This window comes from Grampus griseus (assembly GCF_964374135.1).
Source record: "Grampus griseus genome assembly, chromosome: 19".
In the NCBI taxonomy this organism is placed as follows: Eukaryota; Metazoa; Chordata; class Mammalia; order Artiodactyla; family Delphinidae; genus Grampus; species Grampus griseus.
In genome coordinates, this window is record NC_139013.1 from 9,515,671 (window position 1) to 9,620,749 (window position 105,079).

The window sequence follows — 105,079 nt, forward strand, 5'->3', positions numbered from 1 at the left end:
AGTCACAGAGACATGAGACAAATATAGAGACTGAGAGACACAGAGACAGACAGGATGAGACACACAGCAAGAGACCAGAAACCAAAAGGCAGAGGAAGACAGAGACAAAAATGTGGGCTAGGAGACAAAGAGGAGATAGAGACGTGGAGAGAGATACAGAGAATGGGAGAAAGAGGCAGAGATACAGAGCTATCTAGAGGCTAAACAGAGATTGTGAGACATGGAGACAGAGATGCTGAGAGACAGACAGAAGGAGGATATAGACTGTGGGCACAGAGGGGCGGAGGGACAAAAGCACAGGCTAAGAAATGCAGAAAGAGGGGCCCAGAGACTTGAGGGGGACGTGTGGCAGGGGGAACGGACTGGGATGGGGGGAGCCCTCACCTGTCCCCAGCCCTCCTCTCGATCCCTTGCTTCTGACGCTGCTGCCTCCACTGCCTCGCCTGGGCTCTGGAAGAGGTGACAGCCTAGGGTGGTGGGAGGGGGCGGGGCCAGGGCGGGCCAAGGAACAGGAAGGGGGAGCTCGGGGCAGAGACCCAGCACAGGGGGCCAGTTGCATGTGAGTGTCACAGCCACTCACAGCCAAGGGTCACGTGGGAGAACAGTCACTGTCATCATCCTGAGGACCCCCCTCCCAGGGTGCACAGCCTCTCACACTGTCCCACCCGCCCCACTCAGCCACTGCACACGGAGTCGCAGTCACACACAGTGTCACGCACAATCCCATACACCCAGCCGCAGGGAGGCATGACACAGAATCTCACACACTGTTCCTCACAGAACATGTTTTTCATGTTCATTCACAGTCCTACAATCCAGCGTCACACCCAGAGACCCAAAGTCTCTCCCCCACAGGCTAACAGTCATTCGCAGTGACACAGCCACATACCTGGGGCGTGGACTCCTCTGCTCACACGGAAACACAATCACAGCTTCCCACAGTCCCAATGATACAGTGTCCATCACACACACATTCACACCATCACTAGGTCACATCACAAACACTGTCTGTCTCCCCTCACTGGCCTGTGTGCCCCTTGAGGACAGGGCCAGGGCATCTCAGTCACCACTGGGTCCCCAGCATCACTCAGCACAGGTTGGGGCATAGAGCAGAGGCTCAAAGAATGATGGTTGACGAAATAAAAGCAGACAGTTATATGGTTCCTCACGCAGTCATGCAATCCTTTAATGACGTGATCTGAAGGTAACACACAATGTTACACAACTCCACCCATTAACACGCTCACACATCGAGTCACACACTTCACATAATCACCTACAGAGTCCACAGTCATATTCCAACAACACACATTCCCCCAGTGTCACTAAGGCACACTCTCATGAGCTCCTGGTGTCACATTGTCACACTGTCATCCTCAGTCACATCCAGTGCTAAGGTCATACAAACATACAACGCTCCATCACAGCCTCACCTGCACTCACAAGTCACACACAGTCACACAGTTTTCCACAGGATCACACATCATCATCCCATGATCACACACGAACCCATAGCCTCACGTGATCTGGTCACAGTCACCACTGAATCGCACGCCCCCTCACAATCTCCACTTTCAGTCTTTTCCGTTGCTCTGAAATGCGGAGAATATTTGGCTTAGAAACTGCGTCCCGGCTCTCAGCACTCGCTTCCCCCTTTAATACAAATCACCAATTCCTGCACGTTAATCATACTAGTAACATTCACGAGCACACACTCCCTGGGGAGCTGTGAGGTAAATGGGACAGAGGTGAGCCTGCCCATTTTGCAGAGGAGAAACTGAGGCCCAGAGGCCCCGGGAGGGGCAGGGAGTAAGGGTGGCGTGAGATCCAGCACCAGAGGCTAAAAGGAGACCAGTCTGGGGGAGGGGGGTTGACATGGGTGGGTCCTGGCTTCCTGACCTCCAGCTGGCCTCCCTGCTCTCTGCCCCACATTCCTGGCGCCCTCTGGGTCCTGGGAAAGGCTCAGTTGAAGTGGAGAGGGGAGGGGTCTGAGATTGCCCGGCACCTCGGGAAGAGGCTGGAGTTGGGAGGGAGTCTCTTCTTGGCCTCAAGAGGGCCTGGGGGTCACTTGCTAGGGATGGGAAGGTGGGGGGAGGCTGGAAAGTGGGAGGAGAGAGGCTGGGGGCAGGAGGGGGAAGCAGGGGAGAGGAACTGAGGTGGTGAGAGAGACAGGAAAAGAAACCAAGGACCAAGAAAAACCAGAGACAGGCAGAGAAAGGCAGAGACAGGAAGAGGCAGAGACGACAGAGACTAAGAGAGACAGATAGTGAGAAAGAAATAGAAAAGGACAAAAAAGTAGAGAGAAATACAGAGAGAGAGAGAGAGAGAGAGAACAAAACAAAACAGGGGAGAGAAAACAGGGACCAAGAGAGGGAGAAAGACAGAGAGAGAATAGATACAAATTGGAAGATGGAGATGGGGAGGGGTGGAGGGAGAGAGAGCCTGAAAGACGGGGACCCTGAGGAAAGATAACCAAGGCAGGAGCCGGGAGATGAGCAGCGGGGCTCAGAGCCCCTCGCCCCTCCCTCATCAAGTCCCTCTGGGAAAGCACAGGGCAGAACAGAGCACTGGGTGGGGGGTGGGCGTGAAGGACAGGAGGGGTGATGCCTGGGTCCCCGACTGGACCCCTGCCCATCTCAGCCCTCCTGAGGGCTTTTACAGTCTCCCAGGGTCTGGGGAGGAGGCACCAGGGCCACAGGGGTGGCCACAGGGGCCCTCCCCCATCCCCACGCTCAGCGCTTCTGGAAGCTGCAGGCAGAGAAGCAGCCCTGCCCTGTCCCCCTGTTCTTCTCTCTCTATCATCCATCTCTCTCCACGCCATCTCCTCTCTCCTCGGTCTGAATGTCTCCTTTCTCCTTTCCTCTAAGCCCGCACTCAGTTTGTCTGTCTTCTGCTCTTGTCGGCTAGACTGTCTTTTCTCTTCCCTCCAGGTTCCCTTTCGCCCCCTCCTCATCTCTCTTGCTCACTCCATTCTCCAGGTCAGTCTCTTCTTGCCTGTCTTGAAGCTTTCTCCTTTCTCATCCCTCTTTTCCTATCTCCTCTCAGGGTGTCTGTCTGTTTTTCTCTCTCCATGTCCTCTGGTCCCGGGTCTCCAGGCTGTTGTTCCCTCCACCCCAGGCCTGACCAGGCAGTGCTCCCCCCACCTCAGGATGAAGCTGGGGGACCTGTGCCTCCCCCCATGGGGCTGCCTGGCCAAGAAGAGCCTGTGGGGAGCAGGCAGGGGCCTGGAGTGCCGGCAGATGGTGCAGGAGAAATGAGGCAGAGAGAGATGGGGAGAGGGGGGCCCCATAGGGACTGAGGCCAGAAATGGGAGGCCAAGATGGCCCCCTGGGGACTGCGGAGAGACAAGGCCTGAAAGACAGAAACCCAGAGAGAGACACACACACACATACATAGGATCCAGAGAAAGACAGGAACCCAGAGACAGAGATCCAGAGATGGGGGCCTAGAGAGACCAACACAAAAAACATGGGACTCAAGAGAGAGACAGAGACAAAGAAGGACATGAGACCCAGAAAGACAGAGACAAGACCCGAAGAGAGACCGAGACATAGAGACATAATACCAAGAGAGACACAGAGACGTGGAGAAACCTAGGGATGGGAACCTAAAGAGAGAGAGAGAGAGAGAGTAAAAGGACAGAGAAAGAGACTCAGAGAGAGGAGACCTGAGAGACAGAGACCCAGAGACAGGTATCAGAGCGATAATCAGAGACAGAGATGAAGAAACGGTCCAGAGAGACAGAGAGACTTGGAACACAGATAAATGAGGATGGGAATAAACTCTCAAAGACACAATCAGATAGAGATGAGACAGAGATGAGGCCTGGCTCCCTTCACCCTCTTCCAGGAGGGGGGGTGCTTCCCCTGACCCTGCCTCTCCCCCCTCACTGCCCCCCACCCTCCTGCAGCACGTCCCCAGTCTCCATAGCAACCTTCCCAGATCCTGAGGGCAAATATTGTCCTGGGCAGAAGCAGCGGGGCTGTGTTGACATAATCTCTTGCTGGTGGACTGAGGGCTCCAGGGAACCAAGAGGCCAGGATGGGAGGGCAGGAGAGCAGAGGGGCTCTCCGCTGGGGCCCCAAAGACAGCTCCCACCTGCCACCACCTCCAGATCAAGGAGCAATGCTCCCTGCCCCTGGGAGGAGCCTCTGAGACATTCAAACCTGGAGCCCTGGCTGCCCCCTGGTGGTGGTGGGCCATCCCTCAAGCCCATTTTCTAGCGTCATGGAGAGCAGGCTGGCATTTTCCTCCTGGTTTGTACTTACTTTGTTTTATATTATATTATTTAATTTTAATTTTATTTTTTGGCCACACCATGCGACTTGTGGGATCTTAGCTCTCCGACCAGGGATCGAACCCGTGCCCTCGGCAGTGAAAGCGTGGAGTCCTAACCACTGGACCGCCAGAGAAGTCCCCTTTCCTGGTATTTAGAATCTGGCTCTTCCTCCCTCTCCTCCCAGCCCCTACTCTGATCCAGGACCCTTCTCTCCCTGTTCTGCTGCCCCAGTCGTGTCCCTCTCCTTTCCATCCATCCCCCAACCTCCCCAGAGCAGCCAGGCAGTGAGAGTGGTCCTGCTAAAGCACAAACCTGTCCCTGTCCCTCTCCTGCTCAGAACCTGCCATGGCTCCCTCAGGCTCCTCTCACAGCCTTCCAGGCCTTTGCTGAGCTCTCCAGCCTTCTCTCCATCACTTCCCGACTCTTCAAACCCTTTCCAGCCCCCCAACCTCGGTTCCAGCAGTTTTTTCCGCCTCACATACTTCCACACAATTTTGGTCAAGTCTTCCAAGCCCACCTCAAAATTAGCTCAGTCACTCAACAAATAATGATTTCTTCTCCTGAACCATGAGCTCTGCGAGGGCAGGGCTGGGGCTGTCTCAGTCACTACTGGGTCCCCAGCATCACCCAACACGGGTTCGGCACAGAGCTGGATTCAATTTACTTTATTGGGTACTTGTTATATATCAGGCCCTGGGCTTGGTGATGCTGGGGGCCTGGATGGCCAAGATAGCCCTTGCCCTGCCCTCATGGAGCTCCCAGCCCAGGTATAGACTTAGGGAGACAGACTAACAGAAGGAGAGGTAGAAAGAGAAACACAAAGAAAGAAAGAGTCAGAAAGACAGAGGAAAGGACTTCCCTGGCAGTCCAGTGGTTAAGACTCCATACTTCCACTGCAGGGGCTATGGGTTCGATCCCTGTCCGGGGAACTAAGATCCTGCATGCCACGCGGCATGGTCAGGAAAAAAAAAAAAAAAAAAAAAGAGGCTGAGAAAAAATCAGTCCCAAATCAGGCTAATGAATAATAATGATTGTACCATATATTGGGCATTTTACATATACGTATCTCACTTGATCCTCATAACAGACCTGTAACAGAGGCATTTTCATTTCCATTTTCCAGAAGAAGAAACTGAGGCTCAGAGAGAGGCAGTAACTTGCTCAAGGTGACTTAGCTCATAAGTGATACATCAAGGACCCAGTTTCCAGACGGAGACATAAAGAGAGACAGAGATGAGAGAGAAAAGCAGCTGGAAACCTAGAAGAGAGAGAAGGAAACCTAGAGGCAGAGAGAAAAGACAAAGCATGACGGTGAGCCCTGCTCCCAGCCCCCTGGCAAAGCTGCCCCCTCCCCCCTCCTGTCACCCGGGGCCTTTAACATCTATCTGAGAAAGCACTTGTAATAAAACTAGCTCTATTAGCCTTACCCAAAACCCACTGTGCCGAGCAGCACTTAACAGGCATGAGCTCACTGAACCTGCTCTTCTCCCCTGGGAAGTGGGTGGTGGGATGACTCCCATTTGGCAGAGAAGGAAAAGCCAAGCTATTGGGCCAAGGTCACTGTATGCACACAGAGCAAGGACTGACTCATCTTTGTGTGTCACCTGCCCCAACAACCCACCAGCCTAAACTCCTCCCGCTGTGGTTCCTTCATTCACAACCTGGTTGCACTTCCCACCCCCAACACACAAGAGCCTTCAGGATCTGAACTCCCTTGGGCTCCCACAGGCCTCTGGGGACGCTCCGGTAACAGCCCTTAGCACATTGCAGCCTGCTGCACACTGTTCTGTATGTAGGAGTCTGATTTCCCCTCTCCTAGAATTGGAGCTTAGGGAGGTGGAGGGTGGGAGAAATGGGTGTTTGGGAAGCAGGAAATCTGAGTTCCTGCATTGTTTCTGTCAGTGACACAGTTAGCTGTGATCGTAGAAGGATAATGGCCCACGTCTATTTTGGTCATCACTTGGAACCCGTTATTGATCTTATATAGTAGGTTTCACTGAGAAATGAATAGGGGTTGCTGTCATTTATGTGTGCCTACTGTGTGCCAGGCACTGTTCTCATGTGTGATTTACATAGGTGGCCTCACTAGGGCTTATGGAGGATACAGTGACAAACCGCCAACATCTGCCCACAATCTTCGAGGTCCTGCAAGATCTGCAGGCCCATTACCTCCCTGACCTCACCTACCTCCTGCTCTCCTCCTCCTCCACAGCTCCATCCTCACCGGTCTTCTTGTTGCCCCAGGAATATGCCAAACTCATACTTACCTCTGGACCTTTGCACTTACTCTTCCCTCTACGTGGGAAGCTACTTCCTACCCCCACCCCCACCCCACCTTGTGTGACTGCTTTCTTCTTGTCATTTACATCTCAGCTCAAATGTCAGTTCCTCAGAAAGACTTTCGCTGGCCCCACTCTCTCTAAATTAGCCTCACCCTCCCATCCCTGACCATATCACTCTATCTTATCTCTGTAATGCCAGGACCTGAAATTTACTTGTTTTCTGTATTGTGGTTTACTTCCTCCGCAAGCTGCACAGACCACGAGGGCAAACTCTGGGGCTGACTTGCTTATCACTGAAACTCCAGCACTTAGAACAGAGCTTGGCACATAATAGGCACTCAGTAAACATATTTATTTATTTATTTATTTATTTATTATTTATTTTTGTCTGCGTTGGGTCTTCGTTGCTGCACGCAGGCTTTCTCTAGCTGCGGAGAGCAGGGGCTACTCTTCGTTGCGGTGCGAGGGCTTCTCCTGGCAGTGGCTTCTTTTGTTGCGAGGTTGTAGGTGCGTGGACTTCCGTAGTTGTGGCATGCAGGCTCAGTAGTTGTGGCTCGCAGTCTCTAGAGCACAAGCTCAGTAGTTGTGGCATGCTGGTTTAGCTGCTCCATGGCATGTGCGATCTTCCCGGACCAGGAATCGAACACGTGACCCCTGCATTGGCAGGCGGATTCTCAATCACTGCGCCACCAGGAAAGTCCCCAAACTTTCAAATGAATGAAAGAAGTAGGCACGATATGACCCCCCACTTTCCAGATGTGGAAACTGAGGCTCAAGGTCACAATCAGAAACTGGTGGAGTCAGGATTCAAACCCAGGCCAATTTGGTTCCAAAGCCCTGGGCTTCCAAGGCCTGCTGTGTCCATCCAGAGGCAAATCTCTTCTGCTTTGGGCTCACTTCCCACCGCTATAAAGCATATTCTGGGTCATTTCTAGGTGCTGACCCTCAATGGAGACTTGGAGAAGGTGATCCAGTATTCTTTAAGTCCATTGTCAGCGTTTCTACCCTCCCCTCTCCCCCCAACTTCGGAGCCGCCTCCGACTGACACCGCCAGCCATCCAGGCATCACAGCTGGGCCTTTGTCAAAACCCGGACTGGATAACAAGGTTATGGGAGATGAACGCTATAGGGGAGGAGCTAAGGGCCTGGGGCGGCCAATAGGAAAGTGGAAGGAAAGGTTAGGGAGGGACTAACAGACTTGGGGGTAGGGGTATAAACTTAAGGGGCGGAGCCAATCCTATCAGGAGGCCGAGTCAAGGGCTCTGGGCCAAGCACCATCGCCCTGAGATGCTTAGGGGGCGGTGCCAAAAGCTCTGGGGGCGGGAATAGAACTTTAACTCCCCCCTCAGGATTCTGGGGGTGGAGTTAAGAGCCCTGGGGGCGGGCGTAGATAGAATAAACAAGAGTTCTAAGAAATGAGCTAGAATAAGAGTTCCAGGGCGGAGCTAGTGGATATCTGGGCGGATTTGAGACTCTAGGGTCAGGCTCTAGTCTTGCAAGGTGGCTTCTCGAAAATCCAATAAAAGATTAGGGAGGTTTGCGGGGTGTGGAGTGTCTTCTTCCACCCTATCTTCCTCTAAGAGCCGGGGGCTATGCTTCGGGCTGAAAAGCAGAGAAGGCCCTGCCCCTTCCAAACCTTCTGCACCCCTATTGGCGGAGGGGGCCTGCGCGACAGGCTCTCATTGGTCCTGAACAGGCGGGGGTGTCTAAAGAGAATACACGCCTGTTGTGGGCGGGACCAGACAGTACCGAGGGGGATCTCGGGTCAGCCAATCCCGGCCCGAAGATTGTGTTGGGGGTCCTGGCAGGGGGTGTTCCGACCCCCCCCCCGTTCTGAGCATCCTGGGGGATGACCCCGGTGCCAGGCCCGGCGTCGGCCGCCTGATGCCGGGCAGGCCGAGCCAGGGATGCTGGAACGAAGGGCGTTGCTATGGCAACGGGAGGCAGGACCTGGGGGGGGAGCCCAGGCCCGAGCTGGGGCCGGGGGGGCTGGCGGTGGCTGTGGCGGGGCGATGGCGGAGCGCGGCCCGGCCTTCTGCGGCCTCTACGACGCATCCTCCCTGCTTCAATACTGCAACGGTGAGACCCCTCCTCAGTTCTGACCCTGGCCCCGCCCAGGGCTGGACCTATCTCCTCCTGCCCCAATCTCCTCCTTCCAAGTCCCCATCCTGGCCCCTTGCTGAAGATTCTCCTTTCTCCCCTAGCAGGACCCTGACCCTAGAGCAAGCTCCCTGATCCCCAAAGCCCTGATCCTAGTCCCCCACCCTCTTCAACCCTCCCCTTTTTCGGAGGTGTCTGAACTGAGAGAAAGGAGCAGAACCTCAGGAGCTTGGGGCAGAAGCGGGGGAGGCCTGGAGGTCTGGAACTCTGCGTTCCCTATCCCCTCTCAGTCCTCTGGGACCCTCCCCCTTCTCCCTAGCAGAGGGACAGATTAGGGGGAGAGTGGTATTTGGTGTTGGCTTGTGGGCTGGATGTGGGACTGGGTAGGATGACCAGAGGACTTTGCTTCGACTATACCCCCCCAAATCCTCAGGCCCCGCCCCTCCCACCCGTTAGGACTCATCCCTTCTCCCTAGACAAATGGGTACAATACAAGAAAGGTCACTGTGGGTGTCAGGCCCAGATGAGGGAAGCTGGAGGCAGAGGGGAGGAGGGAGGGATGGGAGAAGTGGGAAGTGGGGGCTGGTTTCCGGGCAAAAATGCCGAAGGTGGGGGAATGGTCAGGAGGGAGCGGAGGACTTGAGTCATGGTGGGTGGGGGGTGGGCAGGCCAAGGCCTCAGAATGCAGCTGGCTCTCTGGATGGGGGTTGAAGGGCCAAGGTGAAAGCTCCCCCATTTCACTCAGGGGCCCTGAGAAGGAACTGTCTTCCATTTGGAGGCTCACTCCCCTGGGCACACAGCACAGTGTCAGGGACCACTGGAGTTGGCAGAGCTCCAGAATGCTTATTTTGTCTCCTCTGCCCCTCTAAGAGGCAGGCTGACAGGGTGCCTAAGCCTGGGGTCATGTACCTGTTCTGCTGCTGAAAGGCTGTGTGTCCATGCACAAGCACCTTCATCTCTCTAGGTCTCAGTCCCCTTCCACCTTCTTGCCTCCTAAAATGGGTATAATACTACAGCTGCTAGAGTTGCTGGGAGCACTGGGTACCATATAACAGTTAATTATATTCTGGATTTACTGAGCACATAACCAGAGCTAGGTGAGGTGCTAAGTGTTTTGCAAGAAGAGTGCCTGCCACGTGTAAGCTCCCTATAACAGATCTCATTTGGGGGGGTAGTATTATTAATGGTAGGCAAGAGGGGTCTTGTCACAAGGAGGTGACCAGGCCCTCCTGCACCTCACCTATTGGCTGTTTGACCTTTGGTGATCTCTGCACACTCCCCAACCTCCGTCCTTAGTTTCCTCTTTTGCAAAACGTTTTGCCAACAGGACCCTGAGATTCCTCCTCTTATGAGTTCCAAGTCCTGACAGCTCTCTCCCTCAGACCTCGGGAGGCCCCCACCTTCCAATGCAGGTCCAGGCACCCGACCAGAGAGGAGCTGGGTGGGGGGCAGGGCGGGCAAGGCCAGGCAGGCGATTGGGCTGCGGGGGGTGGAGGGGAGGGAGGGACGGGATAGACGGCTGCACTGCGGAGCCCAGCGGACGGGCGGGGCGGCCTACGGACAGGGGATGGCAGGTGCTACTTCCACGCCCGGTTCCTGTTAATGGTACCAACCTTACTTCTACCCGACTGGGAGCCAGGGCTTTCTTGGTTATTGCCAGCAATGAGTCTGGGTATGAGTGGTCTGGGAGGGAGGGGGGAGGGGGGACCACCTTGGTCCTCTGCCCCTCCCACTTCGGGAAAAATGGGCGAGGGGGGGCCCCCGCGGGAGATGGAGGAGTTATTCGGTTGCACCCATGGCCTAGAGGGGAGAGGGAGAGCCGAATCAGGGGCATGGGGTACATAAGCCAAATAAAGGAGGGGAATAGACGGGAGAAGCTCGGGTCGGGGAAGAAAGCTTGGGTGTCAGATCCCCGCGGGTATCTCCCTTCCGTGGGTCTCGGGTCTTGGATGCGCTGCCTGCAACTCCCAAATCTGCCGCCAGGGGCCGCAGAAACTCTGTCCTTGCAGCAGGCTCGTGTATCGAACCCCTAGGTGGGGAGGGAATGCGAAGGCGAGGGACCAGGCACGACCTTTATGGCTTGGAAAGTCTTAGAAACAGAGAGGGAATGTTAGTACCCGCGATAAAATCTTGATGTTTGTCAGAGAATATTGGAAATCAATTCTAGAATGTTGGTTTCACTAGCGAAAAGTTGGTGTCATCCTTAAAATGTTGATATGACTCATATGTATTTAGCATCTTAGTCATAGAATCTTAAAACCAGAGTCGAGAGCCTCCTGATTCGTAGTCTCTTAGAAGGTTAGAGAGGAAGGGACTTCCCTAAGGTCACGCCTCCAGGGCGCTGCAGCAGAGAGGAGTGTGCGGACAAGGGCTGAGAGCTATGGGGATTTCCTTCCCCTTTTCTTGGCCCACATCCAAGCGTCCCAGCCCCAGCTTACTGGAGAGGAAGGGGGCGTGGCTGGCCCCAGGATTAGACCAGGGAAGGCTGGAGGGACGTCTCACCTCGGGCGTTGTAGCTCCTGGGTGGCCCCCCGCAGCCAGCGCTCCCTTGCCTTCCAGATGACAATTTGTCGGGCACGAGCGGGATGGAGGTGGACGACCGCGTGTCGGCGCTGGAGCAGCGGCTGCAGCTGCAGGAAGACGAGCTGGCGGTCCTAAAGGCCGCGCTGGCTGACGCGCTGCGTCGCCTGCGGGCATGCGAGGAGCAAGGCGCTGCTCTGCGCGCGCGGGGCACTCCCAAGGGCCGGGCGCCTCCGCGCCTAGGCACCACAGCTTCGGGTATCTTCACTAAACTGGACGGGTGAGATGGGAGGGACTGGGGCCAGGACCTCACACTCACCCCCTTCTGTCCTCTAACCCCATTCCTCTAGTGTGTCAGCTCTTGAAAGGCCTTCCCACTAGGACGCCCCTCAATGGCTCGGGACCCCCGCGGCGCGTGGGCGGCTATGCCACGTCCCCATCCTCCCCCAAAAAGGAGGCGACCTCCGGGCGCAGGTAAGTCACGGAAGCCAGGATCCCCAGTTTCCTTCAAGACCTCGGAGGCTGTTTATGTGGAAACGGATGGACTCATATGTCCGAACACCAGCAGTGGAAGGTCTGGGGAAGTTCTTGCCTCCGGCACTCGCCTGCTGGCCTCGCGGGCTCTGCCCCTACCTACGTGCTCTCCATTCGCAGTGCCCGCCGCTACTTGTCACCAGAGCGCCTCGCCTCAGTGCGCCGCGAGGACCCCCGCAGCCGCACCACATCTTCTAGCAGCAATTGTAGCGCCAAAAAGGAAGGGTAGGTGTCCGAAGCGGGGTCGTGACACAACGGGTGGGGCCAGGACCCCAGTTAGGCTTGGAAAAGGATGGGGAATTTAGGGTGATGCCCCAGGCCACGAGTTGATAACCTAAAGGGCGGTCATCTAGTTCAGAATGCGGAAACAGTGCCGGAGGCTCGGAGAGACCAATCTTGAGATAGCGTGGTTGAACTGCGAGGCATGGAAACGCGGAACCAACACGGAGCGGCGTGGTCAAAGCATTAAGGGGCTGGACTAGAACCTAGGAGACGTGGATGATTAGCGTCTCTTGGATGAGCCGGAGTAGAAGTTAGGGAGGAGCCAGGTTTGTGGGCGTGGCTATTAAGGTAAAGGGGAGAGTCCCCATTGAGTCTCAGAGATGTAGCCAGGGCAGGACCCTCAGAGGAGTTTCTGCAGGAAATGGGGTAATCAGAGGGAGGGAAGTGATTGGAATTTGAGGATGTGGCCAGAGGGTTAGCCAGGGCAGAATCAGAACCTGGGGTGGGGGTAATGGGCTAAGACCAGGTGCCGTAGTGTCCGATGCAAGAAGCTGGGCGGCGGGGAGCCTGGGGCGCTGCCAGGTGGAAATGGGCGTGGTTTGAAAGTTGGGCGTGGTCATATGTGGGCGTGGGCAGATATCAGTAGGCTTGAAGGGACTCTAGGTGAAAGTGGTCATGGTCTGAAGTTTAACCGGACCTGAGGAGGGTAGGCGGTTCCATGGAGAGCTGTCAGTTCAGGGGCAGGATCGGAAGGAGAGGTGTGTATGATCAGAATGTTGGGCGTGGTCAAGTTCCCAGAGCCCGGGCCACACTGAAGGTCTGGGCGGTGTAAAAACCTGAGTGTGGAGTCCTGATGCAGTGGGCGTGGTCAGGGCTTGGCGGGTCCGGACTAAGGCAGGACCAGACTAAGGCAGGACCAGAGTCAAAAATCACACATTTCAACCTCACTGAAATAATGGCAAACACGTACAGAAGCTATGTGCCAGGCACCACGCAAGGCATGTTACATGAATTAACTAATTTAAGCTTCGCAATCACCCGGAAGGTATGTATTTTTATTATCCCCAATTTAAAAGTGAAGAAATCGAGGCAAGAGGTTTGGCAACTTGTCCACACTGCTAGGAACTGGCAGAGCTGGGGTTTGAACTCAGGCAGACACGTCCCCGAGTCCATGTTCTCAAAAAACACTCTCCCTCCCCCCAAAAAAGAGCCTGGTATCAGGACCCACAGCCAGGGACCTGAGACCCAGTGTGACCCTCCGGCTACGGGGTTGGCAGTGGAGGGCGGGGCAGGGCGCGGCGGCGTGGGCGCCTCCCAGGGCCGGAAGCGGCGGAGCCGGTCCCGGCTCCACCCCCGGCCCCGAAGCTTCGCCAGCCGCCGCCATGAGTAGCTTTGGAGCTGGGTGAGACTCTCTCGCACACCCCCCTCCTCCTCGCGCTACCGGGATCTGGATCCCAGGTTTCCCCCTTCTCCGGGGACCCAGACCCGCGGGCATCACCACCTTCCGTCAGCAAAGGGAGTTGGAGACACGCCCCTTCCCTTAAACCCTCACCTCTTCCCTCTCTGCTTGAAGTTTGGGGCTCTGTGGGACTGGGGGTGGGGAGCGTTGGGAGAACCGTGCTGATTAGGTGGGAGGGGTACCTGTGACGCTCCTCTTTCAGGATCGCGTCCCTGCCACTTCGTGCTGTTTGATCTTTGGCGATCACTGCCTCTCTGGGCCTGTGTCTTAGGCTCTGCAAGATCAACCGAGCAAAGCACACGGCCTGCAGAGAGGCAGCGCTCCGCTCCTTACTCGGCCCCCATTTTTCATCAAATACCTCCGGGGAGCGCTGGGGTGGGGAAGTGGTTTCTCCCAATTTCTGACTTGCCTGCTAATTAGGGCTTTCTTTCTTTTCTTTTCTTTTCTTTTTTTTTTTTCCCTTTCCTGACAGCAAAACCAAAGAAGTTATCTTCAGCATGGGTAAGTAGGGAGAATGGGTGGGGCTTCCTGGGGTGAGAAGCCAGAGCTGGAGGTCAGGAAGCCTGGCTACTGGCTGGGCCTTTGCCTCTTTGGCCTCATTTTCCCCGCCTCTGCTAATTAAAAAAGTAAAAAAGTGAAGTCGGAAGGGGAAAGGAAATAGGGTTGGGGGCTGGTGTCAGCGCCTGACCTCTGGGGTGTTCTGGCAGAGGAGGGCTCCGTGAAAATGTTCCTGAGGGGCCGCCCTGTGCTCATGCTGATCCCCGACGAGCTGGCACCCAGCTACAGCCTGGATACACGCTCCGAGCTGCCTTCCCGCCGTCTCAAGCTGGACTGGGTGTATCCTTTTGCTTTAATCTCTTCCTCCCACTTCTCCCAACCCACCCGCCCCCAGCCTGGAAGGGACCAGAGCCTTTCTGGTGTGGGACTTCAGCTGGAGGGAGGGTCTTTGTACTGAAGGTGGGACTTTCCAGGCCTCTGTGGCTTTAGGGGTCAGGAAGAACTGGAGTCTGGAGGGAGCAGAGGAAGGCAGGTTAGCTGACATGACCTTTTATGATTCATTCAAGGAGCAAATGTTTGCTGAGCGCCCTCCATCTGTCGGATCCTCGTCTGCATGTGGGCTGTGTTCCCTGAGCTCACACAGTCTGGGAATACAGTAAACTAAGCTCAAGTGAGAGGAGTAACTGGGTTTCTCTGAGGAGAGGGCATTTGAGCTGAGAATCGGACATTCAGGGGCCAGCCTAGGAAGAACAGAGGGCACGGCAGGTCTAAGGGCTCTGCGGTCAGAGTGAGCTTGGTGTATTTGAGAAATGGAAGAAGTTGATAATGGTTAAGAACCCTGTCTTTGGAGCCTGGCAGAAATGGGTTGAAACCCCAGCCCAGCCTCTGGCTGGCTACGTGACCCTGGACAAGTCACCATGCCCTTCTGTGCCTCAGTTGCCTCCTCTGAAAAATGGGTGTCGTGATCTCAGATTCATAAGGCTGTGAAACAATGTGCTCATCATATGGGCCCCATAAACAGAGATTGATTAAAATAATAACTAATCATTATTGAGCACTTATTATATGCCAGGCACTGTTCAAAGCTCTTTCAAGTATAAATACGTTGAATAATATGATCCTTTTCTTTTGTAGGATTGAGAATATATTTTTACAACAAGTGGCCTCCGAGAGCTCTCTGAGGCCTGCAGGTTGGGAACTATTACCCTTTCTTTCCAGATGAGGAAACTGAGGTCAAGAGAGGGGACCAAGCAGGAAGAAAAACAAATATATTAACGTATATATGTGGAACCTAGAAAAATGGTATAGATGAACCGGTTTGCAGGGCAGAAATAGAGACACAGACGTAGAGAACAAACATATGGACACCAAGGGGGGAGGGGGCTGGTGGGATGAATTGGGAGATTGGGATTGACATATATAGACTAATATGTATAAAATAGATAACTAATAAGAACCTGCTATATAAAAAAATAAATAAAATAAAATTTTTAAAAAAAAGAGAGGGGATATCAAGCCCTGTTCTAGGGAGTCAGCAGATCTGAGGCAAGAGCTCTGATTCTGAGCCCCAGGCTTTTCCCAAAATGCAGACTGGGGCTTGGGATCAGCATCTTAGGGACCCAGTCCCTGTCTTCCTCTCTTGGCCTTGGTTTCTGCTCTGGAGGAGGGAGGAATGTGGGAGCCCAGAGCCTCTTTAAGGCAGCTGGAAATATTCGCGGGAGTCAAAGAATACCATGCTGTCATGTCAAGCTGGCCTTGATAAGTGAGCATCAAAAGAAAAGCAATTGAGATAGCAACAGTCAGTATAGGCCTCATTCCCCAGCCCCAAATGGCTGCAGGGTGAAGCAGTTTCTGTGGGGTCGGGATACACATATCGACATTCATTCAAATGTTTCCTGAACATTCTGGGGCTAAGGGCTGGGTTCCAACAGTCCCCAAATCACAGTCCAGTGTGGGGACAGAATCCGTGACAATGACAACTCAGGCTGGGATGGGAGAACCCAGAGAGGGCAGCTGACCCAGCCTGGGCATCAGGGAAGGCTTCTCAGAGGAGGAGTTGTAGAAGAGAACAAAACAGCCCAGTCTTGGCCACTGTGGAACTGATAGTCTCATTAAGGAATAGGTGACGTTAACAAATTGATTAGATAAGTGGGATGAATCTAGCCGAGGAAGAGAGCCTGAAGCTTGATCTGAGGACAGGGCAACTGAGAAGGGTGGCAGGTAGCTTGTGCTAGACAAAGGGGAAGGTTAGTGCCAAGACCTGGGTGACAGTAGTGATCTTAGTGTTTTGAGAAACTCCAAGGTCAGAGAGCAAAGGAGGGCAGAAGCCCTGCTAAGGCCAGGGAGGGGCAAACCAGGCCAGTGGAGGAGCTTGGGCTTTGTCTTAGGGGGAACTGGGGAGCCACAGAAAGTTCTGAACAGAGGAGGGTCACATTCCTTCAACAAATATTGAACTCATGTCTGCTGTGTACCAGGCCCTGATCTGGTCACAAGGGGTACATCAGTTAACAAAATGGACAGAGGTCCCTGCCCCCCTGGAGCAGACACTGTAGTTCGGGAGACACAAAATAAATTAAACAGATAACGTGTGGGATGCTGATGAATGTACTGCAGGATTATGAAGAGGGAGGGGGATGGGGGCAGTTGAGGGTGTGTGAGTTTGCAGTTTTTTTGTTTGTTTGTGTTTGACTGTGGCGCGACTTGTGGGATCTTAGTTCCCCAACCAAGTATTGAGCCCAGGCCGCGGAAGTGAAAGCACTGAGTCCTAACCACTGGACTGCCAGGGAATTCCAGTTTGCAGTTTTAAATAGCTGGGAACTATTTGGGAGAGGCTTGGGAAGGCCTCTCCAAGGAGCTGACAGTTGAGTAGAGACCTGAAGCAGGTGCGGGAGCCATGGAGAGATGAGGAAGAGGCCCCTGTCTGTCTCCCAGCTTTTGGTGGCTACTGGCAACCCTTGGGGTTCTTTGGCTTATAGTTGCTTTACTCCAATCTCTGTCTTCACACCGCCTTCTCCCACCCTGTGTCTGTGTCTTTTCTTCTCTGTCCCTTATAAGGACACTTGTTGCTGGAGTTAGGGCCCATCCAGATAATCCAGGATGATCTCGTCTTGAGATCCTTAATTACATCTGCGAAGACTCCTTTTCCAAGGAAGGTCACCTTCACACTTCCCAGGGGTTAATATTTTGGTGGACATATTTTTGGGGGATACCATCATTCAACCTCCCACAGGGGTAAGAGTGGAAACAGGAAAACCTAGCTCTGATGACCTTCATCTGGGAGTCAGTCAGCAGATGCAATGCAAAACAGGCTCTTTAACCAGCCCCTGGGCACCTCCAGCTATGGCTACCGTGGCCGAGACTGCCGGGCCAACCTTTACCTGCTGCCCACGGGGGAGATAGTGTACTTCGTGGCCTCTGTGGCTGTGCTATACAGTGTGGAGGAGCAGAGGCAGCGGCACTACCTGGGACACAATGATGACATCAAGTGGTGAGGCCTGGGAGGAGGATGCCAAATATTTCCTGCTTGGGACACTCTTAGGGGAGGTGGGTGGGGCCAGGCCTTCCCTGGCCAACAGGCTGAATTCAGGGGGAAAAAATGTGGATTGATTATCAATACGTCAAATGTCGGTGAATTCACTCAGATGCCTGAATTTTTCACTTCTTTTGAAAACTTCAAGTGGGCACCCCAGACGATCCCACAGTGTGTTGGAGCCCTGTGGTGACAGCCCCTTTATTTTTTATTTTTTTATATTTAGCCTCACCGCACAGCATGTGGGATCTTAGTTCCCCAACCAGGGATCGAACCCGTGCCCCCTGCAGTGGAAGCGTGGAGTCTTAACCACTGGACCTCCAAGGAAGTCCCTTTTATTTTATTTTATTTTTGACAGCCCTTTTAAATGGGTGTGTTCTGGCCGTTTGTGGTACAGGCTTGAGCCCTCTGGGCACTTGAGTTAGAGACCGCAGGCCTGAGTCTTGCTTCTGAGCCAGAGTACCCAGAGAGTATACCCTTATTGCTACTGAAGAGCTGAATCAGTGTTTATTGACTAAGTAACTCATTCAAGCAAACTGCGGAATGAATAATCAGGCATCGCGACTGTGGCCTGCTGTGGGAGGGGTCCTGGTGTGCTGTGAGCACCCCCCTGCTGAGCCCTGTCCATCTGCCCTCTCTCTCCTCAGCCTGGCTGTCCACCCTGATATGGTCACCATCGCCACTGGACAGGTGGCAGGCACCACTAAGGAGGGGAAGGTAACAGAGTGGAGGGAGCAGGACCTGGAGACTGGGATGGAGTCGTGGGTGGGTCAGGAATCTGGGCCCCCCAGGTAACCGGCCTCTCTCTTCCCTGCAGCCACTGCCGCCCCACGTGCGCGTCTGGGACTCCGTTTCCCTCTCCACCTTACACGTACTGGGCCTGGGGGTGTTTGACAGAGCTGTGTGCTGTGTGGGCTTTTCCAAATCTGTAAGTCCTGTGCCATCCCTCGCCTGCCCCGGGCGCCCCTTGGGGCTGGAGGCCACACCTTCATCATGGCGTCACAGGTGCTGGCCACGCCCCCTGGCCCTCCAGGCTGTGTGCCCACATTTGTGGCCTCACAGGCCTGCTCTATTAGCCCTTATGAGGGGGACCATATGTCTTGATTGCTCCGCAGAGAAACTCCTCAGTGATCCTTTGTACGTCAGTTAACGCTTTCTGCATTATTTTTTCACACCACCTTTCATTCTGGAAGGGTCCTTATCCCTTAGGCATTTTAAGCCCTGTGTCTAGGGCAGCCCTGGCTCCTAGTACCATCCTAAGTGGGTGTTGGCAGGTATGGAGGAGATAAGCACAGAAATCGAGAGTTAGCCTTTAGGAATTTGTCCAGCAATTTGACATTCACACAACATCCAAGTGTGTGAGTGGTGGGCTTTTTTTTTTTTTTTAATCATATTTTACAGTTTTACTGTATTTTACCAGAGTATTGGCTGCAATGGATCGGGGAATAAAAAACAACCTGTCATCCCATAGACAGTTTAAGAACCTCACAGGTTTTCTGAGACCTGAGGAGACACTTGAGAACTTTGGGGAAATAAAGCTATTTTGTTGCCAAAATGTGGAGGAAAGGAAAACTTTGCAAAATCAAAACTAACCTGCACTTAACTACAGGTATAAAAAAGCAACATCATCCCGACTTTATTAACTGTTTAACTTCACAGCCCTAAAAGTCATTCCATAGGAAAATGCAGATTAGAGGCTCTCAGTAAGAATTCCTGACCTCGGGCTACTTGCAGAGAAATTGTAGCTGAGGGGAAATTAGAGGAAATTCTTAGGGAGGAGTCATTTCAAAAGGAAAATTATAAACAGCCTTTAAAATGTGTGTGGCCCTGGACGGGGAGTATATTTTCATGTGTTTCACATGACTTGGGTCAGGGCCTTTGAAACAGGCCTGAGTAGCTAATGCCCCAGTGGGCAAGGTGTTGGAGGGAGGGGGTGGATCCTGACCCGCCTGCCCCTCCCCCATCCTCTCTCCTCTTCCTAGAATGGGGGCAACCTCCTCTGTGCGGTAGATGAGTCCAACGATCACATGCTTTCTGTGTGGGACTGGGCCAAGGAGACCAAGGTGGTAGATGTCAAGGTGAGGTAACCCTTCTTATCCCCTCTCCTTGGGGTCTCCCTGTGGGATTGGCCAGATCTCAGTGTTCACAAGTCTGGAATCAGACTCATGTTGAAGTCCTGGCTTTGCCATTTGCTGGCTGTGTGACTTTGGGCAAGTGGCTTGCCCTCTCGGAGCTTCAGTTGCCTCATCTATAAAATGGGGATAATGGTAGCATCTTCCTTGTAGGGAAAATTTGGCTTTGATGTTGGCATATGGGGTGGGCAAACCAGGCCCAACAGGAGGATCGGTACAAGGTGGCTGCTGGTTCTGCTGTCCTGCGATGTCCAAGACAGACCTTGACTTGCATCTCCGGGAGATAACCTGCTTTACAGATGAGGAACCTGAGGCATGGTAGAGGGGAGAGCTACTTGCCCAAGGTCATGTGCTTATTCTGGGCTGGGGGCAAGAGACCTAGGATTGGGGCCCATGGTTTGGGGAAAGAGAAGTAGTTGAGAGGCTGGGCTCTCAGTGACTTGATTCTGGACACAACCTGACTGTGTGTCCTTAGGCAAGTGAATTCCCCTCTCTGAGCCTCGCTTCATCATCTGTAATGGGAGGTGCTAATGAGCCTTACCTTACAGGGTGCTGTGGGGTTAAATGAGTTGATGGATGTTAAATGCTTGGCACAGAGCTTGGTACAAAGTAAGGGCTCTTGTGCCTGCCATTATGTTGATGAAGAAAACAATAATGTTTCACTGGCTGGCCCTGCTTCCTGTACTTTAGTTTGCCCGTAAAGGAGAGGTACAGGCAAGTTGGGCGTGCAAGCACACAGCCCACACAGCTGTATAGGGCAGTCCTTCCTGGGTTGGGTATCGTGGTCCTGATGGCTTTGAGGTCCTCATTCAGAATCTCCCCCACCCCTTAAAGTGCTCCAATGAGGCCGTGCTGGTGGCCACCTTCCACCCCACAGACCCCACCGTGCTCATCACCTGCGGGAAATCCCACATCTACTTCTGGAACCTAGAAGGAGGCGGCATGAGCAAACGGCAGGGCCTCTTTGAGGTGAGTGCCAGGGGTACTGGGACAGGCTGGCCCTGAAGGAGGCTGGCAGGGACACCCAGGCAGACAAGAAGATACCCCAGGGGCTGGAGGTTGTAGGGATGCTGAGCTATTGCCTGCTGGGGCCTCAGTTCCCTTATCCATACCAGTGGCGTGATCCACCTTAACTCTTTGAAGTTGTGAGGATTCCGTGGGATGAAGAGTGTAGCGACTCCTAGCAGATAGTGGATGCTCAATACATGGGTTACTGCGGTCGTCAATATTCTGGATAAACCGAGGTCAGAGGCTGACTGGCCGAGAGAGACAGAGAAACAGCAGGAAGCACAGGGCCTGGGAGAGAAGATGCAGGCACACCTCTGACAGGGCTCCTTTGCCTTTGGTGAGAGTTGGGGCTTCTACCCCAAAAGGGGAGGCCCTGAGAACACCAGGCTCAGATGGAGATGAAGATGGAGATATTGAGATGAGAAGAGGGTGGGGCGGGGCAGGGTGAGGGACCTAGAGACAGACAGAAGAGGGGGCGGGAGGGAAGGAGAGGAGAGGGGCAGGGGCAGAGAGGGGGAGACCAAGGGACAGAGAGAGAGGAATCCAAGCGGAAGACAGCAGGGGAACGAAGGACAGAGACTGGGACAGGAGTCAGGGAGGAGAGAGAGGAGGGAGGAAGGGGGTCCGGGGTGGGTCAGGAAGTGGTCTGTAGGCGACGTGACACTCCATGGAGGTGGATTGGAGATGAGGATGCTCCCCACAGGGCCGCTCCCCAAAGCATGGAGGGCATCCCCTGGACCATTGTCCTGGGTGACGGGTGAGCTCTGGGAGGCCTCCCGGCTTCAGCGACCCTCTGACACCTTCCCCTTCTCCCCCACCTTAGAAACACGAGAAACCGAAGTACGTGCTGTGTGTGACCTTTTTGGAGGGTGGCGATGTGGTCACCGGGGACTCTGGGGGGAACCTCTATGTCTGGGGCAAAGGTCAGTGTCAGCCCCCCCTGATTGGTTCCCCAACGCGGTCCTCCCTGACTCCCTTTGGCTGTGCGTCCCTTTCTCGGAGCATGCTGATGTGGAATGTACTATACAACAATACAAGTCATTACTTGTCCAATTCTAACACCTCCATCAAGGCTCAGCTCCAGTATCCCCACCTGCATGAAATCTTCACTTATTCCCTCCCCTTGTCCTCTGCAAATCCCATGGCAGCGATCAAGTTTGAGCTATAAATGAATGGGTTAACCCAGTGTGGATGGACGGATGGATGGAGAGGTGGTTTGTTCCAGAGCAATGAATGAATGAATAAGTTAATGAATGAATGAAGCGTTTGTCCCACCCAGTGAATAGAAGAATGAATAGATGAATATGCTGTCCTTAATGGGTGGGTGATTAGGTGAGTGAACAATTAAATATATGAATGGCTGTCCCCAGAACGGATGACTGTGTTAATAAATGACTGGGTCTTTTCCCAGGCAGTGGATTACTGTAAAGTTACGAATGAATGAATGAGTGAGTTTATTCAGTCATCAAACCACTTCCTGGAACAATCAGTTCTTCATAACATGTTAATCCATTGGCTGAGGTAACCATTCATCTTGGGGTAGTGGGTGAGGAGTGGGTTTGGGAGTTGGGCAGGCTTTGGGTTCAGGTCTCAGCAGTGCTGTGTGCTCTCTGTGGCCTTGGGAGAGTCATCTCCCTTCTGAGACTCAGTTGCCCCATCTGTAAAATGGGTATAATACTCTCTCCCTCACACGGTTGTTTTGAGCTTTTCTTGAGATTAGACAGCTGAGAATAAGTTCTGAATAATTGGCAGTGTGTCTTTCCCAGCAGACTCTAAGCTCTCTGAGGGCAGAGACTTGGTCTGATTGGTTCCCATATCTCCAGTCCCACCACTGGGTCCAGCCCGCAGGGCTACAGGATGTTGGGTGGGTGGGTGGTTAGAAAGATAGGTAGACAGAAGGATGTATGTACACGTGACACCACTTCTGAGCCTGGAAGGATGGAATTGAAGAGAGTTGCTTTTTCTTCCTCTCCACTTAGTCCCTGCCCCAGCCTCTTCCCTGGTTCCCGGGCCTTCAGTCTTGTCCCCTCCAATTTAGTTTGTTGTCAGAACCAAATGTAAATCTGACCCTATCCTTCCCCTGCTGAACCCTTCCATTACTACACAGTTCAGATCCCTCAGAACAAGGTCTGGATTCCTCACTGAGGTCTGCAAGGTCCGGATTCCTCAATGAGGCCATGCATGGTCTGGCCCTGCTTTCTCTTGTCCCTTGCATGTTATACTTGGTCACACCAGATTTCTTTAGTTTCCTAAATAGTCCGTGTTCTCTCTGCCTTTTGCACATGTTGTTCCTTCTGCCTGGAACACTTTTCTACCCTCTGTTGTCCTAGCCAACTCCTACTCAACCTTCAGATCCTTGCTCAGCTGTCCCCTCCTCCAGGAAGCCCTCCCTGGCCCACCAGGCTAGGTGCCCACTCTGGGATCCCACAGTCTCCTGGGTTTCCCCATCCCAGCCCCAGCCATGTTGGGTCGTCACTGACTGGTAGTAGGTCTGTCTCTGAAACTGGACTGTGATCCCTGTGAGGGTAAGATCTGAGGTTGCCTTCATCAGTACCCAGCATCACCCAGCATGAGGCTGGGCCCAGAGTCAATGCTAGTTTAATAATTGTTGACTGAATGGATGGATGAACAGATGGTTAGGTTGACAGATGAGTGGATAGATGGGTGAATGGGTAGATGGATAGGAAAAAAAATGGAAAATGGGTGGATGTTTGGATAGAAGGATGGATTGACTGGTGAGTGGGTAGTCAGATGAAAGAGAGGGTGAATGAATGGATGAGAGGCAGATTGATGGATGGATAGAAGGAAGGAAGCGTTGATGGCTGCATGGATGGGTAATTGGATGGGTGAGTAGATAGATGGATGGACAGACCAGTAGATAGGTGAGTGGATGAATAGGGTTAGGATCAAAGGGTGGATGGGTAGATGTTACTTCAGATGGTTTATTAGATGGATGATAGGGTATTTGAATAGATGGGTGGTTGAGTAGATGGGTGGGTGGAAGCCTGGGTAGAAGAAAAGGTGAGTGAATGGCTGGATGTAGGATTGAGAGTTTGAGGTGTTTTCTGGGGTCAGTATGGGGGAGCTTCCCCATGCTGACCTCTGCCCCTGGCCACCCTGCAGGTGGGAACCGTATCACACAGGCCCTGCTGGGTGTCCACGATGGCGGCGTGTTTGGGCTCTGCGCCCTGCGGGACGGGACGCTGGTGTCAGGAGGGGGCCGCGATCGGCGGGTGATCCTCTGGGGTTCCGACTACAGCAAGCTGCAGGAGGCGGAGGTGAGGGGGAGAGGCTCATGAAGGTGAGGATACCTCCTCCCACCCCACTAATACTAGACCCTGCTCTCCCAGCCTGTCTCCCCCACCCCCCAACCCCACCTCTGCGTGTGTCCTACACTCATCTGCCTGCCCCCCACCCCCCTTTGCCTACTCAGGTCCCCGAGGACTTCGGCCCCGTGCGGACCATAGCGGAGGGCCGGGGTGATACGCTGTACGTGGGGACCACCCGCAACTCCATCCTGCAGGGCTCTGTCCACACTGGCTTCTCGCTGCTCATCCAGGTGAGCTTCTCTTCTGCACCTGCCCTGCTCCCTCCCTACCCGCCTCTCTTCTCTCCTCTGCACCATTCATTCTTCCTCTCTTCCCACTCCCATTTCACCTCACCTCCCTGCCCCATCCCTTATCCTCTGGCCTGGTAAACACCACTTACCTTCCCTTTAACTGCTCCTGACACATAACCCCACCCCAGAACACCCCATGGTCCAGCAATGGGTTAACTGGTAGCACAGCAGAGGGGTCCCAGGACCCTGCTCCAGCTGTGCTGCCCCCTGCTGGTCAGGTTGGTGTCCATTTCTGTAAGTGCCCTGGCAGGTTGTCACACAGGCCTTGAGCCACACACCTCCCAGGTCTTCAGCTACAAGGATCTAGGAAGACCCTCTGGAGTCTTCTCAGATGCGCATTCCTTCATCCTCGTGGGCCAGAACCCTACCACACATCCAAGTAAAACACCCAGCCTACTGGGGGAATTCCCTGGCCGTCCAGTGGTTAGAACTCTGCACTTCCACTGCTGGGGGCCTGGGTTCGATCCCTGGTAGTCAGGGAAGATCCTGCAAGCCACATGGTGCGGCCAAAAAAAACCCTGGGATCGAAGCACAGCCCTGTCGCTCACTCGCTGTGTGATATGAGGCAAGTGAATAACCTCTCTGTGCCTCTGTGAACCAGGAGAATAATAGAACTGACTCATGGGGTTTTGTAAGGATTCAATGAGTCAATTCATGCACAGCATTTAGAATGGTGCCTGGCACAGAGTAAGGGCTCAAAGAGTCTTGGCCAAAATTACTTCTTGTTCAGTGACCCCCCGCCCCTTCCTTCACTCCTGACATGCATTTTACCTCTTACATGGTAGCTGAGATCCGTACAGCAGCTGCATTTAGATTCCCCCCCTCTGGCTCTTGTTTCCATGGAAGAAGATGAGGAAAAACAAGGGCTAGAGGGATTTCCTAGGGGTCCCAAGACCAGAATGGACCTTAAAGACCTCTAATAATAGTGTCAATATTATTTAGTATTAATTATATTATTAATATATTACTAGCTTTCTATTATTTATTAACATTAATCATTATACTAATATCAATAATTATAATTCTGTTGATTATCGTTGTTAATTACTTTAATTATATATTAATAGTGCATGTTATCACTACTGATAATAGTCAGCCACTTCCATTTGGTGAGCACTTTGTACCAGCCTCGTACACTTTCCATCTATTCACACTTTCCACCCATAATGTGAGTGAGCAGAAAAATGCCATGAGCCACATACAGTGATTGGTTCCATTTTACAGAAGATGAAACTGAGGCTCCAAGGAGAAGTCATCTGCCCAGGTGACTGCCACAGTCAATAAGAGAGAGCTGCAGTCAGACTCACCAGGCTGAGTACCCTCCATGGGTTCCTACAGCCTGCTGGGCGCCATCTGTCTCCCAAAGTCAAGCTCCTACTCATCATGTCTCTTGCCTCCCATTGTGCACAGTGGAAAGCAGAGACCTGGGGGGAAGGGCAACATTTGCCTTGAGCCCCACACTGGGGCAGGGGTCTGCCCAATCACAGCCTCCTTCAGATAACACTGGGGAAAGGGTCTTCCCTGGGTAACCTGTGGGGAGAGTGTGTTGCTGGAGCTAGTCCAGCACTTCTTTCTGGCATCAGACTTTGGGGAGGTGGGGGATGCAGAGGAAAGGCCTGGATTGGCAGTCTCCGTGCTGTCATCTCTCCTTTCTGCCAGGGCCACGTGGAAGAGCTATGGGGCCTGGCCACACACCCCAGCCGGGGACAATTTGTGACATGTGGTCAGGATAAGTTGGTGCATCTGTGGAGCGTGGAGTCCCACCAGCCCCTGTGGAGTAGGATCATCGAGGTAAGGGGATGGGGGACTTGGCACGCCATTCTAACAGAACGACTTGTCTCAGTGTGTCAGGGTTCAGTGCATCAAATGGAAGCCACACTTGGCGTCTTTAAGCAGAAGGAGATTTAATGCAGGGAACTGGGTGCTTACAGACTCACTTGGAAGTGCTAGAGGAGTGAGTTCTTGACTGGACAGAAGCCCAGAACAGCACCACAGAACTGACCTGCCAGAGGAGCTGCTGCCTCTGCCACAGTCAGGAAGGTGGGGAGTCAGGAACCACTGAGTTCAAGAAAATGCTGTCATTGTAACTGCAATCCAGGAACCAGGATGCTGTGGTCACTCAAGTGTTGGTTCTAGAGCTACGCTGTCCAACACATGTGGCTATTCAAACTTAACTTAACTTTAAATGTAAGTAGAATTAAACATTCAGTTTCTCCATTGCACTAGCTACATTCCAAACATGTGGCTAGTGGCTACCATATTGGAAAGTGCAGATAAAGAACATCTCCATTATCGCAGAAGGTTCAGTTGGACTATCTTGCTCTAGAGTGACCCAATGCTGGCTACATTTACACTGGCCAAAAACAGATACTCTGTGCCCTTGCCTTTTAAGGCTAGTGACTGCTCACCAGCATAGCAAATGCTATTGCTTTCACAACCCAGCTGATCAGTGGAAGTGGCAGAGCGGGGCCTCCACCTTGTACCTTCCAGAGCCCACAATGGTGCAGCTGATTGTCAGACCCAAATCACAGCCAACCCTAGCTACAAGGGATTCTGGGCAATGTAGTTTTTAAGCTCTCTTGCCTGTGGGGTATGGGACAGTAGAAGGTCAGTCATCATATTCCCCACACTACCCTTTGAGGTTTTGCTCCAGGAATCCAGGGTTACCTATGATCCTGGAACACTTGATGGCCTTTGAACTTCTAGGAGTCAGGGATAGTGTACCCTGGAAATTATTAGGGCCATGTATAATAATCCTCACTCTGGCTGCCTAATTGAGCACCTACTATATGCCAGGACCTGTGCTCAGCACAGCAGTTCTCTAGCCAGGGCATAAGAACCACCTGAGTTGTTAGAAACACAGAATCCTGAGCCCCAAGCATGGGAAGTCTGGTTCAGGAGGTCTGAGTTTAGTCCCAGAAATCTGCAATTTATAATAAGAACAAGCTCCCTTGGGTTATTCTGATTCGGGCAGTCTGCCCACCATGCCTGACATTGGCTTAGCACTTTACCCACATTGTCTTCTTAACTCCCTCGCACCCCAACCTCCACAAGGCAGTAGAGATGATGGATCGCCCAGAAACAGGAAGGTAAAATCAGGAAACGGGCCCAGAAAGGCAACATCACTTGCCGTTCGTAATTACAATCATAGCTGACCTTTATTCAGTGCTTCCTGTAGCCCGTCTTACTCACCAGCTTACCATTCTAAGGACTTTACACCTTGCTTATAACAGTCCTGGGGAGTGTGTATTGATGTTCTCCGTGTGGGGCAACCAAGGCCACGATGGGGAAAGTTATTTGATGTCACATAACGAGGAAGTGTCAGGGCCACAGTTTCAAACCACTTCTGATTCCATGGTGCTCTGTTGCCTGCAAATCAACCAAATGCCCCCGAAATTTAAAAATTTTGTGCTAGGAGTTAGATAAAGATATGGGGAAACAGGCACTCAGACAAGCCTAATGATAAGTCAATATAATTTTATAAGGGAAAGCAAATTGGCATGATATATCAAAAGTCTTAAAAATATGGATAGCCTTTGTCCCAACGATCTCACTAGTAGAAAAGTCCCTAAGGAAATCATCTTGGGTTTATAAAGCTGTGGGAGGTTAAAACAGGAGTGAAAAAGGATCCAGAGTCAACAGTGAAAGGAGGAATATTTTCTCTTCGAGCTGACATGTTAAAGGAAAGGAGAGCGGTTTCCAGAGCATCTGCATCAGCAGGTTACTGGAGGGCAGCAGCGGGAGGTGAGAGCCCTCATGCCAGGCTGAGAGTTGCCTCTGAGGCTGGGGAAGTGTGGGCCAGATGGAAGGGGGACCCCAGCTCCCAGCCCTTCCTCTTCTCTCCCTCCTCAGGACCCGGCCTACTCTGCTGGCTTCCACCCCAGTGGCTGTGTCCTGGCCATTGGCACGGCGACTGGCAGGTAAAGCTGATGGGCATTTGGGGAGGGCTTCTCTGCGCCCCCCAGGAACTATCCCTTGATCACCTCCCCCTGCCTTCCCTACTGCCCCAAAGCTTACAGAGAATGATAATTAGGTACCAACTGTTTACCAGGCCTTGATCTCCCAACATTCCTCTGGAGTCAGCCTCTCTCCCTAATCTTTTCTGGGGTCCTTCCCTCAGGCCCCACAGATTGCCACCCTTCTCTACCAGATCAGCTCACCCCTCCTCCCCCACCATGCCTTCTCCTTAAAGATGGCTGCTGCTGGACACGGAGACCCATGACCTGGTGGCCATCCATACAGATGGGAATGAACAGATCTCAGTGGTCAGCTTCTCTCCAGGTAAGGGCCGGGGCCGGGGAGGGGACCTTGGAGAGGCCAGGCCTGGGAACTGAAGCTCAGAGTTACCGGCAGGGGGAAGGGGTGGAGTCTATGTGGCACGGCCTAAGGGCGGGGCCAGGCCTGTGGCAGGGATGGAACTTGGGACTACTGAGGAGTCTGGGATAGTGGGGGGCTGAATCTGAGAGAGGAGGGGTAGAGCCTGGGTGCCTCCTCATAGCCCCCTCCCCCTCCCCCAGACGGGGCGTACCTGGCCGTGGGCTCCCACGACAACTTGGTGTACCTGTACACGGTGGACCAGGGCGGCCGCAAGGTCAGCCGCCTGGGCAAGTGCTCGGTGAGTGGGCAGTGGCCCCCAGCCCGCGCCGCCACCCCGTCCAGAGGGTGCAGAATTAACCAGTTTTCTACCTCAAGGGCGCACAGCTTCAACACTCAACTGACTGCCCTGGTCACATCAAGGAGTTTTAGCCCCGCCCACACATTTACCCTCTCCTGTGTTTCAAGGCCGTCCCTTTGTGTAGCCCCGCCCCTCACGTTCTAAGCACACCCTCTGTGTAGCCCAGCCCCTTGCATTCGAAGCCCGCCCCTCCGTGTCTAGCTCTGCCCACTTGTTCTAAACTCCCCCTTGTGTTCTAAGCCCTTATTTGTCTAGCCCCCGCTCATCACAGTCTGGCCCCGCCCATGATAGTGTGGCCCCATCCCCACACCCCAAAGGCTTGTGTATCTTTCCTCGAGACCCCCTGTGTTTTCACCCTACCTTTGTATTTTGCCTTCCACCCATCCTGGTCTGATCCTACCCGCTCCAGCTCTAACTCCACCCCTTCCCTCCCCTGCAGGGCCATTCCAGTTTTATCACCCACCTGGATTGGGCCCAGGACAGCAGCTGCTTCGTCACCAACTCTGGGGACTACGAGATTCTGTACTGTGAGTTCTCTGAAACCCAAAGGCATTCCTCCTTCAGCCTCTCTATTGCGTGTGCGATTTGCATAGCCTTCCCTGGGTTCTGGAAGGGGAAGCAGGGGCTTCAAGTCCCTTCTCCTCTGGCTGTTTTATTCAGGGGTTGATCTGATTGGCTGGTCTCCTGGCTTCTGGTTTCCTCCCTGGTGGACCCAACTTTTAACCAGTTCCTCCCCCTCCGGGTTGGATGGCTGGGGTACAGGTTTCTAAGCAGATACCCCTGCTCTCGTCTTGAGATGTCACCACCCAGGATCTAGCACCAGTCTGGAGAGGTAGAATTAGCCTCCTGTGTCGGACCTCAGTGCCCGTTGTCTGTGGAATGGATGAATTAAGTCAGTAGTTCTTTCCGTTTGGTTTTTGGTTTTTGGTTTTCTTGGCCGTGCCGCGCAGCTTGCCGGATCTTAGTTCCCCGACCAGGGATCGAACCCGTGCCCCCTGCAGTGGAACCGCGGAGTCCTAACCACTGGACCGCCAGGGAATTCCCAGTAGTTCTTTCTGCTCTGAACACCTCCTCCCATTTTCTGCCCCAGGGGACCCAGCTACCTGTAAGCAGATCATTACTGCAGATGCTGTGAGGAACGTGGAATGGGCCACGGCTACCTGTGTCCTGGGTTTTGGCGTGTTTGGTAAGTTCTGGAATGGGGAAAGTCTTGCTGAGGACAGGAGTTCCAAGAAACATCCCTGACTGGTGGTTTTCACAGTCTCTTATTACCTCTAAGGTGGGAAACTCATTCCTTTAGACATGTGAGCAGCAGTATTTGTATAAGAGAAAAGGTTAGGGTGAGGTGACTACTCAGATCCCTTGGAACTGTAATGAAATGAGAACAATTGGGGGTGTCACCTGGCCCAGGGAGATTCACACAGCCTGTGTCCCAGTCACCCATTCATTCAGGCATTAATGCACTCAACACATACCCCCTGAGCACCTGTGTGCCCAGCTGGGCAGTGCTAAGACCCAGTCAGTGGTGACCACGACAGCCCTGACCCTGCCATCATGGGTCTCACAGTCCAGTGGAAGAGAGAGACCTGTCCCCAGACCACCCAGAGTAGACTGGGCTGGGACAAGGAAGTCCAGAGAGGACGCCTGGCCCCAGCCTAGGAGGGAGTCAGGGAGGGCTTCCTGGAGGAAGGGACATCCAAACTGGATCTGCAGGATGAGGAGTTAGGTTCTAGGGTGGTGAAGAAGGAAAGCAATGGCTAGGCAAAGGGAATGATAGCCATGTATAAAAGCCTAGAGGTGACAGAGCTTGGTATTTGGAGAAATGCAAGAAGGCAGGATGGCTAAATCATTGCAGAGTTCAAGGGAAGCACTGGTAAGAACAAGGCAGGAGCAGTGTGGGGGACAAGGCAGAGCTTGGGGGTCATGGTGAGAAGCCTGGGCCATGGGAGGGTTTTTTTTTTTTGTGGGATCTTAGTTCCCTGACCAGTGATTGAGCCCAGGCCCTTGGCAGTGAGAGCGTGGAGTCCTAACCATTGAACTGCCAGGGAATTCCCCATGGGAGGGCTTTGAGCTATAGAGGGATAGGGTCAGATAAGCATTTCCAAAAGATAATTACAATTCTCATCCCCGGCTAGAGACGGGCTAGGTGAGAGAAAGGCAGGGAGTCTGGGGCTGGGGCCTACTCGCCTTGGGGGTCCCTGGCCCCAGCTGCCATCTTACCACCAGCCACCCCCAATCTTGCCCACAGGGATCTGGTCTGAGGGAGCAGATGGTACTGACATCAATGCCGTGGCCCGTTCCCATGATGGGAAGTTGCTGGCTTCAGCTGATGACTTTGGCAAAGTCCACCTGTTTAGCTACCCCTGCTGTCAGCCTCGAGTGAGTCCCTCTGGGGGGCTGGCAGGGTGGAGGTACCAAGCAGCACTGCAGGCAGGATTAAGGCAGCCCTTTCCGGATCCCAGTTTCACCGGCTGTACAAGGAGGGCAGTGGCTTGATCCCAGGGGCCCTTCTTAACTTGAAAGTCGATAAATTACCAAGTCTGTAGTGCGAAAGCTCTGAGCATCTGCATTGTGAGATCTTTGGTTCTTTTTCCTATTAACTCAAGAAATATTTATTGAGCACTTACCGAATGCCTGGGCCCAGGGAATACAGCAGTGAACAAGACAGATGACTTCCTTTCACTTCCTTCTTTCCATATCACAGGCTCTCAGCCACAAATACGGCGGACACAGCAGCCATGTGACAAATGTGGCCTTCTTGTGGGATGACAGTGTGGCCCTGACCACAGGGGGCAAGGACACCAGCGTGCTGCAGTGGCGGGTGGTCTGAACTGGCAGGTGGGGGGGTTCCCAGGAACATGGGGCCCAGGTAGAGTCAGGTGGCAGTATTGGAATTCTATTTTCGGGAGATGTCTATTGCCGAGTAGAGTAATATATACCCAGAGTATGTCTATAGCAAAGGGGGTTATGGGGGTGGGAGGGTGGACTGACAGACAGAAGTCTCTATTTATTGGGGTGGGAAAAGGGGTCACATTGCTTTGGGGGAGCCATTAGGGTGTTTGGTTTGGGGTGTTTTTTAAGTTTATTATTTTATATCATCTGGAAATAAAAACACGTGCACTGAGGTGGAGTGTCAGGGTCTGTGTATATGGTGTGTCCATAGATTGTGTCTATAAGTGTATATGTACGAGGTGTGTGTGTGGTGTGCATATATTACAGCGTTTGTGATGAGACACCATTATCAGGTCTTTATTCGTCTTTAAGCTTGACAGAAACCAAGCTTGCTCTAACTTAGGCCAGAGGAGGACTCAATTGATCGACATTGCCAAACAAGGAAGGGCAGTTGTCCCCTCTGGCCTTCAGGGCCATCAAACCAAGGATTTGAGGGCAACCAAGGTACTCCATACCTTCTCTGACCTTCTGCAAGTCAGCATGTTTCTCTGGGACCAGCATTCTCCACACCACGGAAGGATGGCACCCAGCAGCTTGAGCCCCAAGTCCAAAAATCCCAGGGAAGGGCTATGATTGGCCCATCTGCAGATCTATCAACGTGGCCTGTTGTTTGGCCTGCTGTGATTGGTTCCACTTGGGTGAAGGCCAACCCTGGACCAATGATTGTGGCCAGGAAGATGGAATATGTAAAAACACGGAAGCCTCCACTTGAACCACGAGGTTGAAACAGGGCAAGGAAAGTTTTCAGAGAAGTGGACTGATGACACTATCGATGTCTAGGAGATGGGGTATGAGGATTCTGGGTAGCAAGAGACAGAAACCTAACTTCATCCAGCAGAAACAATAAGAAGCCATTGCCAGGTCATGGAACTGGGTAGTCCAGGAGGGACCCAGCTAGATTCAGGGGCTCAGATGTGATTGGGGTTTTCCTTTTGGTGATTTCTCAGTGTAGTATCTAACTTTGAGCAAATTTTTAACTTTAACTTTGTATTGATGTATGCTACATGCAGAGAAGTACGCTCATCATAAACGTATAATCACAAACTGATCCCATCCATGCAGCCAGCTCCCAGATGAAGAAGTAGAACATCCCCAGGCCCCAGAAAGCGTCCTTGTGCCCCTTCCTAGCCATTGCGCACCACTGCCCGGCCCTCGCCAGTAATTGCTATCCTACTTCTCACACCATAAAACAGTTTTACCCAGTTTTGTACTTTAAATCAGAGATCAGCAGACTGTTTCCGGAAAGGGCCATATAGTAAATATTTTAGATTTTATGAACCACTCAGTCTCTATCCCAGCTAACTCTGACGTGTGAAAGCAGTCACAGACGGTGCAGGTGTGAATGAGCTTGGCTGTGTTCAAATAAAACTATGGATACTGAAACTTGAGTTTCTCAACATTTTTGCGTGTCATGAAATACTATTGTTTTGATTTTGGGGGAACCACTTAAAAATGTGAAAATCATCTTAGCTGACGAGCCGTACAAAGACAGGCGGTAGATAGGGTTTGGTCCACAGTGGTAGTTTGCTCACCTTTGCTTTAAATAGATGGAATCATAGAGTATGAACTCTTGGATCTGGCTTCTCCCCTTGAGCGGGTTTCTTAAGCTTCTCAAGGCCTCAGTTTCCCAATGTATAAAATAGAAGTTAATAATAGCACCTGCCCCATAGGGGTGCTGTGACAATGAGTTAAATAGACGCAAAAGCTTAGGACAGTGCCTGGCACATAGCAAGCTCTCTACAAATGTTAGCTGATTATTTTTACACTGTTGAGAACACAGACGCTGTGGCTGCAGGCATTCTGCCAGGCCACATGGTAACAAAGCCAGAGGAAGTCTTTCTCTCATACCACTCAAGCGTCTTCAGGTGTAATCTGATTGGCTCACCTTGGATCATGTGGCCAATCTCCATGGCCTAGGGAGTGGAGTCATCTGATCGGCCAGGCCTGGGTCACGTGCTCATCTTTTTGCTTAGGAAGGGGTTAGTGTACCTGGGACTGACAACGCCACCTAAACCTCGCAGAATGGGTGGGGGAGTTCTCCCAAAGGAAGGGGGATGGGAAAACACTCAAGCAGGAGACGGAAGCTACCAGCAACCTCAGCATATTTATGTCAAGGTGGGTGACACCCTGGAGGGCAGGGTCAATAATGTTTCTGGGAGTTTGAAGACCCCTATTCCCAGTATCTATTGCTTCAGAACAAAGCATTCCAAAACTTAATGGCTTAAAACAACAACCATTTTGTTATCACTCATAGTTTGGTGTTAGGCATTCACCCATGATGGAAGTTTGGGTTGTGTCCATCGTTTGCTATTGCAAATAAGGCTGTGATAAACATTTATATACAAGTTTCTATTTGGACATATGTTTTCATTTCTCTTGGGTATATACCTAGGAGTAGAATTGCTGAGCCATATGGTAATTCTGTATTTAACTTTTTGAGGAACATGTGTGTGTGTGGTTTTAATTAAACAGTTTTGAAATAATTATAGTCTCAGGGGAAGTTGCCAACATAGTACAGAGAGGTCCTCTATATCCTTCATCCAGTTTCCCCCAATGGTAACATCCTGTATAACTATAGCACAATACCAAACTTGGAAACTGACACTGGTGAATCGACAGACCTTATTCAGATTTCACCATTTTTACATGCCCTCCTGCTTGTATGCGTGTGTGTATATGTGTGTGTGTGTCTATGCAGTTTTATGACGTGTATAGATTTTTTCCAAGGGGGTTCCAGCAAAGGTTAGAAACTCCCTTTTGTTTCCAAAATATTCCCAAAGTATACCTGCTGTCTGTATATATGTATGTTTGCTCTCTGGTCTTTAGCTAGTTAACAAACCCTAATAAGCTCAATGAGGTCTGCCATCTGGGCTGTTCGTACCTCAGGTATGGGACTGTATTCTAAAGGAGACCTTAAATTAGTGATAGGATACCTCTATTTTCAGTTTTGAAGTATTGTATTAGAGAAAACGCCAGAGAAACAGAACCAGTGGGATGTATATATTATAAGGAATTGGCTCATTCAATTATGGAAACTGACAAGTCCTAAGATCTGCTGGCTGAGTCGGCAAGCTGGAGATCCAGGAGAGGCAGAGGTGCAGTTCTGGTCTGAATGCCGGCAGACTCGAGACACAGAAAGAACCAATGTTTCAGTTTGAATCTAGAAGGTAGGAAAAAGCCAGTGTTCCCGTTCAAAGGCAGTTGAGCAGAAGATAGTCTCTCTTACTCGGGGAAAGGTCAGCCTTTTTTGTTCCATGCAGGCCTTCAACTGATTGGGTGAGGCCCACCCACATTGGGGAGGGCAATCTGCCTTACTCAGTTTCCCAATTTAAATGTTCAGCTCATCCAGAGCACCCAGAATGTTTGACCAAATATCTGGGCACTTCATGGCCCAGTCAAGTTGGTGCATAAAATTAATCATTACAGGAATGATCATCAATTAAAACATAATAGGTCAGCGTTCTCAATGGGAGTCTCTAATAAACCTGCAAGAGGTACAGAAAGTTCCCCAATCAAGGTAAGACAATTGAGGTTTCCTTTCTTCTGTTGGGGCCAGAGAAGTGGCAGGATTCAGAGTGCTGCAGTGGTGAATAGAGGTAGGAGAGAGAGAGGGTAACAACTTCAGAAGAGGTTGGCTGGCTGGCTGAAATCATTGTGTGCTTTTAGTCAGTAGTGATGTGCTGGATGAGGAATCATAAAGTCAAGTGGGGTGCCTAGAACTAGCCCAGCAGAAGCATCAAGTTTTGCAGCCCCAACTATTGCCTTAAGACAAGGAGGAGAAGTCTGCTCTTGTTAATGACTCTTTACTGCCTGGTATGAAAGCATTTCAGTATTTTAACAAATGATACAGCCCTATCAGTGTGAACCAGCTGAATATTAACTGTGACTGTCCAGAAGGAGTAGGGATTGAATTGTTCTGATTCCTTTATCTTTGGTAGGCAAGATAATTTATGGTGATGCTATATAATTACCTCTCTCTCTCTTCTCTCTCTCTCTTTCTTTTATGTTTGAAGCACTGACATTTCCCCCCACTATTCTCGAGTTCAGTAGTTCTTACACTTGAAGGAGCAGTAGTAGAATCATCTGTAGGGTTTGTTATAATGAAAATGCACCTCCTCCCAATTCCCCATCCAGGGTTCCTAATTCCATCAATCTGGGTGGGGCCCAAGAATTTGCATTTCCAGAGAGTTCCCAGATGCTCCAAGGACCACACTTTGAGAACCACTGCACTAATAGAACTATAATAAGGTAACAAATCTATAGGATTTCTCTAGACAGAGCAATGCATAGAATTTTGTAGAACATTACACACTTGTGTTTCTTTTCCTTGTCTGAACCGTACAGATGATCTCTTGGGATGGAAGGCTCAGAGCCTTGCAGTTTCAGAGTGACAGTTTATCAAGGCCATTAATTCCCAAGGGAAGGAAAAATTACTGCAGGAGAAACCTGCAAATCCCTCTTTGACCAGCAAGGAGGATTGTCCACGTGTCTCCAGGAACAGCTGCCTAAGCTATAACTCTCCAAATGTCAATATCCTTCAGAAGTGACAGCCCCCAGAGCCAAACGTGAAATTCTAGGAAGGGGAGGGTGTTCAATCATATCAAAGCGTTTCATCCCCTCCACATTTCTGGCCAGAGATCTCAATTAATATGACCAGAAGTCAATCATTCACTAATCAATTGCCCACGAGGATGAGGATTTTGGCTTTTAAGACTGTATTCTCAGGGCCTAGCACAGTTTCTGGCATGCAGTAAATGCTCAACAAACACAAATGTTGATTAATCAATGAATGAATTCATTCAATATATGTAAGAAACATTTTACTCTAGGCCAGAGCCTGAGCTGGGCAGTGCTGGGCAGAGTGGTGACTGAGACAGCCCCAGCCCTGCCCTCAAGGGACTCAGTCCGGTGGGGAAGGCAGACCCATCCTTAGACAATGATGACCATAAGTGGGCAAAGGAAGGCCAAGTGGGTATCAGGGAGGGCTTCCTGGAGGGGACCACAGACCTGCCTATTGAAGGATGAGTAAGGAATGAACCAGGTAAAGTGAGGGGAGTGTTCCAAGTGGCAGTTCTGACAGCTCCCTCCTTCCTCCTATTCCCCCAACAAACTGTGACAAGGCCCCCTCTAGGCTCCAGCAGCCCCCTGGACCCCCGTTCCAGCCTTGACCACTCTGAGGTATGACTGTCAGGGACAGATCTGTCTCCCCCTCACTGACTGCCAGCCCTGGGAGAGAAGGGCCAGGGCTGTTGTGGTCACTGCCGTGTCCCCAACACTGCCTAGCCCAGGGCCAGGTACAGAAGCAAGGGCTCAGGGAGTGTTTACTGAATGAATGTAAGAGTGGTGTGTGTGGGTATGTGTGTGTGAAACAGTTGAAAGTGTGTTAGATGAAGAGGATCAAAGTTCAAACTCCTCAACCCTAATTTCCCACCCCCAAGAAGTGGCATAACAGCAGGTAGAGACTAGAGCTCCACTGTTGGGAGTCCAGCATTTCCACTTACCCATCTAGGCCACATCTGTAAAACGGTGCCTCTGCATATGGTTATTTTGAGGATGAAATGAGTTATTCACATAAAGTGCTTAGAATGGTACTTGGAATGCAGTAAGTGGTCATTAAATGTTAGCTGTCTTTATTTTTCAATCATTTCTGATCCTTCCTCTTTTTTTTTAAATTTATTTTTGGCTGTGTTGGGTCTTCGTTGCTGCGCATGGGCTTTCTCTAGTTGCAGCCAGCAGGGGCTACTCTTCGTTGCAGTGCACGGGCTTCTCATTGCAGTGACTTCTCTTGTTGCAGAGCACAGGCTCTAGGCATGTGGGCTTCAGTAGTTGTGGCACGTGGCTCAGTAGTTGTGGCTCATGGCCTCTAGAGCGCCGGGTCAGTAGTTTTGGTGCACGGGTTTAGTTGCTCCGCGGCATGTGGGATCTTCCCTGTCCAGGGCTCGAACGCGTGTCCCCTGCATTGGCAGGCGGATTCTTAACCACTGTGCTACCAGGGAAGTCCCTGATTCTTCCTTTTTAAGCCAACATCCTCTCCTGTCCCCATCTCTTATATCCAGCCACTTGAATCACCAATACTTGCCCTTCCTTGTGACATTTCATGTCTCTGAGCCTCTGCACATGCTCTTCCCTCCCCGCTGGTACACCCTTTCTGAACTTGTCCACCCAGGGAACTCCTATTCAGCCGGCACAGTCCAGCAATCACATCAGCCCTCCAGACCTCCAGGTTTCAGATCTATGGGATCAAAGTCTTGTTTCCTGTCCTCCAGCTTTTGACCCTTCCCTAATGTCCAAGTTCTGGGGAAGTAAGTGGTCCAGCGCTAAGCATCCCTTTCATTGGGTCTCTTGGTGCTCTGTCACCCCCTTGTGCCCAGCCTCAGACCTGCATGGAAAAATGTGCCTAGAAAGTTCTGGGAGAATAGTGCTGGTAATTCTCCACTGTGTACCCCAGGGTCACCCTCAGCCTTTCTCCTCCTGCTCTGGGCCCTGGGAGACTGCCCTGTGTGGGCTCCATCCACGGGAGTCCCTTGCCCTCTGCCTTCTGGTTGGCTTCTCCCCGTTACAGGCACTGACAGGGAATCTGAAGGTAAGTAGAGAGGGAGAGGTTGGAGTATTTATTTTCCGGGCCCCTCCCTGCATCCCTGCAGTTCTGGCAGTGGCTGTGTTCCTCTACCTAGAGCTACAGCTCCTATGGTCTCCACTCCAAACTTCAGCTTTCTGCCTGAAGCGTGGTAATGGCTTGCTTCTGGCTCCAGCTGGTTCCCTGGCGTTGCCCCACATTTTGTGGGTTATTTCACCCTGCCAACCTCTCTAAACCTTCCCTTCATAAATGTTCTCACTTAAATTCTTTTTTTTTTTTTTGACCGCACCACGCACGTGGCTTGTGGGGATCTTAGTTCCCTGACCAGGGACTGAACCTGGGCCCTCGGCAGTGAAAGCGCTGAGTCCTAACCACTGGACCGCCAGGGAATTTCCCCCCACTTAAACTCTTTGAATGGCTACCTGTTTCCTGCCAGGACCCTAACTGAATCACATAGACTTAGGGTGAGCCCAGGAGAGAAGGGGACCCTCGCCCACCAGTGCACTCCAGAATTTCTCCATAGGATGAGCTTGGGATGGCCAAGGGGCTGACAGGAGGGCTTGTCTTGAAGCTGATAAGATTTATATTGGGTTATTTGTGGGGAGGGGGCTAAAACCTTCGTGACACTTCCACTGGAGTGTCTCTGTCTGTCCCCTTGAAGGAGGGTGGAAGGAAAAAACTTTTACTCCTGTGTGTATTGCAGGTCACTTGGGTCACTTGGGTCCTTGGTTAACTCTCTCACTTTCTGTTTCCCTCAAGAGCCCTGAGAGGAAGGTGGTAATATGGTTCAGAGAGGTGAAGTCATTTGTCCAAGGCCACATGGTGAATGATTATAATAGCTACCTTAAACAAAACAGAAGTGTTTCATTACATTTCTGTGAAGCTCTGGAACAGGCAACACTAATTTCCAGTTTAAAAAAAAAGGAAAAGAAAAACAGAAAGGCATGGAGTTGCCTCTGGGGGTGAAGTAGGGTGTGAGTATGCCCTGGAAATGGGCAAAAAAACAATGTTCTCAGGTGATGGAAATGTTTATGTCTTAATTTGGGTGATTAGTCACATGGGCGTATCTGTTTATCACAACTCGTTGTACTGCTCTCTTAAGGTCCAAGCATTTTAATTTTTATTTTCAAAATAAATAAAAAAGAATTTGCAAGCCCATCTTTGAGTGCTACATCCCAGGTCGGTCCAAAGTGCTTTGCCCAAGAATGAATTCTCACGACCAATTTATGAAGAACGTGATGATAATAATCAGCAAATAGTTTTGAAGCACTTATCATTCGTGTATTTACTCTCTGAAAATAACATGTATGGAACGCCTGTCTTGTAGTAAACTAACTAAACACAAAAATGACACTCCTCCTAGTGGGGAGGCAGATAATTAGAAAAAAAAAAAAAGTGGGGCTTCCCTGGTGGCGCAGTGGTTGAGAGTCCGCCTGCCGATGCAGAGGACACGGGTTAGTGCCCCGGTCCGGGAAGATCCCACGTGCTGCGGAGCGGCTGGGCCCGTGAGCCTTGGCCGCTGAGCCTGCGCGTCCGGAGCCTGCGCGTCCGGAGCCTGTGCTCCGCAACGGGAGAGGCCACAACAGTGAGAGGCTCGCGTACCGCAAAAAAAAAAAAAAAAAAAGGTGAAATACGTAGAATGTTGGATGGTGACAAGTTCTATGGGGAAAAGCAAATAAAGCAGGAGGTAGGGGATCATGGCGATGGCGGGGGCGGGGGCGGGGGCGGGTGGGTGGGTCATGTTTTATAGACTTGATAGTATGACATCCCCATGACAAAGGGACTGTGAGAGACCACGTTATCAGAAGAGGAAACTGAGGCACAGAGAGGTCACCAGCCTAAGTCTCGCCAAGAGGCAGGGCTGGAGCTGGAAACCCCAGGATACCTTCCAGGGCTGGCGCTGACCATGGGCAGGGGGAACTAACAGACCCCTCGTTCTCTCCCTTGGGGAAGGGGGCATGCAATGATCAGAAAGTTAATGACTTGGGACTGGGGTCTCCGAAAGGAGGAAATCGTTCAGCTCAACGAGGGACCCCCCTTCCCCCTCCCCACCCCCAGCTGAGGGCATGATCTAGGAGCGCGGGACTGGAGGCACGGTAACCAAAGGGGTTAATGAGGTGGGGGTCTCCAGGATGGTGATGTTGAAGGACTGGGGTGTATTCCAGCAGCAGGTGAGATTTCCCCAGGGCTGGAAGACACAGCCCTCTCTCCATCTCTCCATCTCACAGCCCTCTCTCCATCTCTTTAGCGGGGTGAAGGCTCAAAGGGGTTAAGGGGGAGCGACAAAGGAGGGGTTAATGGGGGCGGGCCCGGCCGGGCCGGGGCGGGGCCTCGGCTGGCGGCTCTGGCCCGGGGGCCAGTAGAAGTCGCCGCCGGGTTCCTGCGCCGCCTTGGAGCCCGGCTCTCCCAGCCGCGGAGAGAGACGCCACCTGCCCCGTCCAGCCGTCACGCGCAGGTAGCCGCCGGTCCCTCCCCTGCCCGCGCCGGTCCTGCGGCCGCCGGGGACTGCTCGTCCCCGCGTCCGTCCGCTGCCTCAGTCTCCCGCGCCGTCTCCGTCCCCGCCCCTCTCTGGGGCTGGCTCTTCCCGGCGTCTGACTTTGTCTCTGGGTGTGTCTCCATCTCTCCGTCTGTCTCTGATGTCTCTCTGGATCTGCGGTCCCTCTCCCTCTGGGTGTGTCTCTCCTTCTCCATCTCCGGATGTCTCTGTCGATTTCTTTATCTCTGCCTCTCCGTCGCTCTCTCACTCTGCCTCCATCCCTGTGTCTTGGTGAACTCTCAGTTTCTGTGGATCTCTCTGCTTCCATCTCCCCGTCTCTGGGCATCTCTTTGCCCTTTCCCTTCCTGTCTGTGTCTCTCGGTATTCCTCTGTCGCTGTCTCTCTGTATCTTAGACCCGGTTCTGGGAACTTCACCCCGTCATCATCTCATTCCAAATCCTCGCAAATTCCCACTTTCACCTGGGCCGAGGAGCTGCTTGGGAGTGGGGCAGGGGGCAGTAGGGTAGCCACCTGGGGCAGGTGGACTCTGAGCGCCCCTGTGACCCCGCCTCCCCCTTAACAGTCACCCCACTGCTCTGGAGGTTGCACCCACCCCACCCTCCAATTTCAGGAATTCCTGGCTGGGGGGTAAACTTCCTCCCCCACTTCCTCCCTTCCAGGATTTGGCTGGGTCACCCGTTAACTCCTTCCTGCCTTGGCTTCATCCCCCCCTCCTTGAGCTGGACACCCCCCACCTCCAAGCACGCTGAAGGACAGCTCTGGAATTTCGGTTGTGGGACGTGTGTTGTGTACTCAGGCGGGACATGCGCTAGGGGAGTTTCTTGCGGGCACAGATGGAGTTAGTTGATGGGGGCCACATCCCCACCGCCCCCCACCAGGGCCCATCACCAGCCCCACTCTTTCTGAACTCACCAAGGGCCCCTCACAACTCTGTCTCTGTGGTTGAGCTTGACTTCAGGTTTGGGGTGAGGTTGGGGAGGTTTTCCTTTCTGGTGGTGGGGCATCCAGTAGTAGAAAATGAGAGAGGCTGATGGGGGAGGGGCTCCAGAACTCTGGGAATCATAGAATCAGGAAGTCTTGCCTGTGAAGTCTTTGAATGAAAGGACCCAAGTAAGTGAGAATGATCAGAGAGGGGGACCAGGAATGCTCAAACCTTCAAATTAAAGGTCCTTAGGGTATTTGAATCCTTCAATCCAAAAAGCTTGGTGTTGGAATCTTGGCAGTTTTCAGTGTTCGCGCACAGCCGAGAGCTTGAAAGTGCTTGCAGAGATAGCTAGACCAAGCCCCCTATTTTACAGATGGGGAAACTGAGGCCCAAGAGTAGAAGTCCCCGCAGTGAGTCAGTTTCAGGCTAAGGTTGGGACTCCAGTTCCACTGAAGCCGCAGTCCAAAGATCTGGCTTCTTTCGCTGCCACTAAGTCGGATTCCTGTGGGGCAGGAGGTCTTCATAGGCAGGAGGGAAGAATGCCAAGGTGAGTGTGAATGGCTGGAACCCAGGAGGGAGCCTTTTAGAGGCAGAGGAGAGAAAATATTTCTAAAACCACGGTGTTGGAGAAGGAGAGGGGACAAGAGTTGGTTTGGGTGGAAGGGGTGGAGTTTCAGAGAAGGAGGGAAGTGAGGGGAAGGGGAGGGGGGTAGTGCAGAGATTAACTCCCGCCTGATTTTGTCTCCTGACCCTCCCCATGAAGCCCACTGCTCCCATAGGACAGGGCCTATAATTTGGTTTGTGTCTAGACAAATAATAACTCAGCTGGTGTGAGCGAGCAGGGAGGGACGTGGCAAGGCTCCCTGGGAGGCAGCCTGGGCTCCGAATGTCCCCCCCAGGGGGGTGAGAATTTAGGGACCAGGTGAATGTGGTGACTACCCCTCCCCCATTGAATCCTTAGTATCTTAGAATTCTGCATAATCTTAGAACTTTAGGCTGCTAGAATGTTAAAAAAAACAAAACAGATTAGATAGGGAGGAAAAAGGAAGTGAGGTTTACGGTATGTAGAGTATGTTCCCATTTCTGTAAAAAAGAAAAGGGAAATACATATTAGTGTTTGTTCAGCAAAGATAGTAATCACTGAGAACCAATAATAGATTCTGAAAGTTATAGAATGTTAAAAAATATCATAGAGCGTTCTAACAATAGAACTTGAGAATCTTGGAATGTGAGACGCTGGGATGTTGGAAACTTAGAAGGAGAAGGGCATGGAAAGCCACCATGATAATAACAATAGAATGGAAGAAAGGTAACGCTCTAGAATGTTATAATAATAGAACAGTAAACCAGGAACTGGACTAACAATAGAACCTGAGGATTTGAGAACCTTGCATTCTAGAACATCAGAGGAGTAGAGTCAAGGACTCTGGTGTCCCTTTTGGATGGTGTGGGGGTGTGTGGAGGGATGGGGACCCCTTCGGTAGAACTGGGGAAACTGAGGCCCAGCTGAGCGGTCACGGTGGCCGGACTGTCCCCCAGTTTCCGCCGGCCAGCCGCCAGGACACCAGGTGGGGAGCGAGGCTTGGTGATCACATTTCGTCCCCTAATGAGCAGACCGGAGCTGGCTGGTCCCCCGGGGCTGTCAGGGGAGCAGGAACCCTCAGAGGAGGGAAGTGGGGGTTGAGAGAGGCGACCTGGAGGCTTCTAGGACAAGACTGGTGAGTGAGGGGCTGTGGGCTGTGGCTCTATTCTCACAAGACTGGTGAGTGAGGGGCTGTGGGCTCTATTACCTCTCCATCTTGTCCTTTCACCGCCCCCCGCCCGCAGTCCTTCAGCCTTGCTGGACTTAGAGGTGGCTGCCAGGGCCCAGGGACTTATCTGGCTTGCGCAGCTGAGGTGCAAAGTGGGGGCAGTGGTCTGACAGTCCTTCCTGTCTCCCCACTATCGCTCCACATTCTCAGCTTATCTCTCTTCCCTGCCCCTCTGGGAGGGGCCCGCAGGGACCACGAGGGAGGCCTGTGGCACTGGGGAGCTTCTTGTGGGCACTGTGAGATTTGGGGATTGACGTCCCAGACACAAAGCCTGAGTAAGGGAGGCAACTTAGATCCCAGCCCAACAGGGTCTTGGCTCCAGGGGGCTGGGCAAGGGAGTCAGGTGATGGAGGGGCACCCAAGACGCTGAGGTCATTTGCTTTCTTGTGGTGAGAGTCCGTGGATCTTGCAGCAGATTCTTTTTTTTTCTAATATTTATTTATTTGGTTGCATGGGGTGTTAGTTGCAGCAGGCGGGCTCCTTAGTTGCGGCTTTCTGGCTCCTTAGTTGCGGCATGTGGGCTCCTTAGTTGCGGCATGCAAACTCTTAGTTGCGGCATGCATGTGGGATCTAGTTCCCCGACCAGGGATCGAACCTGGGCCCCCTGTGTTGGGAACGCAGAGTCTTATCCGCTGCGCCACCAGGGAAGTCCCTCAGCAGATTCTTAACGGGGGCTGAGAACCCCGGAAAGACTTGAGAAGAATTACGGGAATGCAGGGGGTGAAGAGAGAAAGCATTCAGGTAAGGGGAAGCTTTTTAGTTAAGAATGACAGATCTATGCAGTCTTGACACACCATGTGACTTAAGACAACTGCTTTGTGGCTCTAGGCCTCAGTTTCCCCACCTGTATCAGGCAAGGGTCAGAAAGAGCCTCGTGCCCCTATATGTTGTGACATATAGGCCTGTTGCACTGTGGAGTTCTAAGAGTCTGCCATTCCGCGCTGTCTTTCGGGGGTTTGGTGGTGGGCAGATCTCAGGTGGGGGACAAGAGAGGGTTGAATGCCCCTCCCCCATGCCCAGCATCCCCCAAGAAACAGATGGGTTGAGGAGGAGGGATGGGAGGAGGGAGGGGTAGGCAGCCAACTGGTTCCCCCTCGAGGAAATTAGCAATGGGAAGTGTATTTCCTTTGGCTGCAGGAAATCAGTCTCATGCCTGTGTACCCACCCCAGCCTCAGCTGAACCCAGGGGTTCTTGAGAGGGTGGGGCAAAGGGAACTCCCAGCTCTCAGTGCCTCCTCCCATTATGAACTGGTTCATTCTTGTGTCAGCTCCCCAGTGCCTGTGGAATAGTAATAATTGTTCAAATACTGCACAATTTATAGATGATATCACCTCTACCAAGGATTTTCTTTTTTTTAATTAATTTTGTTTTTTATTGAAGTATAGTTGATTTACAATATTGTGCCAATCTCTGCTGTACAGCAAACTGACTCAGTTATACACATATAGACATTCTTTTTTTTAAATATTGTTTTCCATTATGGTTTATCACAGGATATTGAATGTATCCATAGTTCCCTGTGAATAAGTTCGGAGATGTTTCATCCTCTTCAGTTTTCTGGAAGAGTTTATATAGAATTGATATTTTCTTTTTTTCTTCTTCTTTTTTTTTTTTTGGCCAAGCCGCGCAGCATGCAGGATCCTAGGCACAGGGTCAAACCTGGGCCCCCTGCAGTGGAAGCGCAGAGTCTTAAGCACTAGACTGCCAGGGAGGTCCCAAGGATTTTCATATCTGGGATGTGACTAGTATAAAAGTTGTGCCCACCCCCCCCTTTCTATAGAAGGGGAAACTGAGGCTCCTGAAGAAGTAATTCCCTCAGTGTTACAGGAGGAAGGAGAGACTCAGGGCAGACAGAGGGGAGAGAGGTGTTTGGGTTTTTGTTTTGTTTTTTAACATAAATTTATTTACTTATTTAGTTTTGGCCGCGTTGGGTCTTCGTTGCTGCGCGCGGGCTTTCTCTAGTTGCGTTGAGCGGGGGCTGCTCTTTGTTGCGGAGCACGAGCTCTAGGCGCGCGGGCTTCAGTAGTTGTGGCTCGCGGGCTCCAGTAGCTGTGGCTCGCAGGTTCTAGAGCTCAGGCTCAGTAGTTGTGGCGCACGGGCTTAGTTGCTCCGCGGCATGTGGGATCTTCCCGGACCAAGGCTCGAACCCATGTCCTCCACATTGGCAGGCGGATTCTTAACCACTGCGCCACCAGGGAAGCCCGAGAGAGGTGTTTTGAGTGATTTGCTCTGGGCGGGCGGTTTCAGTTCAAAGGTAGGGACCGGATTGCACTGTTCCAGCCAGGAGCAAGCCACCTCTGTCCCATCTCCACAGGATCCAGGAGTCTCTGTGAGTCTGAGGTGAGGGCAGCTCTTCAGTCATGGAGGACCCGAGAGCGGGGAGGACTTACTAAGTGGGACTCAGCCCTGATCTTTCAAAGTCAATTGTGCAGCAGATAGATCCTACCCTTTTCACTTTTTCCCTCCACGCCTCCTTCTCTGGGTCCCTGCAGGGGCTCGCTTGAGCTTGAAGTCGGGGGTGGTGCCGCCTCAAGGTGAGCAGGAGCCTGTGTTGGAGGAGGGGCTGACCAATGCCTGTTCCCTCAGTCCAAAGACATTTCTTGAGTGCCTACTGTATGCCGGGCCTGTCCTGGGCGCTGGCGATACAGCAGTCAGCACAAGGTCCCTGCCCTCCTGGAATGTCCGTTCTAGATAGACAGACAGACACAAACAAGATGCAAAGTGATGTGAGGAGAGAGCCCTGGGAATGGGTGGTCAGGACTCTGGGTCCAGAGGGCTTCCCTGAGGACGTGAAGGAGGTGAGGGAGCTAGTCGTAAGTAAGTCTGAAGGAAGAACAAAGGTTTTGTTTTGTTTTGTTTTGGCTGCGTTGGGTCTTCGTTGCTGCGCGTGGGCTTTCTCTCCTCGCGGTGCGCGGGCTTCTCCTCGCGGTGGCTTCTCTTGTTGTGGAGCACAGGCTCTAGGCACGTGGGCTTCAGTAGTTGTGGCACGCCGGCTCAGTAGTTGTGGCACACGGGCTTAGTTGCTCCGCGGCATGTGGGATCCTCCCGAACCAGGGCTCGAACCCGTGTCCCCTGCATTGGCAGGCGGTTTCCTAACCACTGCGGCACCAGGGAAGCCCAGAACAAAGGTTTTGACGCTGCCAATGCAGCGTCAAAAAAAAGGTCCAGCCTTGAGGTCCAGCCTTGAGGCTGGACCTCAAAAAAAGAAGGTCCAGCCTTGAGGCTGCTGAGGTGGGGGAGGGGAGGTGGGCAAGAAAGTCAGCTAGGTTGCCCAGGCTGGTCAGGCAATGCCTTGTCACCTGGGGTGAGGATTTGGGATTTCACCCCAAGTCCACTGGGAAGCTATTGGAGAGTTTCAGGCAGAGAAGTGACAAGAGCTGATTTACATGTTAGAGAGACCTTTCTGGCTGCCACGTGGGAAGTGAGTTGAGGGAAGTCAGAGTGGCCAGGAAAGCCGTGAGCAGGCTACTGCAAAGTCCAAGCCAGTGGCGATGGCTGAGCAGAGCGGGCAGAAGCAGGGGTTTTAGAGACATACATGGATTCAGGATTTAGTGTGGAGGTGGGGAGAGCCAAGTGGCCTTTCCCATGAGAAGATGCTCAGGCATCTGGGAGGTTCCCATGTACCTGCTGTGTACCTTTGGGCTCCTCCCTTCCCCTCTCTGGGCCTTGGTTTCCTCATCTGTCCAATCGACTCAACCAGTGGTTTTCAAAGTGTGTCCTAGGGATGCTTCAGAGGTGGCCTTCTTCCCGCCACCTCATTTTTTTCTAGAGCACAGAGCAGCTTCTTCTGTCACGGTCTTAGATGGGGTTTCCAGCTGAGATGTCTCTCTTTTTTTTTTTTTAAAGTGGTTTCACAGCCTAAAAACTAAACTGATGCAAACCCTTGGATGGAGTGGCTCTGAAGGTGCCTCTAATTCAGGACTTCGCTCCCCACCTCTCTGGGGGTTGACAGTGGTCCGGGGCTTGGTCCAAGATTGTCCTTTGCCCTGTCCTTAAAGGTCTCCGCAGGACCAGGAGACTGGGGCCCAAGACTCTCACTCGGGAAAGTCGGAGGGGAGTGGGGAGAGACAATGAAGGGGGCAGTCTCTGAGGGAGGGGACTGCTGGCACTGCCCCCAGGGCTCCCCCTTGCTCCCGACCTCAGCCGAGTCCAGCATCTCCTCCTCTCAGCCCTTCCCCGCCCCGCCCCCCCCCCCAGCCCCCTGCAGCTATGCTTCCCTGGGCTGTCAGCCCAGGGCCCTCTTCTGTCCAGTTATTCTTGGGTGAAAACTGAAGTGCAGACTGGAGGAAGCCGAGCTTTCCCCTCTCCCGCTATCAGGACCTTGGACAGGTCTCTGAACCTCTCTGTGCCTCAGTTTGTCTAACAGGGGGAATAACCCTATTCCTCATAGGATTCTTGAAATTTCAAAATTCATACCCATAAAAGTGCTTAAGACAGGGTCTGCTATGTAGTAGGACTTAATAAACTTTAGCTGTTATTATCACCACCGTCATCATTATAGTCAAAAATGGGTTGCCCTGGGTTAGGAGCAGGAGGGCTGGTTCTAGCCCGGTTCTGTCACTGCCTTGCTGTGCATCCTTGAGGGGAGTGACGCAGCCTCTCTGGGCCCAGTCTCCCTGTCTATAACATGAGAGTTGAGACTAGTTCTCCATTTCCCACAGCATGATATGATACTTGTGCAAGTTTTACATGGTTTCTGGAAGAAAGTTTTAAAATCTGAGTTGGATCTTTATTTTTATTTTTTTGCGGTACGCGGGCCTCTCACTGTTGTGGCCTCTCCCGTTGCGGAGCACAGGCTCTGGACGCGCAGGCTCAGCGGCCATGGCTCACAGGCGCAGCCGCTCCGCGGCATGTGGGATCTTCCCAGACCGGGGCACGAACCCGTGTCCCCTACATCTGCAGGCGGACTCTCAACCACTGCGCCACCAGGGAAGCCCCTGGATCTTTATTTTAACATCTGTTAGGGAAAAAATATATCTGGCATCTCAAATCTGTGTTTTCAGAGATCCGTTGCTTAGAGTGGGGCCCAATTAGGCATCGTTAGGGTCCCCACCCTCTGCAGCCCACTGGAGTCAGGGCAAAAGGGGTGTGGGGAGAAGGGGGTGGTCTATGACTCCTCTCACTGCAGTCTTCTCTCCCCACAGGTGCTGCAAAATCAGCTTTGAACTGTGAGGCGGGGCCACCTCATGTCAACTGCTCAGCTCCCACCAGGACCAAGCAGGAGCCCCGTCCTTGTCCCCTTTAAATTCCCTGTATTAGTAACCCTGCTCTGATCTAGCCCTTACTCACCTCCTTCCTGTTTCTTAAAAACCCTTCCCACATTCCCCAGACCGAGCCCTTCCTCTCTTTCATCCCTCACAGGACACCTCCTTTTCCATAATCTTCTCCTCACTGTTTACTTACTTATTTCCTTATTTCTTACTGGGGTCCTAGGAAATGCTAGCACCCCCATCCATCTTGCCTGGTCTTTTCAACACTCCCTAACTGTAGACTATCCTATCTCAACACTATTCCATACATTTCCACCCCACCGTTACTTCAGCATGGCCACGCTTACCTTCTACATCCTCCGCAAATCTCTCTCTCTCGCCACTGCCCACTGATGCCTTCAGCTCCTCTATAAACAGCCCCCTCAGTCAATTTTGTGTGACCCCAATACTCCTCCACTTATGCTCTGATTGGGTTCATAAAACCTCCTTGACAAAGATCTTTGTGAATCCTGCCATCCCCCAGACCTCCCTCTTGTCATAATTCTATCCCTCCTCCAACTTTTCCCTCTCAAGCTCTATCCTTCCCTGCCCAGCCTGGCCCACGATTCGTGGTCAGCCTCATCTCTTCACTGTGGACTGCCTCCCACCATGTTCCCCTGAGCCTCCGAGGAGGGGGCTCAGGGGGCCTGATGGCCTCCCGCCACCCATGGCCCCACAGCCCCCGTGGGCCAGGGGAAGCATCTCGAAAGCCTCAGTGCCGAGGATGGGCAACCGCACGTGGGAGGGCTGCCACGTGGACTCCCTCGTGGACCACCTCTTCCCGCCCTCCCTCTACATCTTTGTCATCGGCGTGGGACTGCCCACCAACTGTCTGGCCCTGTGGGCCGCCTACCGCCAGGTGCGGCAACACAACGAGCTGGGTGTGTACTTGATGAACCTCAGCATCGCTGACCTGCTGTACATCTGCACGCTGCCGCTGTGGGTGGACTACTTCCTGCACCACGACAACTGGATCCACGGCCCCAGCTCCTGCAAGCTCTTCGGGTTCATCTTTTATACCAACATCTACATCAGCATCGCCTTCCTCTGCTGCATCTCTGTGGACCGCTACCTGGCCGTGGCCCACCCACTGCGGTTCACCCGCCTGCGGCGCGTCAAGACGGCCGTGGCCGTGAGCTCCGTGGTCTGGGCCACAGAGCTGGGAGCCAACTCGGCGCCCCTGTTCCACGATGAGCTCTTCCGCGACCGTTACAACCACACCTTCTGCTTCGAGAAGTTCCCCATGGAGGGCTGGGTGGCCTGGATGAACCTCTACCGGGTCTTCGTGGGCTTCCTGTTCCCGTGGGCCCTCATGCTGCTCTCCTACCGTGGCATCCTGCGGGCTGTGCGGGGCAGCGTGTCCACCGAGCGCCAGGAGAAGGCCAAGATCAAGAGGCTGGCCCTCAGCCTCATTGCCATCGTGCTGGTCTGCTTTGCGCCCTACCACGTGCTCCTGCTCTCCCGCAGCGCCGTCTACCTGCGCCACCCCTGGGACTGTGGCTTCGAGGAACGTGTGTTCTCGGCGTACCACAGCTCACTGGCCTTCACCAGCCTCAACTGTGTGGCTGACCCCATCCTCTACTGCCTCGTCAACGAGGGCGCCCGCAGTCACGTGGCCAAGGCCCTGCACAACCTGCTCCGCTTTCTGGCCAGTGACAAACCCCAGGAGATGGCCAACGTCTCGCTCACCCTGGAGACCCCACTCACTTCCAAGAGGAACAGCGTGGCCAAGGCCATGGCAGCCAGCTGGGTGGCCGCTCAGCCCTCCCAGAGGGACCAGGTGCAGCTGAAGATGCTGCTGCCGGCACAGTGAACCCCGTGTCGTGCAGAGCCCCCACTCCTCCATACTAACCCCACCCTCCCTTCCCTCCTGGTCCGGTGTATGCAAATTGTATGTAAATGAGGCTATGCTAATTTCCATAAGCATGTAAGAAAATAGGAAAATAGTGAGGTTGATGTGTCACTGGTCAACCATCGTCCTCCACCATGACCCCCTAACAATTCAGTGGAACTGTGCCTAGCCCTGCGCTGGGTGGTGCTAGTGACCCAGCGGTGACAAATGACAGTGCTGGCCCTGCCCTCATGGCTCCCACTCCACTGGGGGAGACAGATCTGTCCCTGGATAGTGATGACCCAGAGTGGGCAGGGCTCAGACGGGGAGCCCAGGGGCTGGGGGAACCCAAGAAGGCATCAGACCCGGTCTGGGCGTCAGGAAGTGCCTCCTAGAGGAGGGGACCAGTAGATTACCTTTCCGGAAGGTAAAGACAAAAAAGTTAGGATTACTTTCAACAAGGGGGTAAAAGTCTGTGACTCACGGGGAAGGTGGAAGAAGAAACTCACCGAATGCTGAGTGGTCCCTTTTGCCTTTGAGAAGCCCCCGGTCCTACAGGGGAGAGAGCGAGCAGGACAGAGCGTTTCAGAGTTTCAAGGTAAACAGCATTCTCCAGGTCAGGACTGAGGAGGAGGGAGCAGGATCAAATGAAGGGCGATCAGCAGACGGGCCGGTGGAGCAGGGAGCAGGGCAGGCTTGGGAAGGGGGCTGCGGACAAGAGAAGGCTATTTATTCATTCATTCAAGGGAGATTTGTTTATACCTACCCTCTGCCCAGCCCTGTGCTGGCCGGCAGCTGGGGACAAAACAGTGACCAAGACAGCCTAGGCCCCGCCCTCACGGAGCTCACAGTAAATGAATAGAGATAAACATCACATTTGGAATCGATAAGGGTAATGGGGAAAAATAAAGCTGACTGAGGGGACAGAGAGTGATGTGGAGTCTGATCTAGATAAGGAGGTCGGGGAGGGCTCACGGAGAAGGGGGCATTTGAGAAACGACCTGAAGGAGGAAAGGGGTCAGATGGAAGAGCGCTGCAGGCCGAGAGAACAGCAAGTGCAAAACATGGAGTAAGAGACTGCCTGCGTTTGAGGGCCAGCAAGCACACACAGCGGTGTGGCGGGAACCAGAGGCGGGAGGATGTGAGGAATGGAATTGAGACAGGCCAGGAACAGGGGCCCATATTACAGAGCTTTGTGAATCCACGTGAGGACTTTGCCTTTTATTCCAAGAGAAATGGGAGCTACAGAGGGGCTCTTAGCAGAGAAGGATTGGGATTTGGCTTAAATGTTAACAGGATTCCCTGGCTGCTGAGTGGGGAACAGAATATGGGAAGTAAGGGCGGAAGCCAGGAGCCCAGGCAGGAGATGCTGATGGCTGGACTGGGGTCGGGGGTGGGTGGTGGTGGAGTGGGGAAGGATCGGTGTCAGCTTTGGGATTTATCTTGAAGGAATTCGATGATGGAAGAAGCACAAGGGCCGGTGGGATTGTGTAACTCAAGCCCCTTGCCCATCCTGGGAAAAGGGTGACCAGGGGACCTGAACTGGAAGGACGTCTGGGAATGATCCCAGGCCCTACTCAAAGGCCGTCACCGAAGAGGCCAAGTGATTAGCCCAGGGTCACACAGCCAGTGAGTCAACGTTGGGGCCATCCTGGGCTCCCTCTCCCCTCCCTGTCTCTGCCTCTGTTCCCAGGCCCCAGAGTGGCCAAGGCTGCTGTCCTGGCTGATGGTGTTCCCCTCCCTCCCCTGGCCCTCAGGGGTCAACCAGGAATGGCTGTCCTTCTAGAACTAGGCTGGAGAGCAGGAGGAAACACACAGGTCTGGACAGGCCTCGACACACACACACACACACACACACACACACACACACACACACACACACACACACACACACACACACACACACACACACACACACACACACACACACACACACACACACACACACACACACACACACACACACACACACACCATTGCCCCAGAGGTTCCCAGAAGAGTTTCCTGGAAACCCTTCTCAGAGAAAGAAAGAGGAGGGAGGAGGGGAGTGAGAAAAAAAATGAACTTAATGAGGAAAATAGTTTTGCAGGAGGAGGGGTGGGTCACTGAGATGCAGGAAGTTGGGTCTTCGGTGTTGTGGGGAAGAGAAAAGAGGGAGGCCTGGGATTGGGCGGTGAGGGAGGGCTGGTAGTTTTCCCACCCTGTCTCACTGCTATAAAGCTACTGGGATGGAGATGTAGGGGAACAGAAGCTTTCTGAACACAGTCCCCTCAGGGAATCAGATGAAAGCCTGCATGCTACCCCTCCACCAAATGCTCATTCCCATTCAATAAATATTTATTGAGCACCTACTATGTGCCAAACATTGTTCTAGGAGCTGAGGAAACAATAGTGAATTATAAACAAAAAAGTCATGTACAAGTTTGGAAGCTTCCTAAACCCATCATGTGGAACCTCAGCGCCCCACCCCCACCCCGAGTAGGTCCTTAGGCCCCAGGCTAACACCCCCAGGGATCAGGAGAAGACTCTGGGCTGGGACTCAAGAAACCCCAGCCTCAGTTCCATCTTGATTACCTCTGGAACTCTGGATAAACCCTTGTCATCCTCTGGCTCCAGTTGGTCAGTCAGTAAAATGGGGGGGGAGGTCCCTAGTGGATGATGGACCTTGAATGGTCCCAAGCTCCTTAACATCTTTAGCCCAGAAAGGGTCCTGGGGAGAAGTTGTTTTTATGGAGTCTTGGCATTCTTAGTAATTTAGAATATCGAGGTTCACACATGTCAGTATCATCATTACAGATGGAGAAATGGAAGTCCATCAGGGCCAGGAAAGTGACAAAGGACACTCAGGGAGTCCGAGAGGATGCCAAGTAAAGCCCTGGGTCCCCCAACTCTGTGTCCTGAATGTTTCCTCCTGTACACAGCTTCTCTGTTCCTTGCACTTCCCCTCTTCCTCTGCCTCTTCGAGAATCTCTCAATTACCCATCAGCACTCCACCATCCAGAAATTTCTCTCAACCTCTTCTTGACCTTGTTTATATGATTTTGCTCCCTGCTGGGTAAAGGATGACAGTCTGGGACACTTCCTTAAACTCCTTCTTGAGCCAGCTCCCTAGGGACACTTGCCCCCCAATGGAGGAAGTGCGGCTGCTTGAGAACGGTATAGTTTATTAGCCAAGATGCTGGGCTATCAACCTCTGCTGGCTGAGGGAACTTGTGCCACTCTCCTGGCCCCTCTTTGGGTCTCAGTTTGTCAGTTACTTGGGAAATGGTTGGATTAGCTGCTTCTGGAGATGAAATGCGTCCTCATGCTGGAGTTAGCAATAATAATGCTAATACCTGTATAGTAATAAGGGCTGTTTATTGGGTGATTGGCACCATTCTAAGCTCTTAACATAGTTCACTATGTTTTTATATTCAAAATTTGCATGCAAGGCTTACAACAACCCAATAAGGTAAGTGTTTTTTTTTTTTTTTTTAGTAAATTTATTTATTTAGTTTTGGCTGTGCTGGGTCTTCGTTGCTGCGCAGGGGCTTTCTCTGCTTGCGGTGAGCAGGCCTACTCTTCCGTGCGGCGCCCGGGTTTCTCATTGCGGTGCCTTCTCTTGTGGAGCATGGGCCCTAGAGTGCGCGAGCTTCAGTAGTTGTGGCACACGGGCTCAGTAGTTGTGGCTCGCAGGGTCTAGAGCGCAGGCTCAGTAGTTGCGGCGCACGGGCTTAGCTGCTCCGCGGCATGTGGGATCTTCCCAGACCAGGGCTTGAACCCATATCCCCTACATTGGCAAGCAGATTCTTAACCACTGCACCACCAGGAAAGTCCCAAGGTGTAAGTGTTCTTATGATTCCCATTTTGTAGATGGGAATACTGATGCCCAGAGAGGTTAAGTCACTCGTCACACACAGCAAGTAAACAGTGGAGCTGGGTTCCCAATCCAGGTCTGTATGACTACCTGGACAGTTTCTTACGCCCAGTGAGAGCTCTAAACTGCGGGGGCGGGGGGGAAAGGTGCATTTGGGACTCGTTAGCCCTAATTAGGACTAATTAAGACTCCTCCTTTGGAGATGCCACCCAGGTGTGTGACGTCACGGAGGAGGGCGGTGACGTCAGCCGAAGCCGGCGTGGGAACCCACGCAAGCTCCGCGAGCTGCCGTTTAACGGCACCACCCTCTGACACTTACTTTCGCCGTATATTTGCATACTCATCGGAACGGACGTCGGAGCGTCAGCGTTGACGTGGTGTCGTCACGGAGCGCCCCTGCAGTTCCCAATAGGGCGTACGCACGTACGTAGGCACGCACAGCGACGAGCGGGCGGGGGAGGAGGGAGAGATCGGAGGCGCCCCTCCCAGTCAGCAAGGTTGCGCATGCCCCTTGCAACCGCCAAGATGGTGGTGGGCGCCTTCCCTATGGCGAAGCTGCTATACCTGGGCATCCGGCAGGTCAGCAAGCCGCTTGCCAACCGCATTAAGGAAGCCGCCCGCCGAAGCGAGTTCTTCAAGACCTATATCTGCCTCCCGCCAGCTCAGCGTGAGTCTGACCCCACGTCCCTCCAACCTTCCCATTCTCTAACCCCTTTCAGGTGGTTGCTCAGGAGGTGGACTTCTGTTCATGACCAATCACAACCCGAACCGGCAAAGTCTTTCAGCCAGTAGGGATGGTCCCTGGGAGAGGGGCATGCGGGTAGCCCAATAGTAAGAAAGGGCATGGGGTTAAGGGCGGGGCAGGGCGCCCGCGCTTGAGTTGGGAATACTAGCCAATAGAGGAAAAGAGCGCGTGGAGACTGACGTCTAGACGGACCAATAACCTGGGGAATGGGAGCGATTTTTGGCGGGGCATTCCAGGGCTGAGAGGAGCCGGGGGAGACCGGAGCTCCGGTCATTTGACCAAGTGGGGTCGTTTGCCAGACTATCCGTGGGAGGGTTCGCTCTGAAGACTCCACCTCGTGCCTCAGTTTCCCTCCCGTCCTGGGAGTTGAGAGGTGCTTATGTATCATCCGTTTAGGACATTCATTGGTTTGCCCCAGTTGTACTCCGGGAAATAGGCCTGGGTAGAGGCGTGGCTCGGGGCGAAGTCTGGGGTCTGGGGGCGTGACCTGGGAATCCGGCTAAAGGAGTAATTTTAACTAGAGTGAACATTTGTCCATCTATTCATTAATCCACCCATACTCCGTATTTGTTCGTCCATTCATTCAGTAGACAGACCATGCTGGCTTTTTCTGGGCTGGGAGCCACATTTATGACCCATCACTGTCACCCCAGAGTGGTCAGGACGGTGTGAACTCCAGATCTCAGAAAGACCTCCTGACCCGGGGGCGTGGGGTCAGGAAGGCTGTCTAGACGAGGGCTGCCTGAGCTGAGATCTGAAGGGCATAGTAAACATTCAAACTATGAGCTACTGTCAAAAGGCGATCTATGTGCTGTGGGCCTGTGGGAGCACAAAGTATGGAAATTTAACGTAATTTGCTGGGTCAGGGAACCACCAGTAATCCATCTGTTACTTCATTTAGTTAGTGTTTACTGAGCGTCTGCTTTGTACCTGGCCTTGTGCTGGGCAGTGATGGTGAAACAGCAGGAATCAAGCTAGCCCCAGTCTCTGCCCCCAAGGAACTCACAGTCAGGTGGGGACAGACCCATCCTTCAAGGTGACGACCCAGAGTGGGCAGAGCTTGCATGGGGGATCCCACTGGACGCCTGACCTGACATGGGGTTCAGGGAGGGCTTCCTGGCAGAGGAGACCTCTGGGCTGGGAACTGAAGGGTGAGGAGAGTCTCACCAGACAACACGGGGACAGGGATGATGTTGAGGGCGAAGGAGGAGCATGCGCAAAGGCCAAATGGTTACAGGGAGCACACTTTTTTTCCTTACAAGTTTGGATGCTTAAAATTTGCTTTCCAGGGCTTGGAATTCTTGGTCTTTTGGTGTTTGGTCGGTCCTCTGCCAGAGCTGCAGATCTTAGAATGGAGAAGTGTTGGATTACAGTTTCTGAAGTGCTTCCATATAAGCTCTCTCATTTGAGCCTCACACTCTTTTTTGTCCCCATGTCAGGGAGGGGAAATGACTTCCCCCAGTTTATAGAAGAGAAAACTGAAGCCTGAGAGCAGAGGGGAATTGCTGAGGTCACTCGTGGAGTTAGTGCCAGAGGCTGACTCAAATCCTGCGTTCGGGATTCCCAGAGCTGGTGCCTGTTTCCTGCCTCTGTCTTTCTCCCAAGCACTGTGATGTGTCTCAGCGTTGTGGTTTAGAAAGTGGCTGCTTGAGTCAGACTGACATGGGTTCCAATCTGGCACACACACACACACACACACACACACACACACACACACACGCACCCCGTCCCCTTCTCAGCCAGATGATTTTGGGCAGGTCACTAACCCCTCTGAGCTTCAGTTTCCTCCTCTGTACAGTGAGTATTATATAATAGTGGCATTTAATGGGCGCTCACTTTGTGCCAGGCAGTCTGCTGAGAACGTCACAGCATTAAGTCCTCACCAGTTATTATGAGGTAGACATCGTTATTATTCCTATTTTGTGTATATCTACATATGCATTTATGCTATAAATAACACTTACCTCATCAAGTTTTTGTGAGGAGTAATGGATGTAAAGTGATAGGTCAGTGCACGGCACTGAGTTGTGGCTGTTGTGTAGATGTTATGGTTACAGCTGAGAAGAAAAAGTAAAAAATTTTATCTTCAGGGGACCTTGCGTTCTTGGCATGGGGGGAAGCCAGACAATAAAGAAAACAGTTAAAATGTAAAGTTAGATATTGGATAGCACTAATTGCTCTGGAGAAAACGTCAGGGATGCAGGAGGAGGAGTATTTGGGGGACGGTTGTGAAGTTTAGATAGGATTACCAGGGAGACCTCACTGAAAATATGAGAGGAGGGAGCACGCAGTGCGGGCATCTGGGGGAGGAGCTTTCTAGCCCGAAGTTTCCACAGGTGTGAAGACCCTGAGGTGAGTGTGCGCCTGGCCTGTTTGATGAGCATCGAGGAAGCCAGTGTGGCTGAACAGTGAGACCGAGTGGAGACTGAGGGCCGAGAAGGTGGTGGGAAGGGGGCAGATCGTGCAGGGCCTGTGGGCCACCACAAACGCTTTGGCTTTACTCTGAGTGGATGGGACTCACTGGAGGGTCTGAGCAGAGGACGGATGGGATCTGAGTTCGATTTTAATAGGATCCTTTTAGCAATCAGAGGGTGAGCGTGGATGCAGGGAAGACATGACTACAGCAGTCCAGGTGGGAGGTGAGTGGGGAGGAGGGGTCAGATCCCAGAGACAATTTTTTCCCCAACTACTTCTTTTTAACATTTCAAACCCTGGGGCCTCCCTGGTGGCGCAGTGGTTGAGAGTCCGCCTGCTGATGCAGGGGACACGGGTTCGTGCCCCGGTCCGGGAAGATCCCACATGCCGCGGAGCGGCTGGGCCCGTGAGCCATGGCCACTGAGCCTGTGTGTACGGAGCCTGTGCTCCGCAACGGGAGAGGCCACAGCAGTGAGAGGCCTGAGTACCGCAAAAAAAAAAAAAAAAAAGTTTCAAACCCTGAGAAAAGTTGAAAGAAAGAATGGTATGGTCATCAGGTATATGCCCTTCAACACCTAGTTCATCTCTTATTAGTCTTCAGCAGATCTGCTTTGTCTTCAACACCATATATGTATGCGTGTATGAATGTATATACACAATCTTTTTTTTTTTCTGAACAATTTGAAAGTAAGTTTTGGACATGCTTCTAAACTCCTAAATACTTCAGTCTGTATCTTCTAAGAACAAAGGCATTCTATATGACACAGAACCAGTGTCACACCTGAGAAATTTAACATTGATAACAATAATATTGATGACAATATTGTTTAATATACAGCTCATATCTAATATATAGCTCATATTCTGGTCCCCCAAATGTCCTTTTAGCTGTTTATTATTTTTAACCTAGGGTCAGCTCAAGGATCATGCACTGCATTTGATAATCATGCCTCTTTCGTGTCCTTTAATCTACAGCAGGCTGGGCAATCTGGCTCACTGCCTGTCTTTGTAAATAAAGTTTTATTGGGACACAGCCCTGCCCATTCGTTGTACATTGTCTGTGGATGCAGAGTCGGGTTTCCATGGCCCACAAATCTAAAATATTTGCTCTGTAGCCCGTAGCAGAAAAAGTTTGCTGGCCCTCCTCTATAACAGTATCATTGTCCTTTCTTGTTTTTTGTGACATTGACATTGGAAAGGGTCCAAGCCAGTTGTCCCGTAGTGTCCCGCAATCTGGGGTTTTCTGATTGCTTCCTCTGATTTGGTTCACGTGGAGCATATTTGGCAGGAACACCACAGAACACCTAAGGACATCACCTCAGGGGGCTCCTGATGTCTGTTTGTTCCGTCATTTGTGGCGGTACCTTGGATCCCTTGGTTAAGGTGGTGACTGCTAAAAGAACCTTTCCTTTTCCCCTTAGTAATGAATAAGCAGTAGATTTGTTTGAAAGGTAGTGGCGGCAGGATTTCCTGTGGATCGGGTGTGACAGGCCGACTGGAAGAGGGGCAGGCTGGACGGAAAGTACCAGGGGCTCAGTGGGGGACACGTTTGGTTGGAGATGCTTTTCGACGTTGGTATGCCCTGACTTCTCATATTCACACTTTTTATTTTTAATTAATTAAGTTATTTAAAATTTTTTATTTTATTTTTGGCTGCGTTGGGTCTTTGTTGCTGTGCGCGGGCTTTCTCTAGTTGCGGCGAGCGGGGGCTACTCTTCGTTGCAGTGGGCAGGCCTCTCATTGCGGTGGTTTCTCCTGTTGGGGAGCATGGGCTCTAGGCACACAGGCTTCAGTAGTTGTGGCATGTGGGATCAGTAGTTGTGGCTCATGGGCTCTAGAGCGTAGGCTCAGTAGTTGCGTTCCTCCGCAGCATGTGGGATCTTCCTGGACCAGGGCTCGAACCCATGTCTCCTGCATTGGCAGGCGGATTCTTAACCACCGTGCCACCAGGGAAGTCCCTGGCTAAGGTTCTTTTGACACAGTAGGGTAGACCTAGCTGTCGGTCTCCTCACAATAGGGGCCGGAGGGGTAGGTGTTTCTGCCTGGGAAAGAACAGTAAATGCAGAAGCATAAATCATCGATGATGCACTGTGTCGGGGAGACAAAGATCTTTTTCAACAAAGATTTCTGGGGGAGAGAAGATAAAAGAGGTTGGTGATGCCAGGAAGGTTGGGGCCACTCATGCAAAGTGCACTGCTGATGCTGCCAGGGGAACTGTGGGAGGTCTCTGGGCAGTGGGAAAAGTCCAGTTGGTTTCCGCTCATTCCTTTGGAGAACACTGGTCATTTTTCCAGTTTGCTACTCTGGTAGGCAGAATAACGGCCCCCCCAAAGATGCCCACATCTTAATCCCAGGCACCTGTTGAATGTATTGCCTTACACAACAAAGGGGACGTTACAGATGTGATTGACTCAGGTATTGGGTGATTGGGAGAGTAGCCTGGGTCATGCAGGTGGGTCCAGTGTAATCACGAGGGTCCTTATAGGTGAAAGAGGGAGACAGGAAAGGGACTGATTTGAAGCTGCTACCCTGCTGGCCTTGAAGATAGAGGAGGGACCGTGAGCTCAGGAATGCAGGCGGCCTCTAGAAGCTGGAAAAGGCAAGGGAACAAATTCTCCCCTAGAGCCTCCAGAAAGGAACTCTCGCCTGCTGACACCTAGGGTTTAGGCTAGTGAGAACCGTTTTGGACTCCTGACCTCTGGAACTGTAGAGAATAACTGTGTGTTGTTTTAAACCACTGCATTTGTGGTCATTTATTACAGAAGCAATAGGAAACTAATATGCCACACGATTCATTCAGGCTGCTGGGATAATTTTTTCAGAAGAGTTTAGCTCTTTGGTCATTCTTACAAGTTTTGGCTTTGGAGTTGGTTTCAGTTTTGCTACAAAGCAATCTGACCTACAGTTTAAGGACTTTACACAGTGACCATTTTTCTCTCACAGTTTCGTGGCTTGACTGGGCCAGCTGGGCCTCGGCCAGTCTTGCTAGGTAGTCTCTCAGGGGGTTTCAGTCAGAGGGTGGCTGGGCCTGGAGTCATCAGGAGGCTCTACTGGGATCTTGGAATGGCCAGTTCCTTCTCTCCGTCTCAGTGTTGTCTCAGGACCTCTGTTCTCCACGTGGTCTCGCCTCTCATGGTCACTCAGGGCCCCCAGGAGCTAGATTTCCATGAGGGAAGAAGCAGAAGCCGCAGGCCTTTTAAGGGCAGGGCCTGGATCCACACAGCATCACTTCCAGAACACGCTATCAGTCCAAGCAGCTCTGGCACAGACCAGAGTGAGTGTGAGAGGGGACCGCACAGGGCGTGATGCAGACAGTCACCAGAGGCAGTTTGCCACAGAGTCGATACTCTTGGCTTGGTATCTTGGAGCCACTAATGAGCTGTGTGACTTTGGGCAAGCAGCTCGACCTCTCTGAGATTCCAAATCCACGTTCATCAAATGAGGGTGATGATAGAACTCACCTCCCAGGATTCTTGTGGGGATCCAAGAGCCAGTGGATATCAAGGCCTGGCCCAGAGCATGTGCATCTGGTCTTTAGTGCTGGCTGTGATAATCTCTTCTTAGCATATGTGGGCATTACTGTCCAGAGGCTGGAAACCCTACTTCCAGATAAAGGCTTCCTGCGCTCAGCTTTCCGCTTTGCCATTTGCTGTGCGTCCCGCGCAAGTCACCCCGCCTTTCTGTACCTCAGTTTCCTCCTCTGCATGGTATAGCACTCACCTCATAGGTCTGATGGGAGGGTCTGTTGCGTGCGTGAGTACCCTCAGCGCAGGCCTGGCACGTTCTAAGTTCAGTGACTTAAAGTGAACTCAGTAACTTAGTGGGGCGGAGTGGTCAAGAACTCGGCCTCTGGAGCTGAGCTGCCTACATGTTAATCCCAGTTCTGCCATTTTCTATGTGGCCTCAGGGCAGTTTTTTTTTTTTAAATTAATTAATTTATTTTTGGCTGCATTGGGTCTTTGTTGCTGTCTGCGGACTCTCTCTAGTTGTGGCGAGCTGGGGCTACTCTTCGTTGTGGTGTGCGGGCTTCTCATTGCGGTGGCTTCTGTTGTTGTGGAGCACAGGCTCTAGGCACGTGGGCTCCAGAGTGCAGGCTCAGTAGTTGCAGTAGTTGTGGCGCACAGGCTTAGTTGCTCCGCGGCATGTGGGATCTTCCTGGACCAGGACTCGAACCCGTGTCGCGTGCATTGGCAGGAGGATTCTTAACCACTGCGCCACCAGGGAAGTCCCTTCCGGGGCAAGTTATTTAACTTCTCTGGTTAAATTGTATCTGTAAATTATATCATTATAACTCATATTCCATGAGTTAATATATCCATAAAGCATTAAACAGTGCCTGACTCTTAAGTGCTGCATAATTGTTTGTTGAATGTGTAGAGATATCAGGCACCATTATTATTTTGATCATCATCGTCATCTTAATACTAAACTTTCTAGTGCATTCCTTCTCTGGTGGCCTGTTGCAGCCAAGCAGTCAGTACTTCAGGCCTCTAGGTGGCGTTGGTCCCTCTTCCTCAGTCAGACCTCACAGGCTTACCACAAGCAGAAGGGTCTGGGCTCTCCCATGAACATTTCTAACTAGCGCGGGGCAATTATTATGTTTGTCTGGTCAGAAGCTGGGATTGGAGTAAAGAAAAGTGAGAAAGGCAAACAGAGAGAGGGCAATATGGCTGAGTAGAGAGCCTCCTATGACCTAATGCTTCCTAAAATATTTAAAGCATCCTTTGAAATGCATGGTTGTACGTGCAATGAAGAAAAGGGACTCCTCCCAGAGCAAGGAGAAAGCGAGAGCCAAGAGCCAAGGAGGGGAGGGAGCGCTGAAGCCTCCTGGTGCTCTGGGGACGTTGACAGATTCACATGGCCTTGGGGACAGAGGACCACCTTGTGAACAGCCAGGTCCTGGGGAAGGTACCCCTCAGGGGAAGTGTGCACTAAAAAAAATCCCATCCTGCAAAGGCACACAGCCTTACATCTAGGTAGAGATTGAAAAAGTTTTCCTCTGAGAATTGACTGTCCCTCATGTGGGTTTGAGGCTTCAATTATACTCTTTGGAAGGTCCTGGAAACAGTAGGCTGAGAATGAACCCGGATCTGTGTGCCCCTAAGTACCTGGCCAGGACAAACATAAACCCTCCCTGGAGGAGCCCCACCCTCTGCCTGGGCCTTGGAGAATTCCTTCAGGTAGAGTTCCGGCACATATGAGCTCATGATAAAAAAAATTACGTGCCGGACAGAGAAGCAGGCACCATGATCGAGAGTCAGCAGACACAAAATATGGCAGGTCAAGACCTGCAAACAAACAAACAAACAAACAGACAAACAAAAAGACCCGCAAACATTGTGGATGTGGGAATGATCAGATACGGATATAAAATAGCTCTGTTTATATATGAAAAGGATAAAATAGGACAGATATAAAAACATGAATGAGTACAATCAAAAATCACCAGGAAGTTGCAAAAAGAGCTAAACAGAACTTCGAGAAGTGACAGGTACAACTGAAGTTCAGAGCTCGACAGAACTAAAGAAACACCAGACTAAATATAGCTGCTAAGAGGATTGGTGAGCTGAAAGGTAGATGCCCTGAAGGGAAAAATGTGACCTTTGTGGCGTGCTCCCCTCAGCTGCCCAGGATCCTGATTGGTCCACCTGGGGAAGGAAGGGCTGGACACTTTATTTTTTTATCTATTTTTTATTCTTTTGGCTGTGCCACTCAACATGAAGGATCTTCCCCATCCAGGGATCAAACCCGTGCCCCCTGCGTTGGGAGCGTGGAGTCTTAACAACGGGACCGCCAGGGAAGTCAGGGACTTTTTTTTTTTTTTTTTTAATTTATTCGGCTGTGTTGGGTCTTAGTTGTGGCATGCGGGCTCTTCATTGGGGTGCACGGGCTTCTCTCTAGTTGTGGTGTGCGGGCTCCAGAGTGCATGGGCTTAGTTGTACCGCGGCCTGTGGGATCTTAGTTCCCTGACCAGGAATAGAGCCCGTGTCCCCTGCATTGGAAGGCGGATTCTTAACCACTGGACCACCAGGGAAGTCCCCATTTTTATTTTCAGTATTTTCCAGACAGGATCCGCGTGTGCATGAGCGCTTGAAAACCACTTCCCTGGAGTCTATTTATAATCTCCAGAGTACCACATCAGTTATGTTACGTGACAGCGGGCTGCTGTTGGTGACCTCCAAACAGTTTTCTTATGCTCTCCTATTAAGGAAACGTTCTGACAACTCTCCCCTAGTATGAATGTGTGTGTGTGTGTGCGTGTGTGATATGAATGTGTATACATAGTTATTTAGGAGTCATGAATAGTACTGACATATATTACTGTGAATATATTATGTGCATTTAAAAACATTCAAAAATTGGAGGGGAAGAAATTTTTTATTTTTTGAAATTAATATTTTAATAATAAAATTTTTATTTTATATATTCATAGCCCTCCAAATGTTTTTGTTCTCACTAAAAATATTTTCTTATACAGGCATTGTTAATGCATTTGGAAACTCTCAGTGTAACCATCTTTTTTTTTTTTTTTTTCTTTTGCGGTACGCGGGCCTCTCACTGCTGTGGCCTCTCCCGTTGCAGAGCACAGGCTCCGGACGCGCAGGCTCAGCGGCCATGGCTCACGGGCCCAGCCGCTCCGCAGCACTTGGGATCCTCCTGGACCGGGGCACGAACCCGCGTCCCCTGCATCTGCAGGCGGACTCTCAACCACTGCACCACCAGGGAAGCCCTGTAACCATCTTTGAGAGTCGTTTTGACATTCTTTGTGCATGGCTGGCTGTCACAGCTGGCAAAGTCCTAACTGAGGTACAGACCAAATGAGAGAAGTGTGCCGTCAGCTGAATTTAACCCCCCTGCTCAGCTTTCATTCCCACCCTTCATATGCAGAGGTGTTTGTTGGAATTTTCTCGTGCTGGCCTTGGTAAATCTTCCGTCCTTGGTTTCTGAGCAGGACTCTTTAAGAAGCCCTGGTGTGAGGACTTGATTTGCAACCTGAGAATGTCCCCGGGAATCAATTTGCCCAGGCTGCAATGCGCTGAATGGACAGGAGAGGGCGCCCGTGTCGGTCCTTTAGCCTTTAGGTCCAGCGCCTGAGGATGCTGGCACCTGCGGCTGAGGGGCACTAGAGGGCTTCTCTGTAGTCCATCTGTGTGTGTCTCTGTATGCCTAGTAAAGCTTAATTTCTTCTTATTTTCACCCTCTCCTTCCTTTCTCCTCTTCTTCTTTCCCTTCTCTTCTCTTTCTTCAAACCAAACATAACGGGAAGTTGATATTTTCTTCCTATGCTCCAGAGAAACACCTTGTTCACCCTTCTTTGTTCACCTGTCCTTGAGACTCCTTGGTCTACCCCAATGTTCTCGGCCTCCCAGGATGTGCTTCTGTCTCTAACTAGGGTCTTACCCCTTGTTTCTAATTTTTGGTTCCTCCTTTGTTCCTGCTGTCCTGGCTCCAGCTGACCCCACCTCAGACCACTAAGCCTCCACATAGCTGGTGATTTCTTCAGAGCCCCCCACTCCCCCTCTTTCCTCAGTGATCTTCCGGCTTCCAGACCCACCTCGGTCCTGCCTTTGATGAGCACACAGCCACAGCAGCTACCTTCTACTGAAGGCCTAGTGTGCGCTGAATTCTGTGCTGCGTGTGTTGCCATTTTTATCTCTTTTCTTTTTAAAATTGAATCAAATTTTAATTTTATTTTGGGGTTTTAGGGGTTTTTTCCTCTGAAGTTTTTTTTGGGGACTTACTAAATTTACAAAAGTAATATATGCTTATTGTGAACGAAAGAACAAGACACAAATCAGTTTGTGCTCATCTGTGATTAATCGAAAACCCAGCCAATAAATCTTACCCAAATCTTAAGTCTAAGGGATGTTTACTGTTGGTGGAGGAAGGTGGCTTTGTGGTTGTTTGGTGGCTTGGTGATGTTATTAGGGACCTGAGGACTCTTTCTGTCTCTACCATCTTGGTGTTCAAGCAGTAACTCCCCTCAAGGCCTCAGAGAGGCTACTGGAGCTCCAGGCATCGTACCTTTATACTGCAGTATCCAAAGGGAGAAAGTGTGTGTGTGTGTGTGTGTGTGTGTGTGTGCGCGCGCACGCGCACGCGTTTATATGTGGGACGGGGGTTCTAGGGAAATGAGAGAAAGCTCTTCAAGGAGAAAAATATTCTCCCAGAAGCCCCCAGGGGACTCCCCTCACTGCTAATTGGTCAAAATTTAGTTACATACCATCCCTTGCTATATGGGAGGGCAGGGTGGTGAATGAACATAGCTTCTAGACTAGTGGCAGGAGAGGATGGAGTTAATAAGACAGTACAGAATGATATAAAGTAGTATTAATAGTAGTGAGCACTAAGGTTGTTGTAGTCTTTCTGTATATTAATCTATTCTCCCCACACCCCGTGAGGCAGATTGCCATCCCTAACGTACTTAAACAGATGAAGAAACTGAGCAGAGCTGTTAGGTAACCTGCCTGAGGGCACACAGGTGCTGAGTGGTAGAGCTAGGACCAGACTGTCTGGTTTTACTTTGCACTCCCCGTGCTCAGCCCCATCCCCAGTCTCTGCAGGCAGCCATGCTGGATCTCCCACTAGACAGTTAATTCATGTACAAGCCTTGAATGCACCAACATCCCTGCCAGCCGGGGTTTATGATCCCCATTTTGAAAAAGAGGAAGTGGGGGTGCAGAGAGGTTGAGAAGCTTCCCCAAGCTCACACAGCATGTAAGTAGCAGGGCCAGAACTTGAATCCAGGAACACCCGACTCTAGAGCGCACTAAGCTCTTAGCCTCGTTAACTGCTTCCCTTGTGCCTCTTTTTTTTTTTTTTTAATTTATACTGGATGTTTATTTATTGGAGTATAGTCACTTTACAATGTTGTGTTTGTTTCTACTCTACAGCAAAGTGAATCAGCTATACGTATACATATGTCCCCTCTTTTTTGGATTTCCTTCCCATTTAGGCCACCGCGGAGCATTGAGTAGAGTTCCCTGTGCTCTACAGAAGGTTCTCATGAGTTGTCTATTTTATACATAATAGCAATAGTGTATATGTGTCAATTCCCATCTCCCGATTCATCCCGCCCCCCGTTCCCCCTTGGTATCCATACGTTTGTTCTCTACCTCTGTGTCTCTATTTCCACTTTGCAGATAAGATCATCTATACCCTTGTGCCTCTTAAATCCCCACAGTTGCCTTCTGTACTAAGTTAAGTTGGACAGAGTCTCCAGATATGGGCAGGGAGTAGAAGTGGGATTATTTTCTGGGACAAGGACTTGCTTCAGTCCATTAAGCGGCTGTATAATTGACTCATTCAACAAATCTTAATTTAGTGCCTGCTGTCTGCTAGGAACTATCCTAGGAGGTATGACTAACAACACAAAAGACGCTCCTCTCATGGAGCTCACATTGGAAAGTATTAGTTACCTGTGTAGTGACTCCAGGGCACAGAGAGGTCCTTCTTCCCAGGGTGAATCTCAGTGGTCCAGCTTGGGTCACATCCCCATCCCCGAGCCAGTCACTATGGGCCGGGAATGCCGTGCTCTGATTGGTCAGTCTGAAGGATTGGGTTAACCCCTGCGAAATCCTTTGGACCCAGAGTGCGGCAGATGGGATTCCCGCACTGAGAGACAGAACCAATCATGTTTCCTCTGGTGACTGGTGGGCTGCGCATCACTGCTGTCTCTGGGCAGTCATGGAGGATGGGACCAGGTTCACCAGAGGAGGCTCCCGCCCTGCTTGAAGCAGCGCAAGTCTGTTAACACCTGGAGCACTGTTGGGGCCAGCTTTCAACTGGCTGGAACCCATCCAGGAAAGGGCAGCCAGCACAGGGACTGGTTCGAAGCTGTGTTTACTCTGAATAGTAATTTCGTAACTGATGACAATAGTTTTTATTTATTATGCTTTCTGTGATCTCAACAAAATATATGAACCACCTTATTAGGGAGTTTATATGATCGTCCTGGTTGTATGAGTGGGGAAATAGCCCAGAGACCAGCAAGTTCCCTCAGGCAACACTGAATAAGAAATCAAGCCTACTGGCTCCCAAGCTCCTCCTCTTACATTTAGTTGTTAATATTTGATTTTTTGCATATTATTTATTGAAGTACCGTATCTATACAGTATAACACTAAAGTTTAATAAAGATCTGTAGTTTAATGAGTATTAACAAACGCATATGCCCGTATAACCAACATTCAAGATATAAAACATTTCCATCACCCTGGGAGAAGTTCCTTGCTTTCCCGTTCTGTCATCCTGTATGACTTCTCTCACTATAGATTAGTTTTACCTGTTGTTAAACTTCGTATAAATGGAATCATGCAGTATGAACCTTATGTCTAGCTTTTGTTCACAAGATGCTTTTGAGATATTTCCTTGTGGCTGCATGTATCAGTGGTTCCTTTCTTTTATTGCTTTTAGTGCATATTCTTTTCTTTTATTCCAATAAATATATGAATATCCTACACTTTGTTTATCCATTCTCTTAATCATTTGGGTTTCCAGTTTTTTTGGTTATTACAAGTAAAACTGCTGTGATCACTCTTGTACAAGTCTTTATGTAGACATATGCTTTCATTTCTCTTGGTTCAGTACATCGGAGTAAAATTTCTGAGTTATATGGTAAAGGTGTGTTTAATCTTATAAGAAACTACCAACGAGTTTTACAAAGTGGTTCCAGTTACTCTGCATCCTTGCCAATATTTAATGTTTTCACGGTTAATTTTAGCTATTACAGTTGGTGTAAAATGGCAACTCATTTGCTTTTTTCCTGGGGAATGGTAATACTGAGTACTTTTTCGTGTGATAATAAATAAACATTTGTTACCTCACACAGTTCCTGAGAATTAGGCATTTAGGAGTGGCCCAGTGAGTGGCTTTGTCTCAGAGTCTCTCAGAATGAAGGCTCACCTGGCACTGGAGGATCTGCTTCCAAGGTGACTCACTCACCTAGTTGTTGGTAGAAGATCTCAGTTCTTCACTGGCTGTTGACTCAGTTGCTTTCCACATGGACCTCTCCTTAGGGCTACCCGTGACCTAGCAGCTGGCTTCCCTCAAAGAGAGTAATCCAAAAGTGAAAGTGACCGAGACTGAAGAAGCAGTGTCTTTATAATGTCATTTGGGAATTGACATACTACCACTTCTGATCACATTGTGTTGATCATACAGACCAACCCTGGTACACTGTGGGAAGGGACTATACAGAGGTGTAAGTACCAGGAGACAGGGATTGTTGGGGGCCATCTTGGAGGTTGGCTACCGTAATTCTACTACTATCATGAGTTAAAATGATCGATTTTTTTCTTAAAGAATATTAAACCAATCTTATATTCTTGTATAAACCCCACTTGGTCATGGTGTAGTATCCTTTTAATATATGCTGACTTCGATTTGCTAATATTTTCCAAAAGATTTTTGTATCTGTAGTCATGAGTGATATAGTCTGTAATTTTTTTTCTCGTAATGTTTTTCTCAGGTTTTAATATCACGGTTTGGCTGACCTCATAAAACAATTGGGAGAATGTTCCCTCATTTTCTATTTTCTATAAGATTTTGTGTAAAATTGGAATTATTTCTTCCTTAAATATTTGATATAAATGTCCAGCTTGGCCTGTAGTTTTTTTTAAGGGAAGAGTTTTAATAACTGATACAATTTCTGTAGTAGTTATAGGACTCTTCAGATTTTCTGTTCCTTCTTGTGTCAATTTCCATAAATTATGTTTTTCAAGATATATGTCACTTCATATAAGTTGTTGAATTTATTGGGATAAAGTTGTGCATCATGTTCCTTTGGTATCCTTGTAATATGTGTAGCATCTCTAGTGATGTCTCCTCTGTCATTCCTGATAGTGATAATTTATGTTTGCTTTTTTCTTTATTCTTGAATACTAATCCTGCTAGTGGTTTATCAAAGTATGTTTCAAAGAATCACCTTTTAGCTGTGTTATTTTCCTTTTATTTTTCCGTTTCCTATTTCATTGATTTCCACTCTTATCGTTATTATTTTTTTCTATTTACTTTGTGTTTAACTTGCTCTTTTTTTAGTTAGATAGAATCTTAGATTATTGCTTTTTCAATCTTTCTTCTTTTCTTAATAGAAGCACTTAAATATAAATTTCCCTCTAAGCACTACTTTAGTTGTGTTCCATAAAATTTGACACATTGTGTCTTTTTAAAAAAATTATTTATTTATTTATTTATAGCTGTGTTGGGCCTTCGTTGCTGTGTGCGGGCTTTCTCTAGTTGTTGTGAGCGGGTCTACTCTTTGTTGTAGTGCGCGGGCTTCTCATGGCAGTGGCTTCTCGTTGCGGAGCATGGGCTCTAGACACACGGGCTTCAGTAGTTGTGGCACGTGGGCTCAGTAGTTGTGGCGCATGGGCTTAGTCGCTCCGCGGCATGTGGGATCTTCCTGGACCAGGGCTCGAACCCATGTCTCCTGCATTGGCAGGCAGATTCTTACCACTGCGCCACCAGGGAAATCCCACATTATGTCTTTATTGTCATTCAGTTCTGTATATTTTTTAGTTTCTCTTGTGATGTCTTCTTTGACCCCTGCATTATTTAGAAGTGAGTTGTTTAGTTTCCAAATATTGGGGCCTTTTTAGATTTCTCACTGTTATGATTTCCAATTTAGTTCCATCATGGTCAGTAATAATGCGTGTGGTAGAAAAATTCAGGTGGTACAAAAGGAAATATGATGAAAAGTACATACCTTCTTATCCCTATCAGCCTGCCTGTCTTCCTTCTTTTCTTTGTTCATTAAGAAAGATTTATCAAAGACCTACTACTTGCCAAGCACTGGGGATACAGCTGTTTAAAAAGAGACCCATGTCTGTGCTGCCCTTTAGAGCTGAGGTTCTCCTGATAAGACACAGATAGTAAATAAGAAAGTAAATAGGACTTCCCTGGTGGCGCAGTGGTTAAGAATCCGCCTGCCAATGCAGGGGACACGGGTTCGAGCCCTGGTCCAGGAAGATCCCACATGCCTCGGAGTAACTAAGCCCATGCGCCACAACTGCTGAGCCTGTGCTCTAGAGCCCACAAGCAACAACTACTGAGCCCGCGAGCCACAACTACTGAAGCTCGCACGCCTAGAGCCCATGCTCCGCAACAAGAGAAGCCACTGCAACGAGAAGCCCGCGCACCGCAACGAAGAGCAGCCCCTGCTCACCACAACTAGAGAAAGCCCACGCACAGCAACGAAGACCCAACACAGCCCAAAATAAATAAATAAATTTGTTAAAAAAAAGAAAAAAGAAAGTAAATATATTACATGTTAGATGGTACTAAGGGAAAAATAAAGCAGGAAAGAAGAAGGATTAGGTGTAATGGGAGAAGGTATTTGCTCTATTAGAGTGGGTTTAGGAAGCCTTCTCTGAGGAGGTGATTACAGAGACTTGAGTAAAATGAGGAAGTATGCATGTTTGGAGAGTAGTGTTTCAGGCATAAGGTACAGTAAGTGCAAAGGCCCTGAGGCTAGAGCATGCCTGCTGGGTTCCAGGAACAGTGAGGAGGCCTGTGTGGCTGGGGCAGAGGGTGATGGGAAGAGTGGAAGGTCAGAGGTTAGAAAGGAAACCACCAAAGGTCACTCCCCAGATACCCTCCAGAGGTGTTCTGTGCATAATCAGGTGTACTGTATGCATATGTGTAACTCACGTAAAAGGTTGTGTACTGTTCACCTCGTTTTGTGCCCTATTTTTTTCCTCTTTAACTACATAACCTTGAAAATTCATCCCACATTCTTTTTCGTAGCACTTGGTACTTAGTGTGATCGTACCAGGCCCCTGTTGGTGGACGTTTAGGTTATTTCTGGGTTATGCTCTCCCAAAGAATGCTGCCTTCAGTATTCCAGTCTATGTGGCAATTGGCAGGCAGCCTTCATGCTGTTGTACGTGAATCCACCCCAACTCCCTGCACTAATGCAAGGAGAGTTTTAAGGGAATCCTTTCCAGAGCTCTAGCTTCACCTGACTTGCCTGAGGAATCTGCTGGGTTTCCTCCCTCCCTCCTTCCGTCCTCCTTTCTTTCCTTACTTCCTTCCTTCCCTCCCTTTCTGATGGTTCTGCTCCCAAGAAAAGAAATTATGGGAGAAGTATGAAAAGAAAGGCAAATCGCCTCTCCCTTCTTGGTGATGCATTGCCCCAGGTATAAAAACAACAAGCAGGGCTTCCCTGGTGGCGCAGTGGTTGAGAGTCCGCCTGCCGATGCAGGGGACACGGGTTCGTGTCCTGGTCCGGGAAGATCCCACATGCTGCGGAGCGGCTGGGCCCGTGAGCCATGGCCGCTGAGCCTGGGCGTCCGGAGCCTGTGCTCCGCAAAGGGAGAGGCCACAGCAGTGAGAGGCCCGCATACCGCAAAAAATAAATAATAAAAATTAAGGTTTGATTAAATATATTATCTTTAAAAAAATATCAAGGACAGCGAGGAATTAATTTGCTGTATTATTTTTCAAAGAAAGTTGATTTCTGCTTATAAAAGTAACACCTGTTCAGTGCAGAAGACCTGTCTTGCCTCTTTTCTGTGATGTTGGCGTGCTGTTGTATATACACATTCATGGGTACACACTTCTTCTAGGAATTTCCCCCTCAGTGCTCCTTGAAACTCCTGTCTCTCAATATTTGTCAAGAAGGGGTGATGGGGCTTCCCTGGTGGCGCAGTGGTTGGGAGTCCGCCTGCCGATGCAGGGGACACGGGTTCATGTCCCGGTCCAGGAAGATCCCACATGCCGTGGAGCGGCTGGGCCAGTGAGCCACGGCCGCTGAGCCTGCGTGTCCGGAGCCTGTGCTCTGCAACGGGAGAGGCCACAACAGTGAGAGGCCCGCGTACCGCAAAAAAACAAAAAACAAAAAACAAAAAAAACAACTTTACAAGGGCAGTAACCGTTCTACCAAAAAGAGCTGACTCAAAACTTGGCAGGGAAAGGAGAAGGGAGATGCATGCAAGGCTGAGAATTCCAAAAATGTTGAAATGATGAGGGGAGAGATCTCCCAAAAGACCCCGGAGTACACGGGAGGTCTGCACCACCACAGCAGTCTTTTCCCTTGGAGAGGATGGGGGAGGAGTCCTCACTTGGCTGCAAACTCCGGAGACTCAGTGCTGGGGCTCGGGATCAGGGCTCCCCAGAGAGCATCACAGGAAGGCGTCGCACCACTCTCAGAGGCACCCGAAGCAGTCCCGGGACTGCTTGGCGTTGGCGCCGCGTGTGTCCTTCAGCCATTCCCGGAAGAGATCTTTATCTTTCTTTAGCACCAGAAACCAGCCAAGAACCACATGGGCCTTGTCAAAGCCCCTTTCCTCCAGCTCCTTGCCCAGGACTTTGCCAGTGCCGGCTAGGCTTCCCACTGGCTTTTTCCCCATGGGCTCTGCCACGAAATCTCAGTGCTTTTGGGAGGTTGTCGTCTTTTAAATATTCTTTTTTTTAAAAAATTTTATTTTATTTGGCCATACCACAAAGCATGCGCAATCTTAGTTCCCTGACCAAGGATCGAACCCGTGTGCCCTGCCTTGGGAGCGTGGAGTCTTAACCACTGGACCACCAGGGAAGTCCTGGGAAGTTGTCATCTTGTTCAGGCTTAATCCACAGCTCCAGTCCCCGTAACAGCTTCTTCCGCCACCCGACTCTCCCACCGATACCTCAACCCACTCCCGATCCATCTTATTTTCTTTCCTAGTTGTCCAGTTGTCCCGACAGCACTGATTGAATAAAGCGTCTTTTTATCACCAAGCTGATATGTTTTTATACCTCAGACTTTTCACTTTTGGTCTCATTCTTTCAACATATCTCCTATGAGCATCTTCTCTATACCTGTGCTGAGTGCTGGGGACACAGGGCTGAAACAAACCCTGTCCCTGCCTGTTTTATTCATCCCTATCTCGTCCATGCAACCAGCACTCCCCAGAATCTTCTCTGTGCCGGGTCCTGTGCTGAGCCGCGGTGGGGACACGGCCCTGCCCTCATGGGTCTCACAATTCAGAGGGGAGACAGGCCCTTCTCCAGACGATCCAGAGAGGTCAGTGGGTCAGTGCTGGGCTGGGAAAGCCTGGAGGGGAGCTTAGCCAGTCTGTGGGTTTGGGAAGGGCTTTTGGGAGAAGGGGATATAGCAGAGCTCAAGGAGTAGTGAGCCGAAGTGGAAAGACAGAGGCACAGGTAACAGCATGTGCAAGGGTCAAGGTGTGAACGAGGGGAATCAGAAGAGGCTGGTGGGGCTGAAATGTAGACGGTGGGGCTGAAAGTGGCGAGAGACTGGATGGCCATCCAAGGACAGACCACACAGGGCCATGTTAATACATTTGGACTTGATTCTGAAGGCAGCAGGGACAATATGTCATGATGACAAAAGAAATCAAGAACAGGGCTTCCCTGGTGGCGCAGTGGTTGAGAGTCCGCCTGCCGATGCAGGGGACACGGGTTCGTGCCCCGGTCCGGGAGGATCCCACATGCCGCGGAGCGGCTGGGCCTGTGAGCCATGGCCGCTGAGCCTGCGCGTCTGGAGCCTGTGCTCCGCAACGGGAGAGGCCACAACAGTGAGAGGCCTGCGTACCGCAAAAAATAAATAAATAATAAAAATTAAGGTTTGATTAAATATATTATCTTTAAAAAAAAAAGAAATCAAGGACAGCGAGGAATTAATTTGCTGTATTATTTTTCAAAGAAAGTTGATTTCTGCTTATAAAAGTAACACCTGTTCAGTGCAGAAGACCTGTCTTGCCTCTTTTCTGTGATGTTGGCGTGCTGTTGTATATACACATTCATGGGTACACACTTCTTCTAGGAATTTCCCCCTCAGTGCTCCTTGAAACTCTTGTCTCTCAATATTTGTCAAGAAGGGGTGATGACCTCACTCTGAACCCCTCCCTCAACTCTTCACAAGTGACAGAATTCTAAGCTGACGGTCAGATGCATAAAAGCTCCGGAAGTGTATAGCGTCAGCCTCAGCTAGATTCAGGAACTCAGACAATTCCTGGAAGGCGCAGCCTGATCCCTGGGCCCTGTGTTTCTCTGTGCTGTCTTTCTTTCTCAGGTAGTCTCTCCCTTTGGGGATCAGATGGCCTCAGTAGCTCCAGGTTACAGCCCACTCACTAAGCAACACCAGAAGAAGGAGAGGACCTCGTTCCTGAAATTCCGGGAAAAATCCCAGGGCTAAATGCCAGCATCTAAACATGGGGGTAGGATCGGTTTTACCTGAACAACATGAGGGAACATTGAGGGGAGGGCCTTCCTCAAAGGAGAGTCAGGGGAAGTTTCCAGAAAAAGAGAAGTGGCTGCTGGGCAGATACCCACTTCACCAGGGCTTTAGAGGGAGAGAGAGGAGGGGTCTCTGTGTTCCTGAAGAGAGGAGAGGGGGCCTGGGAGGCACGGGGATGTCCTTGGCCTAGATCTTTCCCATCTCCCTGGATTACCAAGGTCACAGCTGAGCAGAGCCCCTTTCTGTACCTCAGTGGAAGGTGTGACCTCACTCTCCTCACCTCCAGCTAGGGCCACTGGGGTTGACTCTTGACCTCTGTGCATTGGCCACCAGCCCCAGGCAAGAGGGTCAGGCGTGTTTCCAGCATGGCGCCCGCCCCCTGGGCTGTTCCTGGAGGCCCCCTGGTTCACCCTCTGCAGCTTCCTGTCAGGTTGGGGAGGAGTTCTGGATATCCTCAGCTTATCCCCGCTCTCAGAGGGACTGGTGCATGCCATCCTAGTCTGTCCTAGTTCAGCTGCCTGCACCCTGTCCCCCCCCCAGGCACACCCACCCATGGGTGCCTAGGTCTCCTTCCTGCTGGCTCTGTCAGTTGCCTCTCAGCCATCTGCTTCCGGCCTCTGGGCCTGCCCTGGCTTGCTCCCCTCCAGGCCACCCCTCCCTCTTCCCTCTGTTCTTGTGGCTTCTGGCTTCTTTCTACCTGAATGCCATCTTAGTGGGGCTTGAGGGAAGAGCAGAGTATTTCATCTAAACAGGTTTGACCACAAATCCTGGGTCCAGGATTATTTGTTGAATTTTTGGAAAAAATTTTAATTATCTGTCTCATTGTTGGTTTTGTTTTTAAGTTCACCTGGTTTCAGGTTCACAAGAGTATGTAGGAGAAATTCTCCCTCTACTTCTGTTCCCCAGGCACCCTGTTCTCCTCCACAGAGGCAACCACTGTTATCTTGAGTATTTTCCAGAAAAAACAAAAAACAACTATGCATTTCCAAGCAGATGCTGATATGCAACGCACCCCGGGCCCCCCCCCCGCCCTTTTTTTTTCCACGAATGCAGCAAACAGTATACACTGTGCTGGTCCTCACTGCTTTTCACTGACCATGTTACACGTTATCCTGGAGAGAATTATCTATCAGCACATGAGAACCTTCCCTACTCTCTATCTCAGCTGCCGACAGAGTTATTGTAATTTATGAGACCGTAGATAGTCCTGTAGGGTCTTTCCTGGCGTTTTTATTGTTGTCATAAACGATGCTGCAGGACTAACGTGGCAGGCACACCTTTCACACCCGCGTGACTGAAATCTCTCATCCATCCCCAGAAGCAGAATTGCTGACTCAGGGGTGTGCAGAAGATTTCCACTGGCAGCCACGAATGTTCGCGAGGGTCCATTTCCTCCCAGTCTTGCCACCTGGAGGTTATTTCTTTTCTTACCTTTTTACTTTGAGCTCAGTGTAGATTTACAGGAAAGTTGTAAAAATGGTACAGAGCTTCTGTAGACCTTTCCCTCAGCTTCCTTCCATGATAGCATCTTATGTAAACACAGTACAGGGAGCAAACGCAGGGAATGAACATGAGTGCAGTGCTGGTAACGTAACCACGCACGTCATTCGCATTTCACCAGTTCTTCCACCAAAGTCCTTATTTCTGTCCCAGGATCTCATCCTGTATCCTGAATTAGTTGTCATGTCTCTGTAGTCCCCTTTAACCTATGATAGTTTCTCGGTCTGTCTTTGTCTTTCATGACCTTGACCCTTTCTTTAAAAAAATAAATTTCTTTATTTCTTTCTTTATTTTTGGCTGCGTTGGGTCTTCATTGCTGCGCGCGGGCTTTCTTTAGCTGCGGTGAGTGGGGACTACTCTTTGTTGCGGTGTGCGGGCTTCTCTTGCTGCAGAGCACTGGCTCTAGCCACGCGGGCTTCAGTAGGTGTGGCACATGGGCTTAATTGCTCCGCGGCATGTGGGATCTTCCCAGACCAGGGCTCGAACCCGTGTCCCCTGCATTGGCCCGCGGATTCCTAACCACTGCGCCACCAGGGAAGCCCGACCTTGACCCTTTTGAAGAATACTGGTTAGTTAATTTTGTAGGCTGTCCTCTGGTCTGAGTTTGTCTGATGCTTTCTTTTGATTGGAAAGAAGTTCCACATTGTTGGCAAACATACCGCAGAACCAATGTTGTGTGCCTCTCTGTGCACCACATCACGGGGTTCATGATATCAGCCTGATTTGTGGTCATATTGACCTTGGTCACGTGGTCGAGGTGGTGTCTGCTAAGTTTGTCCAGTATAAACTTAGTATCTTTCCCTTTGCAGTTAATCTAATTTTGAAATGTATACAAATACCAAATCATTAGGTTGTACACCTGAAACTAATGTAATATTGTATGTTAATTATACCTCAATAAAACATAAAATGAAATAAATCTCTTGGGGAAGACATTTTGAGACTATACAGATAGGCTGTTGCTCCTCAAACTTCTGCCCACTAATTTTATTTTATTTTATTTTATTTTTTTAACGTCTTTATTGGAGTATAATTGCTTTACAATGGTGTGTTAGTTTCTGCTTTATATGCCCACTAATTTTAGCATCATCTGTGGATCTTATCTGCAACAGTTATTATTGTGGTATTTGTCCAGTGTTGATTTTCTCTTTCCCTCTTTCCTTCTCCATTTATTAATTGGAAATCTACTATAGGAAGAACTGTCCCTTCTTCTTGGGGGCTCTTTTTACCAGTCATTCTGCAGTGAGGGAAAAGGGGGTTCACGGAGGATGTGGAGACTGGATCCAGGCCTGACTTGTCTCCAATCCTGTGGTCTTGGCATTCGCAGGAGGAAAGAGGACCCGCTGGGTATTGCTAACGGTGACCTCATCTCCCAGACCTGGAGGAGCACACCACACCGTATTTTCTGTCAGCTCCCCTGTACCACACCGGGTGAAAGTTTTTCAATTTTGAGATTCAGCAGCCCCAGCCCAGGGCTAATTATAACAATGACAGTGGATGCCCTGTGTGGAAACCTTCTTGATGGATGTCACACGCCCTATGGGTAGGGATTATTATTAAACCTTTTTATAAAGGAGGAAACTGAGGCTTGTACAGGGAGCGTCGCTGGGCCTCCAGCCTTGGAACCCCTGAATCCCAGCACTAACTCTTCTTTTAAATAAATTTATTTCTTTCTTTATTTTTGGCTGCATTGGGTCTTTGTTGCTTTGCGCGGGCTTTCTCTAGTTGTGGCGAGCAGGGGCTACTCTTTGTTGCGGCTTCTCATTGCGGTGGCTCCTCTTATTGCAGAGCATGAGCTCTAGGTGCACGGTGTCCAGTAGTTGTGGCTCATGAGCTCTAGAGCGCAGGCTCAGAAGTTGTGGTGCACGGGCCTAGTTGCTCCGCGGCATGTGGGATCTTCCTGGACCAGGGCTCAAACCCCTGTCCCCTGCATTGGCAGGTGGATTCTTAACTACTGTGCCACCAGGGAAGCCCCTCCTCCTTCATTTCTGATTTTATTTGATTCCTTTCTCTTTTTTTGTTGTTGGTGAGTCTAGCTAAAGGTTTATCAATTTTGTTTATATTTTCAAAGAACCAGCTCTTGGTTTCATTGACCTTTTATATTGTCTTTTTAGTTTCTATTTGATTTATTTCTACTCTGATCTTTGTTATTTCCTTCCTTCTACTAACTTTGGGCTTCATTTGTCCTTTTTCTGGAAGTTAGGTTGTTTATTTGAGATTTTTTTTGTTTCTTGAGGTAGGTGTTTATCATGATGAACTTCCCTCTTAGAACTGCTTTTGCTGCATCCCATGAGGTTTGGTATGTTGTTATTTCATTTTCATTCATCTCATACTATTTTTTAAAATTTCTCTTCTGATCTCTTCATTGACCCATTGGTTGTGCAATACATGGTGTTTAATCTCGACATATTTGTGAATTTTCCAGTTTTCTTATAATTGATTTCTAGCTTCATATCAGTGGGGTCAGAAAAGATGCTTGATATGATTTCAGTCTCCTTAAATTTGTTAAGGCTTGTTTTGTGGCCTAACTTATAATCTATACCGGAGAACATTCCATGTGCACTTGAGAAGAATGTCTATTCTGTGGCTTTTGGGTGGAATATTTGGCTTGGACAAGTCTTCTAAATGTATTTGTGTTTTAAAAATTACATTAATTACTAACGTTGTGAAAGGAGTATGAGTACTTAGTTTAAAGTCAAATATATCTATGATTTACAATAATAAGAAGAAAACTGAACCTTTTCCACTTCAATTCCTGTTCCCCACAGGTAAACAGTTTAAATGTTTTAGCTGTTTTTTGGTATTTACCACCATATTTCTAAAGATTGTTTCCCCATTTTTAAATTTTATTTTATTTTCTTGGCCACGCTGCACGGCATGCAGGATCTTAGTTCCCTGACCAGGGCTCAAACCCACGCCCCCTGCAGTGGAAGCGTGGAGTCTTAACCACTGGACCACCAGGGAAGTCCCTGTTTCCCTATTTTTTATTACCTGTTGACTTCTTATTATGGAAGGTAAGGATTTAGTGCTTTTATTCTCCCCCTCCCATGTTTTAAAAAGCACTCCCCTCTCCATAGCTAAGGCATTTAGCAGTTCAGTATTTAGCATCTCTGTCACAGCCCTTTCATCATCCCAGGCTACCTAAGTAGTAGGTATATAATAGGTAGTGTAGTTAGGATGACTCACTGCTCACATTTGAATGATGGCCCATATTAGGAACACGTTCCCTTTATTTTACAAGGAAGCAGCCATTGTGTGTATGAAGGTGTGTTTCCAGTATTGGGGGAGAGGCCCTTGGTTCTGTCTCATGTCCTTAAACTCCCGAGGCGCCTGGCCTCTCTCCCCCGACAACCCCCGCCGGCCCTGTCCTTGTCTTACGAGCACAGTTTCCTGAGGAAACAGATACATTCCAGCCAGATGCAGTCTCATGTGCAGGAAGACACTTTCACAATATACACAGACCTCAGAAATATTGCCAGTTCTGTTCCGAGGCCACCACATAAAGCAAACCCCACAGTAAAGTGAACATCACAATAAGGCAGATGACGAACTGTTGAGTGTGGTGATGCGTAGAGCCAGGTGAGAGGGAGCCGCGCAAGGGGTCCACGGCTCCCTCCCAGGGACTTCCACAGATCAGCCCTGTCACTGAGTACCTGTTCTCTGCCCCATCCAGGGCTGGGGAAACTGCAGCGACCAGCTCAGCCCAGATCCTGCCTTCGTGGGGCTCATAGTCCAGTTGGGGGGATAGACTTGTCACCACACACTGATGGCCCAGAGTGGTCAGAGCTAGGGTGGGGGGCTTCCCTGGTGGCGCAGTGGTTGAGGGTCCGCCTGCTGATGCAGGGGACGCGGGTTCGTGCTCCGGTCCGGGAGGATCCCACATGCCGTGGAGCGGCTGCGCCCGTGAGGCATGGCCGCTGAGCCTGCGCGTCCGGAGCCTGTGCTCCGCAACGGGAGAGGCCGCAACAGTGAGAGGCCCGCGTACCGCAAAAAAAAAAAAAAAGCAAAAAAAAAGCTAGGGCGGGGTTGCCCAGGAGTCTGGGGCTCAGGGAGGAGAGGATATCTGAGTTGGGATACTCTGTGGTATGGAGGATGGATCAAAGGGAATGAGACTGGAGATACAGAGACCAGTGAGGAGGCTGAAAACTGTTCTATGTAGCCCTAGGGCATAGAGCTCAGCCCACTGGGTAGGACATATTTCCAGGAATAAAACTCTGCACAGGAGTCAGGAAGAGGATGCTAACATTTAACATTTATTAAATTGAGCAATTTCTCTTTTAGTCTTGCATTGCCATTCTCCCAGTCCTGCCAGTTGGGTATCCCCAGTTGACTGATGGGGAAACTGAGGTACAGCTTGCATATCCAGGAAGTGACAGGGCCAAGATTTGAGTCCAGGTCTGTATGACTCCACAGGCCTTGCTGCCGTTTGTTAAGCCTGGCCCTGAGTGCAAAGTTTTTGCGTGAACTCATTTAGTATTTTCAGCAGTACTATCCTGTAGGAGGGAGGGTCCTTATTTTGAAAATGAATGAAGGCTTAGAGAAGAACACTCCCTTGCCCGCAGCCAAATGGCCCAACTTGGACTCAGTGTCTGCTCCTCAAGTGCACAGGCAGAAGTGAAGGTAGCAGACCCACGCACCTACGGTCAATTAATCGAAGACAAAGGAGGCAAGAGCGTACAGTGGAGAGCAAAACAGTCTCTTCAACAAGTGGTGCTGGGAAAACTGGACAGCCACACGTAGAACAGTCAGATTAGAACATTTCCTCACACCATTTACAAAAATAAATTCAGAATGGTTTAAAGACCTAAATGTAACACCTGAAACCGTAAAACTCCTAGAAGAAACACTCTTTGACATAAATCGTAACAACATTTTATTGGACCAGTCTCCTAAGGCAAAAGAAATAAAAGCAAAAGCAGGACTTCCCTGGTGGCGCAGTGGTTAAGAATCCACCTGCCAATGCAGGGGACATGGGTTCAATCCCTGGCCCAGGAAGAGACCACAAGCTGTGGAGCAACTAAGCCCGTGTGCCACAACTACTGAGCCTGTGCTCTAGAGCCCATGAGCCACAACTGCTGAGCCTGCATGCCACAACTACTGAAGCCTGCACTCCTAGAGCCCGTGCTCTGCAACAAGAGAGGCCACCGCAATGAGAAGCCCACGCACCGCAACGAAGAGTAGCCCCCGCTCGCCACAACTAGAGAAAGCCCACGCACGGCAATGAAGAACCAACGCAGCCAAAAATAAATAAATAAAGAAATTTTTAAAAAATAAAATAAAGGCAAAAGTAAATAAATGGGGTCTAATTAAACTTAAAAGCTTTTGCTCAGCAAAAGAAAACACTGACAAAACCAAAAGACAACCTATGGAATGGGAGAAGGTATTTGCAAACAATGCAACCGACAAGGGGTTAATATCCAAAATATATAAATGGCTCATACAACTCAATATTTTTTTTAAAAAACCCAATCCAATCAAAAAATAGGCAGAAGGCTTGAATAGACATTTTTCCAAAGAAGGCATACAAATGGTTAACAGGCACATGAAAAGATGCTCAGCATCAGTAATTATTAGAGAAATGCAAATCAAAACCACAATGAGGTACCACCTCGCACCTGTCAGAATGGCTATCATTTTTTTATATATAAATTTATTTTATTTATTTATTTTTGGCTGCATTGGTCTTTCGTTGCTGTGCACGGGCTTTCTCTAGTTGCTGCGAGCAAGGGCTGCTCTTTGTTGCAGTGCACGTGCTTCTCATTGCTGTGGCTTCTCTTGTTGCAAAGCACGAGCTCTAGGTGCGCGGGCTTCCGTAGTTGTAGCACACGGGCTCAGGAGTTGTGGCTCGTGGGCTCTAGAGCACAGGCTCAGTAGTTGTGCCGCACAGGCTTAGTTGCTCCACAGCATGTGAGATCTTCACAGACCAGGGATCGAACCCATGTCCCCTGCATTGGCAGGCGGGTTCTTAACCACTGCGCCACCAGGGAAGTCCCCAGAATGGCTATCATTAAAAAATCTATAAACAACAAGTATTGGAGATGATGTGGAGAAAAGGGAACCCTTTTACACTGTTGTGGGAATAAAATAGTATGAAAGTTTCTTAAAAAATTAAAAATAGAGCTATAAATGATCCAGCAATTCTACTCCTAGGCACATATCTGGAAAAAACGAAAACAACGAAAACACTAATTTGGAAAGATACACGCACTCCAGTGTTCATAGCAGCACTATTTACAATAGCCAAGACAAGTGGAAGCAACCCAAGTGCCCATCAACAGACGGTTGTGATTCTTCTGGGAAGAAGAGGGACCTCAGTCCTTGTCTTCTTTGAAGAAGGAATTCAGCAAAGAGACCAAGATTATGAAACAGATAAAGCATTTAATACAAGCAAAGTACGTGTGGAAGAACACACGGGCGAACTTGGAGTGAGTTGCGTGCCAATAGGAAGGATTTAAGTTGCTTAAGTATCGGGGCAGCCTTCCGGGTTGCCTCTGGCCAATCATCTCGCCTGTGTCCATATTTGGTCTGACTCAGGGTCCTTCCTGGTGTGCATGCGCATCTCTCAGTGAAGGTAGATTCCAGTGTGAAGGTTTCTGGGAGGTTGGCAGGACAAATCCTGAGCTGGTGCCTCCTCCCTCCCTTTTTCCCTCCCCTAGACTGAGGACCTTCTCTGTGCATGTGTCAGGCCGGGAAATCCCCTTCACCACAAGCATGAGAAGAATGTAGTCGCTTTGGCCGTTTACCCAGGCAAGGCCCAATACTCATGATGGTATCTTATCTCAAAGTATCAGCAGGAGATGCTTGGAACTGTTCAGCCTGGGGCCTCATCTATCTCCTTCCTCAGCTGGATTAAAAAGATGTGAGATATATATGTATGTGTGTGTATGTATATATAATGGAATATTACCTGGCCATAAAAAATAATGAAGTAGTGCCATTTGCAGCTCCATGGATGAACCTAGAGAATATTATCCTTACTGAAATAAGTCAGAAAGATAAATACAATATGATATCACCTATATGCAGAATCTAAAAAATAATACAAATGAATGTATATGCAAAGCAGAAACAGACACACAGATATAGAAAACAAACTGTGGTTACCAAAGGGGAGAGGGAAGTGGGAAGGGACAAATTAGGGGTATGGAATTAACAGATACAAACTATATATAAAATAGGTAAGCAACAAGGATGTACTGTATAGCACAGGGAATTATACACATTATCATGTAATAAACTATAATGGAGTATAATCGATCACTATGCTGTTCACCTGAAACTAACACAAAATTGTAAATCAACATACTTCCAAAAAAAGTAGAAGTGAAGGTAGCAGTATGCCACGTGGTATGATGTTAGAAGTTTCAGCAGGGTGGCTAAGGGCAGATAAACAGGTTAGGTGAGTCCTGCCTTTTCCTTGGCTAAAGCAACCTGTTAAATTCTCTCCCCCTTGGGAGGAGCAGCATTCTCGACTCCTCAGAGATAGAGTAAACATCAAACTTTAGTTAAGATGTAAACTTCGAAACAGACGACGTTTTGACAAAATGTGGGCGCTTATCGTGACTAAATACAGTAACTTTGAGGAAACCTGAAGGAAAGATGAGCCGTTCATCCACTCATGAAACATTCCCCGAGTGCCTTCTCGATGCCAGGTGCCGGGCTGGGCATTTCTGGGAACCTGCCCTTAAGGAGCTACAGGCTAGCCTCCAGGCAATGATGAAAGAGTTCCCTTGAAGCAGGGAGAGGCCAGAGGCCTCAGGATATTAAAAACAGTGAAACCAGCCTTTTTGGTGAAAGGTCAAACAAGGCTGGGTGAAACATATTTCTATATCCATTTTAGAAGCAAGGAGTTCTGCCTCCATATTCTTTTTTTTAAATTCAATCTAGAATAAACAGCATCATGATGAGGGAAGCCCAGGGAGCTTTGGGAACCTAGAGGACATGTCTGATGCAGCCTAGGTATCAGAGAGGGCTTCCTAGAGGAAGGGACACTCCAGGTGAGACCTAAAAGATGAATTGGGGCACAGTGGGAAAAGAGGAGTGGGGGAATGGTATCCCAGGCAGAGGTGAATTTAGGTGTGAGATGGAAGGGAGAGCAGAACGGGCCTGGGCCCAGCCCTTGCAGAGCGCATGATCCAGTGGGGGAGACAGATCTGTCACCAGTGACACCCAAGATTGATCAGAGTTGGGATGTCAGAGCCCAGGGAGCTGAGGATGCCCAGAGTGGTCATCTGACCTAGTCCTGAAGAAGGAAATCCCTGAGACGCACCTTGAAGAACAACTAGGAGTTAGCAGGCATTTAGTAGAGGAAATCAACAAAGTCAAAAGATGGTTCTTTGAAAAGATTAATACTACTCAAGGGGAAAAACACAAATTTCCATTAAAAGGGATGAAAAGTGACACATTAATTCATTAATTCGTCCTAATTCTAGGATGACAAGAGGATATTACCATCAATTTCAGCCAAAAAATTTGGCAATGTAGAGGAAATGGACAATTCCCTTGAAAAACACAATTAACAATATTGACACAAGAAAAAATAGAGAATCTGAATAGCCCTATATCTGTTAGAGACATTGAATCTATAATTTAAAACCTTCCCATAAAGAAAACCACAAGCTCAGACGGCTTCACTGGTAAATTCTTCCAAACATTTAAGAAAGAAATAATGTCATTACCCAAATTCTTCTAAATAATAGAGGAAGTGGAACACTTCCTTATTCATTTTATGAGTCCAGGAGAATACTGATACAACAACCTAACAAAGTCATTACAAGAAAGGAAAATTTTAGGCCAAGATCTCTTCTGAACATGGATTCAGATATCCTAAACAAAAATATTAGCACATAGAATCCAGCATTACATAAGAAAGATAATAAATTATGACCTAGTGGGATTTATTCCAAGACTACAAGGTTGGTCTAGCATTTGAAAAGCAATCAGATATGTGTGGGTCTAGTTTTGGACAGTCTGTTCTTTCCCAGTCTTCTATTTGTCCATCCTCGTACCAATACGATCTTAATTACTTTAGCTTTGCAGTTAGTCTTGAAATCTGATAGTGTAAATCTTCAAACTTTGTTCTTGTTTAAATTTTTCTATTCTTAGGACCTCTGCATTTCCTGTAAATTTTAGGATCAACTTGTTCCCAACAACAGAAAAACTCTTTAAGATGTTTATTGCGATTGTCTGGGTGATGCAATGTCCTGTGATTCAGCAGTTTCACTCCTGGGAAACCTTTCTACTCTAGGCTCCCTAAATGTCCCTGGGGTAAGGATGAATGAACTGGTCCATCTATACAGTGGATGAACTGAACCACATGGCAACACAGTGGATCTCACAGACATATTGCTGAACAAAAGAAGTCAGACCAGAAAGAGAACGAATGATCTATCACGAAGAAGACAGAATAGGATTTAAAGAGAACATATCATCTATCATAAGAGGTCAGAATAGTGACATTAGGGGTACTGACTGGAAGAGGGCTTGAAAGTGGGAGCCATTTGGAGTGTGGGAATGTCCTAGCTCTTGATCTAGGTGATGCCTACATATTAAAAAATTATCCAGCTCTACAATTAACATTTGTGTACTTTGTATATGTTACATTTCACTAAAAAGGAAAAAAAAGAATGGATTTAGGGAGGTCACTGGAAAGAAAGTCATTTACATAACTCAATTGTATTTCTATATACCAGCCCCAACCAAATTGAAAATGAAATTTAAAATACCATGACAAGGAATTCCCTGGCGGTCCAGTGGTTAGGACTCTGCACTTTGCAGGAGGCACGGGTTCAGTCCCTGGTGGGGGAACTAAGATCCTGCAAGCTGGCGGCACAGCCAAAAAAATATATATATACCATGAAGAATAACGGCAAAAAATATCATTACCTAGTAATAAGTAAAACCAAAGAGGTGTAAGACTTGCAGAGAAAATGAGAGGCTAAGTGGGGAGAGATACCACATTCGTGGATTGAAAGACTCAATGTTGGGAAGATGTCACTGTCCTGAAAATGATCTGTAGACTCAGCGGAATTCCAACCAAAACTTAGGACAGTGGCTTTCAACCTTTTGACTATGTTCCAGTCACACACACGTATTCGTACAGTCACATAAAAAACAAGACCAAAAGTTATGTGAAACGGTACTTTCCTTGAGTGCTTAAGATTGGCTTTGATGTTTTATTTTTTGTTGTTGTTGTATCTGTGAGCTTGGCTTGTTGTTGTTGTTTTTATAAATTTATTTATTTACTTATTTATTTTTGGCTGCGTCGGGTCTTTGTTGCTGCGTGCGGGCTTTCTCTAGTTGTGGCGAGCAGGGGCTACTCTTTGTTGCAGTGCACGGGCTTCTCATTGCGGTGGCTTCTCTTGTTGCGGAGCACAGGCTCTAGACACGGGAGCTTCAGTAGTTGTGGCTCACGGGCTCAGTAGTTGTGGCGCACGGGCTTAGTTGCTCCGCGGCATGTGGGATCTTCCTGGATCAGGGCTCGAGCCCTGCATTGGCAGGCGGATTCTTAACCACTGAGCCACCAGGGAAGTCCCTGTTGTTTTTTTTAATTCCACATATAAGTGAGATCATATGGTAATTGTCTTTCTCTGACTTACTTCACTTAGTGTAATGCCCTCAAAGTCCATCGAATATTTTCTGTTAGGTTGCAGGAAGGGGGACCCCTTCCAGGGCCTGAGAGTGGGCTCTTGTCTAACATTTGGAAATGAATTGTCCGAGGAGACACACGTGCTGAGCAAAAGGCTTTATTAGGAAGGGGTGCCTGGGCGGAGAGCAGCAGGGTAAGGGAACCCCGGAGAACCACTCCGCCACATGGCTCGCAGTCGCAGGTTATATGGTGATGGGGTTAGTTTCCGGGTTGTCTCTGGCTAATCACTCTGACTCAGGGTCCTTCCTGGTGGCATGCATCTCTCCGCCAAGATGGATTTCAGTGAGGAGGATTCTGGGAGGTTGGCGGGACATATTGTGTCCTCCCTCTTCCTTTTGACCCCTCCTGGGCTAGTTGTAGAAGACATACTGTGGGCTGGCGTGTCCTCCCTCCTTTCAGCGCCTCCTGAATTCTCCCAGTTAGTTTCCAGTGGCAGCACCTCATTCTTTTTTTTCTTTTTTTTTGCGGTACGCGGGCCTCTCACTGCTGTGGGCTCTCCCGTTGCGGAGCGCAGGCTCCGGACCCCCAGGCTCAGCGGCCATGGCTCACGGGCCCAGCCGCTCCGTGGCACGTGGGATCCTCCCGGACCGGGGCACGAACCCACATCCCCTGCATCGGCAGGAGGACTCTCAACCATCGCGCCACCAGGGAAGCCCAGCACCTCATTCGTTATCAGAACCTCCTGTTGCGAGACAACTCATGCAAGTGGTTATCATCGTGCCTGGCCTGGGCTGGCGGTTTCAGTCAACGGTTCCCTAACAATTATATTCTTGATTATATTTTTAACGCTGGTTTGTGCCACCACATTGATCTCATTAGATAGGGACTCACGGGACAGGATCTGCAGTTTGAGAACTGTCATGCGAGGGAAGATCACGTCATCCTAGAAAATCACTGTCCAGCTGAGAGCAAACCGACGTGTGCTCTGTGGGGTAAGGGTAGAGAAGCTGTCTGACCTTGATCCTGAGGACGCCTCGAGGCGTCCAGGTGCTTCCTCCAGGCGGCCCCGCCCTAACACAGCCCATCACAGGGGCTCCTTTCTAGCTTAGTCACACCCCACTGAACAGCGTTTCCACGACTGTCACCGTGTATGTGCCATTTATTTTCATTTTTCTGACTTCGCTGATGCACAGAGGACAAGGGGCCGTATTATAGCCCCCGAACAGCCTGTATGTTAAATCCTGATCATGTGAAAGGATGGTCTGGCCTAGGGAGATGTGGAGGGTGGGGAGGGGAAGAGGGGCTGCTCGTTTCCTCCCTGACCATGTTGGGAGCTGAGGGAGATGGTGAAAAGAGTGTAAATACAAGAATAAGAAATATACAAACCACTTGTAGGAATGGGGAGCGGAGGGTCCAGGGAAAGACAGGCTGCCTGGGGAAGAAGTGCTCATCTTTTATGGTGGGGCCAGGGGACCAACAGGAAATAGTTGTATAAATACAAGCAAATTTCCAATTGGAAAACTCAGAAATAGAGATGAGCAACGTATGCTTATTATCAGATGTCAAGGAGAGGACGCTAGGAGACAAAGAGGCCTATTAGGGCAAGATTTAGAGGTATGTTTGAGGGATCAGGACCAGGTGGCATGTGGGATCTTAGCTCCCCGACCAGGGATTGAACCCACGCCCTCAGCACTGAAAGTGCGGAGTCCTAACCACTGGACCGCCAGGGAATTCCTGGCTTTTAATTTTATAGTTTGAGTACTTGATTTTCATGCAGCGCGTTACTTTTGTTAGTGAAAAGAATGGTAGTTTTTTTGGGTTTTGTTGTCTTTTAACCAGCTCCTGATTACTCCATGGAGAACAGTTGCAGGGGGTGAGGCCGGGGCTGGCAGATGGGGAGGAAGCTGGCGCGGGGACCCATTGACGCAGTCAACGAGATGTACTGAGCATCATCTGTGTGCCTGGCCTGGTTCTGGACAGTGCTAGGGACACAGCCATGACTGTGACAGCCCTGGGCTCACCCTCGTGGGGCTCACAGCCCAGTGCGGAGATGGAGTGCCAATAACTGGCTGGATGACAGGATCATTTCCAGTTGTGATAGGCGCTTTGAAAGGAATACACAGACTGATGGGAGGGATGGAGGGTCCCTGAACAGGGAGGTCAAGAAGGGGACATTGGTCAGAGCTGGGACAGAGCCTGGACCAGAACAGTGGAAGGGAGTGTGGCGTTAAGAGGCAGCAGGGCTGGTGTATGGTCATCATCTCCCCTTTACAGAGGAGCCTCAAAATGAACTGTCATTACCCACACAGTAGGTGGCAGAGCCCCACGTGGACCTCAGGATGACCTGATGCTGGGACCTCAGTGTGGGAGGGTTCTTTGCAGCCTGGACCCCAGGAACCCCACAGCACCAGGGCCTACGTAACATTAGTAGTAATGGTGACCGCAGCACCTGGCATACTGAGAGGGCCCTGGGTACACTCCTCGGATCTTACCGCCGGCTCCAGGCAGAGCTTCTCAAACATTTTTCTACTTAAAAAAAAAATTTTTTTCATGAAAACAAACAAAAAAATTTTTTTAAGTTTACTCCTTTAAAAAATTGAAAAGTTATATACCCTCTAGTGCATTTTCAAGTTGACAGCTAAAACTTCTGTTCATAAGTTCAAGTACCTGCAAAGGATATATTGGATTGGCCAAAAAGTTCTGTAACATCTTATGAAAGGGCTTCCCTGGTGGCTCAGTGGTTAAGAATCCGCCTGCCAGTGCAGAGGACACGGGTTTGAGCCCTGGTCCAGGAAGATCCCACAAGCTGTGGAGCAACTAAGCCCGTGCGCCACAACTACTGAGCCTGCGCTCTAGAGCCCGCGAGCTACAACTGCTGAGCCCGCGTGCCACAACTACTGAAGCCCGTGCACCTAGAGCCCGTGCTCCGCAACAAGAGAAGCCACCGCAGTGAGAAGCCTGCGCACCACAACTTAGAGTAGCCCCCGCTCGCCGCAATTAGAGACAGCCCGCGCACAGCAATGAAGACCCAACGCAGCCAAAAATTAATTACTTAAAAACAAAAAACATCTTATGGAAAAACCCAAACGAACTTTTTGGCCAGCCCAGTAATTTCTGGTATGTTAGGAATACTGAAATTTTTAAGCACCTGGAGCATCCTTTCTTTGAAGTATCTAATGCAATCCACATACTCTTGTGATGTGGTACCTGCCGATGTCCAGTTTATAAGAAAAAAAAATGAGCAAAGCTCTTCTTTTACAGTCGGAAATTTTACATTGTTCCTTTTCGTCCTTGAACTTATATTTACAGTTCCGTTTCCCACCGAATTCTATCTAATAAATGATGTGCCCGCAATGAAGGCATGGACAGAAATTCAATTTTTAATTTGTTTAATTTCCTGAGACCATAAGATTCTAAATGTTAAAATATTTTCTCCTGGATTGAATTACCTTTAAGATTATTAGTCCACAATTAATTGAAAACATTTTATATTTTGTGCATTTTCAAGGATAATTATTAAACGTTCAAAGTAAAATGATACGTAGGAAATGAATCTCCAAATGAGCTAGAAAACAGGGCCTCCCCAATAATCCCATGTGTCCTTGGATGAATGTTAACTATCACGGGAGGGAGTCAGGGGTCAGCATCAATTCGGCCTTGGTTTCTAAGACTCAAATGCTGAGAATCTTCCTTCACAAAGGAACAGCTGGGCAAGCAGGTTTTTGTTCCAGCAGCATCAGTCACCTCTGAGCTTCTTCCGAGGCGTGTGCCCAAAACCTCACCGGGAAGAGCTCACAGCTCTTATCAGCTCCATCTTCAGGGCCGGTGAATATCTCGGATGGGAGGCACCAGACTTGTGAAGAGAGTTGGTCACCCTGTGCTCACAGTCGCCTAGCATCGATTCCTACATTTCTGCGCCCTTTCTTTGGATCCAGGAGGTCCCTCTCCGTTGCAGCCTTGATTTTGCATTTGGGGAAGATCTGGAAAGAAAGGGGGTCTGCCTTCTTGGCAGTGGGTGGGGCGACGGTGCCAGGGGCGGTGGCTCGAGGGGCAAGCAGAAGGAGCTAAGCTTCCAGCAGTTGACCCTTTCTTTACACCTTCCTGGGAGTTTGCAGCCTGGCAGCTCCTAGTGATCTTCCAGGGGCTTGGTCCCCAGTCTCAGGACCTCCCCTCTGCGGCAGAGTTTCTCATTCCTGGCTCCTTGCCATAATTTTCTGGGAGACAAAAAGATGCTCTGAAGTTCACCCCAGGTGGGGTGACTGGCATTCCTGGGACCAGGCCAGGTGCAGGGGTTTATTTAAAGTGCCCCCTGGGGCTTCCCTGGTGGCGCAGTGGTTGAGAGTCCGCCTGCCGATGCAGGGGACACAGGTTCGTGCCCTGGTCCGGGAGGATCCCACATACCGCGGAGCGGCTGGGCCCGTGAGCCATGGCCGCTGAGCCTGCGCGTCCGGAGCCTGTGCTCCGCAACGGGAGAGGCCACAACAGTGAGAGGCCCGTGTACCGCAAAAAAAAAAAATAATAATAAATAAATAAAATAAAATAAAGTGCCCCCTGGTGATTTTGGCTGCCGTGTCCCCATTTCTCCCACCTGGACACCAAGGCGTGGAGGGGCGGGGTTGGTAGGGGGCTCCCAGTGCGTGACCTGACCCCTCTCTTCCCCCGCAGTGTACCACTGGGTGGAGATGCGGACCAAGATGCGCATCATGGGCTTCCGGGGCACGGTCATCAAGCCGCTGAACGAGGAGGCGGCCGCCGAGCTGGGCGCCGAGCTGCTGGGCGAGGCCACCGTCTTCATCGTGGGCGGCGGCTGCCTGGTGCTGGAGTACTGGCGCCACCAGGCGCACCAGCGTCACAAGGAAGAGGAGCAGCGCGCCGCCTGGGACGCGATGCGGGACGAGGTGGGCCGCGTGGCGCTGGCGCTGGAGGCCCTGCAGGCGCAGGTGCAGGCGGCGCCGCCGCCGGGCGCCCTGGAGGAGCTGCAGGCGCAGATGCAAGAGGTGCGCGCCCAGCTCTGCGCCGCAGGCCCGCCGCCCGCGCCCCAGGCAGCATCCACGTCCCAGAAAGTGTCCTCATCCGAGGAAAAGGAGCCTGCCGAAGCCTGCACTTAGACGTGGCCCTGTGTGTCCTGATGTGGCCTTCTGCCTGCGTTACCCCTACCTGTGCTGGCCCAGTGGAAACCACCGGGATGTGGATGGAACTTGGATTAGGTCACCCCATACCGACCCGTGGTACCTTCCCCTGCGACCAGCCCCCAGCAGGTGAAGCGTTCCAACATAGCCCCCTCCAACCTCTGGCTCATTTGGTACAGTCCGCAGTGCTGTCTCTCCAGCTCACTCCAAACCACAAAGACCTATGGGGTCCCAGCCAGCAGGACAACGTGCTCACTCCTCCGGCAGAAGAAAAAATGGAACCGGACTTGAGCCAGATCGATCTATCAGCCCTCCATCTACTTGATCAGTGTTAACTTTTCCCCGGGACTCTTACATCGGAATACCTCCTTCCCTTTGTCAGTTGGTACAGGCTGTCGTAAGGAAGCGCAGTGTCTCTCAGTGAGCGTCTGCCTCTCCCACCTTCTAAGGTGGGCTTTCTCTGGGCATCACTCCTCTTATGAGGGAAAAAAAAAGAAATCTTGGCTTGCAGTTGATCCATCGAATATTACACCTTTCACCTTAACCTGGTCCGTGGTACCTTCCCCTGAGACACTCAAACGGAATATTCCAACAGAACCCCCCCTCATCCTTCAGTCTGCGGCACAACCCACTGGAATGGCTATGCAGGGTCTCCTGGTAATGCCCTACCAACCCTGCTTCTGGTGGAAAATTTGATCCTGTCTGTGGCTAGTCAGACCTGTCTTTCAGCCTCAGCCCCCTGTCAACCTGTCCTCAGAGTCCCTGGGCCTTTCCTGACGTGTCCTTTCCTACCTTCCCCACTGTTTCTTCAGTGGCCTCTCTCAGGGGACTGCCGGCCATGATCACAGCCCCCATGTTCCGTCCGATCTCTAGATCTCTGTGCTGTTGCCTTCCTTCCCTGCAGCTCTGGACTGGTCCAGCTGTCCCCCCCCCTGCCTCCATAACCCCCTCTATCCCACCGGGCTAGGCCACCAGTTGGTCTTACCTTTGTTATTTAGTTTCCAGGGCTGCCATAACAAGTGACCACAAACTCGATGGCTTAAAACAACAGGAGTTTATTCTTTCACAGTTCTGGAGGCCAGAGATCTGAAATCAAGGTGTTCACAGGGTCACGCTCCCTCCACAGGCTCTAGGGGAGGATCCTTCCTTACCTCTTCAGCTTCTCTTGGCCTCAGGCATTCCTTGGCTTGGGGCCCCCTATCTCCAGTCTCTGCTTCCATCTTCACCTGGCCTTCTTTTGCTCTCTGTCTCTTGGAAAGACTCCTGTCGTTGGATTCAGGGCTTACCCTAAATCTAGGATGATTTCACTTTGAAATCCTTAACTGAATTACATCTACAAAGACCCTTTTTCCACAGAAGCTCCCATAACTTTCCCTGGGTTAGGATGTGGACACCTCTTTTGGTGGGCCGCCATTCAACCCACTACACCTCCCCACCCCAGGAGTACGCTGGGACTCCTGCCAACCCCGTGGGGGATTCAGGGAACCACAAGGGTGAGAGGAACAGTCCAGGAACCACCATTCATTACCTGGAGTCTCTTCCAGGACTCACCTCTGAAGCGGGAGGGGTCTGGGCCCCACCAGTCTGCATCCTGTCTTTCAGACTGTAGGTGTTTTCCAATTAAAAGAGCCCTGGAGAGAGGAAGTCATCTGAAGGGTGTGTCAGAGAATCATGATCTGATCTCCAAAATGAGTACAAGCCTCATTAAAATTAGGAGAGAAGCTGGGAGAGTTCTGATGGGGGTGAGTGGTAGAGCATCGTCCAAGATGGGGAAACTGAGGCCCAGCGGAAGCAAAGGGACTTGCCTGAGGCCAGCAAGCCAGTGAGGTGATGAAGCAGTAAGAGCAGAGGCAGGGAGGGAGATGGAGAAGGGATGCAGGGTGCTTGAGGGTACTGGTACAGGGCAAGGAGGAAGATGAGAGGGAGGTGGATTGCTGGGAGAGGGGCAGAGATCTCTACACAGAGGCCAAAGGCACCCGAGGGGCAGCATTGAGAGTGTCAGAACAGCCCCAGATTACACCCAAGATCTTAGCATTTAATGAATGAGGTTAGATCCATTCCACCTGGGCCCATTTCCCAGCAGCTCTAGGTGAAGTGGAAGGGGCCAGCTTTCTCTCCCTCCCTCCCTCCCTCACCTCACTGCCCCAGCGGAGTGAAAATACTCTGGACACAAGACCTCCCCAGAGAGAAAACCAAGAAACCAGGGTTCTGAAACAGCATCTTAATTCCTTCTAGAAGAGCCCCCTCTGATGTAGAGGGAGCTGAGAGAGGTGGACCCCAGGTAGGGGTGCCTTTAAAATTGGAAGTGACTTGAGTGGGTTAAATGACGAGGGGAAGAAGGCAAGAGACAGAGCTACCACTGGATGATGGGGTGATTGATGGAGCCAGGTGAGCAGGCTTAGTGCCTGTTGCCATGGTTACCCCAGGGCAGTCCACTCTGGCACTGACACATCCCTGGAGCACGGGTTGCCACAGGCCAGGGACTGTTTTACTGCCCTCCCCACATCATGTCAATGTCAGTGACCCATCTTGTCAATAAGGTGTGGTCATCATCAAAATAGGTGGAGTTTATTGAGCTCTGGTTAGGTGCGGGGCACCGTTCTAAGTGCTTTACATAGTCCCCATAACATTTTCTTTGTTGCCTTGATGAGGAAACCGAGGCGCAGTGAGGGAAAATCACCTGCCCAAGGTCACACAGGCAGAGAAGAAGCAGAGGTGGTGTGTGAAGACGGGCAGTCTGAGTCAGAACCCGTAACCCCTGCGCCATCCTGACCCTGACGTAGTGCTGCACTCACATCTCCGAGACTCAAAACTCAGCCCTGACGTGTACTTACGTGTGGCGATACCTCGTGGGATGCATCCGCTTCACCCACTGGGTGGGGGTGGGATCAGCATGTGTGGAAGTGGAAAGAGTCCCCTCTCAAAATGCACAAGGCCAGAGGATGCTTCATCGCTCTGGTTTCCTGCTAGCTAAAATTTTGTATACATTTGTGACTTGGGGAGAGGGGTTAGAATAAATTTGTAATCCAAATTGGTTGTCTTCAAGTTGATGCATTTTTTCCCCATATTTAAAAAAAAGCCCCGTTAACCTGAGAAAAAATATCCTTCATTTATTCTTTCATTCAGGAAACTGTCACCGATGGGACTTCCCTGGTGGTGCGGTGGTTAGGACTCCACGCTCCCAATGCAGGGGGCCCGGGTTTGATCCCTGGTTGGGGAACTAGATCCCCCATGCATGCCACAGCTATAGAGCTGACGGGCCTCAACTAAGGAGCCCACCTGCTGCAACTAAGACCCGGCGCAACCGAATAAATAAATATTAAAAAAAAAAAAAAACTGTGAGGTGCCCACCATGTTCCTCACCATGTTCTGTGCAGTGCTGGGGTCCCAGCCGTGACCGAGACAGCCCCAACCCTGCCCTCATGGGGGCTCACAGTCCAGTGGGGGGACGGATGCACATACAGACATTTCTTTTCCAATGTTACCTGCCCTGTGGTTATTTGGGAAGAAGGGACCAGGCTGAATCCCAACTCCTCCCCTCCTGAGGGACTCAGTGCTTTAGGGCATTAAAAAGCCTCATAGGATGTCCCAAGGGCTCTGCTTCTCCTGTCCCTTGTCAGGCCCCATTGTCCCCTGTACTGGTTTCCCTGTTGGGAAGGCCCTTGCCTGGGGAGAGCCACCCCAGGAGAAGATGGATTCTGTAAAGCCCCGTCTGATCCATTGGCCCATATGGTCATCTCTGAGCTGGCCACTGGTGCTGTGACTGCAGGCCGGGGTCCCCCAGCCCCAGCAGACGGAGGGAGAGGAGAAGCATGTCCAGAGGAGAATCCACCCGCTCGCTAGACAAACGTTGACTGAGCACCTGCTGTGTGCCTGGCCCCATTCTAGTAGCTGGGAGTCAGCCAGGAGCGAGGCAAGGTCACCGCCACCACGAGCCAACATCTAGTGTAGGGAAGCAGACAATAAAGAAAAATGATCCAGCGTCGGGGTGATGAGGGCTGAGAAGAAAGAGTTCGGGAGTAATAGGGATGGCTGATTTCGATCAGGTGCTCAGGGAGGAGGTGACATGAGAGGAGCTGCCAGAGAGTGTTGTTAGTATCTACAGAGGCCCTGAGGCAGGTGTGGGGATCAGCCTTTCCCTGGAACAGCGGGAGGATCTGCTATCAGCATTGAGCCCGGGCTAGCGGACCAAGGGCCTGGCGCTGCCTGTCTTTGGGAACAAAGATTTATTGGGACATAGCCACACCCGTGTGTTTATGTATATTTTTTATGGTTGCTTTTGCACGGCAATGACAGATTTGAGTCATTTGCGATAAATACCACGTGGCCTTCAAAGATGCAAATATTTACTGTCAAGGCCTTTCCGTAAAGAGTTTACAGGCCGGAGAACAGAGTAAGCAAGGGGAGGAGGATGGGCGAGGGGCTCAGGAGCACAAAGGCTGGCCCCCTTTTGCCTCAGTTGGCACAGCTCTGGAGGGTCTTACCAGCTCCGATACCCCATCGGGTGTCCTCTTGGGCCTCCCTGTCCGCTCCCGCTTCCGTCACTCCCCACCCACAGGAGCTACTCCCTGGAGACGCCGCGATAACCCCGCTGTTCAAAGATCTCAGAGTCTCCCCCTCAGTCTACGGCAGCAAGGCACAATGAGACGCATGGTTAATATAGTCCACCATGTTCATATTTATATAATAATTCGCAATTCACCCTATATACGTAGGATAAGCGCTGTGTAATTCATGCATTATGTGACATAATGGAATATGATGCCACATAGAATGGAATATAAAAATCTTTTTTGTGTAATATGTCACATGACGTTATATATTCCATGTTGTGTGTGTTGTGTGTGTATATATTTACCATTGGAAGGAAAATTTCGCTAAAAACTACCTTTAATATGTGCAGTGCAGTTTGATATTTCCTGTTGTATTGCATTTCATGAAGAAAAACTACAGCTGTATATAGATATGATCATATATACCTAATATGTATCCTAACCATATAAAATCTATTGTATTATATAACACAGGATAATATATATTATATATCATATATTACATATCTTGTTAGAACAAAAGTTTCGCTAAACAATAATCGCCCTTACCGTGTGCAACGCACTCTGTTACTTTCTATTCACTTTTATTCTCTTTCATAAAGAAAAGCATACACACATGTATGGATTATACAAACCTACGTAAAGCGGGCTGCCTTGGGCTACGGCGAAGACTTTGGCGTTTCCTGTGGGGTAAGCAGGAGCCACGGGAGGTGCTCTGAGCAGAAGAGGGATGTGAACTGGCTTAGTTTTAACAGGATCCCCAGACGCACTATTGTGGGCAAAGGTGGAAGCCGCCAGCCCAGCGAAGAGGCAGCTCTGATTGTCCAAGCGGGAGGCGATGGTGGCTGGACCAGGCGGAGACAGTGGAGGTAGACAGAAGTGGGATTCTGGGCATATTAATATATCAGAGGTGGAGCAGACAGGATTTACTGAGTGATGGGAGGTGGGGAGTCATTGATGGCTTCAAGGTTTTTGCTCTGTGTATGGACAAGGGACATACTGGTGCTGAGATGGTGAGGCTGCAGCAGAAGCAGTGTGAGGAGACATGGATAGCCTTGCCCTTGCCTTGCCCCTGGTCGCCTCAGATTTGGGAGCCCTCTGGCAGGCTTTGGTTATTTGTTCTGAATGGCAGCCAGCGAGGGCTGGAAAGACAGTCCTGGTCTCTCTCCTCGCGCTGTGAAACTGACATTCTTTATCTCACAGGTGCCTCCAGCAGGGCATGCTACTGGAGTCCATTTGGGACGTCCTGGAGGAAGGAGGCAACTGGAGGTGGTGGGCTCGGGCTTGGGACTCCAGTCTTAGGGCTCCCCTCACCCCTGGAACGGCAGCACCCAGACCAGGCTTCCCAGAGGCGCCTCCACCTAGTAAGGGCTGATATGGACCTGGGGGCAGGGGTACCGCGGGGTCCGTCACGTCCAAGATGCCTGCCTCACTCGGAGGCCACATCCTTGTGCCTTGATACTTATTATATTTTGATAGTCTCTTCCTAGAGTTCAGCCATTCCAGGGAAACCAAAGTCCCCTCCCTGAAAGGAATCCTGTCTCTGGTTTGGGGGCAATGTTGGCAGAACCCTTTTGGGAGTGATCTGGCCATGCCACCTTTGTGGGCATGGACGCTGTCCCCCTCTTCCCTCTCGTGAGCGATCTGCACACGCCTCTCTGGCCAGCATGAACGTTTCCTCAGGGAGATGCCAAGTGCTAAAGAACAGCATAGGTTACAAACATTTATAGTTAATATAAAAATGCCCCCTAAAAGCTCTGCGAAGTGTCAGAGGAGCTGTCAACACTTGCAGTTATCACACTTAAAAATTCTTCAGCCCGAACAGTGCACAGTAGAATTTCATTATTCTTTTAATTTGCATTTACCTTGTTTTACCTGAGCTGCATTTTCTTGTTTTACCTGAGCTGAGCGTCTTTTCGGCCATTTATTGGACGTTTGTTCTGCTTTTGAAAAATGCCCGTTTTCATTGTCTGAAATTAATGTTCGTTTCTGGTGTGTTTTGTCCTACTGAAAGTTTTTTCATTTTTAAGTAACTGAATCTATGAGTCTTTTTTCTTTCAGGCACTTGTTTTTTCTGTCTTTATTTGAGAAGGGCTTCTCAACCCCAAGAATTTGTATCTCCAACTCTCCCTTCTTCTAATATTTGTATCGACGTTCTCTTTGTGCTTGTCATTCACTGAGCTTGTGTTGCATTGTGTTTTGGTTCCTAATGAGTATAACGTTGGGATCTGCGTTCTTCAGTTTCTGAATGTATGGCTGGCTGACATCTCGAAGTGCATGGAATGGCCCATCCTTTCCCTCCTCACCTGGGACTGGACAGCCGCGTTCGCTGTGTTCCCCGGTCACAAGTACCTTTTTCTCAATCCTGTTCTGTCAACCGTTTGTCCGTCCTGCACCAACACCAGGTCTTTTGAATGCCAAGATCTTGAAAATAGTTTTTGGTCTCTTCAAGGCAACCTGCCAGTCTCGTTGTTATTTTCAAACTTATCTGAGTTATTCCTGTGCCTTTGCTCCTTGATATGCATTTTTGAAGGTTAATGGACTTTACTTTTTGAGCAGTTTTAGGCTTAGAGAAAAATGGAGCAGAAAGTACAGAGAATTCCCACAGATCCCCTCCCCCCATAGGCGCACGTAGTTGCCCCTATTACTAACATCTTGCGTTAGTGTGTACATTTGTTACAATTGAGAAGCAAATATATGTATATTTTTAACATCTTTATTGGGGTATAATTGCTTTACAATGGTGTGTTAGTTTCTGCTTTATAACAAAGTGAATCAGTTATACAGAGAAGCAAATATTGATATATTACTAAAGTCAGTAGTTTAAGGTTCACTCTTGGTGTTGTATATTCCGTGGGTTTGGACAAATGTATAATGACGTGTATCCACCATTATAATGTCACACAGAATGGTTTTGCTGCCCTAAAAATCCACCTGTTCATTGCTCCCTCCCCGACCCTGAGTCCCTGGCAACACTGATCTCTATACTCTCTCCATAGTTTGGCATGGTATGAACCCTCTGCACCTCTGTCTGTCTCTTACTGACACTCCTGCATTTGCTGAGTCAGTGAATCCATGAGTGTCAAAAGATACCTGGCCAAATCCCAGCCAGATAGCCTCCAGGCCCTCCCATCCTATAGTGTGAACTGAATGGTGACCCCCTAAGGAGCCTAGGTCCCAATCCCTGGAACCTGTGAATGTGACCTTATCGGATAAAAATTTTTGCAGATGTGATTGAGTTAAAGGTATTGAGGGGCTTCCCAGGTGGCGCAGTGGTTGAGAGTCCGCCTGCCGATGCAGGGGACACAGGTTCGTGCCCCGGTCCGGGAAGATCCCACATGCCGCGGAGCAGCTAGGCCCGTGAGTCATGGCCGCTGAGCCTGCACATCCGGAGCCTGTGCTGTGCAACGGGAGAGGCCACAACAGTGAGAGGCCCGCGTACCGCAAAAAGAAAAAAAAAGAAAAGCAGATGGGCTCTGAATCTCTAGGGAGAAGATATTTAGGATTGCTGTCACTTTTTGGGGAACAGAAGATCCCCTGCAAAATATCCCTCTCAAGAAACTTTTGAAATATTTAGAAGCTTATTTTTACTTATTTTGAGGCATTGGCTAAAAGGCATTAAGTTACAACCCAATTTGCAGCCAGTAAATTAGTATCTGCGAATTAACCAACACTCTTTGTGACTTAGTCTGTTTTCTTCACTGCTGTACTACTCAGATATTTTGGGCAGCTGAGTCTACAAGTCTGCTGAAAACTTACCCTCATCTAGCTGAGTATTCTCCTATACATGTCACAAAATATGTATTATATAAACGCTTTCTACTTAAATTCAGCATCTCTCTAACGTAGAATAAAAATTTGATTATAGGGAATTCCCTGGTGGCCCAGCGGTTAGGACTCTGCGCTTCCACTGCAGGGGCCACGGGTTCGATCCCTGGTCGGGCAACTAAGATCCTGCAAGCTGCGGGGCGTGGCCAATAAAAATAAATAAATAAAATTGAAAGGCTCTTACTGAACCAGTTAAAAAACTTAATTATCATAATTTTCATAAGGTCGACAATGCACCTGAAAAACCTTTTTGTATTTATCAAGTATCATACAGAAGAACGTTTTTGGTTTGATCTTCCATGAACAGGTGTCATGGTCTTTGAGCTGAAAATATATAAAGTCGATATATTCAACATAAAGTTTTAAAAAACAGTCGGGGTTTTACTATTTATTAACACTGGGCTATTTTAATATTTATTTATTTGGCTGCACCGAGTCTTAGTTGTGGCACGCGGGATCTTTAGGTTGCGGCATTCACGCGGGATCTAGTTCCCTGACCAGGGATCGAACCCGGGAACCCCGCATTGGGAGCGCGAAGTCTTAACCACTGGACCACCAGGGAAGTCCCAACACTGGGCTGTTTTATAATTAGCATCTGCAGGGCTGATCTCAAAGCATGGTGCGGGGGCTTCCCTGGTGGCGCAGTGGTTGAGAGTCCGCCTGCCGATGCAGGGGACACGGGTTCGTGCCCCAGTCCAGGAGGATCCCACATGCCGCGGAGCGGTTAGGCCCGTGAGCCATGGCCACTAAGCCTGTGCTCCGCAACGCGAGAGGCCACAACAGTGAGAGGCCCGCGAACCCAAAAAAAAAAAAAAAAAAACATGGTGTGGCAGTAGTAACATGAACATTGCGCTATGAGGCAAGAGAAAACAGTCCTGGCCCTTTTCCCGTGTGGCCCAGAGAAAGTTATTCTCTGAACCCCAGTTTCCTCATTTACTTAAACAGAGATGCAAAGACTTGATGAACAGGTGATAGGTCGCGAGGACATTGAACAAGCATGACTCAGAGTGTGATCAGAACAAACAAAAAAGGAAGAGATTCTCCCCTCAGGCTTTGGGAGGGAGCGCAGCCGGGCTGACACCTGATTTTGCCTCAGTGATGCCGATTTTGAACTTCTGTCCCTCAGAACTGTGAGAGAATAAATTTCTGTTGTTTTAAGCCGTCCAGTTCATTAGTAGTGTGTCATAGTAGCCACAGGAAACTAATCTGCTCCCACAATCTGATGGCTCATCCCGAGTAGCTCTGGCCTTTCAGTTAAAGAAAGGACAAGCCTAGGAGTTCCCTGGTGGTCTAGTGGTTAGGATTCAGCGCTTTCACTGCTGTGACCTGGGTTCAATCCCTGGTCAGGGAACTGGGGTCCTGCATGCCGAGCGGTGTGGCCGAAAGAAAGAAAGAAAGAAGGAAAGAGCAAGCCTACTCCACTTTGCTGGAGGTGTGGAGGGCCTGGATTTTCCAGAGACTTCTCATGGCTTTCCCCTATGTTGCCTGGGAGAGAAAATTATTCCTCAACTCTGGACATGGGTATTTTGACAGCACGTTTAGTAGTCTATATCAAAAGACTAGTCAGACCTTTGTTTACTAGCTCACATTTTTTTTAATGTTTTTTATTCTTTCATATATATATTTTTTTAATTTTTACTTCTGGCTGCATTGGGTCTTCGTTGCTGCACACAGGCTTTCTCTAGTTGCGGCGAGCGGGGGCTGCTCTTCGTTGCGGTGCACGGGCTTCTCATTGCAGTGGCTTCTCTTGTTGCGGAGCACGGGCTCTAGGCGCACAGCCTTCAGTAGTTGTGGCACACGGGCTCAGTAGTTGTGGCTCGCAGACTCTAGAGCGCAGGCTCAGTAGTTGTGGCGCACGCACTTAGTTGCTCCGTGGCGTGTGGGATCTTCCCGGACCAGAGCTCGAACCCATGTCCCCTGCGTTGGCAGGCGGATTCTTAACCACTGCGCCACCAGGGAAGTCCCAACTAGCCCACACTTTGTTGAGCAGTTTATTTTTTCCAGATTGTAGAAGCTCTGTTTCTATCCTTGGGTCAATTTTCTCACTGCATGTTTCCCTTTTCGTCTGATTTTTTTTTTAGTTGGAATAAAACAAACACACAGTAACGTGTGCACTGGTATAGGGAGGGCTCAATGAATGCTTATAAATGGGGATCCATTGGGAACCAGCACCCAGATGGAGACAGAGGACATTCCAGGTCCCCAGAAGGCCCCCTCCTGCTACTTCCCAGGCAGCACCCCCTCCCTGTCCCAGCTGTAACCACTGTGCTGAAATCTGTCACCATAGATTAGATTTGCCTGTTCCTGAACTTCATATCCATGGACTCACAGGGAATGTTCTTCTCTGGATCTGGCTTCTTCAACATAGTATCTGGGAGATGCATCTGTGTTGTTCTGTGTAGCAATCGTTTGTCCTTTTTCGGTGCTGTGTAGTATTCCATTGTCAACTAGAACACACTTTGTTTACCAGCCAACTGACTGACGGGCACGCAAATTGTCTCCAGGCTCCTGCTTGTTCTGAGTGAGGCCGCTAGGGCCACTTTGGCACCAGGCTTTGGTGGGCATCACGCTCGTTTCCCTAGGGAATATCTAGGAGGGGGATCTCTGGGTCACAGGGCGAGCCTATGTTTACACTTAGGAGAAAATGCCAATTAAAAAAAAAAAAGTGGGACTTCCCTGGTGGCGCAGTGGTTAAGACTCTGTGCTCCCAATGCAGGGGAGGGCCCAGATCCAATCCCTGGTCAGGGAACTAGATCCCACACACATGACGCAACTAAGAGTTCACATGCCACAACTAAGGAGCCCACGTGCCACAACTAAGACCCGGCACAAACAGATAAATAAAATAAAATAAAATATTTAAATAAGTGACTGTAGGGGAGTTCCCTGGTGGTCCAGTCGTTAAGACTCGGTGCTTTCACTGCTGTGGCACTGGGCTCAATCCCTGCTTGGGGAACTAAGATTCCCACAACCCATGCGGTGCAGCTAAAAAAAAAAAAGAGTGACTTTACCATAATAAATTCTCCTGCTCTTCACAATGTTCCATGTCGACAGTCTTTTTTTTTCTCTCTCTTTCTTTTTAATTTAACCATCCTGGTAAGTATGTAGTGGTATCTGATTGTGGTTTTAATTTGTCTTTCTCTGATGAGTAATGATGTTGAGCATCTTTATCTGCTCTTATTGGCCATTCTCATCATCTTCTTTGGAGAAGATAATAATTGCATCTGTTAATACAATTATTCGATAAAAATTAGATCTGTTCAAGTCTTTTGTCCATCGTATTAGCTTCCTGTGACTGCTGTAACAAATTACCCCAAACCTGGTGGCTTAAAACAATATACAATTATTCTCTTACAGTTCCTGAGGCCAGAAAACTGAAATCAGTATCCCTGGGCTGAAATCAAGATGTTGGCAGGGCTGTGCTGCCTCCAAAGGTTTGAGGGGAGAATCTGTTCCCTGCCTCTTCCAGCTCCTAGTGGCTCCAGGCTTTCCTTGGCTTGTGGCTGCATCAATCCAGTCTCTCCCTCCATCTTCCCGTGGCCTTCTCCTCTATATGCCTGTATCTTTTCCTCTTCTCTCTCATATAAGGACACTTGTCACTGGATTTAGGGCCCAGCGGGGTAATCCAGGATGATCTCATCTCACTATCCTTAACATTAATCACATCTGCAAAGACCCTTTTGCCGAATAAGGCAACATTCACCTGTTTTAGGGATTTGGGTGTGTTCATCCCTTCAACCTGTTACAGTGATCAGATCTCCCCCTGCCGCCCTTTCATCAGGACACTTTGGGTTGCATTTGGGGCCCACCTAGATACTCCAGGAACATTCCGCATCTCAAGGTCCTTAACTCCATCACATCTGTAAAGTCCTTTTTGCCACATAAAGTAAGATTCACGAGATCCGGGGATTGGGAACCACCATTTAATATACCGCATCCACTTTTTCTAGGCTATTCCATCGTCCTTCTCTAGTGATTTGTTGGTGCACTTCACAGAATTTGCATACTACCCCTTCTTTTGAGATGGGGATACTCTTGGTAAACCTCTCGTTAGAGCCTTGGGGTGAGAAGGCTGGCATGGAGGGTGTGGTCTGTGCTTCCCAGATGATCCCTAGTGGGCTCAGCATATTTTCAGCTGTTTGTTGGACCTTTGAATTCTGTGAGAGATGCCTGCTTTGGGGAATTCCCTGGTGGTCCAGTGCTTAGGACTCCGTGCTCTCACTGCTGAGGGCCTGGGTTCGATCCCTGGTCAGGGAACTAAAATCCCATAAACTGGGTTTCCCTGGTGGCGCAGTGGTTAAGAATCCGCCAGTCAATGCAGACGACACGGGTTCGAGCCCTGGTCCAGGAAGATCCCACATGCCGCGGAGCAACTAAGCCTGTGCGCCACAACTACTGAGTCTTCACTCTAGAGCCCGTGAGCCACAACTACTGAGCCCGCGTGCCACAACTACTGAAACCTGCACGCCTAGAGCCTGTGCTCTGCAACAAGAGAAGCCACCGCAATGAGAAGCCTGTGCGCCACAACAAAGAGCAGCCCCCGCTCGCCACAACTAGAGAAAGCCTGTGTGCAGCAATGAAGACCAA

General features: G+C 50.1%; 4 protein-coding genes across 5 annotated transcripts; 3 read left to right on the top strand and 1 right to left on the bottom strand.

The window, feature by feature from the left end:
- Window positions 1–11,583: 11,583 nt before the first annotated feature.
- EML2 (EMAP like 2) lies at window positions 11,584–31,978 on the top strand. Of its 2 annotated transcripts, XM_082676553.1 has the most exons (20): window positions 11,584–11,655; window positions 11,836–11,940; window positions 13,869–13,897; window positions 14,104–14,233; window positions 17,232–17,381; window positions 18,071–18,140; window positions 18,241–18,351; window positions 19,406–19,501; window positions 20,390–20,524; window positions 21,387–21,486; window positions 23,687–23,841; window positions 23,997–24,122; window positions 25,842–25,973; window positions 28,035–28,102; window positions 28,375–28,463; window positions 28,700–28,797; window positions 29,297–29,384; window positions 29,948–30,043; window positions 31,106–31,236; window positions 31,562–31,978. In XM_082676553.1, the coding sequence occupies exons 3-20, from the start codon at window positions 13,894–13,896 to the stop codon at window positions 31,685–31,687; spliced, it is 1,905 nt and encodes a 634-aa protein (XP_082532679.1). In that variant the 5' UTR covers window positions 11,584–11,655; window positions 11,836–11,940; window positions 13,869–13,893; the 3' UTR covers window positions 31,688–31,978. The 2 variants fall into 2 exon arrangements, with proteins under 2 accessions (XP_082532679.1, XP_082532678.1); XM_082676552.1 differs by lacking the exons at window positions 11,584–11,655; window positions 11,836–11,940 and adding an exon at window positions 13,302–13,339.
- Window positions 31,979–40,758: 8,780 nt separating this feature from the next.
- Window positions 40,759–50,708, top strand: GPR4 (G protein-coupled receptor 4). Its single transcript, XM_082676055.1, has 2 exons — window positions 40,759–40,841; window positions 48,765–50,708. The coding sequence occupies exon 2, from the start codon at window positions 49,537–49,539 to the stop codon at window positions 50,680–50,682; it is 1,146 nt and encodes a 381-aa protein (XP_082532181.1). The 5' UTR covers window positions 40,759–40,841; window positions 48,765–49,536; the 3' UTR covers window positions 50,683–50,708.
- A 4,334-nt stretch (window positions 50,709–55,042) lies between these two features.
- On the top strand, window positions 55,043–94,104 carry OPA3 (outer mitochondrial membrane lipid metabolism regulator OPA3). The gene is made up of 2 exons (XM_082676056.1): window positions 55,043–55,223; window positions 91,648–94,104. Exons 1-2 carry the CDS (start codon window positions 55,061–55,063, stop codon window positions 92,088–92,090), a joined length of 606 nt encoding a protein of 201 aa, XP_082532182.1. The 5' UTR covers window positions 55,043–55,060; the 3' UTR covers window positions 92,091–94,104.
- On the bottom strand, window positions 72,862–73,065 carry LOC309837285 (barrier-to-autointegration factor-like; the record flags this gene model as incomplete). Its single annotated transcript, XM_082677746.1, has 1 exon — window positions 72,862–73,065. The coding sequence occupies one exon, from the start codon at window positions 73,063–73,065 to the stop codon at window positions 72,862–72,864; it is 204 nt and encodes a 67-aa protein (XP_082533872.1).
- Window positions 94,105–105,079: the final 10,975 nt, after the last annotated feature.

Coding starts and splice junctions, on each gene's coding strand:
- EML2 (XM_082676552.1), top strand. CDS start 13,320: ATGAGTAGCTTTGGAGCTGG. Junction 21,487..23,686: donor CCTCTATGTCTGGGGCAAAG/GTCAGTGTCAGC, acceptor GCCACCCTGCAG/GTGGGAACCGTATCACACAG. Junction 28,798..29,296: donor GCCGCCTGGGCAAGTGCTCG/GTGAGTGGGCAG, acceptor CCTCCCCTGCAG/GGCCATTCCAGTTTTATCAC.
- GPR4 (XM_082676055.1), top strand. CDS start 49,537: ATGGCCCCACAGCCCCCGTGGGCCAGGGGAAGCATCTCGAAAGCCTCA.
- OPA3 (XM_082676056.1), top strand. CDS start 55,061: ATGCCCCTTGCAACCGCCAAGATGGTGGTGGGCGCCTTCCCTATGGCG. Junction 55,224..91,647: donor CTGCCTCCCGCCAGCTCAGC/GTGAGTCTGACC, acceptor CTTCCCCCGCAG/TGTACCACTGGGTGGAGATG.